Here is a 144,179-nt window from a genome sequence, read left to right on the forward strand (position 1 = left end):
TCTTGCGGTAGTTGAAGAGAGCAGCAAATCTACAAATCACCTAATTTGACTCAGATATACATTTCCTCCTCCATCAGTTGTACTGCAGGTGCAGTTCAACGGCATTTACATTAAAACCGTGAAACTCTTAAAACTACTCTGCGTTTTTATGGAAGTGCGCTGTGCTACTTTTGCCCATATTCAGCGGATGTACGTTGTTCAGAGCAAACGCCGGAATACTTTCAGGGAAAATTGAATTCGATATATGGTAATACGACCGATCATCATCAGCACTTCATCTCACTTTATGTCAAACACTTTCTTTCGAATTTCTATTTACAAACCAAAAGTCAAAACTTAATTTCGACCTCCGGTCCCCTTGCAAGAGCAGCCTGTGCTTCTACAAGTAATTCCACACTCATCGTGTCTTGTTCACTTAGGCCTGCACTCAGAAGTTCAAGAACCCATGGCGTGTGTTCACCAACCGACTTACATTGCAGGACATCCACAACGGGTACCACAACTCGAGAGACCTCGCTACTACAATTCTGCAAAGAACAGATAAACTACACCAACATTCCCTCTGAAATGTGGATGACGGAATACCACATTCTGTTAATTGGTAAGTAATTATATCTGATTAATTTTTTACAAATTAATTTCCGTCATCTCACTCACTCATTGCAGGTTCATATACGTCATGTAGTAATTCGCTTATTCTCCTGTTCTTCATCAGCAACATAATGAGTACCACCTGCATGCCACCATTAACTCTGCCGTCGACTGAATTTTATTTGCAAACAGATGACGTCCTACTCGAAAGCTGGCTTTCAATTGTAGGGAAACAAGCACTTCTTCCATTCGTTTGATAAGTAATTATATTTGATGAACGTTATTAATATTACATTCTGCTGCCTCACGTGCTATCTATAGATTCCTACGTAAAATGTAGTACATCTATATCTACATGTAGACAGCGAATCCACAAGCCACGGTTCGGTGCGTGGCCGAGGGTACTCTGTACCACTACTTGTTTCCCTTTCTGTTCCACTCGCAAACAGAGCGAGACAAAAACGACTCTCCATATGCCTCGGTATGAGCCCTAACTTCTCGTATCTTCTCTTGTTGGATCTTACACACAACGTATGTTGGTGGCAGTAGAATCGTTCGGCTGTCAGCATCAATTGCCTGTTTTCTAAATTTTCCCAATAGTGTTTCTCGAAAAGTACTATACCATCGAGTGCGTTTTATTTGGAAAGTGAACATGCCCTACTCAAAAGATAGCTTTGAGACGTAGGGAAATGAGTACTTCCCTGATTCGTTTGGTAAGTAATTACGTCTGGTTAACATTTACAAAATTGCATTAATGCAATCCATAGATTCCTATATGAAACGTAGTAATAGGGTTGTTCTCCTGTTCTTTATAAGGTTGATTGCCAATATTTACTTGCTATGCAATCGACAGCGTTTTTCTTATTATTTTATTTGTAAGATGCCCTACTTGATATCTGGCTTTCAAATGTAGAAATAGAGTACTTCCTTCATTCGCTCGTTAAGTAATTACATCCGGATAACATTTTTAACATTACATTGTGCTACGTCAAATACTATTTACAGATTACTATCTGAAATGTAGTATTAAAACGATTCCTTTCATTTGATTTGAGATTTGGTACTAGTTTGCTGTTGTTTAGCTTTGGGTGATCTGTTCTACTGCGAAAGAAACGTAATATAACTGTTTCCAGAACGCGACATGATTCTGGCCCTGTTGTATAAACGTTCTAAAAAAATGTGAACTTTATTATTAATCTCTTTTATGAAAGAAAGTGGTCCCCATGCGTTAATGGTCTGTAAATAATGTTGTTCGTGAAATGGTCAGTGTCCGTTGATAAATTTCATAGCGAACGGCTCCTGATATGAAAATACCTCACCTCGTAATGTAATTGCTTGGAAACGCGGTGCTTGCTGCCCTGTACTCGTCAGTTGCAAATTTCTGACTGCAGTCGCTGAGAGCCCAGTGCAATGCTCCAGACAGCAAGTAAACTATGTTATACACATCACTGAGTGAGGCACTTTTTAAATGAAAATCACTTGGATCGAGGTTGTGGACAATGCCCATTGGTGAAATATCCATTTAACCATCTTTTTCAAAATTATCTGATATATTATTACTTGTATGCACTTCATATTACAACATTTATTAACATTCACGAAGGACGACACCGGTACCAAACTCTTACTCTCACAAAGGTGAAACAAATAATTGATAAACATGAAAAACACCTCACAGAGAAAATTACACCATCTTTGATGAAAAATCTAAAGTTCTCTTATATGGGTGCCTCATTCGCTGCCAGCCAGCCACGGCAGGACAAACACATCTCCCAGCGACTCAGATGCTCTGACCACAGGCTGCGCGCCAATAGTAAGAGATCCAAGATTGTCGTTTAGCGTCTGAGACTTACGTAGCACATATAAATTCCTGAAATGCAAATAACAAACTCCCAGTAGATCTCTTTCACTATTCCACAGCCTCTCCGGCCAGAATTTTGCAGGAGGATTTTTACATATGGCAAAGATTGTACTGAAACATTCGCCTGTGTCATATTATACGAAAATAGTAGTAAGCCTCGAAGTAGTATTGTATTTTGTAAAGAAACATAAAAAAGATTATGGAATATACAAAATATAAATGTGAGGTGGACATATTCACTGTAAACAAGTGATATAAAGTAGTGGTGCTAAGTCGCTTATAAATTAATTTGCAAAAATCTTTGAACATTTCGTGCGCAGGTACACTCCAAACAAAGTTACAAATGTTGTTTATATTGGTGTTCAGGTTTACTTACAATACGTTACATTCCATTTGAAAGAAATGTGCACAAGGTAAAAAGATTGTCCACTACATTAGTGTGCAGTAGCAGCAAAGTCATTAATCGTGGAAAAAAAATGACATTCATAAAATTTTTTTTGTCGTTATTTTGCACAAAATCTCGTGTAACTGATTGTGATTACATTGTCTTTTAGCCGTAGCAAATATGTATCGAAGCAATAACTTTTCGTGGTTTTCATACTCTAAGCTGTTGACACGAGTGTGCACAGTAAACGAAGTGACACATGTTGAAGTGTCTTCCAGCACTTATGACGCTGTAATATCCTATCGTGTGAGAGCGTCGTATCGTGATTGTTTGGGAGGCGACTCAGAGCACACTTAGTGGGCGCAGCATGTGTCTATAATAAATCCAGTGACAACTCAGAGCCATACCGCTCACAAAAGGTATTTACATGTCATTTTAATAAAATGTCTGTGCAGTCATCTAAAATCACGATAATCGATTTGGCATGTCGTGGTAATGAAAAGATTTTTAATATTTCGAACCTTCATACAGTGCACAAAATAACTCTACTCAAGTCCATAAATGAGGTGTTTTCACAAAGTACTTATATTCTGTTACAATACAGTGAAAGAAAATTAAGCATATAGATTTATCTGAAACTACATATGGTGAATTCTCAGATTAAATGACAAAAAAATAACAAACATTTCTTACGAATATCGAAATTACAGATACGCCGGTAGTGACATCTCAAACAGAATCATCATAATCGAAATCTGTTTACACTGTGAGAGAAAATAAACATTAAAATATAGTAATCACCACATGTACAACTCGTTGTGACAATATCAACAGGCAAACACTGTTATCAGTCTTCTTACGTTTTACATGACCACGAGTCGACCACTGGTGTTGTTATGCAAGAGTACAATAGTGATTTCTGCAGAGTGTATGTTTTTATATACTCCAGTAAATGTGCATAAGAATACAGGCTAAAGGGAAGGACAGGGAGCGAGTGTGAACAACATTTTATTGCTGTAGAGAAAAATAGGAATTGTTACATTTATATGTTGTCTGTCAGTCACCAAAGAAAATAAAATAAAGATGTGTTCACAAAACTTTAACTTATGCACGTGCCAGTTACTTATAATTACCCCAAATGCAAAATTTAAATATTATCAAGATGAGTACTTAGTAACTATGAACAAGTAAAGTGAATGTACAGAATAAAAATAATTAAGAAATTTTGTCTTTCCGATGAAATCGGTTAACTACAGCCAAAAAGTTATGAGAAACGGTATTATCCTGTGAATGAGAAAAGACTCATTAGCATAAGCAAAGTGACAAATTCATCAAGCAAGTACATGGCAATAACAGTCTCCAATCCTTCACGTTGTTGTTCACAAACAAAAACATGCATATTTTTGAAAGTAAGTTTTATATTCCTGTAACTTCATAGCCTTGTGTTATCGTTTGGCAACACCTTATCAGAAGCCATTAGAAATAGTACTTATCAGAGATACAGACGAAAACACAATCAACAAAGCACGCACCAAGGGTAAAATCGTCACGTAACCCCTGACAATCCCTACGATCAGTATGCCACACTTCATATCATAAATCATAAGCGTCTGCATAATAATCATAAGTTTGCTATCCTCACTTCCTATTATCTCATCATATCCTCGGCGGTGCGGGTCTCCCGCATCGTTCCCCTACGCTCTGTAAAGAAGCATGGGACTTCATTTCCATTTTTCCATCCTCATTATAAAAATCCATAAATCATTGCTACACATACTTCACCTATAATTAATCCTGAAGTCTTCACATACGACACGTACAGCAAAATCCTTACAGTCAATGAAGAAACCCTGATTCTACCACGGTGTTACAGTATCTCAGTGCAAGATGATGACATTAAATATCTCCTCCGATTGTTGACAGTACGTGTTATACATGTGGAAATATATACTGTCCACCTATTTTATCAGTACTATCTGGAATCCGTTATTGCATACTTCTGTACGTTAGCTGTAAGAGAAAATACATTATGACGCGCAAAATTCGATGTTATTATTTCTCATGTTGCTTTTATCTTCTGTGTATTTGACGAAAAAATGATTGCTGTCTCCTTTCACGTAGCATTTGCTTGTAAAACAATGGACTGCATAGATCTGGCTTAATTATCTTTGAACATCATGTGGTATACGCTCTGTAACAATTCATATCTCTTTACATAAAAGCCATTCCACAGTGAAAATAAACATACGAAATGGCTTGTACTTACGGTACTGTATGAGGGAAAAAATGTTATTGTCATGTACACATATATGTCAATGAAGGAAAACCTGTAGAAAAAGTTTAACTACTGTGTACAAAGGGTTGATGTCATGAAAAAAATGAAATTCGTGTTGTCAGAACGTACCTGATATACTGTGTGATTATAATTAAAGTCTGCCTTACAGACAAGACCGAATGTTTACAGAGGCTTTCGTTACGTAGAGAGTAATGCAACATGTTACAGTTATGTTGCTCTTTCCGGAAACAACTGTTTCTTTGGCGTCATTTTTATCAATGAAATTCGGATCACGGAAATTCCTTTGTTATCTCGTGATCTGGCGTGCAAGACGCGCATTTACATGAAAACAAGTGCCATGAACTCGTCGCTGTGAAACCGGGCTTGAAACGCATTTGGTCGGTACACACCTGCCCGAAGCGTATTTCACAATGCTCTTCCACTGCTTCCACTGATACCCGCGCTGTTGGTGCTGCAGGGGAAAGGAAAGCTGAAGCCTGTTTCTGGTTGCTCTTGCTAAGCACAATAATATTCCCAACTTATTTTCTATTTATGGTTATGGCCGTATTCAGTGACACTGTAACGCTCTTGTCATAGCTGATTCCCCGTTCTACCCTAACAGATTCGAAAAGTTCGGGTCTATTTGTCACTTGCAAGTCTAAGGTGCTGTCTTCACGACTCGTTTCTCACATTAATGGCCCGAGGTGGTTTTTGAGTGAAGCACTTGGACCAGTTTCTCAGGATTCCCTGGCCCTGCCAACAGTCTCAGCCACCTATGTCGCCCACTGCAGAGGTGGCAGGTTAAAGGTTCCACCTAAAACTGTAACATGGCGAGGAAATGCACGCCAGATGTTCTCCGGGTTCCTTACTTTCTATTCAGAGCTCTTCATACACGATATTTCTCGCATCGTCAGTGAGGACTAACCTGAGACGGTCTTTTACTTAATATTCTACAATCCTCCATTCCGAAATCACTGATATCTGGGTAGCATGTCAATAGGAATGGCAAAATTTCAGCTTGGTTCTTGATTGGTGGCTGAGTTACAGTAAGCCTAGTGTGCGAAAGGACCCTGTGTGCCACTGTTCTGAGGCAGCTTTTAGGAAAAGCAGGACAATGCCATTTCACAGACAGTGTTTGAAAGACGTACTCGGCCCTTCTGCCAGTCTTAACGGAAACCGATATGTTGAGCAGACACATCAAAACTGTTTATTCTTCTCGACGTGAAAATTTTCAGTCGATTGCAAACATTTTTATGAGAGTACAACAGGGACATGAAGAAGACTTTTACTCTATTTCAGTTTCTCTACACCTGACTCAACCGATATATTTCTACCTGCTACGCACGTCTCGGAAGAAGGAGCGTGAAAATAAAAATTAAGGAGGGAATGTGAAAATAAAAATTAAGGAGAACGGAGGTCAGTTCTGCTATCACACCGCGACTGCAACAGGAAAAGGCCGAAACAGCTGTGGTACTCAAACTATCCTCCGCCACACACCAGAATGTATCTGAGAAATTATCATTTCAGACTTTCCAAATCGGTAAGTTATTTCAGAAAGGCGTTATCTTGCGAATTTTCAAGCAGTTTTGACACAATGCGGGATGCGTTACATTTTATCTTCATTTGCACAATAGACACGACAGCAGATCTGGTGCAGTTATTGTTTACAAGTTTGAACATAAGGATTTACAGTATTCATGACCAATATTTTGAATTGTGTTATCTGTTTTGCAGGCAAATGGTATGTATAAATTACATTGAAAACGGCCTGCTCTCTCGCAGGCGAATTGTTTGATGTACTGGCTAGCCTGGATTTCGCATCGTGTAGCGTGTACTTCGCATACTTCCGTTCAAAATTTAATTTTTACACAGTTCTGTCGCACTGGACTCAGATTTACGTATTTCGATATCAAAATAAATTTTATCAATTTCTCAGATACCAACCACACAGTTAAAACAACGAGTTTAAATAAATACGAACACGTTTCAAATATATGCCGCTGTGTTTGATAATGCGAAGAACGCAGATGGAGTTCTAGGCTGTTTTCCCTGTGCTGAAGACTGCATACCATTCCAAAGTGTCGTAATAGAGTGCAACTCGCCGTTTTTCAGCAGGATGTAGCGCCGTCACCGCTCGTCGTGAGAAAATCACGCCTGATTGCTGCATGTTGTAGAGGAGTTTGTCCACTTTAATTTTGTGTTGGGTTTTCATCTTTGACAAACACGTAGTCTTTGTCAAACAAAGGAAAATCTCAGAAAAGTCGGAAAATTTTGAGGCTTTCGTTGTGAAGCCGACATACTACAGGCAGGAAGCACGAAATTTGGATTTAGGAGCCCAAAACATGTGATTGTGGAATCGCTGAGAAAAGATCTACTGCAGTTTCTTACCAATTGGTATTTTTTGGTCATTGCACGCAGGGTGGCTCTGGATAGTTACTGCTAGATATTTTACGGTAGGTAACTTACTGTTTCCAGCAATTTGTGATCAGCAGTGTAATTGTACAGTAGTGGATTTCTTTTCCTGTGTATGCACAGTATATTACATGTATTTATGTTGAGGATCAACTGGCAGAGCCTGAAGTATTCATCAATGCCGTGGAGGTCACTCACCAAGTCAATACTGCCTTCTGGCGTCGCTGCTTCCTCATAGAGAATGTTAAGGAGCTTCCGTGTGTAACGCCGCCACATGAGGGCCACAGAAGCTCTTGTTCAGAATGCAGTCTGCCACTTTGGTCACACATGCACGCATGGGGACGCCAAGTCCAATTCTATCACAGCAGAGAGGGGAATGAATGTTCCAAATGTGGTCTGCTTTCAAAACGCCTACAGAGACGCAAAAGTGTAATTTGGGAAACTGCTGTATAATGCCAGTGATGGCTGCATGTCCCACGTGATTGAGTATAATTCCCTGAGAGATGGTAGTTTGTTCTGTAAGAGCAGCAAGGGAGGTGTGTGGGAGTCGAATGATTTTAGATGGTTCTTCAATTCTCTTTATTTGAAGGTGAGCTGGCAAGAAGGCTGCAGATGGTGTGAGCATGATGTGGTGTGAGCACTGCTACAAATGTGACATTACAGTTAAACACGAAAAGTACTTGTGCAGTGCACGCACCGAAGTGAATTCAGTGTGAAGTCGCAAGTGAAGATACATTCTAAGTGAACAACTTATATGGCAGCAATATGAGTATGGAGCAGTTTGCAGTGATGTAATGTAGCAGCATAGACACTGCCAGCAAATAGTTTGCAGTAATTAGGTAATGTAGTGGACTGGTGCAAAGAACTAACATTAACACACAACAAGCGGTATTCTCGCATTTGTCTCTCGGAAGAGATTGGGTGTTATGTTTCGAAACACAGGCGGTTGTGAGAGACGTCGGCTGTATTCTTGTAAGCTGTTTGAATATTGTATGTGGGACGAGAAACACAAGAGAGAGGGAGAGAGAAGTGGAGATTATTAATGATGGAGTATTTGTCAATTGTTGCTGAGCTTTTTCAGAAATTGCTTGCGAAATGTTTTACAGAGTGAATTCTCAAAAGGAAGGTTTGCCACGTTGGTTTACAGATATTTCCTGTTGTTGCAGTAGTTGTGGTGTTACTCGAGTAATTGTGGACTGCAAAAGGTAGAAATGGATACATAAAGCGTTCCTTTCTTTTTCAATTTTTTATTTGAATACGCTGTACAATGAAGTACATTATGACATTTCCTCCACTGGCAGCATCTCTATGAGCTTCTGATTGTTCTGCCGCGTGGCGATGTCCAGGGGGGTCCTCCCCCACTCATCCGTCGCCCCCCTGTCGGCTCCGGCCCGCACCAACGCAGCCGCCGCTTTTGCATGGCCACACGATGCCGCGAAGTGCAGCGGCGTCTGCCCCCACCGATCCCTGGCGTTGGGGTCGGATGCCGCAGAGAGCAGCAGCCGCACCACAGCCGCGCGGCCTCTCCGTGCAGCCCAGTGCAGGGCGGTCCACCGGCCCCAGCCCCTCGCCCCCACGTCCACCCCAGCCGCCAGCAACAGCCGCACCTCCTTCACCGCCCCTTTCTTAGCCGCCTTTATCAGCCTCCCGCCTCGCTTCTCCTCAGGAAGGCTCCTGCACAAAACATCAACACACTTACTCTCTACTATCGAGACACACACACCAAATGAAAGAAACTGTCACGGCCGCAAAACTGCCAACAATTCTGAATACAATTCTTCCGAGCGACAAGTCACAAATCTAGAAATCTCGCTTCTGCGATACGGGTTAACCAGCGTATTACAGACAGATCCACAGCACTAGCCCATAGTCAAAAACTTCAGCCATCTGCCATTAAAAATAGGTGCACTCCATCTCCTAACAAATTCATTTCGCACATTTCCTCAAAATTCACTCCACAGATCCGCCTCCTTTCACCTCGGCATGCAGTTGCTACCCAATCCTTCATCTACATTCAAACACACCCCTAAAACTACTTTCTCTGGGTACCAATTCCGTCTCTCACTTAGGAAGAAAACACTAGAAACTACACGCATCTGTAAGTACTGAAATACAATTTCCTCACCAGACAGCTAAGTGATTCAGACCAGTAACACGGACATTTTCTGACATATCGACATAAAATATAAAAGTCACTGCTTCGTACACAATAAGTTGGTCGACATATTTCAAATACAACAAGGGCACCAGGTCAACTCTTCCTGACACACGCACACACACACACACACACACACACACACACACACACACACACACACACACACACACTAACTACCCGCTGCGTAATAATCGTCACATGTGCTCATATAATCATGCATGCAACAAGAGATACATCCACTGGAACATTCATTTCCATCTACTTACACCCTTTGCAACCCACCATATGGTGTGTGGCAGAGGGTATGCTGTACCACTACTATACTCAGTCATGTTAACTTTGTGTAACTTTTTGCAATTTTTGAAAATTCTGGAGACAAACCAAGTTACACACCGCTACAGGCAGCGTAACACTTTACATTTATAGTTAAAAAGGTCTTCGGAACTGTAAACGTACACCAACTATGTTGCTCTCGAGTAAAATTTCTGTTTCAGTAGCAGTAGAAACACTTAAACCGTAACTTTAGACCAGTCTCAAAAAAGTACTGTATTTCCTGTATCTAATGCTGTGCATAAATTTAGATCATGCCACAAAGAAATCAGGTGTCTGTAAGAAATAGAAACAGACAGTGTTAATTGATTATTGCATGTTCACTTACAAAAATCAAAATACTTGTATAGATCTGGCATTGCTGAACTTTAACCAATGTCACGAGAACCTCTCCCCACAGTTAAAGGCTAATCCCAAGCGAGAGAGCCAATAAGAAGCTTCAAAGGCAAGTGAAATACTAACTAGAAGCTACAGAGGTAATAAAACTGCTGCATCCAATACAAAATAATCGATGAAGGTGGAGCAGCAACCATACGAAACAAAAGTAGTAACTGGTACACATAAAAAGTTATCCTAACTGGCTGCAGTCATTTCCTCTTTCCGTTCCGCTCGCAAATAGAGCGAGGAAAACGACTGCCTGTATGCCTCTGTACGAGCGACAATGCCTCTCGCCCTATCTTCACACGCCTTGTCTCAAGTGTACATTGCCACAACTAGAATTGTTCTGCAGTCAGCCTCGAAAGACGGTTCTCTAAATTTTCTCAACAGAGTTCCTCGAAAAGAACGTCGCTTCCCCTCCAGTGATTCCGATTCGAGTTCCTGAAGCTTCTGCTCTGCGTCACTCGAAACTGCCGGTAGCAAATCTAGCAGCTCAGCTCTCAGTCCTATAACTGTCGTCCTTTAATTCTACCTGTTGCCGATACCAAACACTCGAGCAGTACTCGAGAATAGGTCGCACCAGCGGCCTCCATGCAGCCTCATCTACAGGCCAACCACACTTTCCTAAAATTCTCCCAACAAACTAAAGTCGACCCCTCGCCTTCCCTACCACAGTCCTCTCACGCTAGTTCCATTTCGTATTGCTTTGCGAACTTTCGTTCAGACATTTAAGCGACGCCTCTGTGTCTAGCGGAACACCTCTACTGCTGTACCTCAACAGTACGTGTCTGTTTTTCCTACTCACCTGCATCAACTTACGATTCTCTACATTTACAGATGGCTGCCATTCGTCACACCAAATAGAAATTTTGTCCAACTCGCCTTGTGTCGTCCTACACTCACTCACGACGAGATCTTACTGTACACTAGGGGACAATCAGCAAACAGCTGGAGGTACGTGTCCACCAGATCATTTATGTATACAGACAGTAACAGCGGTCCCACCACCCTTTTCTGGAGCACTCCTGCCTCTGGCGAACACTCGCCACTGAGGACAACATACTGGGTTCTGTCACTTCAGAGCTGAGGTCCACTCACATACATGGGAACCTATTCCATACGTTTCTATCTCCTTCAACGTTCGACTGTAATCCACCGTGTGAAATGCTCTGCGGACATGTACGAATATGTTATTCAGAGATGATCGACAAGCGCACCACATCACAGGAAAATCTGAACAATGCAAATAATTGCGATCTTTGGGGTAAAAATGGCTCAGTCACCTCTATCGCAATCACGGACTGTATTAAAGAGTCGGCACAGAAAGAACTGGGGGCTAATGTTCCCCGTCTCAAAGAAAAGGCTTTTAGTTTACACAAAAGTCAGCCTTGCCGCTATTGGACGCATCAGAAAGGCACCCGAAAATAAACCACGCGGTTTGCCAGAACCGCCAAGAAACACCACTAAGAAATTTGGGGAATAAATCATCATTGCAGGCAGCTTCTCAAACTAGCTAATTTGATCAACCATAGTGACTTTTGTACGCTAAAAAGTAGTGCTGACATTACACAAATTAGTTGTTGCCGTAAAAAAAAAAAAAAAAAAAAAAAAAAAAAAAAAAAAAAAAATTCCTTGCAAGAAAGCTGTTTAGCGTAAGACACTGCATGAAATTCGGTTTACTTGCAACAGACCTCTAAGTAAAGGAAAGGTCTCTCTCGAGAGAAGTCATTACTGACTGGCGATGCAAATACTTGATACAAGTCAGGAAATTAACAGAACTCTTTTCTATCGACGAAACTTGGGTGGTGAAGCAACGACATTCCTCTTAGAAGACTATGACAGGGTCATGACGTTGGCACCAAAATGGACAATATGATAGTGCAAGCAACAGTGAAACCAATACTTGGTTTATTTATTAGTCTACACCAATATCGTCTTCACAAAAATATTTCCCATTACATATTATACATTTATTCCAGTGGTTCTTCCAATGCTTAAAACTGTTCTGGAACAATCCTTACGGTAGCGTTTAGTTCTCTCAGATGTGCAGTTTGAATCTCGTATCTTATGTAAAAGACAGCTCTTTAAGGTTTGTCGTTATTTTTGGGAACAAATGTCACACATGGAGCGAACGTGGGGCCAAGGACATCACTACAGTATTGTTTCTAGCCAAACATGCACAAGCACGCAACGAAGTGTGAGCAGGTGCGTTATCGCAGTGCAGAAACGGTGAACTGTTCCGCCACAAAGCCGGACTTCTTTCCGCGTTGCTTCAAGCCATCGGGGTTGAGCTCGTGAGAAGTTCTGCTTACTGGCCGTTTCATCTTGGGACATGGAGTCGTGGTGCACTGTACTGTTAAAACCGAAGATTACTGTCAGAAACGTAACATTCACATTTCAGTGGTCTTGGCCGTCTGTCACCGAGACGATTGACTGTTGGTTTACGCATCGTTTGGTTTGACTCTCAGTTCGTCTTCTATTATGACCTTCTCGTCATCCTCATCTTCTTCAAAGTGTTTATACCGGCCGTAAACACCTATTTCACTCGTAGTATACTCACCAAAAGCAGTATATAATATTTCTAAAACCGTGATGAATTTTAATCTGTTCTCATAGCGAAATTTAATACAAATGCGGTAATCTGTTTTTACAGTAAACAAATAATCACTGATACTTTTAAAATACCAGTAACCTTTCTAACACCTGACAACACACTAAATAATAGATACGCAGAACGTTGTACACACAATGACAAAAAGGAAGTATGAATCTGAGTAAAACGCGTGAAATGGCGAGTTTCCCGTTACTTCTGAGCACTACTCGTATCACAAGAATGATTACACTTCAATCCACCCAATCAAGGGGAACTTTTACCTCTTAGAGGAAACACAATAGAAGCAAGTCTTCAGTTGTCCGGTATAATTACACCCCATTTCGTTTATAATCGCTTCGGAATATATCCATCCATTTAGGAGGGAATTGTAGATGAAAATGCATTCAGATGAACAGGCATTCGGTTCTGACGTATATTTGTAATAGATGCAGCAACCCTGGCTTTTGATTTCTGTTCCTGTGTTTCGGGTGAGGTCTATCGTCTGCTGTCTCGCAGTGGTGCCAACTCTTTTACCTAAAAATGAACGCTGCCCGGATGGGTCTGCACAGTGCGTCGCCACCGATTTAAGGCGCGCGCCGCGGAATCGCCGGCACGGCATTTCGGAACCGAGGCATATAGGAAAAGCAGGCAGGCCATTCCGGCCCCAAGTGAGTAAAAAAACACTCAGACGCCCTCGCGCGCCTTGACGTCACGGAGAGGAGGCTGCAGCGCCGAGCATTCAGCTTTGAGACAGCCACGAGCAAGGCTCGGTGGAACTGTGCCGTGGCACATTGCATTAATATTGCTCGAACTACGACGGACGTTACGTATCACGCTTTTCCCAAGGATGAGCACTTGCGACATGAATGGATGGTTCGGTGCAAACGCAAGGACAAAGTGAATGTGGAAACTGCACGTGTGTGGTCAGGTCACTATCGGCAAGAAGATTTTGAATGGGATTTGAGAAATGAGTTTCTAGGGTTACCTTCAAGAAAGAAGTTATCACCAGCAGCAAACCCCTGCATAAACATTCCGAACTGGCGTGGACAAGAAATTGTGGAAAGCGGTGATGCAAACGAAAGATTAAGACGTCTGCACATACATAACACTTTCAATAACAAACTGAAAAATTACCGTAATACAAACGAATTCACATAAATGCAATGTTTCTTGACGCATTGCTATATTGCTTTACAGGAGTGAATGACTCGCTATATTGTACAGGCAATAAATAATGTTGCTCAAGTGTATTTGCTTTTCCTCCTGGATATAACAGCTACATTTGTCTTAGAAATAGCCGTTTTTTTAAGTATTCTCGGTATGTTGACTATTTTAAAGCTAGTATATAGTTCAAATGACAAAATCATCATATTTCCTGTAATCTGTTTACATTTACTTGTGTAACAATAGCTGATGCTGACCAGTTGACTTTGCAGCGTAGTGGTGTGGTTTCTGATTCCCATGTTGGAGGTTATGGGTTCGTATACCTGTATTTCCTCTTACATTGTATTTTTACATTTTATCAAACTAGGCTATTGTAGCCGCTTATGCCGGTGATATTTAATCGCTTTTGTCAATTGATCTTATTTTTAGTGAGAAATTAATGCAGTTGCATAGTACTTGGTCAAAAATTTTAGGAATAGTAGGCTTACTCTGTAAATAATTTGAAGAATAATAAAATTAAAATCGAATTCATTCCTTAGGGATCCGGAAGTCGTGCACAACGCTGTGGAGCAAGAAGTTTGCAAAAGCGAGCTTTGACGGCTTTAGAAATTGTGTCACCGGGGAAAAAAAAAAAAAAGTCGACCGAACCACACGTACAGATTGCGTTCATGCACCCACTCAAGTAGTGAATAAGAATTTTGAAATTAAGGAACTGAGGCCCGAGATTGAATGTACAGAAAGAAGCGGCACTAAAAAATGTGATGCAGCCTTACGAAGTAAAACGAAAGACCTCCGACGTGTTCTTTCGCTGAAGTGGGCAGAAAAGTCATCTGACGTGAGAGAAAAAAAGTAAATTTGCACAAAAGTGTAAATAGGGTATTGTCAAATTGTTTTACACTGGCGCCAATAAGATGCCTATTAAACGAAAATAAAAGGGTAAAGTGGAATTCAGAGGACACATCCCAGCATTAACTTTAAGAGCTCTGTCACCTAAAGCATACACTTATTTGCAAAAGCGAAAAATTCCTTTGCAGTGCAGGCCAACCCTTCAGAAACGGACAAAGGAATTTAAACACAGATATCCTGCATTTATTGAAAGCCAAGTCACACACTTTTACTACTCGAGAGAGAGAGAGAGAGAGAGAGAGAGAGACAAGCAGTTCTGACATTTGACGAAATCAATTTTGATGGCCGCACATGTTACGATTCGTCTGAAGACGTAGTAGTCGGACCACATTCCAATGTACAAGTTTGCACGATACGTGGCTTGTGTAAGCAGTGGAAACAACCAGTTTACTATGATTTCGACACTGTGATGACCAGTAATTTGCTTCAGAGCATCATTAAGGTAGTTGAGGAATCAGGAATCGGTGTTGTTGCTGTGACGTGTGATATGGGCGGAAAAAATATAAAGGTTTGGAAGGAACTGTCTGTCGATACAGAGAGAACTTATTTCATAAATCAAGCAGACGACACCACGAATGTATGGGTTTTCTTCGATGTACCACACGTGTTAAAGTTATTACGGAACCGTTTCTTGGATACAGGCATTACGCTACCTGATGGATCCAAAATATCAAAGGCAGCTCTACAGGAACTTTTAAAGCATCAAGAGAGTGACTTAACGATAACACACCACATTACTAAAGCGCACTTAAACATAACTCGACAAGCAAGGCAGAATGTACAGATGGCAGCGCGACTATTTTCACGACAAACAGCTCAGGCTTTGAAGTATGTTCTTCATGAAGACGTTGAAAGGAATTTTATTGAAATCGTTAACAACGTCTTTGATGTCTTGAACTCTAGAGTTCCAAAATATGAATGCTCCCCCTGCATAAAGGCTTTAGAATGAATCTCTGACTTCGAGAAAATGCTTAACAGATTCTTTGATATCTGTCCAGCAATGTGCGTTGGTGACAAAGAAAGAATGTTGCCTTTCCAAAAAGGTTTTATAGCTTCAATAAAATCTCCCTTTGGTCTTTTCGAAAGTCTGAAAAGTATGAAAGTTAGCTATATATTAACTTGTAGGCTGAATCAAGATTGCCTGGGAAGCTTTTTTCCTAGGGTACGAAGATTAGGTATATTTCATAACAATCCTACACCTTTTGAAGTAAGGAACAGGGTAAGTCTCCTTATACTGACAGGTAATGCAAGTGATATATCTCTCTCTGGGAACACGCCGGTTACTAAAGAATTAAACACGGAGTCTTCCCAGTGTGACGTCGACCCGGATCCTGCATCCCCAAGTTTCATTACCAGTGAGCTCTGTGTGTATGTTGCTGACTAAGCGCCACTATGAGAAATCCCAGAAACTGTGAATGTGGAAGAAAATTTAGTGACATTTAGTAACAATGGGGAATAACTCTGTAATCTCAGATGTTCTTCCAGATGCGGTAAAATACATTGAAGGCTATATTGCATTTAAGTGCCACAACATTGATAAATCACTAGGCTTTCCAGCAGCAAAAAGTGAAGGAGATCGTGCTGCAGACTGGATATCAATTACATCTCGTGGTGGTCTTTACACTCCAACGCCAGCATGGGAGAACAACAGTGTTGCTGTTTGAAGAAGAATTTGCTGCTTTTCATGGAAATGGAGTGTGTAAAAAAAAAATCGTAAAAGTCTCTGTGCTCTATTACAAAACAAAAGTTTCCTGAGGTTCATGAACCAGTTATTACTCTGTATGTAAAAACGAGAACATTTGTAAGGATTATGCATCTCAATCAAGAAGCAAAGTTGGAAGCAATGAAGAAATGTGCCGCAAAGAGGAAGCAGTTATGAATTGCATCGGCGTCTGGTAAACGGCAGTAGAAACAGAGTACATTCGTATTTGCTTCTTCATCAAACGAGCGAGTTATTTTTCAACTTATCATTTATTTACTGTTAATGTGTACAAAACCTGTCATGCCCCTTGTTTTGACTTGTACAGATGCGTATCGAACGAAAGCAAAAGTAAAGTGAACGAGTAACATGGCACCGAGTCTTTGGTGCGGCGCACTTGCCGTGTAAGCATACGGCTGTGCCGCGCCAGGGTCCTCGTCGTGACGTCATGGCGCTCCACCCAATAGCAAGCATTTTCGCCTGAGCACTGAAAGATAAGAGTGTCATGAACACCAAGTATGTCAGATTATACGCGCCAGATCACACGACGACGTATCATCCAATGTAGTTTGTCCAGTTCATCTCTCTCTCTCAAACAGCCATTCCAAATGTGCCTAGCAGTTGATGGTGTGCAATTTGACTATATTGTTAATTAAACTGTAAAAACACACTTCACTAAGGAATTTATTTAGTTTGTGGATGACAAGGCATCAGTTATTTTGAATAAATGTTTAGCTTATTTAAAATCTATTCCGTCTACGTACAATTTCGAGTAGTTTCTAATTTCTAACTGACAGCAAGTCTTTTGCGTTGCAGAACCGCCCGGGTGCTTCCAGGCAGAGACAGGCTGAGCTGACAGAAGGTCATGGGATAGCGATATCTACACATACAGATGGCAGCAGTGTCGCGTACGCAAGGTATAAAAGGGCAGTGCGTTGGCGGCGCTGTCACCTGTACTGAGGTGGCTCCTGGGAAAGGCTTTCCGACGTCTTGATGGCCGCACGACGGGTTTTAACAGACGTCGATTGTGGAATGATAGAGCTTGCCTATGACTTGATATTTTTAAAATGTACAGTATCCGATGTATCGACATAAAATAAAATACCGTTATCTGCTCCCCATGTATCGCGGAAAGTATGGATATATCAGCGCAAAATCATCAACGTGCCTGCCTATAAAAATATGGCCTGCACGTTGTAAGTACACTGCCGGTTTTAGAGCTGTACGTTGGAGTATTGATTTATTATTGGATACTCTGAACATCAACAAGCTATCCCCCTCAGACCAAGAACTGAAAGGATAACGACGGATGTTCACGCCTCCCGACAACCACGGTGCAAGCTGCGGTAACTGCATGTAAGTGGCACACTGAAAGGTGTCTCGTGGGTCCATCGTTCGGTATCGTCACGTATCCGATTTGTCCGCAACACTTCACGTCGACTTCCCTGCTTTTTCATTTCTGCAAACGCCATCAACCCTGCAGCTGCAGCGCCAGAACTGGGTCGTGAATCTAAACGTTTGCCGTTTCTGTTGGTAGCGCTGGGCGCCGATTATGCCAGCAGTTCCCTGAGTCCACTGCAGCGACCAGTTTTGTCGTTTAGATTTTTGTTCATTTTCAACGTCTGTTTTTGAAGAATGTCGATGTGAAGAAAGAGCACACTAGTTTCGATAAAAATTGTGTAATGCAACTCGTGTCCTGTTTCTTCGCATTTGAAATCGTCTTATTCCATTCAAACCCCCCCCCCCCCCCCCCGGGGCAATGGGTGTCACATATCCTTGCCTCACTTAGTCAAAATTAAACACTAGATCTGATGAAAGTTCAAAAAGCGACAACACTGCTTGACACAGCGAAACTAAAATTATGCCTCAGTACAAATTAATAAAAGCAACTTCAATATTTTCCGAAAACTATCACAAAATCTAAATTAGAGAGACTGTCTTTAGTTCGCGTGGCGAGAAGACGTATTTCTAGTGATGCAGTATGTTGTCTGAATAATACACTATTGGCCATTAAAATTGCTAAACCACGAAGATGAAGTGCTACAGACGCGAAATTTAACCGACAGGAAGAAGATGCTGTGACATGCAAATGATTAGCTTTTCAGAGCATTCACACAAGTTTGGCGCCGGTGGAGACACCTACAACGCGCTGACATGAGGAAAGTTTCCAACAGATTTCTCATACACAAACAGCAGTTGACTGGCGTTGCCTGGTGAAACGTTGTGATGACCCGTATAAGGAGGAGAAATGCGTACCATCACGTTTCCGACTTTGATAAAGGTCCGATTGCAGCCTATCGCGATTGCGGTTTATCGTATCGCAACATTGCTGCTCGCGTTGATCGAGATCCAATGACTGTTACCGGAATGTGGAATCGGTGGGTTCAGGAGGGTAATACGGAACGCTGTGCTGGATCCCAACAGCCTCGTATCACTAACAGTCGAGATCACAGGCATCTTATCCGCACGGCCGTAACGGATCGTGCAGCCACGTCTCGATCCCTGCGTCAACAGATGGGGACGTTTCCAAGACAACGACCATCTGCACGAACAGTTCGACGTCGTTACCAGCAGCACGGACTATCAGCTCGGAGACATGGCTGCTGTTACCCTTGACGCTTCATCACAAAATGGCTCTGAGCACTATGCGACTTAACTTCTGAGGTCATCAGTCGCCTAGAACTTACAACTAAGTATACCTAACTAACCTAAGGACATCGCACACATCCATGCCTAAGGCAGGATTCGAACCTGCGACCACAGCAGTCGCTCTGCTCCAGACTGTAGCGCCTAGAACCGCATGCCCACTCCGGCTGGCGCTGCATCACAGACAGGACCACCTGCGATGGTGTACTCAACGATGAACCTGGGTGCACGAATGGCAAAACATCATTTTTTCGGATGAATCCAGGTTCTGTTTACAGTATCATGATCGTCGCATCCGTGTTTTGCGACATCGCAGTGAACGCACATTGGAAGCGTGTATTCGTTACCGCCATACTGGCGTATCACCCGGCGTGATGGTACGGAATGCCACTGGTTACACGTCTGTCACCTCCAGTTCGCGTTGATGTCACTTTCAACAGTGGACGTTACATTTCAGACACGTGGATCTACCCTTCATTCAATCCACGCGAAACCGTACATTTCAGCAGGATAATGCATGACCGCATGTTTCAGGTCTTTTACGGGCCTTTCTGGATATAGAAAATGTTCGACTGCTGCCCTGGCCAGCACATTCTCCAGATCTCTCACCAATTGAAAACGTCTGGTCAATGGTGGCCGAGCAACTGGCTCTTCACAATACACCATTCACTACTCTTGATGAACTGTGGCATCGTGTTGAAGCTGCACGGGCAGCTGTACCTCTACACGCCATCCAAGCTCTGTCTGACTCAATGCCCAAGCGTATCAAGGCTGTTATTACGGCCAGAGGTGGTTGTTCTGGGTACTGATTTCTCAGGAACTATGCACCCAAATTGAGTGAAAATGTAATCACATGTCAGTTCTAGTATAATATATTTGTCCAATCAATACCCGTTTATTATCCGCATTTCTTCTTGGTGTAGCAATTTTAATAGTCAGTAGTGTATCTTCCAACAGAAATCATAGGGTCAGTATTGCCTCATATATTCCTAGACATCAACAAACTCCAAACTGATATTCCCCGACACCAGCTTCTACGAGTTTTTCCATTATTCTGCAAGGAGCTGATGCAACCCAATGACTTAACTGGTATCTCATTAGTGCTCACACCTGTCACCAACTGCTTTCTTTGGAACTGAAATCTCATATTAGTCTTGAAATGTGAGGGTATTTCGCCTCCCTCATACATCTTACACACTAGATGGGAAAGTTGTGTCATACCAGATGGGAGAGTTTTGCCATACCTTGCTCTCCCAAAACCGTCAGTAGCTCTGAGACCACCACCACCACACACACACACACACACACACACACACACACACACACACACACACACACACACACATTCTAGACAGTCCTCCTTAGCCATTTTGCACTTTGTCAGTAATTTTTTAAACATTCCTTTTGCCTGCTTTATTTGCTGAATTTTTATAGTTTCTTCTTTTAACAGTTGAACTCAGTAACTCCTGCATTAACCAAGGATTTCTATTTGGCCCTGTTATTTACCTATTTGATCATTTTCTACCTTCTATGAAAGCTACCGATTCATCCCCAAAAACATTATTCTTTGTTTTTCATTGTCCTAGTTTGTTATTGCGTGTGCTGTAAGTCCATTGCTTCCTTCTCTAACAGTAAGTTTCTCACTATTTTCGTTGTAACATAACCTGTTGTGTTTGCATCCTAAACATTTCCCCACTTCTTACCTTGCCAAGTCTTGCATCTCATCCTGACGTTCTATTTTTTTCTGCTTTGTTTCACATTCTCTACGGAGCATACTGATTTTGATATCAGCATGTGCTGCACAATTAATACTATTATCCTGGACACTAAGTATACAATTCGACACTGTCAATGATGTTTTCAGTGTGCATGTAGCACATGTAGGTGTGTGTCATCTTATATTGAGCGTTTTTAAAATTTTTTTACTTGTAGATATGTACTTCCTGTGCCAAATTACGCGTTATTACCCGCATGATTTGTATGCACGAAAATTGAAAAATTTCTGTTTGTTGCCTGCTCCTGATATAGTTTCAACACTAATTCTCTGTGTCTTCCATGACTGCCAGTCGAAATGGATGTGCTTCTGTTGCCTGCCTGAGTTGCAGGAGTGTTTTAAATGTTCAGTGGATTCCAAAGTCGATATCTGCAGCTGATTATCTTGGTCAATCAAAGCAGAAAGTACTTGAATCTCTATACAGGAGGGAATCAACATCTACATGGTTACTCTGCAATTCACACTGAAGTGCCTGGCAGAGGGTTCAATGAACCATTTTCATACTACTACTCTACCATTCCACTCTCAAATGGTGCGTAGGAAAAAGGAACACCTCAATCTTTCCATTGGAGCTCTGATTTCTCTTATTTTATTACGTTTATCATTTCGCCCTACATAGGTGGATGTCAACAAAATATATTTTATCGGAAGAGAAAGCTGGCAATTGAAATTTCGAAAACAGATCTCGTCGCAAAGAAAACCGCCTTTGTTTCAGTGACTGCCACACCAACTCGCGTATCGTATCAGAGACACTCTCATCCATATTGCGCGATAACACGAAACGAACTGCCCTTCTTTGCACTTTTTCGCTGTCCTCCGCCAATCGTACCTGGTAAGGATCCCACACCGCGCAGCAATATTCCAGCAGAGGACATACAAGTGTAATGTAGGCTCTCTTTGGTAGGTTTGTCGCATCTTCTAAGTTTCTGCCAACAAAGCGCAGTCTTTGTTTCGCCTTTCCCACAATATTATCTACGTGGTCATTCCAATTTAAGTTGCTCATAATTGTAATTCCTAGTTATTTAGTCGAATTGACAGCCCTTAGATTTGTGCGATTTATCTTATATCAAAAATTTAGCGGATTTCTCTTAGTACCCACGACGATGACCTCGCACTTTTCTTTGTTTGGTGCCAATTGCCACTTCTTGCATCATAAAGAAATTCTCTCTGGAACATTTTGTAATTGCAATTGATCGTCTGATGATTTTACTGGAAATTACAGCATCTTCTGCAAACAGTCTAAGGGGCAGCTCAGATTATCACCTAGACCCTTTATGTAAATCAGGAACAGCAGAGGGCCTATGACACTACCTTGCGGAACGCCGTATGTGACTTCTATTCTACTCTATGATTTGCTGTCTATCATTATGAACTGTGACATCTCTGCGAAGAAATCAAGAATCCAGTCACACAATAGAGACGATACTTCATACCTATCAAATCTGATTAATACTGGATGTATACGTGGACAAGGAAAAAATTCCCGGATTTTTCCTGGATTTCCTGCTTAAAAATACACTCTCCCACGTGAAAACACTTTTTCCGTCTTAAGTGACAGTATATTTTCCCTCGGAAGTGCAAAACTTATCAATCCTTTGAATGGTTATGGTTTTGGACATGGGCATAGAATTTCCTGGCACTTTAGAAAACGAAACTCAGGGAAAAAGACACGTTTTGGAAATATCTTTGACGTGCAGCAACATGTACGTTGCGTATTTTCGTATTACGACAGCACACATTGAAATTCCACCAAACACCGCATGTTACTTTCCGAATCACTGAAATCGAGATTGCGATGCGCTTTTGTAAGGCAGTCACAGCTCATGTCATGTGATCTCGCCAGCTCATGACAGCGAGTATTCAGGGCATAGGATGCGTGATGTAGTCAGCCAATAGCAACATCCCTGTTAAGCAGCGGTAACACACAAGTTAATGGCTTACATTAATATACATAGTGTTGCTACAAGAAAAGCACAGCTTCTACATATAATATTGGTCACTAAGGTTAATAAGCTGCAAGAGAAGCTAATCTTTCGATATGATGTTGATTTTTTGCGCGTGTTACACTTTAAGATACATCACACAAATGAGGCAGTAAAATTTTTAATAATGACATAAATGTCTGATCTCCAGGGTTCGAAATTCTTGTAAATGGCTTGTCATCAAAGACTTGATTTTTAAATGGAGTGAAACACACTGTGATTTAAGAATTTCATGGTACATCCTCGCGCATAGTCCAACTTACGTTAAAGGATATTTACTTTGAAAGTAACGCTTTTCAAACCAGCATTCGCAATATTTTTCCACGACCTGCTGGAAACAGGTTCGTTCCGGCAGCTGCCGGAGAGCGCCAGGTAAGAGGCGCCCCGCGCTTGCGCAGCTAACATGACGTAGGAAGCCCGTATGCACGTACGTGTAAAACATTAAAAGATCTTGCATTATGTTGTAAAAGCAGTAAGACGTCACAGGGTACTCCAAGAGATCAGAATTTCGTGAACCATACTAAAATGTGCACATTTAAACTGCAACTTAAAGCGCACATTCGTATGTCCAGATTCAGATGTAAATTTTCTTGGAGTACCAGTACTGCATTATCTCATGTTTGGTTCATTATTATGGCATAATGCCATATGTGCTAGGAGATGAAAACTTGCACTTGAAATGCAGCGACCAGTTGAAACTAGCCAATGTATTTCGTTTCAAATACATTGGATGCCTCTGCAGAAAAGGTTAATAAAAGCCAAATTTCTTTAGCAAACAGACAAAAATAACTTCATTGATCTGCAAGGCGATTTAGTGCTTGACTGTCAGAAACTTGGAAATAAAATAAAGTCTGAAACTAATTACGTATATCAGCCTTCAGTAATTATGTTAATTTATTTTAATTCACTTGATACCTCCCGGGCCGGCCGAAGTGGCCGTGCGGTTCTAGGCGCTGCAGTCTGGAACCGCGAGACCGCTACGGTCGCAGGTTCGAATCCTGCCTCGGGCATGGATATGTGTGATGTCCTTAGGTTAGTTAGATTTAACTAGTTCTAAGTTCTAGGGGACTAATGACCTTAGAAGTTGAGTCCCATAGTGCTCAGAGCCATTTTTGATACCTCCCGGCCAAAGATATCCGTTTTGCTTTCATTTGACGCGAGAGTAAACGAAGGAGAAACAGCAAAATCACTGTGACGCGAGAGTAAACGAAGGAGAAACAGCAAAATCACTGAACGTTAACACGGGTCACGTGGAGACTACCTACTATAATTCAGACCTCTCTGCGCGTCAGCCTCGGATCTACGATATTTGCGAACCGGGTCAATACTAAAAAAAATCGAATTTTCAAAAGTACCCTATGTGCATCTTGTAAAACACATCATTCTGAAAAATTTGAAACAAAAACATACGTGTTCGAGAAAATATAAGACATGTTAAGTGTGCCAAAGTGCAGTGCCACGCCTCTTCACACAGCGTTCTCTTACTGCACTGCACTGCACGTCACTGCACTTCGTACTGTGGAACTCAAGTGAGTATTTTGTAACGGATGCCATCGAACTACATTCAGGACAGCGAAAATTAAAATGTCCTTTGATTTTAAACAAAATAACCTTGCAATTAATACTGGATGGAATTATTTGTAACCGGAAGAAGAAGAACTCTTCAGAAAATTTGGATTCTTTATTGCCTAATAGCTAATAACTTTCTGTTCTGGGTGACAAAATGAAATATAGGATACACAAAACCAGATAAGACAAGAGACAAGCAAGACAGTACAGATTTCTTCAATCCTTGCATTCTTTTCTCACTAATCTTGCTCTAGCTTTACATGCCGTGCTTTCCTTTCTGCGAAAGAATCTGTTACCTCATCAAAATTCGTCAAATGTTTTGCTACATGGAAAATCGAAATGTCGTTGTCTAATACTCAAAAAGCTTTTAATACAAATAGTACCAAAGACTGGTGTGGTTTCTCGATCTCATTACGTCTATTGTCACTGTTTGCAGGACGAAAGAAAATAGGCCTTTCTAATATTGCAGCAACTGTAACACACACCAAACAAGTGAGATTGTTTTGGTAATAACGGTCATTTTTATAATACGGCAGAATATAACTCGCCAAGTACCAATATTAAATGCCTGTTTGGCCTACTACAAGCTAAAGGCTTTATGTTAGGAAAAAATTTCATCTTTCATTCATAAGCTCCAGTTTCTTAAGCATGTGCTCGAAAAGTAGAAAAGTAGTAGTACGAAATTTTTGTATAAATTTGGAACCGCCCCATTTCTTCTCCTTCCTCGTTCTAACAAAAACTTCTCATCCCTAATTCTGTAACTATTCCCATCATTGTCAAAGCTCATTCTCCAGTTAACTCTACTAACTCTGCCAGAATCACCGGTTTAGTAATTATCCAGCGATTATTCTCCGGTTAGGCGTTATTACGTGTTCGTACAACGCGTTTTCCGCGCTACTCCCAGAATGGAACTTAAGCGGCTGCTAACCAGGAAATGTACAACTTGCCCTCTAGTTTAGCGACCTGGTCAAAAACTTTCTGTCAAACTTCAATTTTCTTTGATACAGCGACAAGATAATACGTTAATATTTCTTATCTGTTATTCCTGTTAGTCATTCATTTCCACTCTGGTAGTCTGAATCTATGGACGTAGCTATTCGCTCATCATCTGCATACCAGTCAGTCACATACACATACTACATTCACCCGTGCAGCTTTATTCCACTCCGCTCGTGTAGCCCCGTCCCCTTTTGTCTGCAGGAAAGTTTATTTCCAGATGTGACTAGGATTCCACTGGCAGGTACATCACGTACACTATGCACGCATTCAAAAATCAACTTACAATTCATTCAGAAATCAACTTAGAATGTGATCCAAAATGTTCAAAAATCAACACCGATGAGCTTCAAACTCTTTTGAATAATCGATAGACCAATGTGCGCTAGATGCTTTGCGAAACAAGGTTATTTTTCCTCAACACTACGAATTTGCCCCCCCCCCCCCCTCAACACCGAAATTGGCGCCCGATTCAGATACTCTGGTTTGCTGCGTACAGAACCAACAGCGACATTTCTGTTTCCAGAAGCGGGAGAAGCTACTACTCAGAAGCGACTCAACTGCGCATGCGCGTGATTCCGCTCGTAACTGCTTAAATGAATCTAATGTAAACAGTTGTGACTTAACGCTCATCGGAGGTAATTTGTTGTTACGAAGCACTGCATTGTCTTCCTACAGCCTTTCACACATTTTGCTGTTGGCAGACGCTTGTATGAGCACTGTTTTGTTTATATATGAAGCATTTCCTTCGCAATTTAAATTTCATTCCCTCGTTCATATTTTGTTGCTGCAGTATTGTTCTGCAGTAGCGGGATACAGTAATGTCCTTTGTTAGAGTATCGGTTCTTACCAGTCAAAATGACAAAAAATTAACTGAAAACTACATCAATGAAAATCTCCCAGGATTCTAGAAAATTCCCGTTTTTCCCAGTTTTCTTGCGGATGAAAAAATTCCTGGGTCTTTCCGGGATCTTCCGGGCCGTATACTCCATGTAATAGTCTCTTGTTAGGAATGGTATCAAAACCCTTCTGGAAATCTAGGAATATGGAATCGATCTTAGATCCCTTGTCGACAGCACTCATTACTTCATGGGAATAAAGAGCTAGCTGTGTTTCACACGAACAATATTTTCTGAATCCGTGTTGGTTATCTATCAATAAGTCATTTTCTTCAAGGTGAGTCATAATGTTCGAGTACAGTATATTCTCCAAAATCCTACTGCAAATTTGAGGTCAGTAATGTGTGTCTGTAATTCAATAGGTTACTCCTATTTCCTTTCCTGAGTATTTGTGTAACCTGTGCTACTTTCCAGTCTTTAGGAACAGACCTTTCGTCAAGTGAACGGTTATATATGATTGCTAAGAAAGGCACTATTGTGTCTGCATACTCTGAAAGGAACCTGATTCGTATTCCATCTGGACAAGAAGACTTGCCTTTCTTAAGTGATTTGAGTTGTTTCACAACACCTAAAATATATAATTTTTCGTGAAGGAATTAAGGAAAACTGTATTTAGTAACTCCGGTTTAGTGACACCATCATCATTGAGGAAACTGCTGTTGGATATATATAAAACTGAAGTATAAAATGGTCCATACTTGATACTGAAATCCACAGGCTATGAAGTCATCTTGCAAATGTATCAGTTCACTGTGAGGTGTCAATATATTTTTCAGTAGGACCAACTATCTTTGCCCACGTCAGTTGCTCATTTCTGAAACTAGAAGTTAACTATGCCATGGAATTATGCAAAACTTCTCCTCGGTGAACCAAACCCACTACTCACGACACCTTGTGACCTCCATCATCCATCTGTTTTCTTACAAGTGACGATCCATACAGTGCTGTACGCATCTCCACTCAGCCACACCCACAGCATTTCTCACTTCTCGAGAGCAGATACCTCAACCATTAGACCAGCTGATGCGTTTGCTGGCATAGATGGAATTACCATTGTGGATGATGTTTTTTACCCATGGTTTGCAAACACTACCACCAGAGGTTCTCATGTACATCCTCTGCAGTAGGGATTCTATTTTCCTTTTGCTACTCTTCCCACAAGTCCCCCGGGATAAACTCTAGTGCATGTGTCGATGAGACACTGAGTCAGAAGTGGAGGTGTACTCAGGCAGCCTACTGGTCAAGGAGACTGCCTGCAATAAGCGGCAAATTTGGGATCCTGTTCCAGTGCGGCACAGATTTCCAATAGTCACTACAGATGTAACTCACTAGGGAACCATTTAAGGAATATTCGAATTACATTTTAAGACATACCCAAAACAAGCTGTATCCTCATACCGGTACTAAATATTAACTTTGTAATTATTACTTTTATTTCTGTTTACCTTTCTTTCGTCATTTCTTCCTGAGTGTCTTCAGTAACTTATATCTACAACCATTCACATAAGGTTTGTTGAGTGGAATTGTGTGAAACATCCCGTTTGCATACCCATTTAATTCAGAATCAATTTGTAAGACACACAATCATCACTAAAAACAAAATCTAGATTCAACACATCAATATATAAAGAATCTTTGGAAATGGGTATGATTCGTATGTGACACTTCCTACGTAACTAAAGTTGAGTGATTCTGAACTGAACTTAATTCTCACGGCAAATACAGAGAGCGAGAAATCTTCTGCACATGTGCTCAATCTTCAAAATATCATAGCCAAAAAAGTGAGAAATAAGTAATGTTTAATGGCAACTGTAACCTCTATCCAAAAACTGAAGGAATCTGTATTTTATTTTGTTTACTATATCGGCTGGTTACCGTATTTACTCGAATCTAAGCCGCACTTTTTTTCCGGTTTTTGTAATCCAAAAAACCGCCTGCGGCTTAGAATCGAGTGCAAAGTAAGCGGAAGTTCTGAAAAATGTTGGTAGGTGCCGCCACAACTAACTTATGCCGTCGAATACATGTAGCGATTCACATGCATGCTTTTCAGGCACAAAGATAAATACTGGCGCCAAAACCTCTGCGTCAGTAAATAAATAAAAAAAAAAACGATGGAAGACGAAATTTTTTCTCCGCCCCGAGTTTCGACCACTGCATTTTCATACATTATCCAACGAAGTAAATACAAATTCCGTATTGTTAGTCTTCGAATGTAGCAACATTTCAATGTACTGTACTACGAAAATCCGACTGGCAAGACTGTTTGGGATGTTTGTCAATATGGCCAACTCTACGTTCTGAATTTTTTCTACCTATGAGAAGAGATGGTTACTAATAGGAACTTTTATGAATTGTGAATCACATGCAGTATTCTTTTCACCATAAGAATAATATGTATATAAACATTTTGCCATGTATTCTTTCGTGTTTGCTGCTATCTCATTTAAATCCTGTCCGCTTAATAAACTACGAAACTAGAGTGAGACAACAGCAAACGCCGAAGAATATACATATCATTTCATGTTTATATTCGTATTATTCTTATGCCTAATAGTGATAGTCAGAAATGAAGCACGTCAATTGACTAGATTTTTAAATCTAAGATGAATAATTTCTGTGCAGAATGTTATGTACTAAAGAGACGTCTGCAAAGATTTTCAAACAGAAAAATTTTCGCTAAACTCTCGTTCAGAACATCTTCTATCATACGCAGTCTATTATTTGGTTCTTGTTGATCGTCAAAGAAAGCAGCAGTGTTAGTAACAACAAATAGCAGTCTCTTGCCATTGTTTCGCTAATGAGACGATTTCTCTCTTTTTCTTTTTTTTAATTGTAAGCGGCGGTAGTGCGCACAAAAGCAAGCCACGCCGCGAGCGGCGACAGGCCGTAAACACTGATTATCAGAATGCGACAAACAGTGCATGACACAGTACAGTAATGCATTTTCAGCTTAGAGTGACTGACGTAAACACCTATAACAAAGAGAACGGCACTTATAAGATCAAAGAAAAATAAGCAATCGATCCAAACCAGACGAAGCACGTGAAAAAGGAAGGGTACCCGTATAATTATGGACGGAGCGCCTGACGCATAGCTATGGCTACCTGGTAAAGCCTAACTGCTTAGCTTACTACGCGAACCAAACTACTGTAGCTGTATCGTCATTCATTCGACCTAAATTGTGTCTCATATTACAATGGACCAACTTTGTTTCGATTTGGAGGTGCGGCCTAAAACTTTACTCTCTCCTTGAATTTCGAGTCTCATATTTCAGGTGCGGCTTAGATTCGGGAAAATTTTTTTTCCTTGATTTCGAGTCTCATTTTTCAGGTGCGGCTTAGATTCGAGTGCGGCTTAGATTCGAGTAAATACGGTAATGCCAAAATAAGCAGTACTCTGAGGGTAAGACTTGGGCACGTGTGGCAACACAACTCACCGGAAGCGAGAGACGGCTGCGTCCTCAGGTGGAGGGGTGTGTCGGGCAGACGTGGGAGGCGCAGCTGCAGCAGGAGTCCGGCTGTGGCCGCTGTGGGGTTGACGGTCAGAGTTGGGGGTGGACCCGCCCCCTGTGGCGGTCGGCGAGCTGCACAGAGAAACACTGTGTGGGTGGGCGTGTTCACACAGGGGCTCACTGCAGGCGGTGCAGCTGAGGGACTGTCCACTGGGGCAACAGAACACACAGTGCCAACAACACCAGCCTGTCACTTAACGTGACTGTGCCACCAATTAACTGGTCTTTTTCTGCACTACTACTGCTATATGCCCCAATGGCATAGCTTAAGATGCAAAACAACAAATTGTTCACAATGAAGCACAAAGCAAATCCCAAACATAAGGGCCAACAATTTTGCTGCCCTGACAGAACAACTATCAGACACAATTTAGAAGCAGTTAAAGTCAACTGGCTGCTACTTTTGGTTGTGACGTGATCTGAAAACTGATATATGGATGCTGAATTATATCACTGGAGGGAGGGAGAGAGAGAGAGAGAGAGAGAGAGAGAGAGAGAGAGAGAGAGAGAGACAGACAGAGAGAGAGAAACTGATAAGTTGGGGTATCAACTTACTGTTGAAACTATATGGTCATGGATATGCAGGCGCTCTTATGTGAAGTCCGAGGGAATGAAGAAGATGGACAAGAATTACAAGAGCTATGCTATAAAAGTTATCGAGAGTATATTCAAAATTTGCATTTCAGCAAAGCAAATAGAACTGTATATATGCATGTAATGTCTCCACAATTCGATTAATTGAAAAGACAGCAGTGGTGATGTGTTTCATAAACAACAATTTTTGTGTTGAGCAGTTTGCAGTAGAGGCCACCATTAAAAGAAAAAACGGATTAGCAGTGTATGCAATTTTATCTGATGGACAACGTTTACAACTTGCGAAGTAACCTGTAGTCTATTGAATATGGATTTTTTTTAATTTAAAAAGAAACAAAATAGACTTGTATGGAGCATATGTATCCGAGAGACAGAGGCAACAAATGATAGCTGGATGAAAATGTCATATCAATACTGATGTTGCGGGAGATATGTCGTACACCTGTAGGTGGACTGCGAATATAATCTGCTGTATCCCCGTAGCAGGAAACCTGATAGGATTCCCTGGACGACCTCTGGTAACGCCACATGGAACTTCAAAAAAGACAGGGAGGGGGGCAGAGATTTCCTGTCTGCTTTGTAAAAGGGAATGCACGGAAAAAATTCGGGGTGATAGCTGAACAGAGACAAGAAGCAAATGTGATTGTAAGGCACAGCCTTGAGTGTGACAATGTTACTGTGCTGCCTGGAGCATTCTCTTCTTGTTTGCCCCCAGTGTGCATGACTAGCCCCAGCGCTCATAGCTCCTGCTTTACTCGATATCTCAGGGAGTCATACCCTGCTCTTTGGGGCCAGTCACCCAGGGGTAGTGTCTTTTTTAGTAATCAGGAAAATCATCAGTCCTAGGTTTGAACCTCACCATCACTTAAATTTTGAATAAGAATCATCAGCATCGGTGTCTGAAGACTTCCAGCATCAGGTGTCACCCTCTTTCAGCCAACAGCCATTCCAAAGAGGGCGGAGGGGCCGACAGAGGTTCAGGGCACTCTCTTTCCCTTGAGGATACAGAAGGCAATGTAAACCACTGCATAAAGATACATAACGTGCATCAACATGACATGTGGTATGTGATTCAATAAGAGCCATAACGGTCTCTCCATTGGCAAAAGACTAGTCCCCCATTCAAACTCCAGGCGAGGTGGCCCAAGAGGGAGGTGACCACGAGAAAAAGGTTAAGTAACCAACGAAAGGATAACATTCTATGATTCAGGAGCTGGAAAGTGAGGAGTTTTTGAATGTGGTTGGGAGCCAGAAAATAAGAAACGGATTTCTGGTCACATGAGAATAGGGTAGTAGCAACAGCAGTAGGATTCAGTATCAATAGAAAGGCAGGCAGAAAGTGAGTATAGATATGTTCTCGTGAGAATCAAAAGCAAACCAACAACATGCATAGTTCAGGTATACTGGATGACGTCGCAAGTTGAAGTCGCAAGTGAAGCACATGGTATCAGCATGTGGTGCACAATTAATACTATTATCCTGGACACTAAGTATACAATTCGACACTATCAGTGATGTTTTCAGTGTGCATGTAGCACATGTAGGTGTGTGTCATCTTATATTGAGCGTTTTTAAAATTTTTTTACTTGTAGCTATGTACTTCCTGTGCCAAATTATTCGTTATTACCCGCATGATTTGTATGCACGAAAATTGAAAAATTTCTGTTTGTTGCCTGCTCCTGATATAATTTCAACACTAATTCGCTGTGTCTTCCATGACTGCCAGTCGAAATGGGTGTGCTTCTGTTGCCTGCCTGAGTTGCAGGAGTGTTTTAAATGTTCAGTGGATTCCAAAGTCGATATCTGCAGCTGATTATCTTGGTCAATCAAAACAGGACGTACTTGAATCTCTATACAGGAGGGAATCAACATCTACATGGTTACTCTGCAATTCACACTGAAGTGCCTGGCAGAGGGTTCAATGAACCATTTTCATACTACTACTCTACCATTCCACTCTCAAATGGTGCGTAGGAAAAAGGAACACCTCAATCTTTCCATTGGAGCTCTGATTTCTCTTATTTTATTATGTTTATCATTTCGCCCTACATAGGTGGATGTCAACAAAATATTTTTTATCGGAAGAGAAAGCTGGCAATTGAAATTTCGTAAACAGATCTCGTCGCAAAGAAAACCGCCTTTGTTTCAGTGACTGCCACACCAACTCGCGTATCATATCAGTGACACTCTCATCCATATTGCGAGATAACACGAAACGAACTGCCCTTCTTTGCACTTTTTCGCTGTCCTCCGCCAATCGTACCTGGTAAGGATCCCACACCGCGCAGCAATATTCCAGCAGAGGACGTACAAGTGTAATGTAGGCTCTCTTTGGTAGGTTTGTCGCATCTTCTAAGTTTCTGCCAACAAAGCGCAGTCTTTGTTTCGCCTTTCCCAAAATATTATCTACGTGGTCATTCCAATTTAAGTTGCTCATAATTGTAATTCCTAGGTATTTAGTCGAATTGACAGCCCTTAGATTTGTGTGATTTATCGTATACCAAAAATTTAGCGGATTTCTCTTAGTACCCACGTCGATGACCTCGCACTTTTCTTTGTTTGGTGCCAATTGCCACTTCTCGCATCATAAAGAAATTCTCTCTAGAACATTTTGTAATTGCAATTGATCGTCTGATGATTTTACTGGAAATTACAGCATCTTCTGCAAACAGTCTAAGGGGCAGCTCAGATTATCACCTAGACCCTTTATGTAAATCAGGAACAGCAGAGGGCCTATGACACTACCTTGCGGAACACCGTATGTGACTTCTATTCTACTCTATGATTTGCTGTCTATCATTATGAACTGTGACATCTCTGCGAAGAAATCAAGAATCCAGTCACACAATAGAGACGATACTTCATACGTATCAAATCTGATTAATACTGGATGTATACGTGGACAAGGAAAAAATTCCCGGATTTTTCCTGGATTTCCCGCTTAAAAATACACTCTCCCACGTGAAAACACTTTTTCCGTCTTAAGTGACAGTATATTTTCCCTCGGAAGTGCAAAACTTATCAATCCTTTGAATGGTTATGGTTTTGGACATGGGCATAGAATTTCCTGGCGCTTTAGAAAACGAAACTCAGGGAAAAAGACACGTTTTGGAAATATCTTTGACGTGCAGCAACATGTACGTTGCGTATTTTCGTATTACGACAGCACACATTGAAATTCCACCAAACACCGCATGTTACTTTCCGAATCACTGAAATCGAGATTGCGATGCGCTTTTGTAAGGCAGTCACAGCTCATGTCACGTGATCTCGCCAGCTCATGACAGCGAGTATTCAGGGCATAGGATGCGTGATGTAGTCAGCCAATAGCAACATCCCTGTTAAGCAGCGGTAACACACAAGTTAATGGCTTACATTAATATACATAGTGTTGCTACAAGAAAAGCAAAGCTTCCACATATAATATTGGTCACTAAGGTTAATAAGCTGCAAGAGAAGCTAATCTATCGATATGATGTTGATTTTTTGCGCGTGTTACACTTTAAGATACATCACACAAATGAGACAGTAAAATTTTTAATAATGACATAAATGTCTGATCTCCAGGGTTCGAAATTCTTGTAAATGGCTTGTCATCAAAGACTTGATTTTTAAATGGAGTGAAACACACTGTGATTTAAGAATTTCATGGTACATCCTCGCGCATAGTCCAATTTACGTTAAAGGATATTTACTTTGAAAGTAACGCTTTTCAAACCAGCATTCGCAATATTTTTCCACGACCTGCTGGAAACAGGTTCGTTCCGGCAGCTGCCGGAGAGCGCCAGGTAAGAGGCGCCCCGAGCTTGCGCAGCTAACATGACGTAGGAAGCCCGTATGCACGTACGTGTAAAACATTAAAAGATCTTACATTACGTTGTAAAAGCAGTAAGACGTCACAGGGTACTCCAAGAGATCAGAATTTCGTGAACCATACTAAAATGTGCACATTTAAACTGCAACTTAAAGCGCACATTCGTATGTCCAGATTCAGATGTAAATTTTCTTGGAGTACCAGTACTGCATTATCTCATGTTTGGTTCATTATTATGGCATAATGCCATACGTGCTAGGAGATGAAAACTTGCACTTGAAATGCAGCGACCAGTTGAAACTAGCCAGTACTGTGGAATTAAAAATTTCGTTTCAAATACATTGGATGCCTCTGCAGAAAAGGTTAATAAAAGCCAAATTTCTTTAGCAAACAGACAAAAATAACTTCATTGATCTGCAAGGCGATTTAGTGCTCGACTGTCAGAGACGTGGAAATAAAATAAAGTCTGAAACTAATAACGTATATCAGCCTTCAGTAATTATGTTAATTTATTTTAATTCACTTGATACCTCCCGGGCCGGCCGAAGTGGCCGTGCGGTTCTAGGCGCTGCAGTCTGGAACCGCGAGACCGCTACGGTCGCAGGTTCGAATCCTGCCTCGGGCATGGATATGTGTGATGTCCTTAGGTTAGTTAGATTTAACTAGTTCTAAGTTCTAGTGGACTAATGACCTTAGAAGTTGAGTCCCATAGTGCTCAGAGCCATTTTTGATACCTCCCGGCCAAAGATACCCGTTTTGCTTTCATTTGACACGAGAGTAAACGAAGGAGAAACAGCAAAATCACTGTGACGCGAGAGTAAACGAAGGAGAAACAGCAAAATCACTGAACGTTAACACGGGTCACGTGGAGACTACCTACTATAATTCAGACCTCTCTGCGCGTCAGCCTCGGATCTACGATATTTGCGAACCGGGTCAATACTAAAAAAAATCGAATTTTCAAAAGTACCCTATGTGCATCTTGTAAAACACATCATTCTGAAAAATTTGAAACAAAAACACACGTGTTCGAGAAAATATAAGACATGTTAAGTGTGCCAAAGTGCAGTGCCACGCCTCTTCACACAGCGTTCTCTTACTGCACTGCACTGCACGTCACTGCACTTCGCACTGTGGAAATCAAGTGAGTATTTTGTAACGGATGCCATCGAACTACATTCAGGACAGCGAAAATTAAAATGTCCTTTGATTTTAAACAAAATAACCTTGCAATTAATACTGGATGGAATTATTTGTAACCGGAAGAAGAAGAACTCTTCAGAAAATTTGGATTCTTTATTGCCTAATAGCTAATAACTTTCTGTTCTGGGTGACAAAATGAAATATAGGATACACAAAACCAGATAAGACAGGAGACAAGCAAGGCAGTACAGATTTCTTCAATCCTTGCGTTCTTTTCTCACTAATCTTGCTCTAGCTTTACATGCCGTGCTTTCCTTTCTGCGAAAGAATCTGTTACCTCATCAAAATTCGTCACATGTTTTGCTACATGGAAAATCGAAATGTCGTTGTCTAATACTCAAAAAGCTTTTAATACAAATAGTACCAAAGACTGGTGTGGTTTCTCGATCTCATTACGTCTATTGTCACTGTTTGCAGGACGAAAGAAAATAGGCCTTTCTAATATTGCAGCAACTGTAACACACACCAAACAAGTGAGATTGTTTTGGTAATAACGGTCATTTTTATAATACGGCAGAATATATCTCGCCAAGTACCAATATTAAATGCCTGTTTGGCCTACTACAAGCAAAAGGCTTTATGTTAGGAAAAAGTTTCATCTTTCATTCATAAGCTCCAGTTTCTTAAGCATGTGCTCGAAAAGTAGAAAAGTAGTAGTACGAAATTTTTGTATAAATTTGGAACCGCCCCATTTCTTCTCCTTCCTCGTTCTAACAAAAACTTCTCATCCCTAATTCTGTAACTATTCCCATCATTGTCAAAGCTCATTCTCCAGTTAACTCTACTAACTCTGCCAGAATCACCGGTTTAGTAATTATCCAGCGATTATTCTCCGGTTAGGCGTTATTACGTGTTCGTACAACGCGTTTTCCGCGCTACTCCCAGAATGGAACTTAAGCGGCTGCTAACCAGGAAATGTACAACTTGCCCTCTCTAGTGTAGCGACCTGGTCAAAAACTTTCTGTCAAACTTTCATTTTCTTTGATACAGCGACAAGATAATACGTTAATATTTCTTATCTGTTATTCCTGTTAGTCATTCATTTCCACTCTGGTAGTCTGAATCTATGGACGTAGCTATTCGCTCATCATCTGCATACCAGTCAGTCACATACACATACTACATTCACCCGTGCAGCTTTATTCCACTCCGCTCGTGTAGCCCCGTCCCCTTTTGTCTGCAGGAAAGTTTATTTCCAGATGTGACTAGGATTCCACTGGCAGGTACATCACGTACACTATGCACGCATTCAAAAATCAACTTACAATTCATTCAGAAATCAACTTAGAATGTGATCCAAAATGTTCAAAAATCAACACCGATGAGCTTCAAACTCTTTTGAATAATCGATAGACCAATGTGCGCTAGATGCTTTGTGAAACAAGGTTATTTTTCCTCAACACTACGAATTTGCCCCCCCCCCCCCCCTCAACACCGAAATTGGCGCCCGATTCAGATACTCTGGTTTGCTGCGTACAGAACCAACAGCGACATTTCTGTTTCCAGAAGCGGGAGAAGCTACTACTCACAAGCGACTCAACTGCGCATGCGCGTGATTCCGCTCGTAACTGCTTAAATGAATCTAATGTAAACAGTTGTGACTTAACGCTCATCGGAGGTAATTTGTTGTTACGAAGCACTGCATTGTCTTCCTACAGCCTTTCACACATTTTGCTGTTGGCAGACGCTTGTATGAGCACTGTTTTGTTTATATATGAAGCATTTCCTTCGCAATTTAAATTTCATTCCCTCGTTCATATTTTGTTGCTGCAGTATTATTCTGCAGTAGCGGGATACAGTAATGTCCTTTGTTAGAGTATCGGTTATTACCAGTCAAAATGACAAAAAATTAACTGAAAACTACATCAATGAAAATCTCCCGGGATTCTAGAAAATTCCCGTTTTTCCCAGTTTTCTTGCGGATGAAAAAATTCCTGGGTCTTTCCGGGATCTTCCGGGCCGTATACACCATGTAATAGTCTCTTGTTAGGAATGGTATCAAAACCCTTCTGGAAATCTAGGAATATGGAATCGATGTTAGATCCCTTGTCGACAGCACTCATTACTTCATGGGAATAAAGAGCTAGCTGTGTTTCACACGAACAATATTTTCTGAATCCGTGTTGGTTATCTATCAATAAGTCATTTTCTTCAAGGTGAGTCATAATGTTCGAGTACAGTATATTCTCCAAAATCCTACTGCAAATTGAGGTCAGTAATGTGTGTCTGTAATTCAATAGGTTACTCCTATTTCTTTTCCTGAGTATTTGTGTAACCTGTGCTACTTTCCAGTCTTTAGGAACAGACCTTTCGTCGAACGGTTATATATGATTGCTAAGAAAGGCACTATTGTGTCTGCATACTCTGAAAGGAACCTGATTCGTATTCCATCTGGACGAGAAGACTTGCCTTTCTTAAGTGATTTGAGTTGTTTCACAACACCTAAAATATATAATTTTTCGTGAAGGAATTAAGGAAAACTGTATTTAGTAACTCCGGTTTAGTGACACCATCATCATTGAGGAAACTGCTGTTGGATATATATAAAACTGAAGTATAAAATGGTCCATACTTGATACTGAAATCCACAGGCTATGAAGTCATCTTGCAAATGTATCAGTTCACTGTGAGGTGTCAATATATTTTTCAGTAGGACCAACTATCTTTGCCCACGTCAGTTGCTCATTTCTGAAACTAGAAGTTAACTATGCCATGGAATTATGCAAAACTTCTCCTCGGTGAACCAAACCCACTACTCACGACACCTTGTGACCTCCATCATCCATCTGTTTTCTTACAAGTGACGATCCATACAGTGCTGTACGCATCTCCACTCAGCCACACCCACAGCATTTCTCACTTCTCGAGAGCAGATACCTCAACCATTAGACCAGCTGATGCGTTTGCTGGCATAGATGGAATTACCATTGTGGATTATGTTTTTTACCCATGGTTTGCAAACACTACCACCAGAGGTTCTCATGTACATCCTCTGCAGTAGGGATTCTATTTTCCTTTTGCTACTCTTCCCACAAGTCCCCCGGGATAAACTCTAGTGCATGTGTCGATGAGACACTGAGTCAGAAGTGGAGGTGTACTCAGGCAGCCTACTGGTCAAGGAGACTGCCTGCAATAAGCGGCAAATTTGGGATCCTGTTCCAGTGCGGCACAGATTTCCAATAGTCACTACAGATGTAACTCACTAGGGAACCATTTAAGGAATATTCGAATTACATTTTAAGACATACCCAAAACAAGCTGTATCCTCATACCGGTACTAAATATTAACTTTGTAATTATTACTTTTATTTCTGTTTACCTTTCTTTCGTCATTTCTTCCTGAGTGTCTTCAGTAACTTATATCTACAACCATTCACATAAGGTTTGTTGAGTGGAATTGTGTGAAACATCCCGTTTGCATACCCATTTAATTCAGAATCAATTTGTAAGACACACAATCATCACTAAAAACAAAATCTAGATTCAACACATCAATATATAAAGAATCTTTGGAAATGGGTATGATTCGTATGTGACACTTCCTACGTAACTAAAGTTGAGTGATTCTGAACTGAACTTAATTCTCACGGCAAATACAGAGAGCGAGAAATCTTCTGCACATGTGCTCAATCTTCAAAATATCATAGCCAAAAAAGTGAGAAATAAGTAATGTTTAATGGCAACTGTAACCTCTATCCAAAAACTGAAGGAATCTGTATTTTATTTTATTTACTATATCGGCTGGTTAATGCCAAAATAAGCAGTACTCTGAGGGTAAGACTTGGGCACGTGTGGCAACACAACTCACCGGAAGCGAGAGACGGCTGCGTCCTCAGGTGGAGGGGTGTGTCGGGCAGACGTGGGAGGCGCAGCTGCAGCAGGAGTCTGGCTGTGGCCGCTGTGGGGTTGACGGTCAGAGTTGGGGGTGGACCCGCCCCCTGTGGCGGTCGGCGAGCTGCACAGAGAAACACTGTGTGGGTGGGCGTGTTCACACAGGGGCTCACTGCAGGCGGTGCAGCTGAGGGACTGTCCACTGGGGCAACAGAACACACAGTGCCAACAACACCAGCCTGTCACTTAACGTGACTGTGCCACCAATTAACTGGTCTTTTTCTGCACTACTACTGCTATATGCCCCAATGGCATAGCTTAAGATGGAAAACAACAAATTGTTCACAATGAAGCACAAAGCAAATCCCAAACATAAGGGCCAACAATTTTGCTGCCCTGACAGAACAACTATCAGACACAATTTAGAAGCAGTTAAAGTCAACTGGCTGCTACTTTTGGTTGTGACGTGATCTGAAAACTGATATATGGATGCTGAATTATATCACTGGAGGGAGAGAGAGAGAGAGAGAGAGAGAGAGAGAGAGAGAGAGAGAGAGACAGACAGACAGAGAGAGAGAAACTGATAAGTTGGGGTATCAACTTACTGTTGAAACTATATGGTCATGGATATGCAGGCGCTCTTATGTGAAGTCCGAGGGAATGAAGAAGATGGACAAGAATTACAAGAGCTATGCTATAAAAGTTATCGAGAGTATATTCAAAATTTGCATTTCAGCAAAGCAAATAGAACTGTATATATGCATGTAATGTCTCCACAATTCGATTAATTGAAAAGACAGCAGTGGTGATGTGTTTCATAAACAACAATTTTTGTGTTGAGCAGTTTGCAGTAGAGGCCACCATTAAAAGAAAAAACGGATTAGCAGTGTATGCAATTTTATCTGATGGACAACGTTTACAACTTGCGAAGTAACCTGTAGTCTATTGAATATGGATTTTTTTTAATTTAAAAAGAAACAAAATAGACTTGTATGGAGCATATGTATCCGAGAGACAGAGGCAACAAATGATAGCTGGATGAAAATGTCATATCAATACTGATGTTGCGGGAGATATGTCGTACACCTGTAGGTGGACTGCGAATATAATCTGCTGTATCCCCGTAGCAGGAAACCTGATAGGATTCCCTGGACGACCTCTGGTAACGCCACATGGAACTTCAAAAAAGACAGGGAGGGGGGCAGAGATTTCCTGTCTGCTTTGTAAAAGGGAATGCACGGAAAAAATTCGGGGTGATAGCTGAACAGAGACAAGAAGCAAATGTGATTGTAAGGCACAGCCTTGAGTGTGACAATGTTACTGTGCTGCCTGGAGCATTCTCTTCTTGTTTGCCCCCAGTGTGCATGACTAGCCCCAGCGCTCATAGCTCCTGCTTTACTCGATATCTCAGGGAGTCATACCCTGCTCTTTGGGGCCAGTCACCCAGGGGTAGTGTCTTTTTTAGTAATCAGGAAAATCATCAGTCCTAGGTTTGAACCTCACCATCACTTAAATTTTGAATAAGAATCATCAGCATCGGTGTCTGAAGACTTCCAGCATCAGGTGTCACCCTCTTTCAGCCAACAGCCATTCCAAAGAGGGCGGAGGGGCCGACAGAGGTTCAGGGCACTCTCTTTCCCTTGAGGATACAGAAGGCAATGTAAACCACTGCATAAAGATACATAACGTGCATCAACATGACATGTGGTATGTGATTCAATAAGAGCCATAACGGTCTCTCCATTGGCAAAAGACTAGTCCCCCATTCAAACTCCAGGCGAGGTGGCCCAAGAGGGAGGTGACCACGAGAAAAAGGTTAAGTAACCAACGAAAGGATAACATTCTATGATTCAGGAGCTGGAAAGTGAGGAGTTCGAATGTGGTTGGGAGCCAGAAAATAAGAAACGGATTTCTGGTCACATGAGAATAGGGTAGTAGCAACAGCAGTAGGATTCAGTATCAATAGAAAGGCAGGGCAGAAAGTGAGTATAGATATGTTCTCGTGAGAATCAAAAGCGAACCAACAACATGCATAGTTCAGGTATACATGATGACGTCGCAAGTTGAATGTGGAGAGAGAGAAAAAGTGAGGATATTGAACAGGTAATTCAGTACTATGTAATAGTAATGGAGGGACTGAAACGCGATCGTAGGGGAAGGAGTGGAAGAAAGGGTTACACGAGAATATGTACTTGGTAATAGGAATAGGAGAGAAGAAAGGCTAGTTAAGTTCTACAGTAAATTTATCGTAGTAATAGCTGGTATAGTCTGTTCAAAAATCACTAGACGAGGAGGTATACTTGGAAAAGGACTGAAATATGGGAGGTTTAAAGTCACACCATATTATTGTCAGGCAAACATTTTGAAATCAGATACTGGGCTGTAAAGCATACCCAGGAGTAGATATAGAGTCATAACAATTTAGCACTGATTAAGAGTAGGCTCAATTTTACGAGACTCGTCAGTAGCAATCGATGTACAAAGAAGTGGAATACAATAGTACTAAGGAAAGAAGAGATGAGATTTATGTTCTCTGAGGCTACAGATACTGCAATAATAAGCAGCTCAATAGGTAGTTCAGTTGGAGAGGAATGGATATCTTTAAAAACGACAGTAAGAGAAGTTAGAAAGAAAAACGTAGGTACAAAGAAGCTAACTGCGAAGAAATCATGGAAAACATAAGAAATCCTTCAGTTGATCAATCAAAGAAAGAAGTTCAAAAATATTCAGGAAAATTCAGTAATAGAGAAATATGTCACTTAAGGATGAAATGAATAGGAAGTGCAGAGAAGCTAAGGTGAATTGGCTGAACGAAAAATGTGAAGAAATCAAAGAAGAAATGATTCTTGGGAGAACTGACGCAGCATACAGAAAAGTCAAAGCAATCTTCCATGGAATTAGAGGCAAGCGTGGTAACATTAAGAGCACAATGGGAATTCGAGAGTTAAATACAGAGGCGAGATCGGATAGTTGGAAAGAGTACACTGCAGGCCTCTCTGACTGGAACAACTTGTCTGATGGCGTGACAGAAGAACAAGCAGGAGTCGGTATGGAAAATATTGGTGATTAGAATCAGATTTTAAAAGTGCTTTGGAAAATTTAAGATCAAAGAAGGCATAAGGTATAGACAACATTCAATCAGAAGTTGTAAAATCATTGGAGGAGGTGGCAAAAGGTCTATTCTCACTGTTGTGTAGAATGTATGAGTCTGGCAATATACAATCTGACTTTGAGAGAAATATAATCATCACGATTTGGGAGACTGCAAGAACAGAGAAGCGTGAGAATTATCGCACAATCAGCTTAACAACTCAAGCGTCCCAGTTGCTAAGAAGGATAGTACACAGGAGAACGGAAAAGAAAACTGAAGTTGCGTAACGTTCATAAGATTTGTGGTCCTGGCGAAAGCGTTCGGCAATATCAAATGTTGCAAGATGTTTGAAATTCTGAGAAAAATACGGGTAAGCCATAGGAGAAGTCGAGTAATTTGCAATATGTACGAGACGCAAGAAGGTAAAATAACAGTGGAAGACCAAGAACGAAGTATTCGGGTTAAAAAGGGTGTCAGACAGATGTAATCTTTCACCTCTACTGCTCAATCTATATACCGAAGAAGCGATGACAGAAATAATGGAAAGATTGTAGAGTGGAATTAAAATTCAGGGTGAAATGATGTAAGATTTGCTGATGACTGATTCCCTGAGTGACAGTGAAGAAGAATTACAGGGTTTGCTGAATGGAATGAACAGTCTAATGAGTACAGAATATGGAATCAGAGCAAATCAGAGAAAGGCGAAATTGATAAGAAGCAGAAGAAGTGAAAACAGCGAGAGACTTAGCATCGTGACCGACGATCAGTAAGTAGATGACGTTAAAGTGTTATGCAACGTAGGCAGCTAAGAAACCCATGACGAACAAAGCAAGGGCGAACAAAGCAAGGGCGAACAAAGCAAGGGCGACATCAAATTCACACTAGCACTGCCAAAAAGGGAATCTCGCTTGCCTGGCTTCTGCTGGTGGCTCACGGAGTAGACGGATGACTTCGTTGACTTCTTGCGGATACTCGAGCACAGCGTCCGCCCAGCCCCGCGTGGCCATCACCTGCAGGTGGTCCTTTATGAAGGCGACGGCAGCCCTCGTGGCGTCCGGGCACGAGTGCCTCACTGCCCTGACGGCCGTCGCCACTGCGGTCTCCACGCCCAACTGCGATATCAGCTGCCGCTCGCAGGCAGCCTTCAGGGCCGACAAGCCGTATTTCTCGGCCGCCGCCAGCAGCTGGGGGGCCGTGTCTGGCAGCTGGGGGGCCTGCAGGGTATACGTGTAGGCCACCAGGAGCCTCAGGTCCGGGCCCTCCACGTCGTCGACCCTCACCTGGCCGCAGCTGGCCTCCGGCATGTCGTCCCGGAACATAGCTTTGAACACGGGGCTCGCGGCTGCCAACACGGCCCTGTGAGCCGCCACCCTCGTCTCGCCCGCCACCAGCGTCACCAGGGCGCCGTCACCCCCGTCTAGCAGGGCGGCCAGGGCCTCGGTTGTGGTGTTCTGAACCTCCGTAACTGCCGACATGGTGGGTGGTCCTGAAACACAGTACCACTGAGCAGCCCTCACACTGCACCCTCAACACTTGTACGAGGCGCACGCAGACCTGTATGAAATGAAACAACAGCTGTGAAAGTGTTGTCCACCCTACACCAATTGGAATGTCACCAGTTTCCTTAAAATGACAAGGGTCCGTACTGCTTCGTGATCACCTAACGTTTGTAACTACCAGCGCGGTGCTATGATAGACTGCTTTCACCTTCTAAAAATGTTATTGTTCTCAGTCAAAAGATGGTTTATTTATGTCATAGCAAAATAATGGGAAAGCAACAAACTTCTTTCAGCACTAAAGTTACAGGACTTATATTTAAATCCAAGCTCGTGGCACCTCTGAGAAATATTTTCTTCCTCCTCATCTCAGGTTCCTCAGATCCGTGACACCTGATCAGAAGCGGGGTACATGTAATGCAGAAATCAGCTTCGTCGGTGAATGTCTCAGGGTAGGCACGATTAAACTTGACCGGCCATCGTGGCCGAATGGTTCTAATAGTTTCAATCCGGAACCGCGCGCCTGCTACGGTCGCATGTTAGAATCCTGCCTCGGGCATCGATGTGTGTGATGTCCTTTGGTTAGTTAGGTGTAAGTAGTTCTACTGGACTGATGACCTCCGACGTTAAGTCCCATAGAGCTCAGAGCCATTTGAACTGTTTTGAACCACTGTAAGTCTAAATTCATTGGTATCTTTAACTCTCCTTTGAACAGATTGATATCTGTGTCTTCTTTCTTAAGAAAAAGATGCAGCGCCCACCTCCATGGTAAAGAATGCTGCATAATACAATCATAAATCATGTCGCCATTTTATCCGAATGTTGCGAGCTATGGTGTACCCAGGTATTTCCAGGTTGAGCAGTTTAGAAATGAAACTCGTTGCTCCATTTCCAGAACGTGCGTTGTGGAACTTTCACACAAATGGTTATTTGTATCTCCTTTTGGCGTGGACGTGTTTGTATAGCATCTTTGCCCCACAGAACGCTCTGATACTTATTAGATGACAGATACGTCATGGCTAAACCGAAGTAAGCTCTATCACAGCTCCGACATCACTCTTGACTCTCCTGGTCGTATGAGGGGCAAACGACGGAGTCAGTGAAATAGTTCCACACCCTACAGTGTAAACTGGTTTCCTAAATTCAGACAAGTGGGTTTCGCGAGAACGGCGTCCGCTTTTTTCGAATCGTGCTGAATCAGAATCTCCATTCCACCAGCGCAAGACGTCTGCCGGACCGTTACGCTGCTAGCTGAGCGCCTAAGAATTCGTCCCAAGGCTTCTGTCACGGCCGCTCGATGTGGATGGAGACGCCGAGGCAGTGCTGTACAGAGCGTAGCGCCGGAGGTCAGCGCAGGGTCGCAGGCCAACACGTACACTGCAGGCTTCTGGAAGCCACCCGACCAACCCAAGTCTTCCTTTCCCATCCCTCGTTAGTTAGTTGTACACTTGTTTCCGTTTTATGTCGCTTTGTGGTTTTTTCGCCTCCCCATACAAAGTATGCACTCAATGTTATAGGCTCAAAAAACTTTGTTTTTACTGTTGTTTAAAGGTGTTGTTACCGTATTTTCCTACACCCAAGTGGTGTTGCATGTCAATAAACTAAGTGGTAAAAGCTGTAAAGCCGTTCACATTTCCATACAGTCTTCGAGCATCGACATGTTCCTCGTCCAACAAACAGACATCATTGTCTTATAAATCTTTGATGTATCCTGAGATCAGTGGTGTAGTATTCTACTTTATTGTGACACTCTCAATGCGACTAGTTTACACTGAGCTTTCGCAGATTCTTTCACTAACGGTTTTCTAGGTAATCACAAACTTGCCAAGATACTGAGCGGGATCGTGTCTGAATTATTAGTAGACAGAGAGCCATGGTCCCGATCACCTTCAGCATATTTTGGAGACACAATCTCCGTGCGTGTCTGCGCCACGTAACCGACAGAGAAACGTGTGTGAAATGCAAGGAGTGGCCTGCAGGGGGAGCTGGCCATTGTTCGCGAACAGCTGAACGTGTTGATGGCCGTGGTCAGCCGTCTTCAGGCTGCTGCCTCTGAGTGTAGCGGCAGTGGGGAGTCTGGTGCGTCGCAAGGTACACCCCAGGTGTTACACGCTTCACCCACTGTCCCTGCTGTCGAGACATCTTCGCGGGTACCGGGCGCGGTTGGGCCACCCTCTCCCCAAGGGGTGGCGGGTTCAGCGGCGTTCGCGGCGCACGAGGCGGAGGGTAAATGTGGAGGCTGGTCGTGTGGCATCGCCCGCTCTGCCTGTGAGTGGACATATGGCTGCTCCTTCAGCAAGGTCCGAGCCGGCACACGGGGGGAGGGGTTTATTAGTTATTGGGAGCTCCAACGTTAGGCGGGTGATGGAGCCCCTTAGGATAGCAGAAAGGTCGGGGAAGAAGGCCAGTGTTCACTCTGTCTGCTTGCCGGGGGGTCTCATCCGAGATGTGGAGGAGGCCCTGCCTGCGGCGATAGAGAGCATTGGGTGCACCCGATTGCAAATTGTTGCTCGTGTCGGCACCAATGACTCCTGCCGTCTGGGTTCAGAGGTCATACTCAGTTCGTACAGGCGGTTGGCGGAATTGGTGAAGGCGGAAAGCCTCGCTCGCGGGGTGGAATCTGAGCTAACTATTTGTAGTATCGTTCCAAGAACCGATTGTGGTCCTCTGGTTTGGAGCCGAGTGGAAGGCTTAAACCAGAGGCTCAGACGATTCTGCGGAGATTTGGGGTGCAAATTTCTCGACCTCCGCTATCGGGTGGAGAAACGTAGGGTCCCCCTGAATAGGTCAGGCGTGCACTACACGTGAAGCGGCTACAAGGGTAGCGGAGTATGTGTGGAGTGCACATAGGGGTTTTTTTAGGTTAGAGAATTCCCTCCCTAGGCCTGACACGATGCCTCCTGAGACGTGGCAAGGTAGGAGTAGGCAAAATGCAACAGGGAATAACAATATTAATGTGCTAATAGTAAACTGCGAGAGCGTCTATAGAGAGGTCCCAGAACTGTTCTCATTAATAAACGGTCATAACGCCCATATAGTACTAGGGACAGAAAGTTGGCTGAAACCAGACGTAAACAGTAATTAAATCCTAAACTTTGATTGGAATGTATACCGCAGAGACAGGCTGGACAGTCAAGGGGGGAGGCGTGTTTATAGCGATAAGAAGTGCTATAGTATCGAAGGAAATTGACGGAGATCCGGAATGTGAAATGATTTGGGTGTAGGTCACGGTTAAAGCAGGCTCAGACATAGTAATTGGATGTCTCTATAGGCCCCCTGGCTCAGCAGCTGTTGTGGCTGAGCACCTGAAGGATAATTTGGAAAATATTTCGAGTAGATTTCCCCACAATGTTATAGTTCTGGGTGGAGATTTTAATTTGCCGGATATAGACTGGGAGACTGAAATGTTGATAACGGGTGGCAGGGACAAAGAATCCAGTGAAATTTTTTTAAGTGCTTTATCTGAAAACCACCTTGAGCAGTTAACAGAGAACTGACTCGTGCCGATAACATATTAGACCACCTGGTGACAAAGAGACCCGAATTATTTGAAACAGTTAACGCAGAACAGGGAATCGGCCATCATAAAGCGGTTACGGCATCGATGATTTCAGCCGTAAATAGAAATATTAAAAAAGGTAGGAAGATTTTTCTGTTTAGCAAAAGTGACAAAAAGCAGATTACAGAGTACCTGACGGCTCAACACAAAAGTTTTGTCTCACGTACAGATAGTGTTGAGGATCAGTGGACAAAGTTCAAAACCATCGTACAATATGCGTTAGATGAGTATGTGCAAAGCAAGATCGTAAGAGATGGGAAAGAGCCACCGTGGTACAACAACCGAGTTAGAAAACTGCGGAAGCAAAGGGAACTTCACAGCAAACAAACATAGCCAAAGCCTTGCAGACAAAAATTACGCGAAGCGAAATGTAATGTGAGGAGGGCTATGCGAGAGGCGTTCAATGAATTCCAAAGTAAAGTTCTATGTACTGGCTTGGCAGAAAATCCTAAGAAATTTTGGTCCTATGTTAAAGCGGTAGGCGGATCAAAACAAAATGTCCAGACACTCTGTGATCAAAATGGTACTGAAACAGGGGATGACAGACTAAAGGCCGAAATACTAAGTGACTTTTTCCAAAGCTGTTTCACAGAGGAAGACTGCACTGTAGTTCCTTCTCTAGATTGTCGTACAGATGACAAAATGGTAGATATTGAAATAGACAGAGGGATAGAGAAACAAAATCGCTCAAAAGAGGAAAGGCTGCTGGACATGATGGGATACCAGTTCGATTTTACACAGAGTACGCGAAGGAACTTGCCCCCCCTTCTTGCAGCTCTGTACCGTAGGTCTCTACAAGAGCGTAGCGTTCCAAAGGATTGGAAAAGGGCACAGGTCATCCCCGTTTTCCAAGAAGGGACGTCTAACAGATGTGCAGAACTATAGACCTGTATCTCTTAACGCCGATCAGTTGTAGAATTTTGAAACATGTATTCTGTTCGAGTATAATGACTTTTCTGGAAACTAGAAATCTACTCTGTAGGAATCGGCACGGGTTTCGAAAAAGACGGTCGTGTGAAACGCAGCTCGTGCTATTCGTCCACGAGACTCAGAGGGCCATAGACACGGGTTCACAGGTAGATGCCGTGTTTCTTGACTTCCGCAAGGCGTTCGATACAGTTCCCCACAGTCGTTTAATGAACAAAGTAAGAGCATATGGACTATCAGACCAATTGTGTGATTGGATTGAGGAGTTCCTAGATAACAGAATGCAGCATGTCATCCTCAATGGAGAGAAGCCTTCCGAAGTAAGAGTGTTTTCAGGTGTGCCACAAGGGAGTGTCGTAGGACCGTTGCTATTCACAATATACGTAAATGACCTGGTGGATGACATCGGAAGTTCACTGAGGCTTTTTGCAGATGATGCTGTGGTGTATCGAGAGGTTGTAACAATGGAAAATTGTACTGGAATGCAGGAGGATCTGCAGCGAATTGACGCATGGTGCAGGGAATGGCAATTGAATCTCAATGTAGACAAGTGTAATGTGCTGCGAATACATACAAAGATAGATCCCTTATCATTTAGCTACAAAATAGCAGGTCAGCAACTGGAAGCAGTTAATTCCATAAATTATCTGGGAGTACGCATTAGGAGTGATTTAAAATGGAATGATCATATAGTTGATCGTCGGTAAAGCAGATGCCATTCATTGGAAGAATCCTAAGGAAATGCAATCCGAAAACAAAGGTTACAGTACACTTGTCCGCCCACTGCTTGAATACTGCTCAGCAGTGTGGGATCTGTACCAGATAGGGTTGATAGAAGAGATAGAGAAGATCCAACAGAGCGGCGCGCTTCGTTACAGGATCATTTAGTAATCGCAAAAGCGTTACGGAGATGATAGATAAACTCCAGTGGAAGACTCTGCAGGAGAGACGCTCAGTAGCTCGGTACGGGCTTTTGTTAAAGTTTCGAGAACATACCTTCACCGAAGAGTCAAGCAGTATATTGCTCCCTCCTACGTATGTCTCACAAAGAGACCGTGAGGATAAAATCAGAGAGATTAGAGCCCACACAGAAGCATACCGACAATCCTTCTTTCCACGAACAATACGAGACTGGAATAGAAGGGAGAACCGATAGAGGTACTCAAGGTACCCTCCACCACACACCGTCAGGTGGCTTGCGGAGTATGGATGTAGATGTAGATATGCAGGGTGCGGCGGTGAGACACTCTGGACTCACATTCGGGAGGACAGTGGTTCGACCACACACCGTGCAGTGGTCTGCAGACTAAGGGTGAATGAGTGGACGTGGCTGCTTGTCATTTGTGTCTTCTGCATCGGTTTTCTGTTTGCTGTCCACCCACACAGGTTTTTCTTCATAGAGTCTCAATAGGAGTGCCGTGATGGTGCCCTAGAAGAGGCATGACCTTTAAGGTAGCCCTACCGGTCTTCATTACCGAATGTTCCACAAATTGCAACAGGTATTTACCTGCCGGTGTGTCGTTTCCCAGAAAAACCGTGAGGAAGTGGTCTCATTTCGTCCATCATTAAAGTTGTTTACAAGCTTTCCAATGAGTACGATGTGCATTAAACTACTTTTCAATATTTATATAATTTCCAATGGTGGTCATGTTTTCTTCTTCAGTGTAATTTCCGTGTGTGGGTCACACAAGTCAGAAACGATTTCACGGTGCCATCAATTTGGAATCTTTACAGTTGCCTCATCAGTATGAATTGCAGACCTGTTTATTCTTTTTCCATCCAAATTCGAAATTAGTCAGCGAAAGCACTACGCCCTCTTGGTTTATTAATGACTAAACATTTGGCTGAGCTTTTGATATATTATCAATTTCTTCCACCCCTGAGAGGCGTTTTTGATGTGATGGGGCCTTCCACTGTAATTCCACATGTCTGATGGCATCTGGTCTTTATCAACCAACTGGTCCAGAAATAGTCCAATAATCGACGAAACTAGTTTTTCAGACAGTATTTTCTGAATAGACAGCCAACCAAGGTCCAATATTTCTAAGACAATATATCGTACTCCGGATAGATTGTTAGGTAACAATGTCTTTCTTAGTTTTTCTTAAGAGGGGACTTCTTTCCACGTTGTTGATTAAAATGAAAATTGCAACTCGTAATCTCTGGTTCAGGAAATAATTTTCCAGCTGATGGGAATGGACATTAGCAACTTCCAGAGTCATTATGAGAGGAGAAGGTTCGATCCGAGCACATTATTTTCATTTGTTAAGTAATAGTAAATATTAGGACTATATAGTATGTCTCAAATAGTGAGGTGCATTCTGACTCTTGTCATGTACGCAATTGTCTTTCAGGATTCAAACGAACTGTTAGCAGTGGTTAAATTGTGCTCTGTGCAAAATTCTGCCAGGCAGCTTCCCCTTTCATTCCCTTACTTCAGTTCTTTTCTCCTCCACCTTTTCTTCCACTTCGTATTCCGACTATTTCGAGTGCCCCATCATAATCAAGTTTTGATCTCGCTTAACTATCTGACCAATTTCTTTTCTCTCAAAAAGCATTTTCTTAATCTCTTCGTCATTTTCGGTAGTTGACGTGCAAGCCAGTACTTCTCTAACTGGTTTGGCTGTGTGTCTGTCCTGGCTGTGGTAACGACTTCACTGTGCAATTGATAGCAGCTCAGATAGCAATAACATGTTAGAGTTTTCGGTCGAGAACGATATTAAACAAATTTCCAGTGAGCTCGGGGAGAAATCTAAGGAAGAGCTATTCTCAAACACACGCATTTCTTGCTACCAGATGCTGAGAAGAAGACAGGCATTGTGAAGAATCTAGCCACATCAAGATCAAGGACCCAGATTAAAATACGTAAGCACAATCATCGTCCAACTGAGCTACTTATAAAATTACAGGGGCGTTCGATCTGCAACGCTACACTTTTTTCTCGGCCAATTTCTGTTGGAAAAATGCGAAATTTGTGAGACATCGTGGAATATTCCCTATTCAGCCCCTACAGCTTCATGAAATTCCAACAGCTGACAGCACCATATGTAGCCTCCAAAATGGCGTCCGCAAAGCAGGTGCGACCCAAGCAGAGAGCTGTCACAGTTTCTTTCGGATGAGAACCAGAGCATCGGAGATCTTCATATCCGCTTGCAGAATGTCTGAGGAGATTTGGCAGTGAACAGAAGCACCGCGAGTCGTAGTGCGAGGTGTCTGTCAGCGTCAGAAGAGCTTACTGGTGATCAACGCCTGGCCTAGCAGCGTCATCGTCGCAGCAAGGTTGTGCGTATCTGGCCGACCCCCCACGTGTCGGTCAGCTGCAGACGGCTGTGACTCCTGCGATGTGGGAACGCGCTCTCATTCAAGGTGACCGGTGGATCACTCAAGAGCTGAACAACCCGCATCTCGCACCTTCCGACTTCCGTCTGTTTGGTCCAACGAAGGATTCACTCCACGGCAAGCAGTACAGGGATGACGGCCGGTCACTGATGCAGCAAGACGTGAGTGGCTGATCAACTGTTTACTCACTCTGTTAGTTTAATGGAACAACCAGATGAAACTGGCCATGTCAGCTATATGAACACTTTCTCAACCACTCTCTGGATTTGCAATGTAGCTAAGTATTACGAATTGTCATCTTACATCGAAAGCGTAGCTTACCACGGAGCTGGGAGGAGAGCAGAATTTTGGTTCTCACGCTGGCACAGTTGATTTCAAATGAATAACTTCAGTACTTTCGGAGATATAAATTTTTACCTAAGGGACGACTGTGATGGATTCATCTATAGCATCAATTGAAACTACAACCAGAAGTACAGGTCCATAAGATCTAATTGTCTGGAATTTTCTTTCGTTTCATTACCACATATTTCTGACTAAATAAAAACTACTTTGGAAAATAATTATTTCTTTGTGTTATGGTTATGTAAGCGTTTTGCAGGGTTTGAGGAGATACGTTGAAATTTTATGGAAATTAAGTAAATCTATGTGTGAACATTTCTTGTACAATAGTGGAATTCGTGACGTATGTCCGACTTTGTTTGGTTTTGTAAAAGGCAGCCAGAAGGGGCATTGAGTATTAAATTGGAAAGTAATTTATGTTGCGGAATGGAATCTAATTTTGTCTCCATTAAATTTTATTTAGTTTCGGAATTACGTGATTTCTCGTTAAATTACCTGCAGTAATCTGATTGGCTGACATTAAAAATACCTGAAGTGTACAAGTGCTCCAAATGATCTGATTGGCTGTTTAATTTATTAGCCAATAGGAGTTAAGCATATCCCGTGCGTATCAGTATGGCTTTGTGCCTCCGATCTAGGAGTCGATTAAGTCGTTCGGGAACCATCTTCTGGTAAACGCCTATGTTTATTCCAAAGTAAAGAAATTTGCGCGTTTTATTGCTTCTCTTGCCGTTGACAAAGAGCGACTACAGTACTGAATATTTTGTGAAAGCTTGAGATTTATGAGTGATTTATTTTAGGAGATATTCGCATGTGAACATTTTATTTCGTACACAAACACTGCGCGGCGTGTTTCGTGCTGATTACGAGACATTATATGCATTATAGGAATGTTTCTATACTGAGTCTGGGTGAGTGATTTCACTTACTTTTGTTTTCAAGGTTTATTGGAATGCCGCAATTGTTAAATCAGCCCAGAATTTTGCCATTCTGCATGCTTTTCGAGGAGCTAAGGACTGCAGTGAGTGCAGGTGATTTCTGGAGGAGACAACATTCCATAAAACCACATTTAGAAAGTCTGTAGAGCCAACGTCAAATCCTGACTCTGCGAATACATCACAACTCCATTCATATAGCTCTCGCACAGATCACGAAGACAAGTTTAGACTGATTACTGCACACACAGAGGCACTATAATGATTCTTCAAACACCCCTGGACATGAATGGACCATGAGAAACTCCTAGTAAGTGATACGATGGATGTACCCACTGCCATGCACTTCAGTCATTTCAAGGGTGTAGGTAAGTGAGACTCAGTTTGGGAGGAGGAAGAATCACACTACCTTTTAAAAGACTGTAACCGATTGGTTTATCCAGTAAATACAAGGGCCTTGCTGCTCTCACACGTAAACAACTCGGGTAATACATAACGAGTCCGTAATTATGAGCAATATATCATCCTTCTGTGGGAACTATAGACTTTGCATTACTGTACTGAAACTTCCTGCAGAGCTGAAAGGAACATTTAGAACTTAACGGTCGTTAAATACTGGAAGAAACCCATAGTGTGTGGCTTTTTCAGTCCTTATTACGACCATGTGCTCCCTCTGAACGTCATCACGTCACCAGCTCACAGAAATGCAACTGTGAGGCTACATACATGGACGACTGTGTGTCTATCAAACGTCAGTTTTCGTCATTTTTTTTTTTTTTCTTCCCTGTATGCAGACATCGGAAAGTGATCAATGGGCAGAATTACTCGCAACAGAGTCAGTGCCCATACTGACACATGCGATTGAGTTTCATTATGCACTTAGTCGGGGAACTGCGATTGTGCAACACTATTGCATTGTAGGTAACATGTGAGACACTTCGCCCGGCTCAAAACCAGGACGGCCTTCCTGCTGAAAAAGACACACGCGAGATTCTCCTGTCCTCCGGCAAAGTGGCTCTGCTTCCCCACTCTAACCACAAACCTCCGAAAACCATGCAGTCCTTAAAGGACTGCTTAAAACCTGTTCGTGTCTGAAAGTCAGATCCCTCATCAGTGAAGAGCCGTCGAATGACTAATCAGTTGAGTGGAAAAAGCTAGTGAAAAGTCGAGAGGTATAGATTACATTTACCAAATCACCCACCAAATGTCTGAACTATGGCAAGCTGCAATCATTCTGCAGTGTTATACATGTGAGAAACATTTGCTCTGGAAAAAATTAACAGCAGCTACTGCACCTTACAAACACATTTTCTTTTGCGAACTTGCAGCATGCTGCAGTACCTTAGGGCAAGAACTACTGTTCATCAGTAGCATAAAAAACAGCCCAAGTTGCAAATTTTTAGTTTTTATTCATTTGATGACCAGTTTCGAGCCGAGACCAATTTTGAAATCGTCCTAACATAATCGGAAATGGGATTTCCGAACGTTTCAAAAATGTACTACGAGCATTTTTGACATGTTCGTAAATGCTATGATTTGAAAATGGGTCTCGGTGCGTAATTGGTCATCTAGTAAATAAAATGTAAAAATTTGCTACTTGGACTGCTTTCCCATTCTACTGACCTTTTTTGCCACAGACTTTTTGTGTCGTAAGTTTCTCTGTATAATAAATGCCTCTGAAAAACCTACACGAGGCAAAATTCTAACTTCAATAAAAGTCAAAGGGAAGAATAGTTAATCTCACGAAATAATCTTTTTTCAACTGCCGATGTCAGTTAGTTATTTAAAGTGCAGACACACACACACACACACACACACACACACAGACAGACACACACACACACACACACACACACACACCAGAAGTAGTCTTGCCTCACCTGGGTTCCGCGAGTTCTGGAATCTGTACAGAAAAATGGAGTAGACAGCAACATGAACATCATGTCCGCCCTTTTTATTGCTCATGAAAGCCACACATTGCATGATGTACCACCACACAGCGAGACCTTCAGAGCTGGTGGTCCAGATTGTAATACCTCCAATACCCAGTAGCACGTCCTCTTGCATTGATGCATGCCTACATTCGTCGTGGCATACTATCCACAAGTTCATCAAGGCAGTGTTGGCCCAGATTGTCCCACTCCTCTGGCGATTCGGCGTAGATCCGTCAGAGTGGTTGGGGGGTCACGTCGTCCATAAACAGCCCTTTTCAATCTGTCCCAGGCATGTTTGGTAGGGTTCATGACTGGAGAACGTGCTCGACACTAGTCGAGCGATGTCGTTATCCTGATGGATGTCATTCACAATATCTGCACGATGGGGGCGCGAACTGTCGTCCATCAAGACGAATGCCTCGCCAATATGCTACCGATATGGTTGCACTATTGGTCGGAGGATGGCATTCACGTATGTTACAGCAGTTACGGAGCCTTGCGTGATCACCAGCGGCGTACGTCGTTCAGACTGACCGGTTTGCCTCCAAACACGTCTCAGGCGGCAGTCTGATTGAAGGCATATGCGACACTCATCGGTGAAGAGAACGTGATGCCAATGCTGAGTGGTCCATTCGGCATTTTGTCAGGCCCATATGTTCCACGCTGCACGGTCTCGTGGTTGCCAAGACGGACCTCGGCATGGACGTCGGGAGTGAAGTTGCGCATCATGCAGCCTATTGCGCACAGTTTGAGTCTTAACACGACGTCCTGTGGCTGCACGAAAAGCATTATTCAACATGGTGGCGTTGCTGTCAGAGTTATTCCGACGCATAATCCGTAGGCAGCGGTCATCCACTGCAGCCTGAGCAAGGCATGTCAGACAGTTCTTGTCTCTCTCTCTCTCTCTCTCTCTCTCCCCCTCCATGTCCGAACAACCTCACTTTGGTTCACTCCGAGACGCCTGGACACTTCCCTTGCTGAGAGCCCTTCCCAGCACAAAGGGAAACTACATAGAACACGGACCCGCTCCGTCTAATAGGCGCTGCCCATGCATCGTTGTTTACATTCCTGGATGGGTTCGGTGACGTCTCTGAACAGTCAAAGGGACTGTGTCTGTGATACGATATCGACAGTGAACTTCTATTTTCAGGAGTTGTGGGAACCGCTAAACTTTTGGGGTGTGTGTGTGTGTGTGTGTGTGTGTGTGAGTGTGAGTGTGAGTGTGTGTGAGTGTGAGTGTGAGTGTGTGTGAGTGTGAGTGTGAGTGTGAGTGTGTGTGAGTGAGTGAGTGTGTGTGTGTGTGAGTGTGTGTGTGTGTGTGTGTGAGTGTGTGTGTGTGTGAGTGTGTGTGAGTGTGTGTGTGTGTGAGTGTGTGTGTGTGAGTGTGTGTGTGTGTGAGTGTGTGTGTGTGTGTGAGTGTGTGTGTGTGTGTGTGTGAGTGTGTGTGTGTGTGAGTGTGTGTGTGTGAGTGTGTGTGTGTGAGTGTGTGTGTGTGTGAGTGTGTGTGTGTGTGAGTGTGTGTGTGTGTGTGTGTGTGAGTGTGTGTGTGTGTGTGAGTGTGTGTGTGTGTGAGTGTGTGTGTGTGAGTGTGTGTGTGTGTGAGTGTGTGTGTGTGTGAGTGTGTGTGTGTGTGAGTGTGTGTGTGTGTGTGAGTGTGTGTGTGTGAGTGTGTGTGTGTGTGTGTGAGTGTGTGTGTGAGTGTGTGTGTGTGTGAGTGTGAGTGTGTGTGTGAGTGAGTGTGTGTGTGTGTGAGTGTGTGTGTGTGTGAGTGTGTGTGTGTGTGTGTGTGAGTGTGTGTGTGTGAGTGTGTGTGTGTGAGTGTGTGTGCGCGCGCGCACGCGCGTGTGTGCGTGGGGGGGGGGGGGGGCTGGGTGTAGTTACACTCACCGCACGAGAGAGCTCCCATGAAAAGTGAGCCATGGTAGAGCAATGAAACATTTGTGAGGACATGGGGAAGAGTAACAGTGGACAAACCATTAAAAATCGCATTTTAATTTCCACATGAGAGGGTAAACGTCGTTAATTGCGTTCAGTGTTTGCATTCCACGTTACGAACTTCGGTCAGTGTGGAGACGGTGTGCATCGGCGGCAGCCCCGTCAGCTCGCCACGCCTCCCCTGGACACGCGCGGCCCCGCCTCTCCCCTGCCTGCGGCGCCACGGGCAGTGCTGACGCGGCCCGCGCCACCGGCGGAGGTGAGGCGCGCCGAGTCACAGCCTCCTGGGCGCTACGGACGTGCGTACACGCTCAGCTGTCTTTCCGCCCTGTTCTTCTCGTAGCTGTTCAGTGGTCTGGCTGTGTAGTTCCATAGTGCACGTTGCTGTGTTCGCTCTCTGCAGAATCCGACTTACATTCCTGTAATTTCGTCAGTTTTCTTGTTTTCCACGTGAGAAACGTCACGTCACCGTGGTTGCACAGAAAGAAATCCTGGATCTGCGCACTAAGAGCGACAGTGGGTGTGAATTATCTGACAATGCTAACAGTGATGGGTCTTCAACAGAATCTCGAAGCTGTGGTCCTCAGCCATTTACGTCAGAGGGGAGAGCGAGAATTAAAAGTCAGCAGTCCCTCTGAATCCGAGGAATCAGAAAAATGCGCACTTACGGGACACATTTGACTGGAAAGAAACCGATTTCCAGCCATTAAACCATTACTATGATGAGTTCAGGACACAAATACCAGATACTGACCCAAACATTCTTTCATTTTTTGTGATACTTATGTCTCAAGAACTTTCAATTTATTGCAGACGAAACAAATTCGGTTTTACGTTTACACCAGAGAAAATACTACAGAAGCTGAATTATCCTGGGTCGGCCGGTGTGGCCGTGCGGTTCTAGGCGCTTCAGTCCGGAACCGCGTGACCGCTACGGTCGCAGGTTCGAATTCTGCCTCGGGCACGGATGTGTGTGATGTCCTTAGGTTAGTTAGGTTCAAGTAGTTCTAAGTTCTAGGGGACTGATGACCTCAGCAGTTGAGTCCCATAGTGCCCAGAGCCATTTGAACCATTTTTTTGTGAATTCTTGACTGTCAAAATGGAAATGTATCGTTTTGTTGCTGTTTGTCTTCTGGTGGCGCAAGTTCAGAAGCTAAAATTAACTGCTTATTGGTCCAAAGACACTTTTGAACACACCAGTTTTCAGCGAAAATACGTCCCGAGACCGTTTTTGTCTACTTCTGAGAATCTTTCACTTCAGTGATAAAACTGTGCGAGTAATGGCAGCGACAGTCTATTTAAAATTGGGGCTAGTGTTGGCAAATTTCGTAACATTTCGCAATTCATGTCGCGCGCATCACAAGATTTGTATAGATGAAACACTCTTGCTGTTCGAAGGACGATTATCTTCTAAGCAAGTTATCTCAAGCAAGCGAAGTAGATTCGGAATAAAGACATTCGGACTGTGTAACTATCACAATGGGTATATTTTAAATTTTATTGTGTATACAGACGCACCAACAGAAATTGAGTTCTACAGTTTGCGACAAAGTGGCGACGAAGTGGCAACTCTTACGGGACCATATTTGGAACAGGGTCATATTCTGTATGTCAGTGACTGGCTGGTTCTGCAGCCGGGCCTGCTCCTCTGGCTTCACATCATGGTACAGCCGCGTGTCGCACTGTTCGTGAGAACAGGCCTAACGTGCCAAAACTGCAAACGAAATTAAAACGAGGAGAAACTGAGTTTAGGTCCACTGACAAGGTCCTTGCTATCAAGTGGTGCGATACGAGAGACGTGTACATGATGACCGCAAGTCACACAACACGAATGGTTGAAACAGAGAAGACTGACAAATACTGCCGAAAAAATAGAGAAACCGCAGTGTATTGTAGAGAACAATTCGAGTATGGGTGCAGCTGACCGCTGTCACATGTAACTGAGCTCAGTGGGGTCAGCGCGTAAGACTGTGAAACGGTACAAGAAGTATTTTTTTCACACTCTGGACTTGTGCATTCCAAATGTTCATGCTCTCCACCGGTGGTAACAGGGCGAAAACTGGCACCCGCAGAGTTTCACCTTTCTCTCGTAAGGGAGATTGTAGAAAAATATGCTACAGAACGGAGGAAAGCTGGTAGGGGAAGGTACTGCGATGACGAGAATCCTCTGCGATTCACACGGAGGCATTTCCCGGCTGTTGTGAGTGAACATTCGCAGGAAAGTACGCTAATGCGCAGATGCGTGGTTTGCACGAAACATGAAGTACGCCGGAAACTAGAGACCGATGCAAAACTTGCCACGTTCCATTACGTGTTGCACCCTGGTTTGAGACTAATCATACAAAGAAGCATTACTCATCATTGGGAACTAAATCCGAGAAAATTTATTCACACTTCTGGATGAATCACTAAAAAAAAGGCAAAAATGTAAAAAGTATAAACCGATTTTTATCTTCGCCAAAGCCCGGTAGATGCAACAGGTGTAAAACTATTTAAACGAAGCCTGACTTCTTCATATGTAGCAATTTACTGGCAAATGAACGGACTTGGTGATTGAGATGGCGCAATATCTGTACTGTGGGAAATGTAATTACGCCGAGTACATTGCGGCAGTATAACAAAACCCTTCATTAATCTGCATACGGTACATTTAAATTATTAACACGTAACATGGACACTTATATTCCTTCATACTTAACAGTACAAATATATGTCACACTCGGTCTACTTGTACAACAAAACATGTTTTCCATAACTGATTTAAACGGCTTCGATCAACGAGAAACAACACGCCAAAGTTAAAACTCTTTTCTCAGTGCGATTTCTCTTGCTACTTTGCCTCTGTTGTCGGTCAATACTGAAAATTAAACTCTTTGTTCTGGGGAGGGTGGGGGACTTAAAATTTGTTGTTCGAATGAGAATGGCTTTGAATCATTAATAGAAAACGGTATTTCAAAAAGGAGTGTAATACACCCTGCTTTCATCTTTTCATGAAAATCAACATATTTTCGACTAATTTGTGGATTATTGGAAAATAGTAGCGGAATCAAAATTTTTATTCCTTATCGTTGTGCCGTCAATCTATTGCACTCTAAATTTCATTTTCATCATGCGTTCACACTACTAGACATGCTAACCCGAAGTTTACATTGTTTTCGGGCCTGATTTTCGCGCCCAACTTTCATTCCAGTTGTACAGCTTTGTATGTTCTATGCAGCACAGTTTTTTTAGCAAAATCGGAATGAAAATGCCGCATTTTTGACGTTTTTACGAAATCTTCAATTCTGTGCTTAATTCATTCAGTACTGAAAAGTGCTTTGGAAATGTAACTTTGTATTTAAGAACCTTTTGTTGTTAGGTTACTACATGCCAAGTTTCACGTTCGTCATAGCATTAGTTCAGGAGATGCAAGAAGCCAAACTGAAATTTTTTCGGGTGCCTAATTGTTTGCCCGATTTACCTACAATTTTCTGGCTGAATATGGTTCTTAGGAGAACGCATAAAGTTGTACAAGATGGCCGGCCAAATTTTATTTCTTTACAAAAACGATTGCCCGAGATATTACAGCTCAAAGTCGGCACAATTTCACGCTGGCTCTGCGCGGGCCGATCCGGTGAAAGAGCTGCGTGCGTTAGTTCCAGTACGTCTGGGAGCTTAACAGTCTTTTCATTTCTGGGGCCAAATAACTTCACTCGGCTTCAGGTCAGTTCTGTTGGGTTCATACTGTAATGGTACAGTAGCAAATGCAGCATTTGTAGGCTGTGCGCGATGCTGTGAAAATGATTGTTATTCATGTTTCTACGACACACATCTGTGGCATGGAACGGACACCGTGCAAATAAGGAGTATTTAGCTTTTCATTTTTGCACAGAATAATTAAATTGTTATGTTTTCCTAATTTGTTAACTGTCTTTCATAAAATATCGATAGTTGAGAATTTATAATTGAAATGAAATTCCGCGTGCAATATGAAATTAAAAACAGGAAGTAGTGCATTGTTCATGAAAAATGATGAATTTTACAAATACGAGATGCAGGTAATTCAAATTGAACGAGACAAACCTGACCGAGGCAGTACTTGCACCAGTGAACCATGTATTGCAATAAATAACCAAGCCATTACGCTCCGCTGTACTTTCACTTTTAGTTACGTTGTAGCTATATGTGACAGTCCCTCGGAAAACTTCAAAGCCGATTATCTCTGTGAATTTATGACAGACAGCAAGAACAGCCAATTTATCGGCACTTCTTACCCGTGTTCCACGCACGCGCCTCACCACGCAACAGGAAGCGGCCTCGGCCATTTCCGTACAGCGCGAGAGTGGGAGCACAACGCTGCAGGGCCCGTGACTGCACACGATATCTCAAATAGAAACTACGTAGCTAAAGCGTGGTTAGGAGAAATGTTGGTGGCTGTTAATGCGTTTGCATATCTTCATGGGCGTTGCCGTTGGTGGGGAGGCTTGCGTGCCTCAGCGATACAGATGGCCGTACCGTAGGTACAACCACAACGGAGGGGTATCTGTTGAGAGGCCAGACAAACGTGTGGTTCCTGAAGAGGGGCAAGCAGCCTTTTCAGTAGTTGCAGGGGCAACCGTCTGGATGATTGACTGATCTGGCCTTGTAACAATAACCAAAACGGCCTTGCTGTGTTGGTACTGCGAACGGCTGAAAGCAAGGGGAAACTACGGCCGTAATTTTTCCCGGGGGCATCCAGCTTTACTGTATGATTAAACGATGCCGTCCTCTTGGGTAAAATATTCCGGAGGTAAAGTAGTCCCCCATTCGGATCTCCGGGCTGGGACTACTCAAGTGGACGTCATTATTAGGAGAAAAAAAACTGGCGTTCTACAGAACGGAGCATGGAATGTCAGATCCCTTAATCTGGCAGATAGGTCAGAAAATTTAAAAAGGGAAATGGATAGGTTAAAGTTAGATATAGTGGTAATTAGTGAAGTTCGGTGGCAGGAGCAACAAGACTTTCGGTCAGGTGAATACAGGGTTATAAATACAAAATCAAATAGGGGTAATGCAGGAATAGGTTTAATAATGAATAAAAAAAATAGGAGTTCGGGTAAGCTACTACAAACAGCATAGCGAACGCATTATTGTGGCCAAGATAAACACGAAGGCCACGCCTACTAAAGTAGTACAAGTTTATATGCCAACTAGCTCTGCAGATGAAGAAATTGATGAAATGTATGATGAGATAAAAAATTATTCAGGTAGGGAAGGGAGACGAAAATTTAGTAATCATGGGTGATCGGAATTCGAGAGTAGGAAAAGGGAGAGAAGGAAACATAGTAGGTCAATATGAATTGGGGCTAGGAAATGAAACAGGAAGCCGCCTGGTAGAGTTTTGCACAGAGCATATAGCTAACACTTGGTTCAAGAATCATGAAAGACGGTTGTATACATGGAAGAACCCTGGAGATACTGACAGATATTATATAATGGTAAGACAGATTTAGGAATCAGGTTTTACATTTTAAGACATTTCCAGGGGCAGATGTGGACTCTCACCACAATCTATTGGTTATGAACTGTAGATTAAAACTGAAGAAACTGCAAAAAGGTGGGAATTTGAGAGGAGATGGGACCTGGATAAACCGAAAGAACCAGAGGTTGTACAGAGTTTCAGGGAGAGCGTAGGGGAACAATTGACAGGAATGGGGGAAAGAAATACAGTAGAAGAAGAATGGGTAGCTCTGAGGGATGAAGTAGTGAAGGCAGCACAGGATCAACTAGGTAAAAAGACGAGGACTAGTAGAAATCCTTGGGTAACAGAAGAAATATTGAATTTAATTGATGAAAGGAGAAAATATAAAAATTCAGTAAATGAAGCAGGCAAAAAGGAATACAAACGTCTCAAAAATGAGATCGACACAAAGTGCAAAATGGCTAAGCAGGGGTGGCTAGAGGACAAATGTAGGGATGTAGAGGCTTATCTCACTAGGGGCAAGATAGATATTGCCTACAGGAAAATTAAAGAGACCTTTGGAGAAAAGAGAACCACTTGTATGAACATCAAGAGCTCTGATGGAAACCCAGTTCTAAGCAAAGAAGGGAAAGCAGAAAGGTGGAAGGAGTATATAGAGGGTCTATACAAGGGCGATGTATTTGAGGACAATATTATGGAAATGGAAGAGGATGTAGATGAAGATGAAATGGGAGATACGATACTGCGTGAAGAGTTTGACAGAGCACTGAAAGTGAAAGACCTGAGTCGAAACAAGGCCCCGGGAGTAGACAACATTCCATTCGAACTACTGACGGCCTTGGGAGAGCCAGTCCTGACAAAAGTCTACCATCTGGTGAGCAAGATGTATGAGACACTAGAACTTAGAACCACTTAAACCTAACTAACCTAAGGACATCACACACATCCATGCCCGAGGCAGGATTCGAACCTGCGACCGTAGCAGTCGCACGGTTCCGGACTGCGCGCCTAGAACCGCGAGACCACCGCGGCCGGCTGTCAGCCCTCACTGCAATGTTAGAGTATCTTCTCAGTTATTCCCGAATTCGACAACTGCAAGTAAAATCACGAGTGGGAAAACAAAATGTGAGGCATTATATGACGCTTTCAACAAAGGTAGCCTGATCAAAAAAGTTATCCAATTTATGTAAGCTGCTTCCATGCGCATGCACAGAATTCTCGATTTCTATGAGGACTCAGGTCGATCTGCAATGTCTGGGCAGCACTTGAAAAGGATTCCAAAACACAAGGTGAGTTTGTTCCATGTTTCAAGTTTTACTGTACACAATGCAAATGCAAACTGTGGGAAGAGGAACTCTGTTCACTTAAAAAAGGAAAATCGTGGGAGAGTGAAATCAAATTGCTGCACACACATATACTCCGTAATTGCTTTAAATGTGGTACGAACGCTATGTCAACAGATGCTATTTCTCAAATTCAACTAAAAGATTATCCAAGTTGAAAGAGTTCTTTCAGTTTGTTGATACAGAATACAATGCTTTGTCAAGATATGTACTTACAAGGTGGTTAAGGCTAAAGCCTGCCATAGAAAGTGTGTTGAAAAATCTTCCTGCAATTATGCCATACTTTCCTAGTGTAGATGATTGCCCCAGCTTTATCAAAAACAACTTGATGGGTGTGTGTTGTTCAGGAATACAATTTATTTTAGTGGAATTATATGTTCAATTTTCCTTGTACTTGTTGTAGTCTTCAGTCCTGAGACTGGTTTGATGCAGCTCTCCATGCTACTCTATCCTGTGCAAGCTTCTTCATCTCCCAGTACCTACTGCAGCCTACATCCTTTTGAATCTGCTTAGTGTATTCATCTCTTGGTCTCCCTCTACGATTTTTAACCTCCACGCTGCCCTTCAGTACTAAATTGGTGATCCCTTGATGCCTCAGAACATGTCCTACCAACCGATCTCCTGTTCTAGTCAAGTTGTGCCACAAACTCCTCCATAACTGTATTCAGTACCTCATTAATTATGTGATCCACCCATCTAATCTTCAGTATTCTTCTGTAGCACCACATTTCGAAAGCTTCTATTCTCTTCTTGTCCAAACTATTTACCGTCCATGTTTCACTTCCATACATGGCTACACTCCATACAAATACTTTCAGAAATGACTTCCTGACACTTAAATCTATACTCGATGTTAACAAATTTCTCTTCTTCAGAAATGCTTTCCTTGAAATTGCCAGTCTACATTTTATATCCCCTCTACTTCGACCATCATCAGTTATTCTGCTCCCCAAATACCAAAACTCCTTTACTACTTTTATTGTCTCATTTCCTAATCTAATTCCCTCAGCATCACCCGACTTAATTCGACTACATTCCATTATCCTAGTTTTGTTTTGTTGATTTTCATCTTGTACCCTCCTTTCAAGACACTGTCCATTCCGTTCAACTGCTATTCCAAGTCCTTTGCTGTCTGACATATTTACAAGGTTCGCCGTCTGACATATTTACAATGTATCGGCGAACCTCAAAGTTTTTATTTCTTCTCCATGGATTTTAATACCTACTCCGAATTTTTCTTTTGTTTCCTTTACTGCTTGCTCAATATACAGATTGAATAACATCGGGGAGAGGCTACAACCCTGTCTTACTCCCTTCCCAACCACTGCTTCCCGTTCATGTCCCTCGACTCTTATAACTGCCATCTGGTTTCTGTACAAATTGTAAATAGCCTTTCGCTCCCTGTGTTTTACCCCTGCCACCTTTAGAATTTGAAAGCGAGTATTCCAGTCAACATAGTCAAAAGCTTTCTCTAAGTCTACAAATGCTAGAAACGTAGGTTTGCCTTTCCTTAATCTTTCTTCTAAGATAAGTCGTAAGGTCAGTATTGCCTCACGTGTTCCAGTATTTCTACGGAATCCAAACTGATCTTCCCCGAGGTCGGCTTCTACCAGTTTTTCCATTCGTCTGTAAAGAATTCGCGTTAGTATTTTGCAGCTGTGACTTATTAAACTGAAATGACATTTTTTCGAAGGGTGTACTCAACTTTGAAGTAAAAAAAAAACTTAATTTTTGAAATATACCATGTGATGGAGAAAATAAAAATGGAGGTAGAATGTAGGATAAATGATCGTTTTTTGTTATAAGGTGCAACAGTTGCTAGACAAATTGGAGGACCAGATCCCAGATGAAAGACAAACGCGACTGGAAAAATGCAGACATATATATGAAGTCTGTGTGAAATATTGAAATAAATACACTCCTGGAAATGGAAAAAAGAACACATTGACACCGGTGTGTCAGACCCACCATACTTGCTCCGGACACTGCGAGAGGGCTGTACAAGCAATGATCACACGCACGGCACAGCGGACACACCAGGAACCGCGGTGTTGGCCGTCGAATGGCGCTAGCTGCGCAGCATTTGTGCACCGCCGCCGTCAGTGTCAGCCAGTTTGCCGTGGCATACGGAGCTCCATCGCAGTCTTTAACACTGGTAGCATGCCGCGACAGCGTGGACGTGAACCGTATGTGCAGTTGACGGACTTTGAGCGAGGGCGTATAGTGGGCATGCGGGAGGCCGGGTGGACGTACCGCCGAATTGCTCAACACGTGGGGCGTGAGGTCTCCACAGTACATCGATGTTGTCGCCAGTGGTCGGCGGAAGGTGCACGTGCCCGTCGACCAGCGACGCACGGATGCACGCCAAGACCGTAGGATCCTACGCAGTGCCGTAGGGGACCGCACCGCCACTTCCCAGCAAATTAGGGACACTGTTGCTCCTGGGGTATCGGCGAGGACCATTCGTAACCGTCTCCATGAAGCTGGGCTACGGTCCCGCACACCGTTAGGCCGTCATCCGCTCACGCCCCAACATCGTGCAGCCCGCCTCCAGTGGTGTCGCGACAGGTGTGAATGGAGGGACGAATGGAGACGTGTCGTCTTCAGCGATGAGAGTCGCTTCTGCCTTGGTGCCAATGATGGTCGTATGCGTGTTTGGCGCCGTGCAGGTGAGCGCCACAATCAGGACTGCATACGGCCGAGGCACACAGGGCCAACACCCGGCATCATGGTGTGGGGAGCGATCTCCTACACTGGCCGTACACCACTGGTGATCGTCGAGGAGACACTGAATAGTGCACGGTACATCCAAACCGTCATCGAACCCATCGTTCTACCATTCCTAGACTGGCAAGGGAACTTGCTGTTCCAACAGGACAATGCACGTCCGCATGTATCCCGTGCCACCCAACGTGCTCTAGAAGGTGTAAATCAACTACCCTGGCCAGCAAGATCTCCGGATCTGTCCCCCATTGAGCATGTTTGGGACTGGATGAAGCGTCGTCTCACGCGGTCTGCACGTCCAGCACGAACGCTGGTCCAACTGAGGCGCCAGATGGAAATGGCATGGCAATCCGTTCCACAGGACTACATCCAGCATCTCTACGATCGTCTCCATGGGAGAATAGCAGCCTGCATTGCTGCGAAAGGTGGATATACACTGTACTAGTGCCGACATTGTGCATGCTCTGTTGCCTGTGTCTATGTGCCTGTGGTTCTGTCAGTGTGATCATGTGATGTATCTGACCCCAGGAATGTGTCAAAGTTTCCCCTTCCTGGGACAATGAATTCACGGTGTTCTTATTTCAATTTCCAGGAGTGTAGTTACAATTTTTATGACTAACTTTCTGTCCTTAACGGATTGCATATCACTTGGAAAAATCCTGTGCTTCAAAATATTTTGAAATTAGACGAATCACTTGGCGTTGTTGATTTCCTTGGTGTAGATAATGCTATGGTTTCCCATTTCTTTTGGGGGAGGGAACGAGCACTTGAGGAGAGCAAAGTTGGCTGCTGTGACAACACTACTGAGGTGAGTCTGCATTATAGAAATGATTGGCGCATCAAAACTGTGCAGTGTTTTAAAGTACATTTTCTTCAAATGCATTCATGAAGAAAGTTTTCTCCATGGCGAACATTACACTGAGGGATGAGCGAAACAGAGCTTCATTTGATCTACTAACAACGGATTGTACACTTACTTCAATTACGATGAAAGCTGCCGTGATTTCAAGACAGCATTGTCTCATAAAAAGTGTTGAGATTTGCACGCTCAACTGAAAAGTACTCCTCTTCATTGTTTTGAGTGTGTTCTGAAGAAAATATGCAAAAAAACAATTATTTTAAAAAGTGTAGGTGTCGATACATCTATTCCCATTTTCCCTAACTGTAATCTGGGGGCAGGAAGGCCATTCTGCGCTCCGTCGTCGTGTCAGCCTCGCTGCCGCACACTCCTCTCCCCCACAGCAACAGGTACTTTTTGTCCGCGGGTGTGGCCGCACTGCGCCAGCTGCCCGGGGAAGTCCCGGCCTCTGTGGAGCCTGGGCTGGCCGCGGCGGGCGGCCGCTCCCCGGTGGCAGACCGCTCTCTCTCTCTCTCTCTCTCTCTCTCTCTCTCTCTCTCTCTCAGTGGATGTGTGTCTCCTCAGTGTTTCAGCCTCGCAGCCGGAGTATTTGCATCTGCGCCTCTCAGCAAAACGGCAACCACACCCGCGTACTCTGGCTTTTGAGTTTATATCCCGAAGGAGGATTCCGACGTGGAAGCCGGCTGAGCTACCCGCTCACGCCTTTTGACACAACCTTAAACGAATGTAGATATGCGAGTTTCATCTATAGTGCTTTGCGAAATTAAAATGTCGGCAGGGTTGCTTATACTGTTGTAAAACATAGCTGTGTTCACGATTCATTGTTGTTACCTCGTTTATACAGAAGATTAAAAGCATAATATGTGAGACATTAATGAAAAACTTCCGAAATCGTCATTTATTCTGATTTTTTCACGATACACAAGTTGGTAGGCGCTACAAAAGTATCTGTAGTAAAAACGTTCTTAAATTCATCTGGATGCGAAACAGTTTTACATTTATTTCGGAAAGTATTCGTATTTTCCGGATCTGGATTGACTGCCGCTGTCACGAAAATATATGCCGGTGCGGGACTAACCCGAATGCCGAACAAACTGTCGCAGCTCACGTCAATCCCGATTCGTAATATGCGAATCCATTTCGAAATGTTTATCACAGCTGTAATCGTGAGAGGAGAGTGCCTGCACCTCTGAAGGGCATTGCAGTGTGACCCGGAGGTGGTATTAACACGGACGTTGTCACCTAGAGGTGAACGTATTTCAGAATAACTACGTACCACTGTATTTCCATTAAGAATCTCGTTGAGTACACTGGAATATGCAATTGGAATTATCGTGCATTGACGGAGACTATACGGTTACGATTTCCCACAATACTGTTGTCACGGCGTGAACACGCGACTGGAGCTATGGATTGCCCACTTTGACAAAGGTTTTTCTCTACTCCAAATCACGCTGGGCAGCGGCAGTTTTAGCTCTGGTTTTGTTTCGCAAAGACGGAGTAACATTTCTTACGCAAGAGGACTTTTCTGAGAGAAGCTGCGATTTTCTTTCGTTTCTATTCTGAGTTCAGTAGCAAGCTGCTCTCGCAAATGGCGTTAGCAGTTGAGTTTCGTGTTCATTCCTGCCGCGTGGCACCACTTACACAATCTGAAAGCGACTTCTTCCTTAGAGATTAAACGCAGCAAATATAGTTCATTATGAAGTTCGTTTGTGCTTCTATCTCTTTAAACTGATGTCTGCATATCACTACCGAGAACAGGTATCACTTTTTTGGTGAACGAAGGTAACAGACTCCAGACAACAAGACGGACTGCATGTCGCACTGACAGATACGCCCTTCGATATTCTGCAGTCTGTGTCGGCAGCTTCGACTGCACTTAGTCTGGGCTGGGAATACGACATGACCCTGGTTTCAGCTGTAGAAACAATCTGTACCTGTCAGCGACAGTTTCCGTGCACCCCTGTCCGACCAGAGGTGTGCGGGGCTAAAGCGGCTGGTATGTTTCTTCATCCATCCTTAGATAGTCACTGAAATCGTCACTCTCAAGAACTGGTAGCAGCTTTAAGAGACAGAACTGGTCTCTTCTTTGCAGCCATTTCTTCACCCTAAACTCTGGTCTCTTCTCTTCCTCACACAGTTCCTGCACACAGCGGCAGCAAAGTAACGCCATCGTCCGCCCTGCCCCACTCCACACGGCAGACCGGCGGTCTGCGCGGCGATGGGGGAAACAGCCCAGCATGCCGCGCGCTGAAACCTGCTGTGGCAGGGAGGAGGGAGACCCGCTGCACGCCACTGCGGGGGCGGGTCACTCAGTGGGGTGGCGAGGTGGCGCCGCCGGAGGCGGGCGGGGCGGCACACGACATTCCCGCTTCAACAAGTGCCACATTCTTAGGCGAACGCAGCTCTTCTGTGCGAATTACACTGGTGAGCTCTATTCGGGAAACTGGCCCAACGTAGTATTTCCGTGTCACCAGGAGGCGGGACGCAAGAATATTGCCGCAACGTTGCTCCAAAACAAACGCATCACTCGGCACATTTCACGAGAATTCGCAATTTTCAGTTTCTTAGTCCCTGTGGTGCACTTTCTCCAGGCGACGTGTAAACCGCGCTTTCGAAACACGGAAGACGACCAGCAGTTAAACGTCTGGAGCAGTCGCGACCAACACCAACTCAGAGGAAGGCCTCGGCGCTTGTTGGTGACGTCACGTCGGCTAGGCACGGCGAACGCCAGGTCTGCTGCAGGCAGAAACGCCTGGGCGTGCTTATCACTATGAATCTCTTACTTTGGGACAAACTGTTTCGTATTGTTTTGGATTCTGCAGTTTTATTTAGATGAACGATTTTCTTACTATCGTACAGCTACAAATAAAGATCATACTTCTGAATTACTGAATCCTGTTGAAACAAACTTAGATCAATATGAGAAGGTGATTTGCCCCATTGCAAGCTTCGGAAATTTTACATTCAAGAAACTATATTTACTTGATCCATTTGTGATCGAAACTTATCCCAACCCCCTTACAATGAACTCTTTTCTTTTCTTTATTTTCGTTTGACATCCTCACTGAAAATGTGAACTAATTTACATGTGTCAATGTCCAACTGTTGCCAGTCATTAGATTACAGTCGTTTTCAACGAAACGAATTCTAAACAGGAAATAAAATAGCTTCATACATCGAAAATACTGCTGAGCTTAAACTTTTTTAAACATGCAGATTAGAAAAGATAAATATTTCCCTCTTGCAACTGAAAGAAGAAACTTTATAAGATAAAAAAAATTTATTTGATAAAACAAGCATCTCTCTTTTGCCTCTTCTTCTGTCCCCCACCCCCTCCTCCAGCGTGTACAATCGTAAGATATTTCATTAACATTCAGTGCTCCTCACCCCATAGTCAACCAAGATACCTAAAGAAGAGCACCAATATGTTCACAGTTTCTTGCAAAAGTAACACAGTACAAAAGTAACTTCCTCAGATTTGCAAATAAGATAGAGAAGCACGAATTCTGTTGCTTCTGGTCCATGAAGTTGTTTTTGTACGTCAACCCCTAAAACAGGTGGAAATTTAAGTTCAGGAGTACACTATTTGTTAAGAAGTGTAATGAACTGCACAATTAATTGATTGCAGAAATCTCTCAGAACAACGTCTGTTGGTCAACTACAGCCAATAGTTTCACATTTTCCTGTGTCAGGGAAGGAGACACCACCATTACGTTTCTGCCTGCGACAGACCTGGCGTTCGCCGTGGCCAGCTGACGTGACGTCACCAACAAGCGGCGAGGCCTTCCTTTGAGTCGGTGTTGCCGCGACCAGGCAAGTGGATGTTTCTCAGACACCCGCCACTCGCCCCGGCCGTCTTATGAATTTTTTTTTTTTTTTTTCAAAGTGCGCTTGTCCGTGACGTTCATAAAGGTACAAATATTTTGTTAATCTATTTTGATATTCTGTTGCAAAAACGTTCTCTCTCTTACATTCTCGCGTCACTTTCGGATGATGAACTAGTGATCGACTCCTTGGTGCCGAGTATAAGCAACTTTATTTCTCCATAATTTTTCAGAACCGGACAGCCGATAACTGAAAACTATCCTCTCACGATTTAGCACCTCCCGACTACAGGTGTTCATGAAATACGTCTTATGGCGAAGGCTTCATGTCCTACAAAACATACGGTAGTTCGTAATCCGTAACACAAGATTCACATGTCATTTTTAACTTATTTTTCTTCAGCCTTTTGTAAAATATTCTGTTTCCAATATCACTGTTACCGTGAATGACCGAAATTGGAGAATGTCGACTTTCTCTGGTGAATGCCAACAGATACCAAATACGTCGGTGAAAGATCGAATATTTCATTACACTGTTGCACATTCGGACCTTTCCAGTGTGTGTCGACAGTCACAGATATGTTCTGTTGGAGGTCCAAAACGGAAGAGTCAAAAAAAAAAACAAGCGACTGGCTCTCTCCCGCCAAATCCTTTGTTCTGCTCGGAGTCAATCAGCTTTGTCAGTCTTACGCAAGCTTTGATAACGCCAGCAACCCTAATTTATACTAAATGGATACTGCAGTAAATCGTGTTTTTCATGTGAAGTTAAATGCATTAATTGCGGGTAATGGAGAAGGCACTGTTTTTATTTTTCTCAAGATAATGTTCTACAACGCTTTCTGAAGTGGTTGCCGCTAAAATTAAATGCAACACACCTTTGGATCACTGACGATTACAACGTTTTGATGTTTTAAAAATTAATGATGAAGAGAAGTTAATTGTACCATTAAAACAAGGGGAAATGAACATACAGTATTCTCTTACCAATGAAGAATTGTACAGTATAGTCTAGTATATGAAACTCACATCAGAATAGGCCACCGAGGAAGAACACGCATGCTTAAAGAGTTGCAAGTTAAATACAAAAATATTACGTATGGACTTGTAATGAGGTATTTAAATTTATGCAAACAGGGTCAAATGGAACGCAGTGCACCTAAGAAAGGTATTGTTGTGAAGCCAATGGTTAGTTCTGAATTAAACTCAAGATGTCAAGTTGATCTGATAGATCTGCAGTCAAACAGAGATGGCGAATATATGTTGATAATGGGGTGTCAAGATCATTTAACTAAGTTTGTCCAGCTACGACCTTTGAAAACTAAAAGAGCTGAAGAAGTAGCGCATCACGTTCTTTGAATATTTTTAACATTTGGTGCACCAGCAATATTGCAGTCAGATAATGGTAGAGACTTTAGTAATCAAGTCATATCCGAAATATGCGCTATGTGGAAAGATGTTAAAATAGTTCATGGAAAGCCTCGTCACAGTCAAACAAGACTCAGTTGGAAGGGCCATTCAGGATATACAGAATACGCTAACTGCATAGATGAACGGTAACGACACAAATAAATGATCAGATGGTTTATCCTTTGTTCAATTTGCCAAGAACACTACATACCACGAAGGAATACGCCAAAGTCCTTATGAAGCCATGTATGGCGTTAAAACAAGAAGAGGCATAGCATCGTCTTTTTTGCCTGGCGAACACATCGCAAATATTGAAACTGAAGAACCCTAAGAAAGTGCCAATGCTTCTGAAACCGAAAGATAGCTTGAAGAAGCTGTTAATGCTTATATAAAAAAACTGGAGCTGTGGTCATACCGAAAATCACATTCCAAAGAAAAATATTGAAGAGGACCTACAACCTACAACGTCTTCACATCAAATTCTGTCTGAAAAAAACGAGTTGATTTCTAGAAAACGAGCGGCCGCGAAATAAAATCTTCTACTGCAAGCAACAAAGATTTACGAACCTCACAAAAACAGTTTCCTCCTGCTTAAATTGGTGATAACGTACGAATACGAGGCCCTGACGTCGACCCTGGACGTACAGATAGCCGAAATGTGTTAGCGGTTGTTGCGGGAATAGAAGACTCCCACTTCTATAAACTGGCAAATAAAAATGGTACCTTCATGCAGATTTACACACGTAATCAGTTCGTAATTTGTAGACAAAAGTTACTTTCCATAGATGAGATTTCTTTTCAAGAGATGTCGCTGGGAGATGCAGCTGCAGCTAATTCTAGAAGCGGGGGACAAGGCTATACAAGGCGTCGTTGCAAAAGGAAGAGTTCCACAAACAAATGCAGTTGTAAAAGCAAGGGACTCGTGCAATTCAAAGTGTCATAATAGTTCAAGTTGTTGCAATAAATAAGTTATAAAAAATTACTTAATTATATGATTCAAATCTTATTTTCTTTTCTCCTGTAGAATGCACTGTGTATTTTAAGTTCTTGGTCATTCCTTTCAGAAAGAGGCGAAAAAGTTGCGTCACACTTGTGACGTTTTATAGCGACTGAATTACGGAGAAGAAAATATAAATCTCCAACATGTTCACCTTTCACCATTAGTGCACGGTGAATGTCAACATTTACCGGTTTAAGTCAGAAATAAGGGTGTTTAGCAAATATTTCGGACATACACTAAGCGACTACGTGAATGTTGACATTCACCAGTGGAAAGTCGACATTCTCCAGATTTCAGTGTTTCACTGTAACAGCACCACCACCAGATTCCGGCAATTGCTTCCGAAGTCTAAAATGATACACTCGTAATGTGCGTTTACTATCGCAGTCGAAAGCATGCTACGATTGCCCTCACATTTACTATTTGACAGTAGCGTGAGTTGGCTGTTGCAACTACCAATGAAGAGAACCACAACATTCATTCTGCTCCGTCTCCAAATTGCCATTAACGCTGATATCATTACCAAGATGGACATAACGCTATCACTCACACCACAGGCAATGAACAGACTGAAACAATGTACGGTGAAAAATTACTCAGTTAAACGGGACAAAACTTTAAAATGTGGTGGGAGACTGGAATACGGTAGCAGGTATAAAAAGAGGAAATAGTAAGAAAATATAGACTTAGGGGGAAGGGATGAAAGGGGAATCCATCTGATAGAATTCTGCACGGACCATAATGTAATGACCGCAAACACTTTGCTCGATAACTATGAAAGAATAATACATACTTGGAACAGAAAAAAAATGGTTTAAATGGCTCTGAGCAATATGGGACTTAACATCTGAGGTCATCAGTCCCCTAGAACTTAGAACTACTTAAACCTAACCTAAGGACATCACACACAGCCATGCCCGAGGCAGGATTCGAACCTGCGACCGTAGCAGTCACGCGGTTCCGGAATGAAGTGCCTAGAACCGCTTGGCAACCGCGGCCGGCCTTGGAACAGAGTTTTCGAACCAGATTTTAAACTGTAAGCCATTTCCTGGTACAGACGCACGCAGACGATAATTTATTGGTTACAGACTGCAGTTTACAACTACGCAAAGTGACAGTAAACGGAAGCGATTAAGGACGTAGAGCCTGAATAAGTTAATGCGCAGAGTTTTTCGTTAATGTTACAGGCAACGGCTGATTGAAACTGAGGAAGGAATCGATTACAATACGAATAGATATCTTCATTGAGAGAAGAAGTGGTGAATGCAGCAGAGAATGTTAATCGTAAAAAAGGACAGTTCAAACTTTGGATGAAACACGAACGTTTAATTTAATAGACAAAATAATATAAAAACTTAGCAAATAAAGTAGACCATGGGGAACAGAGAGGTCTAAAAATACGCTGACAGAGTCGAAAATCGCGAAAGCGATTTTGCACTTGGAAAACTTGGGTGCCGACATTAAATAAGAAAGAAAACTTTGCCTAAAGGAGAAGCAACTGCCGAAAGCTCATTTGGGTACCCAGAACTAAGCAAATAAGAGAAGGATATATGGCGGAAGGAGTATGTAGAGAGGAGAGGGAGAGAGGCTATACGAACTGATATGAACGCAATGTTAGATTCCTGTAAAATGTCTGAACACGAGAGACAATACTGATCCTACCACTTAGCTAATTAGGCAGACTGAAGAAAGGCAAACCTATGTTTATAGCATTTGCATATTTAGAGACAGGTTTTGACAAAATAAACTGAAAGACACTCTTTGAAGCTCCGGAGGTATCAGTGGTAAAAAACAGGGACGCAAGATTATCTACAGCTTGTAAAGAAACCAAACTCCAATTACTTTGAAGTGAAGCAGTTATTGAGAAAGCAGGAGTAGAGAGGATACAAAATGCACACTGTCAGTAGCAAGAAAAGCGTTTCTGAAAAAGAACATTTGTCCACATCGAATAAATTTTAATGGTTGAGTGGTATTTCATAATGGTATTTGTGTGGAGCGTAGCCTCTTTCAGCTATGTAAGTGAAACATGGACGATGAACAGTTCTGTCAAGAAGACGATGGACGCTTTTTAACGTGATAATAAATAAGAATGCTGAAGATTAGATACGAAGATCGTATAACTAAAGAAGAGTTACTGAATTAGAGGAAGAGGAAATTATGGTAAAACTTGCCTACAAGAGGAGTTGGTTGACAGGGCATATTATGAAGCATCAAGGAATCGTCAGTTTGGTAATGGAGGCTTAATTGTAGGGAAAGACCGAGGCTTGCCAATGGTAAGCAGATTAGAATGGATGTAGGATGAAGTAATTACGTGGCGCTGAAGAGGCCTGCAGAGGATACACTACTGTGGAACACTGTCAACATACAGACGAATTATTTTTCTTATTAATGAAGCCCAACAGCAAATAACATCACTTTTCATTACGTCGGTCAGTTGCGTATTTATTGCCAGAATATTTGTTTAATGTAGCCTCCAGCACATATACTTGTGATGTATTTGTGTATATATCTCTGTTAGTTTCTGCAAACGGCCTTAGGTTACGAAAAAGTTATGACTAACGCAGTTTTCTTATGGCGACTGTTAGCAAATGATGAAGATTATTACAGGGTGTATACGTGCACAACGAAAAAGAATTCCCAGATTTTCCGGTAAAAAATAAACTTTCTCCCGGGTGAAAATACCCTTTTTTCCGTGTTAAGTGACATTATACTATTCCTCAAAACCGTAAAACTTATCAATCCTTTGAATGCTTGTGGTTTTATACACCAGCGTAGAACTTCCTGGCACTTCAGGAAACGAAATTTAGGGAAAAAAACACTTATCGGAAAGATGGCTGATGCGCCGCAACATGTACACTGTATATTTTCGTGTTACAAAAGTATCAATTCGAATGCCACCAAACACAGCATGTTACTTTCTGAAGCATTGAAATTGAGATTGCAATGCGCTTTTCAAAGTCTGTCATAGCTCATGTCACGTGATCTCGCCAGTCGATGTAGTGGATATTCAGAGCACAGGACACGTGATGTAGGCAGCTAACAGGAACATTACTGTTAAGTAGCGCGAACACACAAACAGGAAACGTTCATGGTTTAAATTAACATACATAGTGTTGCTACAAGAAAAGGAAAGCTTTCACCTATTAGTGTCTAAGATTAATTAACTGCAAGAGAAGTTAAACTTTTACATATAATGTTTATTTTCTTTTTTTTCTCTTTTTTTTTTTAGCGCGTATCACTTGTAAGATACACTACACAAACGGGCCAGTAAAATTTGTAACGACATAAATGTCTTATCCTCTGGGCTCGAAATTATTCTGAATGGTCGTCCTGAAAAGGTTGATTTTTAAATGAGATCAAATGCTCCGTGATTTAAGAAACCCATCGTACATTCTCGCACATACATCATCTTGCGTAAAAGGAAATTTACTGTGAAGTAACGCTCTTCAATCAATCATTCGCATTATTTTCCCGCGACCTGTTAGAAATAGGATCGTTTCAGCAGTTGCCAGAGAGCGACAGGTAAGAGGCGTCACCGCGCTTGCGCAGCTACGATGACGCAGGAAGCCCGAATGTTCGTATGTGTAAAACATTGAAAGATCTTACACTATGTCATAAAAGAAAAAACGGCATTAGAGAATACTACTGAAATGCATAATTCGGCTTGTAGTGCACATTTGCATGCCCTGATTCGGATCAAAATTTTTTTTGGAGTACCGGTACTGTATTATCTCATCTTTGGTTCTTTATTATGGCATAATGCCAAACGTGCTAGAAGATGAAAATGTGCACTTGAAATTCAGTGAACAGTTAAAACTAGCTAATAATGTGGAAATATACACTTCGTTTCAAATAAGGTAACTACCTCTGCCAAAAAGGTTAATAAAGCCAAATTTCTTTAGCAAACTGACAAGTCACTTCATTGTTCTGCAAGGCGATTAATGGTTGACTGTCAGAAAGGTGAAAACAAAATACACTCCTGGAAATTGAAATAAGAACACCGTGAATTCATTGTCCCAGGAAGGGGAAACTTTATTGACACATTCCTGGGGTCAGATACATCACATGATCACACTGACAGAACCACAGGCACATAGACACAGGCAACAGAGCATGCACAATGTCGGCACTAGTACAGTGTATATCCACCTTTCGCAGCAATGCAGGCTGCTATTCTCCCATGGAGACGATCGTAGAGATGCTGGATGTAGTCCTGTGGAACGGCTTGCCATGCCATTTCCACCTGGCGCCTCAGTTGGACCAGCGTTCGTGCTGGACGTGCAGACCGCGTGAGACGACGCTTCATCCAGTCCCAAACATGCTCAATGGGGGACAGATCCGGAGATCTTGCTGGCCAGGGTAGTTGACTTACACCTTCTAGAGCACGTTGGGTGGCACGGGATACATGCGGATGAACATTGTCCTGTTGGAACAGCAAGTTCCCTTGCCGGTCTAGGAATGGTAGAACGATGGGTTCGATGACGGTTTGGATGTACCGTGCACTATTCAGTGTCCCCTCGACGATCACCAGTGGTGTACGGCCAGTGTAGGAGATCGCTCCCCACACCATGATGCCGGGTGTTGGCCCTGTGTGCCTCGGTCGTATGCAGTCCTGATTGTGGCGCTCACCTGTACGGCGCCAAACACGCATACGACCATCATTGGCACCAAGGCAGAAGCGACTCTCATCGCTGAAGACGACACGTCTCCATTCGTCCCTCCATTCACGCCTGTCGCGACCCCACTGGAGGCGGGCTGCACGATGTTGGGGCGTGAGCGGAAGACGGCCTAACGGTGTGCGGGACCGTAGCCCAGCTTCATGGAGACGGTTGCGAATGGTCCTCGCCGATACCCCAGGAGCAACAGTGTCCCTAATTTGCTGGGAAGTGGCGGTGCGGTCCCCTACGGCACTGCGTAGGATCCTACGGTCTTGGCGTGCATCCGTGCGTCGCTGCGGTCCGGTCCCAGGTCGACGGGCACGTGCACCTTCCGCCGACCACTGGCGACAACATCGATGTACTGTGGAGACCTCACGCCCCACGTGTTGAGCAATTCGGCGGTACGTCCACCCGGCCTCCCGCATGCCCACTATACGCCCTCGCTCAAAGTCCGTCAACTGCACATACGGTTCACGTCCACGCTGTCGCGGCATGCTACCAGTGTTAAAGACTGCGATGGAGCTCCGTATGCCACGGCAAACTGGCTGACACTGACGGCGGCGGTGCACAAATGCTGCGCAGCTAGCGCCATTCGACGGCCAACACCGCGGTTCCTGGTGTGTCCGCTGTGCCGTGCGTGTGATCATTGCTTGTACAGCCCTCTCGCAGTGTCCGGAGCAAGTATGGTGGGTCTGACACACCGGTGTCAATGTGTTCTTTTTTCCATTTCCAGGAGTGTAGTATGAAAGTAATAACAAACTTTAGCCTTCCGTAATTATGTGAATATTTTATTTCACTTGATAGCTCCCGGGCACAGAAAAAATCCGTTTTGTTTTCATTTGACGCGAGAGGAATAGACGAAGAGGAACAGCAAAATCACTAAAACCAAACATGAGCCACGTGGAGACTACCCGCCTCTCCACCACAACTCAAGACTGCTCTGTGCATAGCCCCCGTATCTACGATATTTCCGAACTGGGGTAATACAAGAGTGTTTTTTTTTCATATTTTCAAAAAATATGTTCATTTTGTAGCGCACATCTTTCTGAAGGGTCTGATCCATAAAACACACGTGTTCGAGGAAATGTGAGACATGTTATTTGGTCAGCAGTGTGCCAAAGTGCAATGCCACGCCTCTTCACACAGCATTTTTCTGTCGCTCGTCACAGTATTTCGCTCTGTGAAATTCAAACGTGGAATATTGTGTAATGGAAGCCACCAAACTATATTCAAGACGGTGGAAATTAAAATGTCCTGCGCTGTCTCACCTGCCCCTCCTAAAAAAACTCTGAATTAATATTGGATGGGATTATTTGTAACCCGAAGAACAAAAACTCTTTACAAAATTTGCACTCTTTATTGCTTATTAGCCGACAACGTGCTGTTTTGTGACAAAATTATATATAGGATACATAAAACCAGTAAAGACAAGAGACAAGCAAGACAGTACATATTTCTTCAATCCGTAAGTCCTAGCATTTTTCTCCCTACACTTGCTACAGCTTTACATGGCGTGCTTTCTTTTCTGGGAAAGAATCTATTACCTCATCAAAGTTCGTCAAACGTTTTGCTACATGAGAAAACGACATGTCGGTGTCTAGTACTGAAAAAAGCTGTTAATACAAATAGTAACAGACTACTTTGGTTTCTCGATATGATTACGCGTATTTTGTCACTGACGGACGAAGTAGGCCTGCCTAATATTGCAGCAGTTTTTACACACACCAAATAAACAAGATGTTTTGCCATTTTTTTTATAACACCACATAATAATAATTCACAAAGTGCCAATATCAAATTCGTTATTAGGCCACCTACAAGCAAAACGTTTGTGTGTTAGGAAACAGTTACACATTTCAATCACACTCTCCAGCTGCTCAAGCATGAGATCGAAAAGTAGTAGTACGAAACTTGATATCAATTTGGAATCGTCATATTTTTCCGTAATATGTGTGATGTCCCCGTTTCTTCTCATTCCTCGTCCGAACAAACAACCTTGTTATAACTTATTTTGTAACTATTCCTGACAGTGTCAAAAATTATTCTCCGGTTAACTCCACTAACCCTACCGCAGTCACCGGTTTAGTTATCCCACGTTTATTCTCCGGTTAGACGTTATTATGTGTTCGTACAACGCGTTTTCCGCGCCACTACCAGAATACAGCTTTAGCGGCTGCTATCCGGGGACTGTACGACTGGCCCTTACTAGTGTAACGGTCTAGCCAAAACTGTCTTGTCAAAATTTCCTTTTCATGGATACACCGACAAGATAATAAGTAATCTTTCTTACCTCTTATTCCTGTTACTCGTTTATTTCCACTCTGGTAGTCTCAGCCTGTGGATTTCGCTAGTAATTATAACAACGCTGATCATTCGCAATCCTAGTCAACCATATAAACAGCGAAGGCATTCACCCGTTCGGCTTTGTTCCGCCCAGCTAGTGTAGCCCTGTCCCCTTTTGTCTGCAGGAAAGTTTATTTCTAGATGCGACGGGCATTCCCCTGGCATACACATCACGTACACTACGCACGCATACAAAAATTCAACTTATGATTAATTCAGAAATCGACTTACAATTTGTTCAAAATCCTACAGTGATGCGTTTCAAAATCATATGAAGACTCGATAGACCAACGTGCGCTGGATGCTAGGCGCTTTGAGAAACAATGTCGTTTTCGTCAAGAATATTAACTTTACCCCCCACCCCGAAATTGCTGCCCGGGACAGATACCGCGGTTTGCCACTCGTCCCCTAGACCCGGGCCTGTTACGCATGCGTGAATGTGCCAGCTTAGGCGCGCGTCAGTGAAATTTTTCCGGGTAGCATCTGGCTGCTGGCTGCTTGCTGCTATTGCTCATACAACTAACTGCCACACTTCTGTGACCACAAACGGGAGAAGGTACTGCTCATACGCGACTCAACTGCTCAAAAGAATCTAATGTAAGCAGTTGTGACGTCACGATCATCGGCGGTAATTTGTTGCCATGAGGTCTTTCTAAAGCCTTTCACACATTTTGCTATTGGCAGACGCTTCTATGAGCACTGTGTTTTTATGTTGTACATGGCGCATTTCCTTCGCAACTCAAGTGCTATTTTCGTTTTTTATTCTCTCGTTCAAGTTTTACTGCTGCAGTATTATTCTGCAGTAGCGAGATACAGCAATAGCCTTTGTTAGAGCGTTGGTTCTTACCAATCTAAGTTATAAAAATTTAACTGAAAACTGAAACAATGAAAAATTTCCGGAATTCTAAAATATTTCCGGGTTTTCCCCGGTTTTCTCCCGGATGAAAAAATTCCCGGATTTTTCCCTGATCTCCCAGGTCACACAAACACACACACACACACACACACACACAGGTTAATAACCATTTTGGCCACTGCCATTTGTATCATTTTCGATAAGACATGTATTCCTTCATGAGGCAACAAACAATGAATGGTTACGTATTATCCATGACTTTAGAATGCACTGGCAGTACAGACATTTTTTCTTGTTGTTTATTTTTTTGTTTACACGTCAAGCTCCGTAGGGCCAAACTGAGGGACAAATCTCCACGGTCATGGAGCCTGTCAGTACATGAAATTACAACATAAAAGTGATGACAAAAATAAAATGTTAACGAACGCGAAAAAGTCAGTCCATAAAGTCAATCAACAATCACCTTAATTTTTCAAGGAAATCTTCGACAGAATAGGACTGGACCCATGAGGAAACACTTCAATTTCGATTTGAAAGCGCGTGATGTACTACTAAGATTTTTGAATTCAAGCGGTAGCTTATTGAAAATGGATGCAGCAGTATACTGCACACCTTCCTCCACAAGGGTTAACTAAGTCCGATCCAAATGCAGGTTTGATTTCTACAGAGTATGAACTGAGTGAAAGCTGCGACATAAGCACATATTCATATTAATTTTTTTCTTTACAATTTTAATATTCTTTGCGCTATTTGGTGTGGACCACAATTAGACTTCTATGACTAGCGGTGGATATTTTGCCAAAAATTGATTCAGAGTCGTAACTACCGTGTGTTCAATTTATGTCTCTTATTTGATTTATCTACACGTTGCCAACCTAACGAAGTATATGCTGAAACTGAAGTCTGTTCCCTTTCAGTGTGTGTGTGTGTAGTTAGGGTGCGTTGTAGGACGTTGAATGTGAATGTAGTGGCTCTGAGCACTATGGGACTCAACTGCTGAGGTCATTAGTCCCCTAGAACTTAGAACTAGTTAAACCTAACTAACCTAAGGACATCACAAACATCCATGCCCGAGGCAGGATTCGAACCCGCGACCGCAGCGGTCTTGCGGTTCCAGACTGCAGCGCCTTTAACCGCACGGCCACTTCGGCCGGCTGTGAATGTAGTATTTGCCAGAGCGTAGTTAAAGAGTTTTCATGTTCAGCTGCTTTTCGATTTTTTTGTTTAAATGTTTTTGGAAGTGTTCATGTAAGAGTAGGGACAAAGGGGTTGGGTGTTTGTCTTCTGATAATAATCATCCTTTGAAATGTTATTCTACTATTGCAGGGCTTCACAACATACGTTCTCGCGGAGCAAGCTGTGAGCAGCAAGGCGCGAGCACGGAGCAGCGCGAGCACGCTACCCCCACTACCGGACCAGAGCGGAGAGTGGGGAGAGTCACGTGGGGTACACAACAGCTGCCGCCAGTCGATGTAAATCCGCGGCCACCTGCAGGGATATCACTCACGAATTATTACTGCCACAAATGAAACAAATAAAGGAGAATGTACACGTGCCACATAATTTTATTAGCTTAGTGTATGCCTCTACCATCTGTAGACACTGAAACTAAAGAATTCCACGACATCCTATATTTTCAACACTTTCTTCAACACTACTTAAAATATCACCTCCGGTTGTAGTGTTCTTCATGGCTACTACACCGAGGAGCTCCTCCCTCACCTGAAGATCTCTATTAACACCTCTAATAAATATGGCAAGCTGCGCTGTTCCAGTGATATCAACACTTTCGTCCAGAGCTAGAAAATACGCCATAAAATCTTTACAGATATTTACAAGCTGGCTCTGGACGTCGTCTGCCATCTCCTGTATGCGACGCATAATGGTCATGTTAGATAATGGCACAATCCGAAACTGTTCAACTTGAGATGGACACAATGTTCCGCTGCAACTACCAAACATTCTTTTATTAAATCGCCATCAGTTAAGGGGCGCAGGGATTTTGCTAAAAGCAAAGCAATTTTGTAACCCACTATGAGAGCTGCCTCAGTTGATTTTTCTTCATCGTCCACATCTTCGGATAGCTTCCTTTTGAGTTTAATAGCTTCCTGCGTACGATCTGGTCCATCACATTTTCCACGTCCGTAGCCTTTCGCGTGGTACGACATGTAATGTCGCTGCAAATTAAATTTCGTAAACGAATTCAGCGTTTTGTGACATACTAAACATTTTGCAACACCATCTTTTTCAGTAAACAGATAAAATTCCTCCCAATGGGGGTTGAACTGCGAAAGCATAGTTGGGGTTACACAACGGCGACTTGATATGAGTCTTAACTAGCGAAGTGACTGTTAAGAGCTGATCGTAGTATTTTAAACGTTACACAGTCAGCGCGAATTCAATAGGCACGCTGCGGCCCTATTCAAACGTGCGCGCGCATTTGCCCTCCCTCCCCTCCCTCCTACTCCGTGACCTTGCAGCTGCTCGCGAGCACGTGCCTGAGCAGACGCGAGTACTCGCGCTCAAAGCCGGCCAGTTGTTAAGCCCTGTACTATTGTGTCTAAACCAAAACTGAAATCAGCTGAACACCAAACTTTTCAACCACTCTGACAATTATTGCATTCACTTCCAACTTTCTATAACTCACTGAACAGAAGTAAACAAACAGTTTTCAGCATATAATTCGTTAGGTTGGCAGCATGTACATAAACGAAAGAAGAGGAGACATGAATTGAACACACTGTAGTTACGACCTTAAATTACAGCTTTTGGTAAAATGTCAACAGCTACTGACAGGAGAAAAAAAGAGTTAACACAAAAATGTGTTGACCAGGTGAGAAGAAACGCAGATTTCCGCCAAAAACTATTTCACTGTAAGTAATGACCTTTTCACACAAAAAAAACGGTTAACTTTTATAATCTACAAGGGTCACATATCAAAACAAAATCATTCAACATTCCACCAAAGATGCCTTAAAGCAAAGGGCAAAACGCGTCTTAACAAGTACAGTACACTGCAGCAAGAAAAAAGGATTCATTACTTACCAAAGGAAACGATCAACAGCTGTAGATACTTAGCAAATTACATCTTATGACATACCATTAAGTTAGTTTCTGTTTAACTTCTGTGCGTCAATTTAGAGTATTGTAAATATTAAAGTGTTCCATGTCACTGTAATTCTCATTTCACTTGTTATGAAATGCCGTTTAAAAAATTAAATCGATCCATGCTGAAGAACTGTATTTACCTTCACATCTCGGTAGGTAAATAAATTTTGGATATTTATCATGCAATGAAATATTGGACTCATTAGAAGTTACCATTCGCAAAAAAAGAAAGTTTCGATTTCTTGAACCGTTTAGGAAATCTGGGGCCGATAACAGCCACGTGGTTGACGAGGAGCAGGGCCAAGTGTGCGCCGCATGGCGGGCGACCCGCCGACGAACCACTGTGTATCTCGAGAACGCTGATAGCTACCGCTCTGCTCTCAACTTTAAAAACAATTTCGGTATGTTGACTGTATTTCATACGCAATAATGTATTACCTCAAATGAACTATAGGCAAAGCCCACGCAATGGATTTTGACCTCTGAAAGTTCATTGAAAATTCGTGTAATGGTTTACGTAAATACGATAGAGCACGCAACCACGACGAATAACGTAAAGAAATTCAGTCCTTTATCGACAAAAGGCATCAGGCCGTAAGACGCAGAAGAATAAAATTTTTTCACCGAACCGTTTCCTTTAAATCGGATGGTAAGTGTTTCGTACCTGCCGCCGCGTCTCCGCCAGAGCGCTTCGGCGAAAGTTCGTGTGGCCCGGAGTTGTGTGAGTGACGTCACGCTCAGCGCGTTCTGTGATTGGCGGCGCGGCAGCGGTTCGTGTGCAAACAGCGACGCACGTGGCAACCGAGGCCCAGCCCCGCGGTTTTTTTTGTGGGAACGGGCCTTAGGCATCAAAGATTTGATCAAAGATGTGATCCAATATTGCGTCCAATATATTTGACAAAGATCTTTGACGTAGCGCTAGAAGGGGTATTACACTGTCAAAGTTTTCGTCAAAGTTCAAGATGGCTGACAACAACTTGTTATTAACCGCAGCAGTTGTACGTACCCCAATTGCATTGTGTGCACATGCGGAAAAGAAGTGGGGGAAAAATGGAACCATACATACGAGGTTGACAGTCTTAAAGTCCTGGGATTACAACTTGATAATAAATTCAGTTGGGGGAAGCACACCACAGAACTGCAGAAACGCCTTAACAAATCTGTATTTGCAATTCGAGTGTTAGCAGACATAGGCGACATAAAAATTAAAAAGCTTGCATACTTTGCCAACTTTCATTCCATAATGTCATATGGGATATTATTTTGGGGTAAATCTTGAAGTCAAACAAAAGTTTTCAGAGTCCAAAAGCGTGTAATACGTATTATTTGTGGAGTAAATTCACGGACGTCCTACAGAAACCTCTTCAAAGAACTGGATATACTAACTACTGCCTCTCAGTATATTTACTTCTTAATGAAATTTGTCGAAAATAATATATCTCTTTTTCCAACAAACAACTCAGTTCAAACATGATCTGCACAAGGACTTGAAAGCACTTACTATAGTTCAAAAAGGGGTCCACTACTTAGGAACACTCATCTTCAATAATTTGCCAGAAACATAAAAAATTTAGTTAGAAATAAAGATCAGTTTAAAAGGAGCCTGAAAAACTTACTACTAGCCTACTCCATTGGCGAAATTTTTAATAGAAACAAATGGTGTATTGTATTTATTCATACTATTAGTATTGTTATTTCAGCTTAAAAAAATCGACATGTTCCACATCCACGAGGATCTCCTCAGCACGGATCTATGGAACGAAAAACTAATCTAATCTGGGTGAAGCCGTGGGTTTTACGACGACACGATAAAAGCATTCAACAAAACTTGTTACGTGAGCTTACAGTGGAAGACGTCAAGTCGTACATCAATTACTTAAGAATGGGTGAGCATACATTTCTGTATGTGCTCAATGAAGTGTATCCTCATATCACAAAGCACAATATTCACTTAAGAACTGCTACATCTTCAGAAGACAGGCTCGCTGTAACACTCCCATTCCTTGCTACAGGAGAGGGTTATGTTAGGCTAGGTCTCCAATCTTCTTAATCTACTTTTGTATTCAGGGTGCCTCACGTTGTAAAGCGCCTCATCAGCTTTAGACATCTTTATTAATTTTGTAGTTGTCGGCACACACCAATTGTATTTACCGGCAATGGTTGTAAAAACACTACAGACGACAGAACGCTGCAGCGATGCTAGCGCTCCATATGGCAACATGTCACATACAGTGAACAGAAGACAAGCGGTTTCTTCGATCAAATATACAGCGAGGCCCTAGATTTGATCAAATATTGGACGACATTTGACAAAGTCCCTATTACACTATCACATATCTTTGACAAAGATATTGGACAAAGAAATTTGATAGTGTAATACCGGCCTTACAAAAGTTTCTGCACATGCGCAACTGGCGTGGCGTGTAATTCCCTACCGGCCTAATACATAGGGTTTGATGAACAATTACTTGTTACGTCAATGCCACCACTTGGTAGCACCCGGCAGCAAATTTATCTACGTTCGCCATAAATCCCGCTAGCGGCAGCATACACCACAGATACACACTATACATAGTAAAATCAGATCGGACATCAGCGTATGTTATACTGAGGGGGAAAAAAAACTTATTTTCTGAAATTCTGAACGAGATGTTTTGGAATTTACCGTACAGTAATACATTTGTGGGGCTGAGAACCATGAAGCACCTAATCGTCGATTGTTAGACAGTAGCATTTACTCATGCTGCTGACATCTGTTGGGTCAGTTTATCTGTACTGTAGGGCCACATTGTACTTATATCTGAACACTGAGAGCTGTCACTGGTTTCTCTGATATTCACTTAAATATAGGGGGTCGAAGACTAAGTGCTCTTGGCCGTTACGGCTCTTCGCGCCTCACTTGTGTTCTAGTGAAGTCACCTTGTCGGCAAATGGTACCAACTGAATTTAAACATTTACGCAAACGGCTGTTTATGTCTGAATTGGCTGTCTACTGTGTAGAAATCGGATTTCCAGTGGAGTAGCTACATGAACTCTATTGAACGTGTATTAAGTGCTAACAGAAAAAATAATTACCTGGAAAAGTTGGCCGCAAAGAATTTACGGCATTCAAGACGACATCCGTTGTCACAGAAAATGACAAAATCAAGCGTGACTACAAGCCAACATTTAACAGGGAAGTGTATAATAACCATAAGTTTTTAAGTGGATGCAACGTAAGAATGCCCGATTTTCGGCCCAGTTGGTTAACTAACAACACATGAATTAGGAATCTTGCCGAAAAAACACAAAACCACGAAAACTCAAAGTTACACAAAAAACGCGAAACGGAGGGTAGTGGAAGCTCTAACATTATTCCGTTCTTACCATAAACTACTTAAATATGGACAAAACAACAAAATCAAGAAAACCATTCCTTCCTCTTTGCAGAGAAGTGACGCCTATTATTATTATTATTACTATTATTATTATTATGGACAGCTGCTGATGAATGTTGATGAGCATAGCTGTTAGATAGCTGATGTTATTAATTTCGAGCTATCACATTTATCTGAATTTAAAAATTTGTCAACACCCAGAACGTATACCTGCGAGGGACTACAGGCACATCGAAACAATGCCCGACGGAATGTGGCGCTATTTTCCGTTCGTTCCACATTATTCTATTGCAAGCTTTCAGCGATCATATGACTGTAGCATTACGACAACTAACAAGCAGCGAATTATTAAACACTCGACAGTTAAATTTAACACTATTCGCCATTCGTTTGTTGGCAACAATTGTATTTTGTAATTGAAGTACGGCAATGGATTAGGAGCAGGTCTGCCGTGAGTTAGGCGACAAACCAGACACAAGCGTGCAGAACAACACCCACAGTTCCCTGAAACTCCAGCGCAGGCCAGCTGCCCGCCTTACCTTCCCCTGGAACTCTCGCGGAGAAGAGATGCTCTGGCGGCGCACTGCTCTCCGTACGGCTGCTGCGTCACAACTGGGCCGCACCGACAGCCGGGGCGCGCGGCTGCCCCCACCCAGCTCTGACGTCACGGGGCGGCGTTGCCAGGCAGGCGAGGAACGGCTGCACCAGAGCGTCTACGTCGGTGTCGGCACTGCCGGGCCGCCTGCCTCCGAAACCCCCTTCGCATGGCGTTCCAAAAACCGGCTTCCTAATATCGACTTCCCGATACCGCTTCTGGGTGGTTATGTAAAGCCTTAAAAATCTATTTTTGAAAACCGCTTCTAGTTGCCTGTTTTCCAATTCCGCAATCGATTTTCGCTTCCATCTAAACGCATCCGGTTTTGAAACATGCTTGGGCTGAGAGGTTTCTTCTTATTTTTAAAAACTTTCAGGTAATATGGACGGAGTTGCTTTTTGTACAGTGAAGGACAAGTAGAAATATTAGACCAACTATTTACACCTCGTCTACGTGCATAGGAATAGCAGTTTCACAGACTAAATCAGATACCGTAACAGCTCTTATCCTGGTGCCATATTTAACTGGGCAGCAAATGCGTTTCAGCCCGTAACATGTAACCACGAGACCGAAAAGCAGTTTGCGAAATTCGGTTTTCGTCTTTCCGGTGAGGTGTCGCATGTAGAAGCCATTTTAAGGCATGTACACACTAGGACCTAGGCTAGCGTCACCAGAAGCCCTGTCTTTAATGGGAATGGCCATTTTTTCGTTCTGTCTCCCGTTGACTATCCAATGGGAGGCAAAATGCCCCGGCTTTTTCGTAATCAGAAGTGACATTTTGTTTCATTTTGTGTTTTTAATTATTTCTACGTCAATTTCGCATGACAGACATGTTTTAACATTTTCGTGAGTCTTGCTTTGTCTAGAATTCAAAGATGGAATACAGAAGCTGTATTTTGGTCACAGGATGAGGAGAGGTGTGAACAGAAGATTTCCCGTCATCACGCTCGGTGAAAGTGACTCAAGCTTGAGTTTCCCGACTCGTATCCATCACTTACTACTGCAGAAATAACGGACGGATGTAACAAGTTTTCGTTAAAGAACGTTACAGGGCTATCAACGTGCAATTGTACTTGCAGTTACGAACTAGCTATTCACTGGTAGATGACATACATTTGCAGTAGATGCGACCGACACGATGTCTTCGGACTGTTTGAGAGAACAATGAGAAGCAGGCGGCAGTTTCAACACTAGATTTGGCAAACTTGCTTCAGTGCGCTCCATTCTCTGTTGTCCGTTGTGTGAAACTAGCTTGAGCCCGTTAAAACGGGGAAACGAAACTCGTCTTGCTCTAAAACCATGGAAGACGAGTTCGCTTTTTTGAAGGAAACCACGACTATACGAAGGTAAAATGTGTGCTGCGACGTTCAGATTTTTCCAGTGAACAAACATGGAGGGCTTGCCGATATAACGCATCACACGAAGAAAAAGAAGTACCTGTGTGCAGTTTCTTCGGGAACTGACTTGCTTTGTTAGTACGAATGAACTACAAACAGGCGAAGATTAAAGCACCGTTACCGCAAAACATACACGTACTTACACATATTTTCCGTTAAAGGACTGCATGGTTCTTGTCATCCGAGACCTGTCTGAGAAGAAACGCATATGTTCTAGGACAAAATGCGAGTCGATCTTAGTGAACGTTTTATGGCCTTACGCAGTACGTTAAGTTCATTCCGGATTTGAAGATGCAATGTCCCTGTGATGGCTGATGATGCATCAAATGACAAAACCTGGAAGCTGATGCCGATTCTAGCTAGATAATTCATTCGTGCAGAAAGTTGGTCAGCGCAACGTAATCTCTCTTCAGAACAATGGCGGAGAAAAGGTAGCATTATTAGCTAACTGTAGTCTGGGTATTTTAAAAAAGAAAAATATAGTTTACGAGACTGTCACATTTCGTGCATATAATTGTAATTTCAACGTTGGTAGGCACAAGATGGCAGGAACAAACAATGTTTATTGAAAACTGAACAGCGTTTCTCGAGATGACCACCGAAGGCATGCATTGTGCTGTCCGCGTGGTACAGAGCGGAGGTCGAGTGCAGAAATTCTTCCCACCGACACAGAAACGACAGCGAATTAAATTTTTCCAGTATTTTCACATTTACACTCAGCGTGTGGAGAAACTGAAATCCTTCTGTGATTTCGTTGATACTGAATACAAACGAGTTCTAGGTAGTATTAGCACTAGATGGTTGTCATTGTTGCCCGGAGTTGCAAGAGTTATTGATCTGTATAAACCTCTGAAATCTTATTTTCTGTCTCAGGATAGGTGTCTTACATTGGGGCAAATTTTGTGAGAACCCACAGACACGTCTTTGGCTTCATTTCACACAAAGCTAATGAAAATCTTTTCAGATTCAATCCATAAGTTTGAAACAACCACGATTTCAGTTACACATTCAGCTAAAGAGGTAGAGCTGCTTAAAGGAAAAAAAAATCGGTGACAGGAAATTTGGTAAACTTCAGTTGGTTTTTCGATTTTAATTAACTTTGTAAAGGAAGGCATTTTCAGTCCGGTACGAGCCAGTTATCAATTTATTTTACGACACTTTTGTGACTTTTTTAGAGAAGGGAAGAGCTTGTGTTTCATCCTCTGAAATAGTTTCATTGGGTGACACTGAAAATTTCCGTTTCTTGGGCTTAACTTTTAAATTGTCTGAAATTCTTAAGACAGTAGACTGATGTGCAACATTTGAGTTGAGACAGGATGCCTGAACCAAATTGTATCCCAGAAACTTGAGGAATGGGAAAAAAGCTAATTTGAAAACTCTTGAGAGACGGTGTGATGTATTCCATACACTTTAAAGTACAGGTACTTCATGTAAAAATATAGAGACGCATGTGAGGTTTGCTCGTGCTTTACCAGGCACAAATGCTGTTGTGGAAAGCGTATTCTCAACTGTGAATTCCTTTTGGATTGTTAAGAAAAACCGTTTTACGACAAACTATTGAAGCAATTGTAATAGTTAAGACTCGTTATGAAGATCTCACCTGCAAAGATTTCTGCAATCTGCTACTAACCTAGTCAAAGCTTTCGAAAGCTGTTAGGTATTTTAAGGCTAGGCGCAAATTGAGAAGCGTACAGCACGTGTGACACGACAAGACACTACAGCGCGACACCCACGTGCCGCACGGGTCGCGCGGTTCCAGCGCATACTGCGACGCGTACACCACACTTCGCACGCGCCGACTGGCGACGCTCTGCGCTGACTGAACCGAAGCGCGCGCAACCTCTTATCTTTCTCAAACGATTTTACAGAAACTATTCTCTGAAAATTCATGATTTTTGCCTTATTTTTAGTGTTATATGTCAGCTTCGTGACGAAGTGCTGATCACCTCGCTAATGACCATTCTTATTGTGATGTACACATTTTAGTAAGACACTACGCAAAACTCAAAAAGTTTGTAACGAAAATTAGGGGTCGCTATGATTTTGCGTTTGGTGCGTATTACACCATATGTTGCTGCGTATGAAATTTAGCTAACATTCTGAATTTTTGTTTAGACTTGGGAGGAGGTCTCTATCTGCCTCCGATCTCGAGAAAATGGATCCCATGTAGCGCGCTCACTTCCGATCTCACGCCAGCGAGAATGAAATACTCGCAACATCTCTCGTATCTCCTAAACCGCTCGAGACATCGAAACGAAAGTTTGGCGAATGATAGCACACAAGGAGGAGAGTGTTTTGCCAATTATTAAACACACGGAACTTTCTTATCTATGGCGATATCACTACTTATACTTCTTTTTTTATTTATTTCACTCCAGTGACTAATTTTTTAAGAGTTATCGACAGCTAGCGAAACAAGAGCTTCCTAGTATGAAAATAAACATGAAATTTCTTCTTTTATGTTACTGCAGACCGATACTATGAGGTTTTTCGTAAGCTATTGAACTTTGTGAGCCGGCCGCGGTGGTCGAGCGGTTCTAGGCGCTCCAGTCCGGAGCCGCGCTGCTGCTACGGTCGCAGGTTCGAATCCTGCCTCGGGCATGGATGTGTGTGATGTCCTTAGGTTAGTTAGGTTTAATTAGTTCTAAGTTCTCGGGGGCTGATGACCACAGTAGTTGAGTCCCATAGTGCTCAGAGCCATTTGAACCATTTTTGATGCTTCTTCGAATGAGAAAAGGTTAACAACTCACACAAAAATAGATTGGCAATTCTGTTGGAATTTTGGTGGAATCCCCGTAACCCATCGTGTTTTTAACACTGAGCGACGGGAATGGAAATTTACGAAAGGATTTTATTCCTTCTCTTGATCTGAGCAGCATTAAAATAATGACGAGCGTTCCTTCAGGCGGAATGATAGGCACATGCCAGATACTGGTCACTCGCCTAGGGCTTACCAAACTGACAATGCGTGATCGCGAATAAAATAGTTGGTATTGAGAAAAATAAAGAATTGGTCTGTCGCACAACACAGTGGTCAGTGTATTGTCAGCAGCGAAGGATAATGCGCCCGACAGGAATGCACAAGCTAGCCATGTGTGCCTTGTGAGATGTAGTTCGAAAAACATTGCCATGAAAGCAGATCTGCCTTTGACAGCAGCACATTTCAACAAATTAAGTATATCTAATCGTAACACTCTTTTAGAATATTCTTACTTTCGTAATAATACCGACCATTTTCTTCATTTGTGTAGCCTGTTGTTGTATAGTTAGTTTATTAATGCTGATAACGTCCATGCAATAATTGAAATGCTTCTTCTCATCACGGCGAACCAATTAAAACATTGTTATTTGCGACTGCTTTTCGACTGTTTCTAGCTTGCAGTGGAAATGTGATGTTCACATGCACTTAGTACAGTGTGTGGTATTACATTATTACATCCATATCTAAGTAATCACAGAGAGACTTTTATGCTTCAGATCTTGGACGCTTCTTACCAGGAGCACAAACGGATCACACCTGTGGAGATTCTCTGTTTCTAAATTTTTGTAGCAGATCGTACAGATACACGAGCATACTAGGCAGCGAGAAGAGAACCTTCTTTTACTCTCCTGCCTTGCTTCTTAATCATATGATAATATTCCTTGCCTCCTTATTCACTATCCTCTGTCTCTTCTTGCGATCTGAAATCATCGCGGAGGCATATGATACAATTCCAGCGGCCAATGGCTCATTAGTTACTGAAGTATGCATTTTTCTTTACAGAAGAAAAACAAAACAACAAAACAAAACAGAACTATACAGATATAAATAACAGAAAAGTATAGTGTACTAACGAAGGAAGCTGGATCGTTTAAATGGCGAAAAACGAAAGACTACCCAACGGCAATAAAATTCAGTACACAGTAAGGCAAAATTTATCGTACGGGCAGTACTACCACTGCTGATATGCGCCGTTCCGATGTGGGCACACGGCCGGGCTACTTCTCCGCTCCCCGCCACAGATTTCCCACGCTGCTAGCGAGGCAAGCGCGACGCGCTGCGCCAGAAACTGTGCCGCAGCCACAACGCCGCGCGACCTGGCAGTTTGCACGGTGGTCCCATTTGAACCTGTGGAGCTACAAAAACACGCGCTGCGCTGCTCCGCGCCACACGCGCTATACGCGTCTCAATTTGCGCCTAGCCTAATAAGTACCAAGTTACTAGCAGTGCACGCCGTACAGTAGCTGAACTGTTTGCTTATTTTTTATGTCTGCATTATCGTTCATTTGTCAGAAATCGTTCTATCATCTTCTCAGTATTTTCAATTGTAATCATTTTCTGGAAAAACAATGAATTATGAAATGAAGCAGTGGCGTTACAATCATGTTTTGAAGTGCATTGTTAGAATGTGTCTTTATGAGTATGAAGTTTAGTTTTTATGTATGTTAGTGAAGCAATGCAGTCATATATGCAGAATAGTTTCTTTTTGTCCAGTGTCCTGTTTATCCCAATTTCCGCAAATACCCCGTTTCCTCGTGTGTGAAATGAGTCCGAGAACTGTTCAGTGCGTGCAGACGGCAACTCCGGCCGGCCTCGCTTGCAGCTGGGTCTGCTGGCGGGAACAGCAGAGCGCCGCCGCCTGGCTGCCGCCGGGTCCCCACTGCCGGTGCTCCCGTGTCCGTCGGCTCAGCAGCGACCAGCCGTGTGTCTGGGACGGCTGTGCGAGTTTTGGACGATAGCCACCGGTCGCACTGAGTGTGTTTTGTTGCCCGGTTTCGCTCTTTAACTGAACCAGACTGCCATGAGAAGCTCTGGAATTTACAGTATCAAATACATTAGCTGGCCGTTATTCTACGACCAGCATGAGAGTAAACCGGATGTAAACATTACACTGTGTGTTATTCCGCTTTTGCTGGAATCTCATCCAGTCGCGTTTCACGAGGAGCGGCAGCCGAGCTGACTGCAGTGCAGTAAGGATACGTTCTGCGCTGTGCGTTACCCGTACGTCGGCTGAGCGACAATAAGGGACCACAGCTTTAGCTGCGGATCTAACTTGTACAGCACTGTCCAGCGAGCTGGTCCAACTAGCCTGCCGTGATCTGAACCCTGCAGTTAAATCGTAAGAAGGGACGAGCAGACAATATACGTAGCTTAGAATGTCCTTTAGTCTTTGAAGAGAATGAAGTAATGTTCGGCACTATTCCAGCAATACTGCACGCTTCTTGGCGGACCGAACAGAATGCGTAGGATTCTCTCGTTCTTGGCTAACATAGTGTTGTAATTAAAAATAAGAGTGATGGAAATTCTAACTCAAACACCGGAAAATAGATCTGCGTCAGACACGTGTAATGCAAAAGCGTATTGCAAGGATCCAGTACGGGAAGGTCAAGTGTTGTTCGGGAAACGCCACTACGTGCCGGTAACGTTGGAAGCGAAGATAAGAGCGTAGGCAGTCACAAGGCTGGAACACCCTCGCCTGGCATAAAATATTCTGTATACCCGTATATCGGTGGTAAGATTGTCGTCAACCGTATGTTTTGATATCTATGTAAAGGTTCCAAAAGGCCATTAAGTCATTTGACGAAAAATCTTTGTAAGAGGAGAAACGGCGAGATCGGAATGTTACTATGACGGCCTGGACGGAATACAACTAAATAAAAAAGTATGAGAAGAAATTATCCTGGTATGGCACCTAGCCAAGAATCGCTCTGAAAGATGCGATGAATGGTGAAGTATGGCTTCTGGGTGAAAGTGGCCGTCGTGAGTACTCGTGACAGGTTTATTGTAAATTGTTGTATTTACATTCGTTATGCCGAGGTAATTGTTTTCATTTAAATATTATGTACCTCGTAATGGAATGTTTTCGTGTGTTTCAGGAATGCGTCCACCGGAACCACGTGCTGGGTACGGAGCGCCTGCTCCCCCTCAGCCCGTGCCGCTGGCTCTGCTGCCGCTCTCTCGTGGCGACACATCTGCCGCGCAGAAAATTTAGTCAGTCGTCTTTCTTGCTACAAGAAGACGACAGCCACATGTTGCGTCTGTCCGACGAGGCGTCGTCGCCCAGAGCCTGGATTCGAACTGCACCCTCGCCTTCTGCGTCACATCTACTTCCAGGCTGGGCTGTCCGGCCGCGCTTCGCGACACACACGGCGTCCCTCCAGGCGACCTGACCAGCCGCTCTGCTCTGCCCCCTCTGACTCTCCACACACTTACAGGGCTTCAGAATCAGTCTTCGGAAATCAGCTTCCTGATGAAGTACGACTCAGTTCCAAACAACACTGCAAAAAATAGAATTTGAAGATTCCCGAGCGCCATTAAGCAATACTGGTTTTTTATTTACTAATAGCGCCAAAATAAGGTACTTCGTAATTAATTAAAATTTTGTAGTAAACTGAAAAATTACTTATTTTCAAATGAAGTAACTATAAATTCTTCATTTGTGTGGCTATAGTGTCTGTAGTTGCTTCATAATTCTCGAGTGTATTTTTGTTCTGTCGTTCCAACTACAAAAATGCGTGATTTTTTCACCGGACACGTTTCGCTTTACTAAGGTACAGCTGATAATGTTTTTCGTCAACAAAGCGAAACGCGTCTGGTGGAAAAAGTCACGCATTTTTGTAGTTGCAACGACAGAACAAAAATACCCTCAAGAAGAAACTATAGTGTACACCAACAGTACTAGTCAATGTCGAGCAATCACGTTGTATTTCATTTAAAATTTGGAAACTCGCACTTTTTTGTACCGGATTTTAACTTCTTGTGATTACGCGTGTTTTCATCCGATTAGAAATCACAAATAAAAATTTTCTATTTTCGTTAATTAAAACGCCAAACTGATTATAAAATTATAAGTTACGTAATACAGAATGTTACTAGCGAGAACTGCATTAGAGTTTACACTAGTTTAAGATTACAGCGGTACGTTCTCACATCCAGACATTTTGATTTGAAATGCTCACAATGTTTTGTACTTAAAAGCCGTGCGAACCCTTGAACGCCGGTATTTTCGGGTGTAATTCGAAGTGTGCCGTACTACTGTAGTAAACAGAGGTCTGAACGCTGCACTTGGATTTTTGTTTTTCTTTATTTTTGAAGGAAGTTAGCCACACGATTACCCTCACAGCGTGTCCCACTATTTCGCGTGAATCGGTGCGAGGTTCACCTTTCAGCTAGCGCACTTCATCACGAAGTATAATTTAACGTCTTCTTCAACCCGAAGGGAGTTTCAGAAGAAAAATAGTCTCTGTGAGCTACGTGGCAGCTGCCAGATGCAACGCTATCGAAATTTCAGCAGACCTGTTCTGTTACCAGTGGACGTGGAAAATATAGTTACGAAACTTTATTCGGACTTCACCCTTCTTTTCCTGATGATGCTTTGTATAAAAACGGCAATTCAGAAAAAGTTTATCAAGTCTAGAAGGATCATCGCCGGTAAAACGAACCCATTTGCTTCTGAAAGAACTACCAGTAACTATTCAAACTACTTTAAGAATGTCCTAATACTTGTGACCCGACGCCAAACTTCAATGTCTCGGCTTCAAAGAATGTCATTTCACTATCGTCAGATGTCTGAGTTCCACTCATCTACCACAAACAGACTGCCTCAGCTTGCACGTGTAGCTGCAAATACGCCATTACCTTCCGGTGGACGCAATGAATAGAAATGTCAAGGTTGATTGACAACATAGGAAATACAAGTACGGGCATTACAGAGACACTTCGGTGAGAAAAAAATGGTAGGAGTTTTGTAAGTGGAAAGTACAGTTACGGAAACGCTCGATGTTCCAGATACAGAACCTGCACAGAAGCCTTAAGCGAATGATAAATACATACAGGCAGACCACTTACACTGGAATCATTAAAAATTGTAGGAATTCAAAGTACTTGCGAGTTGAAACGAGGAACGAAATTAGATAATTCTGACAGAGAAAATGGGAGCTCAGCTTGGAATCGACTAAAGTACAGGTACGAACAACTGTGGATGAATAGCCGGCTCAAGAAAGTGCAGAAGAAACCTACAGCAGAATTCCTGCGTCTGTGGTGAAACGAAGATTAAGATGCACTGCGATTTAAAAACAGAAGAAAATGAGAACGAGAAGGGACCGAAACGACGAAAGACGCTATGATAATAGGATGCTAAACTGCATCTTCTACATCCGCTTCTGCATCTATATGCTCTGCAAACGACCGTGGCAGAGAGTACGTCCCACTGCACCAGTTATTAATGTTTCTTCCTGTTCCATTCACGAATGGAGAGAATGACTGAATGCGTTTGTACGTGTAGTAATTATTCTAATCTTATCTTCACGATTTCTATGTGAGCGATACGTAGGGGGTTGTAGTATATTCCTAACATCACCATCTAAAGCAGCTTCTTGAAACTTTAACAGACTTTCCGGGATAGTTTGGGTCTGTCTTTACAAGTCTGGAAGTTCAGTTCATTGCGTAACTCTGTTACACTCCCACGGGTGAGAGAAACCTGTGACTATTCCTGCTGCCCTTCTCCGTATACGTTCAGTATCCCTTGTTAGTGCTACTTGGTGCGGGTCCCACACACTTGAGCAAAATCTGGAACCGGTGGTACGAGTGGTTTGTAAGCAAAGTCCACCGTATGCTGACTGCTCTTCCCCAGTATTCTACCAGTAAACGGAAGTCTGTCACCTGCTTTACCTACAACTAAGCGTATGTCGTCATTCCATCTCATACCAGGTACTTTATGTGTGTCGACCGATTCCAACATTGACTCGATGATATTGTAGTCACAGAATAATACTTTTTTCGTTTTCTGGAGGCACAGTTTTACATTTATGAACATTTAAATCAAGTTGCCGTCTTTCCACCGCTACGAAATCTTATCAAGATCTGACTGAATATTTATGCAGCTTCTTTCAGACAATACATCATAGATAACTGGATCATCTGAAAAAAGTCTGAGGTTACTATTAATATTTCGTATTCCGCAGAGATAGCGATGTGGTCTGACCTTGCAGCTGTGTAAAGGGCAACCTACAGTTCACAGGAATTTCTGCAAACGTGACGTCATTTTGACGACAGAAGTTCTGCATTCGTGTGGATCGGGCTGTGGATAAGGGAGAGATTAAAGTGTTGGCCACAATTAGCTCCGACACATATCGAAAAAGTTGTCGCAACTGCTTTTGCTAATACGCCTTCATCAACACCAAAAGTGAGACCACTTACTGATTCACAAGCGAAAAGAATCTGCAGCTAAGTCAGCAGAGACTCCAGTAACGTGCTCATTAAAGCGTCTCAAGAAAATATATTGACTTCAGGGAAGTATTTGACTCCGTCCAACTCTGCCGTTTGGTGGAAAAAATACCAGCTTACTCAATATCGGACCAGATGCGACTCGATCACGAACGAAGTGGCTTACAAGGCGCTTGTTCAACCGATTCTTGGTGGTGTTCAGCAACCTGGGATCCTTAACAGATACTACTGATAAGAGAGACAGATGACCCGAGAAAGAGCTTCACGTTTCGTCATAGGATCGTTTAGTCGGCGCGAGAGCGTTACAGAGGTGCTCAACCAATCCAACAGTAGGTATTTTACAAGAGAGCCGTTATGCTTCGTTGAATGATTTAATATTTAAATTGAGATAGAGCTCTTTCCGGGAAGAGTCGATCAAGATATTACTTCCTCCTACGTACAGCCACATCTCGTGAAATGACGGCGAGAAAATACGAGACATCAGAGCTGATACACACACATACCGACAGTCAATCTTCCCACGCGCCATTCGTGAGTGGAACAAGGAATGGGGGAGCGGGTGAATTAGTGGTATCAGAAGTACCCTCGGCCACACACCGTTAGGTGGCTTGTTGGATATTTCTGTAGGTGTGTGTAGGAACCCGCCTCCTTGGACAACTTTCCACGATGCTTAGTCAGGAGATTTGAGTAGACTGCTCCTGTGACGGTGTTCCCTTTTACAAGCATAATCTGTTAACACACCGCCTTGGCAGACCCTCCCTCAATTCTCCCAACCATAAAAAAAAACCACCAGCACCTTGCCCAATGCTGGCTCTTCACCTTTTTCGGCGGTAATGAAGTCACTTTTCCACTGCTTACTCGCTGTTCTCCTTTGTCTTGGGATGTTTAGGTGGCTAAAGAAGTTGTTACGACCAGAAGAAACTACAGTCGTTCAGTCACAGCTGTAGGCTCTTTGATTGCCCTGGGAGAGGTATGCTTGAAACTACAACATATGAAACATTAGTTCACTTTATTACAAGAATGATAAAAAGATTTACTTAACTTTATAAAGTCCTTTGCCACACGGATGATCCGAATATTTATGACTGTCTTCGAACAATAAAGCATCACTTGATGCACACAATTAGGAACTGATCCCTTAGAGTATAAGCACAACATTTACAAAACAGTTCCATCTGAGACTTTAATAGCACTCGTGTCGTAACTAGATGAGGACTGCTTCATCGCAGGTCACTAACTGAGCAGAGCGAGTCCTTGTTTGGCTCAATACCGACCTCTGTGTGGTGGCGCTGCAGTGCTTAGAGGCAGGGCGTGTTCTCAGGAGCCTTTCTCATTTTTCATTGCGGATTGCAGCAAGACATCGCTCACGTCTGTGGTATCAACACGCTTTGCCGATTTTGGTGTGGTTCGCGATCTTCGGACGATAAAGAAGAAGTCACCTGTATTGGCCTGACATAGCCACAATATTTCCACCGATGGCTCTCAAAGCTGATGTGTGGAGTTAGTCCGTTGTCAGAAAAGGCGGGCAGCCATTCCAACAGGCGGAGTAAACCATCAGCTCGTTTACATTGTGTCCAGTGAGTAATGCCGTTTCGAAACACTAACACCAGCTAGCACATCTCGAAAACACGTCACTATCGGTAACATTAGTTGTAGTAAAATGAAGAAAAGCGTAATTTTAGTGGTTGAAGATGTACTTTAATCTGGGACGTTTATGTGGGAAAGCCGGCCGCGGTGGCCATGCGGTTCTGGCGCTGCAGTCCGGAACCGCGAGGCTGCTACGGTCGCAGGTTCGAATCCTGCCTCGGGCATGGGTGTGTGTGATGTCTTTAGGTTAGCTAGGTTTAAGTAGTTCTAAGTTCTAGGGGACTGATGACCACAGATGTTGAGTCCCATAGGGCTCAGAGCCATTTGAACCATTTTTTTTTATCTGGGAAAGACGTGGCCTAGAAAAACTAGCCCGTAAATTGTCTTTTTTACACTTTACATATGGCTACATTTTATGTATAGCTGAGACTACGCCACCTTTTTATTCCGTTGCAAATGTGTCGTTCAGTTCTATGCTTTTTATTTTGAATGGCAATTTGCTTTTCCAGATGATCAACGTGTGAATATTCACATTTGCAAGCTTCACACGTCATATGTAGATTTGTAAATTATTGACAATGACAACCCAGACCTGATACGCACACCTTCAGAGAGAGGGAACTAGTGTATGTACAAAATATCTAATATTTAAGAACTAACTGCAATTAACTTAATAAAGAAGTCCCAGAACCTCTGCAAACGTGAAGGTGAGATGGTAGGACGCGAGTCACCTCCGCACCTACCCTCTGCTCTGTGACTCAACGCTTACAGCCGCTGCCTCACAATCAACCGCTGGAAGATCAGCCCCCGCACCGTAAACTGAATGTAATGAAGGCTTTAGCAGCCGATACGTCCTTACATGACGTCTGATTATAAAACATCCGAAAGAAAGTGACGTGTTTTAAAAAATCTTCCATGTACAGTTGCCTTGAAACGGTGCTGTTTCATAATACGGAATTTAGGACCTCCTATCCAGTAGCAGCCATGACAAATGACAACTTTTTTCATGCATAAATAATTATAACAGTCACGTGCAAATGTCGTTAACTCACGGAGTAACAGTGTGATAAGTTTCTTTTTTTAACCATTCTTCACGGCCCACATCAAGTCTGGTCTTCCGCCATTTACTTTGTTTGTTTTCACAGGAACACAGCCGACCAAGCGAGCAGAACCGTTGTTCCAGCTCCAAGTACTGGAAACGCTGTCCAATGCTCCGTACTGCATGCCTGGACTGCACACTTGCGAAGGGCGTTTCAGTTTTCCAATACCTATCTACCCTAAAATGTATCACTAAGAGTTTCGTGGCGTGCAATTTAGTAAGTAAAGACTACGAAATGCACCAGTTAAGCTTCGCGGAAACTGAATGTAACCTGGCGTCTACTGCGACTGCTGTTTCCAACCAACCACAACACGACACAACTGAAGTCATGGGAGAATTCACTGACTTCCCGCTAATTGTAAATGACGGGAAAATTCTCCGTACCACTTCGTATGCATTACGTAGCTAAAAATGAAATTTCCATCCAGATGACAAATTTATTACTGTCTGTTCATTTGCATACTGATGAGTGAACCATCATTTGAATTCTGGGTTCCATATAACACTTTACAGCTTTGCATCACATCACATGATCAGAGACACCTAAAGAGTGAATAGTAAAGATATTGTTTTCCGACGCAGACTGAATGCACATTTAACAGCACATGACGATTCTTGCTGCACGAATTTGCCGGCCGGAGTGGCCGTGCGGTTCTAGGCGCTACAGTCTGGAACCGAGCGACCGCTACGGTCGCAGGTTCGAATCCTGCCTCGGGCATGGATGTGTGTGATGTCCTTAGGTTAGTTAGGTTTAATTAGTTCTAAGTTCTAGGCGACTGATGACCTCACTAGTTGAGTCGCATAGTGCACAGAGCCATTTGAACCATTTTGCACGAATTTCGTGAAAGGAAATACGGACCAGTACTCTACGAGATGTGTCCACACTAGGAATAAGAAAATACCGCACCTGTTGCTACCGCTGCCGATCTTCTTTGACCGACGACGAAATGCCGGATAAACCACTAACCAAAACGCAGTATGCGTAAAATACATCTAGTAACAAGGACTATTTAGTTTGTTCCCATCACAGCACATTCACACACTTCACCAAATCACAAACTGCCCTTTCAGTCTCAGCTGCAGAAAGGTGTCATCACACCCTACCATCCAAGCAACAATGTGGGAGGGAAACAAACGTCAGTGCTGTGTTCTGCCTCTGCACTGGGAGTAGAGAGAGAGACCCGTGAAATCACGACACAGGTCAAAGCCAGTGTGTGGCATCGGCAGGACACTCGGTGGGGAGTCTTGTTTTACGGTACGTGGTTGTGCCCTAGCAGTTTAAGATTTTAATTTGGAAGGCATGATATATACGGCAAAGTGCGTTGAATATATTGCAAATCTGGACATCGGAATATACTCCGTTCATCACATTAAACTTCATGTAAACATTACACTATGTACTCTTCCGCGCTTGCTGGGACTTCTTTGGATTTAGTTTCAGGAGGAGCGGAAACCAAGCGGTCACAAGTGCAATCAAGTACGATGATGAGGTTTCGTTTTATGCTCTGCGTATCGACTTGTGCTGTAATACGGGGCAACAGCTTTACCGGCGCGTTTAGCTCTGACAGCGCTGGCCGGGCAAGTGGTCCAGCTAACGTGCACTGGTGTGAGCAGTGGCGGTTCAGGCGTAAACAGAGACGAGCAGAGGACTACACAGCTTTCAATGTGAATTTTTAAACAGAAGGAAATAATATATGGTAAAACTCGGGTGACTTTATCCTCAGGTGACCGGACGGAAAATATAACATGCCATCGATATTAGCGAACATAGTATTTTAATTAAAAGCAGGAGTGATGAAAATTCGTGACTAACGAGGGTAATTTTTCTACATGAGCTGTGTGTGGCGTAAAAGCGCAATGTAGTAAAATACTAAGCCACTGAAGGTATCGGAGTCAGTTGTCTGGTAATCTCTGAACTCCTTCCACATCGGACACCGCTGAACACACTTCAGTACAGCTAGGTTCACACAAAATCGTTAACTCACTGAAACGAATTCCACTACAAACACAGCTGACACACTAACAATTCTGGATAATGAGCAAAAGCAAACTGAGCCCATTACACCACACAAACGAAAACCCTGAACATACCACCAGGGAGCACAACAAACCACAACACGACATCTACAAACACGCCACACTCAAACCAAACTCCGCGCCGTCATGACGTCACACACAACACCCTAACGTCACGAGTCAAAGCTGACCCGTGGGATCGGACGCTTCTGTCGACCCTCCTGAATGACAGCTCCTACTGAACAGATGAATCTTTGGACGTGAAGTATTAACTATAAAAATATTTACTATTTTGTGTAAGGGAAACTTATGTTCAAGTGACACACCCCACATCATTACGAAATGTATTAATGCTCTATGCAACAAGGATTAATGTAGGCCTATATATGTATCTATGGATGCAGACCAATTTGTCAACACAACCCATATTTCAGGGAGGTGGCTATCGCATCAGCCCTTCTTTGTGGAAGTTTGTCTACAACCACCTGCATTGCTATTTTTCCATTTACTTACACAAAAGACGATGAAATTACTCCCAACGTATTAATGACAAGAGATCCGCTTGCTGTGATATAAAATGGGTATTCCTTCCTCTACGCAACAACACACTTTATACTGTAGACAACTACAGATGTAACAATGCGTTCTTCTTAAAGCCGCAACAGTTGAATAATTCTTTATTTGTCCTAATAAAGTATTACTCAGCCTATCAACAAATACCACACAGCTCTTACTGCATATTTCTAGTTCGACAAGCACAACGATGAGAAGGAGCACCCGTTTGGTTTGACAAGAACATGTATGTGAATCTTCAGTTTCTCCCAACTCGTTTTTTGATGGAACAGTCCACAGGTGAACTGCCTGTTCGTAGTGTCCAACGTGCACGCTATGAACCGAAAGTACAGCTATGGACTGTTCCATCAAGAATATGTACAATGGCTGAGTTCTGCAGTGAGATTTGTAACTGATACTCTGTATTTTGATATCGTTCTGAGCACTGGCAAACACTTATCAGGTAAGATTCTGAGGATGGCTGGTTTTACTGCCAAAGTGTTTCAGTGCTGGTCCTTTACGTGGGATACTGCTTCACGCATCCAGATACCCCCTTAGCAGAAAACCGACTACTTTTTTGGTAAGTGTACGGCACAGTCATTGCCTGGAGATGCAGGATTATTAACAGAAGTGAAGACTAAGCCCGTAACGCCGGGAATTTTGACAACATTTCTAGCAAGAGGATCAATTTTAGGTCAACGTAATAATTCATTCATTTCTGCACTTACACATATAGAACAAAGACGAAATGGACGATAACATTATCTGTCTTACTGACTACCTAGCAGATTATCTTGTCACCAAAAACATTACTCTAGAAAAGTGAAAATATCGAAATTCAATGGAACAGCGTTCTGTATTAAAACACATTTGCGTGACTTAACGTGCTGACGATTGCTAATGCAGGACTGGGGGAAAGACGCGAACAGATTAGTTGTACTAAATTCGGCAGTTTTCGTGGAGCTGACTGCTTCGGGAAATACCGGATTCAATGCTCCACTATGGAACTGTCAAAATGCGTCTACCTTGGTTTGATTTCTAGCCATTAGGAATAGGATCAGACTGTCCCAAGGTCTACGCAGTATCCTGACGAAAAGGAATTGTTTAATTCCTCTATAGTCGAAGTTGCCATAGCATCTTATCTACTTGCAGAAGCAGTGTTCCGTCATTCTGTTCTGTTATTCCTAGCACGCAGAATAATCCTTTTATGGATCACTTGTGTACAAATACGAACCTATATTTCGGGAAAAAAAATTCAACAAAATGGCGCGAATACGAGTAGAAATCTCGTCCGAGCCTATGCTTTTCTCTCATGCCTAAAGTCTGTAGAACAGCAGAATTAACAGGAATGTCGGTAGGACTTTAAAATAACAAGATTTGTTATAAAAAATTAGTTAGTATTTTGAGAGCGTAATAAACGAACGCGGTTTGTTTTATACGCGATAGTCTCCATAGTGAACCTAAATGAAACCTTACAGCTACCGTGACTTTGCAAAAACAAACCAAAAGAAAACAAAGAAAATAATTCAACACTACAGGAACGAATGAAAACAGTCGTCCTTACCTTATTAAGGGTGTGGGTGTAGCACAAGAAATTCTCGGCGCAGAAACAGCAGCACGAAATCCCAACGCAGAACGTCACACTGGACACGACTCGCTACTACACTTGGCCACTGTTTCTTTGTTTCGAAACAGTGTATCGATACGTGGAACTGTTTCAGTGTTTCGGAACGGCTACGGTTCACTGTTTCGAAACAGTGGTGTTTCATTCCACCCCTGTCTCGGATAACTGGGCCACATTCGGTCTCGAGCCGGACACAGAAACTGTATCGTTGTTTCAAAATAAGGCTGTTTCAATCCACCAGTGCTTGGAACGGACTAATTGTATCGAAACAGTGGTGTTTCATTCCCCTCTGTGTCGGACGAGATTCGGGCTCGGCACAGGTACTGAAACACAGTTAACATACCACTTCATGAAACACTTTCAAGAGTGTCAAAATCTTTGTGACAAGCAATAGCATGAAGCTTAAGATATCCGAAAATAAAGCTTCGTTTCTAGCTGACTGTCATATTCCGAAATGGCGTAACATCTGCTTTATAAACACTAACCAAGCAATAAAACAACGCTTACTATTCACATTCAAAATAATAAATATGTGAAAATCATTCAGATAAATTACACTTTTTGATAACATACGCTTCTCTGTTCATGTACAGTAAACATATTAAGAAACGTAAGTAAGCCTACAACATTTTGAATTAAAAAAAAGGCGTAGAGTGACAGTTATTAGACATATACATAAATCTGATGTAGGTATAACTGCAAGCAATCTGTTTGACATATCACTGATAGTGTAATGGTGAACGGGAAGGACTAGGAAGCATGGTGAATTTATAGTAACGGTTCGAAACACCTTGAAAGACAAAATTTTTTTCTGTTATATTTTGTTATTTATTCGAATTATTTGGCGTTATTTGTGAGTCTATAGTCACTGCGCCTATTATCCTCAATGATTCCCTTTGTGTGCATGGAAATTAGCAGGATGGGTATATTACCCATACTAACGGAATGTGGGAATTCCAGTAGCATATCCGTTGTTTCTGCAGTTTGCTCCCACCTCCAGTTCCGTTCGTGGTGGCCTTTCTGTCTTCAGCTATGGCTGTCCTCAGCCAATTGAAAAGTACGAAAGCCACACGACATGAAAGCAGCGCATTTTCTGCAGAAATACGAAACTGCCAAGACGCCTAAGTGATAATTTCATACTTTCTGGGATATGATTAGCGCTCTCGCAACTCATTTGTGTTTATGTGGACATACTTATACAGTAAACATTCAGGATGATAAAATGTGTAGGTTTATTAGATTACAAAACACAAACTGTTTCACTGTTTCGAAACAGCGTATCGAAACATTACATTGTACTGTTTCATTTGTTTCGAAACAGTTACGTGTTTCAGTTTGCCCATCTCTACTCGCTACAAATGCGACAGACGCCTGATGCGGCAGGGCTGTGGCACGCAGTCAGTGCTGCCAACGGCTGCGAGGCCGGCAGGTACCAACTGCAGTCTGCTACGGGGGCCTCGGACAGGGGGCAGCGCTTCCAGGGGCCACGCGCAGAACATGCGAATGTAATACGAAGACTGTCGCCCTAATTTTGTTATTGCGGACAAGCTGAAAAAAATAAAGTAACACGTTTGTGAAACTAATTATAAGGTAATTTAATTCAATTCTACGCTCACTGTGACACTGCTGTGGCCACTGGAGTACCTCTCAGAAAATTATGTCCGCACCGGAGTCGAGGGAACCAGGGTTTTTGTGATACCGACGCACTACAGTACTGTTTATTGTCAACACACGGCTGTTACCCATGCATATATTTGGTTCATTGCTTCTCAGCCCCTGTCCGCGCCATTTCTACTCATTGCTGTGGATAACAATGAAGCATTACATCCCACTCGTCAGCAGGTTGTTTCCGACAGAATGATTGTTTTATTGTCGTCAGTTGAAACATATGCCTGCCGTACTTTCCCACTTCACGTGTTGTGGGTGCACTGTGTGTGAAGATACAGTGTTTTTCCCTGTCCTGTGCAGTTCAAAGTGCCAGATTTAAAAAATACGATTCATGTATTCAAAAGATCAAGAAAAAGCTACAACTGAACAGCTTTCGAACTCACAAAAAGGCGCTCGAAAAATTTCTCCGACCAACAACGTCAGACAGTGAGACTTAAGCGTGCTTGAAAGGCCATGTCGTTAACAGCAGCCTCTCATCGTGTGGTGCTTCAGATGCAAGTGAACACAAGCACTGGAATACGGACCTCCCGCTGTCCCACATTCGGGTAGGCCTACTGCTAGCAGTTGTGAAGCAATCACGAGTTTGGACCCCGGCACTTGGCCTAATAGCTTAACATCCACAATGATAAGTGAAATTTTACATAAAGGCCGTACTAAAATTGTAAGTTTTGAGTATCCTTTAAACGAGAATGGAAGAAAATTTTCAACTCATTTTTAACATAAGAAGTTTACCAAATTGAGAAAAACAATGATCGTAAATGGCTTAAGTATTCGAAACCTACCGACAAAGTTCTTTGTTTTTATTGTAAACATATTCGATCTCCTTCAAACAAGCTATCAGATGATGGACTCTGTCGCTGGGTTCATTTAGGAAATCGGCTTCAAGAGCATGAACAATAATTTAACAACATAAACAGTACAAGAAAGTGGATAGAATGCGAGGTAATTTGAAACAACAAAGTGGTGTTGATCATACTGACATTGAACTACTGGAAAAAGAGAAAGAACATTAGCGTCAGGCTCTAATATGAATTATACTCACGATTAGGTACCTAGTTCAAAGTAATATTGCCTTCAAGGGAAGCAGCGACAAGCTCTATCAAGGAAATAATGGTAGTTTTCTTGGTTTGATCGAAAGACAGCAGAATTTGATCCCGCTTTGCAGCAACATTAGAGGTGGGTAAAGGCTCAAGTAAGTCATGACCATTTTCTTGGAAAAAACATTCATAATGAACTCATAAATTTGCTTGCCGATAAAGTAAAAAACAGCATTGTTAATTCTGTAAACGACAGTAAATATTTTTCTGACATGCTTGATTGTACTCCTGACACATGCCACAAGGAACAAATGACACTGATTGTTAGGTCTGTAAGTTTATCAGAAAACGCAGCGACTGTAGAAGAACACTTCCTCGACTTCCTGAACGTCACTTCAACAACAGGAGAAAGTTTGACTGAAACCGTTTTGTCGAAATTAGATGAACTAGGGCTCGATATTCATGATTGCAGAAGCCAAAGTTATCGATTATAAAAGGTTATCGAAGTGGTGTTCAAGCCAGAATATTAAGGTGCAAACCAAGAGCATCTTATACGCCATGTGACAGCCGCAGTCTTGTGTTATCAGATGCGGCGAAATCTACTGCAAAAGCAGTCACATTTTCTGGTGTAATTTAAAGAATATACGTTATTTTCAGTGCATCCACTCAGAAATGGGAAATCGTATTGCGCAGGGCGCCAACTTGAACAGCGATGAATCTTTCAGATTCAAAGTATGGTGTAGAGTGTCAAAGCTGTTAAAGTGCCAGACGAGAGAAGTCAGAGGCGCCCTTCCTGAGGTGAGCGACAGCGCTGTTGAATCGAAAACAAAGAGCGGAGCTCACTCGCTTGCTGTGAACGATCTGAAAAGCTTCGAGTTTATTGTAGGCGTTGTCGTATAGTACGGTCTTCTCTTTGCCATTAGCGCAACAATTAAGGCAGTTCAAGCAGCAAACGTTGACGTGAAAGTAGCAACTAAATCTCTCGAAAATCTAATTACGTTTATTGGGAATTTCCGCGAAGGAGTTTTCGTTAATGTGCAGTTAACAGCGAAAGAGATAACTGAAACTTCGCAGACTTGACCAAAATTTGGAGATAGGAGAACTGGCAAGAAGGCGAAGCAATTTGATTATGAAGGTGACGACATGGTTTGCAGAGCTCAAACGTCAGAGGAGACGTATAGGATCGATTTTTTCTACCCGGTCGTTGAGACAGTGTTAAAAAGTTTGAAAGAGAGGTTTCGCCAAATGGCTAAGTATTCCGGAGTACTCGACTTTTTGTTTTCTCTAGACAGTTTAAAATATATACAGGACGAAGAATTGAAAATGCTGTCTACAAACCTTGAGGAAGAGCTAAGTGTGAACATAAACTGTGAATGTTCGAAAGACATTGTTGCTTCAGCTCTTTTGACAGAAATTAATGTGCTCAGAAAAATGGTCCCCGATGACGTGAAAACTCCTACATTAATACTGAAATACTCGAATGACGCTGCAAACCTGATTCACGGGATTTACATCGCCCACAGTATTTTGCCAGCCGTGCCAGGAACTGTCACCTCCGCTGAAACAAGCTTTCCACGTTCAGAGCTCGTCAAGAATTATTTCCGAAGCGGCATGTCGGCCATGTTGTCAATAGAACACGGCGTGGTTCCAAAATTGAGTTCTGAAGATACTATTCATGAATTTGCTCTTCAAATAGCGAGGAAAAGATGTTTTGTGTATACCCTTTGTGTTTATAACCTACAACTCAGTTAATTTCTTGTGAACACAGAGCACAGTCGAGTGATGAAAACATTGAAGCGTACATCCTGAACAAAATTTGTGAACCTTACCTGGTTTTGAATTTCATTGAATTGGAAGCATTCCCGTAGCAGTCTTATTATTAACATTTTAGTAATAACCATAACTATTAAGATTTCTTCTCCAATTAACTATTTTCCTGCAACAACGGTAGGTCCCCTGCGGTAACAGTCTGCTGATGCACTGGTACTGCGTTAATGACGGAAGTTAGAATTCTTTTGAACGTCACGGAGATGTGTGAGCTGTGTTGGAGGAGTGGCTGAGAGGTTCGGGGGGGGGGGGGGGGAGGGTGTGGGAGAGCCCCTCGCAGAACTTGGGCACACGCCCCCACGCCGGCTGAGCCCTGCTCACCCATTGCTGCCTCTGGAATTTCCTGTAAGCAGGCTTTCACGCCAACACTACTTTGTCTATTCGCACTACCCTTCTCTGTACGTGTTCAATATTCCCTGTTAGTTCTGTTTGTAATGGGTCCCACACACCCGAGCGATAGTCTAGGAAGGACCACACGAGTGTTCCGTAAGCTGTCTCCCTTGTAGACTCACCGCATTCATCCAGTGTCTCGCCCACTCTGCCATCTACTTCACCTACAACTGAGACTATGTGATACTTCCATTTTATATCACCTCAGTGTGCCACACCCATGTCTTTGTATGAGTTGACTGATTCCAAAAGTGACTCATTAATATTACAACATCCTTAGAATACGACGTTTTTGCGTGTTTTTAAAAGCACGATTTCGTACGTACCTTCTCTGCAAAACAGACTGAAGTGGATGGCAGAGTGTTCGTCGAACCACTTTCACACGATTATACATTTCTGCCCATTTAAAGCAATATGTCAGATCCTGCTTTACTTTGAAATCATGTGAAGATATGAATAAAAAAATTGGACAGCTCCTTTCAGACACTCCTTCATTATAGAGAATGTATCATCTGCACGAACTGTGGCCTGACTCTTAACATTGCCTCCAAGGTCAGTAGCATACGACGTGGACAGCAGTGCATGCAACACACATCCCTGAGGCGTGTCTCAAGCTACTCCCACACCTGTTGGTAAGTCTCCTTCCGAGATACCATGCTGCGTCCTCCAGATACGTAGACAGATGGACAGGCAGATGGACAGAGACGGGGAAAGTGGGGGGGGGGGAGGGAGGGAGGGAGGCAGAGCTGGAGACAGAAGCGCCTCCTTCGCGTGCAGGGGGCGGCCCCCGCCTCTCCCTCCACCCTCCCCACGTGGTGAATGTCGCCGCAGTCCGACACACACACTGCCGACACTCCTTCCCGCTCTCTATACACCCCTGACAGCAGCGCTCCAAGCGGACACTAAGCTATAGTTCTGAATGCGATATACGAGGAATGCGAATAGCATCATTTATATTCATTTGTAACACAGAGTTTTTCAACAGGGAACGTCTGTAATGCTGAAAAAATCTGCAGTAACTAAAACATTACACCTCATTTTTTTTTTAATTTCCTAAGGACCGTGGGAGGTATGAAGTGGTACATTCCGGGACGTTTTACTTACGATTCTCTTGTAAGTAACATATATTTAATGAAGGATGTCGTTTTCTTACAAGGGAATCAAAAAGGCTAGTAAACAGCGGAAGACTTGACCTTCAGCAGACAGACGTCGTATATTTATTCGACGACGTGAAGTTTTGTTCACAACACCTCCAGTCGGATCAATGAACGCGAGACATGGGAAACTTCTATGGAATGCAGTATCTGCGTTACGTAAGGTACCAAATAAGCCAACACAACTGTTGAAGAAATGAAAAACACACAAATGTGGTAATAAGACATCAAAAACAATGAAACTTTTTCCAACACGGATCACATCAATTCCACAATTGTTGCTACATCTCTGCCAAAAATGGCAAGAATCTTACTACAGATTCGCTCTTGAAGCAAAAACAATTACATTGAAAGAAATATTCGTCTATTACAACATCGATAGAAGTGTAAGAATCTGTGAATCATTACGCTGCATATAAAATTGTTACGTGTCAAAGAGAGTGTCCATCATGACAGGAACAGAGAGCAAACGAGATATATTTTCTCATGCTTCAAATATGTGTTTACGTTCTCTTCCTTTAAGAGGAGCAAGCTGCAGTTATATAGATTATTGCTTCACGAGTAAATCGTAGGTTACGTCACAGAATCACCTCGGTCGGCGCTTTGGCGCGAGTTTTTCAAACTAGGCGACTGTTATTAGAAAATAGTTTCCAGCTCTCCACAATAACGATCTTTTTATAAAAATAAATATAATTCGTATTTCTTTATGTTCACAGATATCAATAAGTCTATTACCATTATCATTTATAACATTTTCTCCAAATGGTCCTATAATTTTATTTCCAATTTTACTTCCAGTTCTACTGTTAAAATCCCCTGCAATAATAAACTCCCTGGTTTTCCCGATATCCTCTATGATTCCATTTAAGAGTGGAGAACAATAATTAGTGACTTACTGTAATCTAGAATAGGTGCTGGAAAAATGTACTCACATTGTAAATCCAGAATAATAAAAAAATAAATATAATTCGTATTTGTTTCGATATTCTGGAGTATAATATTGGTGGAATCAATGTATGTGCAGCTTTGTCGAACAAATTTATTACAAATTAGATTTTGTATGACACTGTTCAAAGCATCGTGTTCCACAAACCCCAACTTCGCACTCTACACAAAACACACGTGCTTTTCTTCTCGCTTATTCCCGACTGGCAACACACACGGCATTTTCGCGTCGGCGCCTGCTTTTACGCGAAAGACTGTGTGTGTTATTCTGGAAGAAGTCGGTACTGACACCTGTCAAGGTTCCGTGCTGAGAGCATCAACTGACGTCGATACTGCCTCTTTCTGTGAGGTTCATTTGAAACTCAAGTCTTCGGAGTGTTACCACCAAGTTGGTTGTACAACAGGTACGGATTCAGACCTGCTACGTCCATGAAATGGCCAAATCGCTGCATATATATTTTCTAAGACGTTTCCTCGTGGCCGAATAAATGGTCCTGTATTGGTCAGCTGAATCAACGCCAGCCGTTCTGTTCGTGCAATCCAGGATCACTCCAGGTTTCCACTGTACTTTTATCTCCTCAGTCTGCCGCACCTCGCCGCTGTAAACACAGGGAAGCATGTACACGTCTCTGCTGTCTCGCCACCGCACTGCCATCAGCTTCCCTCTTTAAGAGGTCTTACATTTACCTCTCTCGAGTTTTGCCTCCTTCGAAGCCGTTGCCATTTCTTTCCCATTAATACTAACAGTTCCAATGCAGCCACTGCTTTTAGAAACGACAACATCGAACCGCTCATTAATAATATAGACAAAGTATATCCATTGTTAAAACATCGGTGAAACAAAGACTTTAGACAGTACAGGATATTCACTATATTGTGGCTTAAGCACAATGTCTTTTCCACTGCAAGTTACAAAGTGTCACAAAGAATCGCTACCTGCTTTACACAAGCGAAACTATTTAATATCAAAGCGAGATTGATAGACGTCCCGCCCTTTCCACAATTAACAGCGACTCATGATGGCATAACTCATGTCCGGCAGTAAAAAGCCTCCTCAAATGTTTTCTATAGATTATCGATGACACATCTGTATCCACACAATTCAGTGGGAATACCAGAGTCATTTTGAATAAACACTCTTGTCAGTAAAATGAAGGAACCTCAAATAGTACATTTCAAAATTCACTCTGTAAATAAACCATGAGAGGAATAAGATAGCGAATAAAGATTAAAATTCCCCAATACTTTTTTCTACCCATTTGCGAACAAACGATCGCTGTTTTAATGTGTCCAGCGTGTGCGTTTATGAACTATTCAGCACATTTGTTCGTCTCGCACGCCATCTTTGTAGCAAGCTGTCATAAAAAAGTGATGCTATTAAATGATTGCGGAGAATCTCCAAAGAAATTTTTACATCTAGATTTCGTGTCGAACGGAATTTACTTCTACCTACACTGCAATTAGCGGACCACGAAATTACCGAACCGAAACGATTGTAATCAGTTATCACTTCTTGTCTGACGTCCCCTTCACATCTTGACGTTTCTGAGTCATTGTCATTGAGTCACTATCATCGCCGTCTTCACCACTACTCCACACTCCGTAGCTTTTATTTATTTATTTTTTCACTCGTCACTCTTCTGACGGGTTTGATGCGGTCCGCCAACCTCTCCACCTCAGAGTAGCGCAGGCAGCCCAGGTCCTCAACTGTTTGCTGGCTGTACTCCAGTCTCTGTTTTCCTCTACAGTTCTTGCCCTCTACAGCTCCCTCTAGTACTGTGCGAGTTATTCCGTCATGTCTTTACAGCTGTCCTACCACCCTGTCCCTTCTTGTTGTCATTGTTTTCTCCATATATTCCTTTCCTCGCCGACTCTGCTGAGAACCTCCTCATTCCTTACCTTATCAGTCCACTTAATTATCAATATTCTTCTGTAGCACCACGTTTCATATGCTTCAATTCTCTTCTGTTCAGGGTTTCAGACAGTCCATGCCTCACGGTCATATAAAGCTGTGCTCCAAACGTACACCCTGAGAGATTTCTTCCTCATAATTAAGGCCTATTTTTAAAACTAGACAATATCTCTTTTTCTCAGCACATACTAATTGTACGGGGGTAAATGAGGTATCGTTAGAAAGTTTTTTAACCGTCTTCCGTCATTCCATATTAGTATTGCACTAAAATTTGCTACTTGCGGAAAATTTAGCATAAAGGAGACTTTCAACTGTCACACGCAAAAGGGTATGGCGGATGCCGAGCTTCACACATATAGTCTACGAAGCTAAGTTATTAAACAGGAATAACAGTCTCCCTCTTCATACCACCTTGCTACAAAAATAATTTTATTTGTTGTAAAGCACTTATTAACTGGACAGTTTGTATACAGCACAGTAACAGATAATGTCTGTGGCCACTGCAGTTATCCGCTATATCTGCCATTGTACAAGTTGACTTTCCTAACCGAGTATACCTTCTGAAACGACAGACATATCTGCCATTGCCACCTTCAATTCTGATTTACCTAGCCACCATGATCTAACGTGCTCACTGTAACTGAAAATGCCTCTCGAGTGGAAGTTACGGGTTACGTGGATGCACTGACGGTCCCTGACCTCTGCCACTCGTACAAACCGGGACAAACAGTCCGAATGCAAAACACATTTCTGGAAACATGAACGTATCATGCATAATCCACGGTTATTATTTCACGTCGTTCGGTTAGTTTTTAAAAATGTTTCCTCTTGTTCCCACAACTACCCTTACACCAATGACTAAACTTATTCGAAATTCTGACATTATTTAAAACTGTACCATCGAGCGTGTTTCGCACAGGTCCCGTGGTTATGTTGTGTATTCCATCGTCTTTGACATGGATAAGTAGGGGATTTTCCAGTCGATTCTGGATAAGTTTCCCAAGCTTTAGGGGACCTTTATAGTAATTCCAAAGTGCTTGAGATTTTAACATGGCTGCATCATATAGTTTTTGTACGAGTTACTTTCAGGTATCGTCTTAGTCACAACCCTTTTAGCTATTCGGTGTAATGTGTCTGACCTCTCTCCCGCCTTTCTTCACATCCTTTTGATGGAACTATTCTTTATCAGACGATTCAGATACGGTTTGCATTGATCAAACAGAAACGGTAAAAATGTAATGTGTACTCAGGACTAACTGCCTTTTCTAATAATTAGGGTCATGGACATCTTCACTTGACAGGTACTCTGTTGGTGCATGAGAACTACCAAGTGTGGTACGGACGTCGCAACACAGAAAAAACGCAAAATCGTGACTGGCGATGTCCTTACTGGAGCTGGAAATTTAGTGTGAAATACTACGCGAGATGAGTTTAATAGTTCCCACAACGAAAGTGTGTCTCGAAAACTGGCACAAAATCAGAGAGGTTCAGGTCGTAGTAACATTACACCAGCCCAAAGACACAGCCACCACCTGCACTCTGCGATAGGAACTGATGTTTCCTATGACAGTCACTAAAAGCGTTTTCCCAAATTCAGCGAAGATGATGAAGTAATGTGAGACCTGAGTTTCTCCTGGCGTATACAACTTTCAAATAACTTCCGGGAATTCAGCCAGGTAACACTTTCAGCGACCGCCGATATTTCGGCGGGAGAACACCCCGCCATTTTCAAGGCAAACTGCAACGGACAGGCGGCGTACATGCAAATTTAATACCTCGGTTCTCGGACCGAAGCAGGAAAGATAACACACACACACACACACACACACACACACACACACACACTGAACACTAGTGCCATCAAAGATGACCAAAGTCAGAGCTATCGATAGTGAGACTATGAATTCGCAGGTGAGGCAGCATTGACTCTGTTCCTCTGTTTTTTGACAAGGGAGAGAGCCGGATTCCAAACAGAGTTTAAACAGAAACCTCCATCCCTGTTAACGAGGTTGCTCGCTAATTTACTCTCAACTGCCTCCCTAATGACACTGTCCCAATAGCTGGACGTGCATGCCAATATCTCGGTGTTATTATATAACATGGGGTGACCAGTATCCAAGCAATGTTCGGCAATAGCAGATCTATTTGGCTGCTGTAATCGTGTGTGCCGTTTATGCTCAGTACATCTGTCCTCCACGGTCCTGATAGTTTGACCAACATATGCCATGCCGCAGCTACAAGGGATACGATATACACCCGCCTTACGCAGTCCAAGATCATCCTTAACGGAACTCAAAAGTGCTCTAATTTTAGATGGAGGTCGGAAAACACATTTCACATCGTATTTCCGTAAAATACGACCGATCTTATTGGACGTGTTTCCTACGTAAGGCAAGAAGGCAGTAGACTTGGGTGTTGACTCAGAATTATCATCAATCACCTGATGTACAGTTGGTCGACAGCGCAACGCACGTTCAATCTGTCTATCACTGTAACCATTTTGACGAAATGTAACTTCAAGATGGGACAGCTCAGCTGGCAAAGTCTCAGCGTCAGAAACGACATGTGCCCTGTGTACCAAGGTACGAAGTACCCCTTCACGCTGAGCCGAATGGTGACAACTATTAGCTTGTAAGTACAAGTCGGTGTGAGTACGTTTCCTGTAGACTGCATGTCCCAATGATCCATCATCCTTCCTCCTAACCAGCACGTCGAGAAAGGGAAGGCAACCATCCTCTTCCACCTCCATCGTAAAACGAATGTTCGGGTGGATCGAGTTCAGATGTTCTATGAAGACATTCAAATTCTCCCTACCGTGAGGCCAAACAACGAAGGTATCGTCAACGTATCTAAAGAAACAGGCGGGTTTTAAAGGCGCCGACTCCAATGCACGTTCCTCGAAGTCTTGCATAAACAAATTTGCGATCACAGGAGACAACGGACTACCCATCGCAACTCCATCTGTCTGCTCGTAATACTGGTCATTAAATAAAAAGTAAGTGGATGTCAACACATGCCTAAAGAGATTAGTTAAATCAGCACCAAACCTGGCTTCAATTAACCGCAACGAATCAGACAGAGGAACACGAGTGAAGAGAGAGACCACATCGAAACTCACTAAAATATCAGAGTCATTCAGCCCCAGTCCCTCCAAACGACGTAAAAAATCAGCTGAGTTCCTGATATGATGTTCACACCGTCCTACTTGTGGACTCAACAGAGAAGCAAGATGCTTGGATACACGATTTGTCGGGGCGCCGATGTTACTGACTATAGGACGGAAAGGAACCCCTTCCTTATGAACCTTTGGAAGGCCATATAACGAAGGGGGAACCGCACTATAGGTGTTAAGCCTCTTGATTGTGTCCTGCGACAAACCACTTTTCTTCAGGAGGCTGTTGGTCTTTCTCTAAACACTTTTCGTGGGGTCAGCATCGATTCTGCGATACGTTGAATCAGATAGTAAACGTTGCATCTTTTGTACATAATCATGTTTATTTAAAACAACGGTGGCATTGCCCTTGTCAGCAGGTAAAATAACAATTACCTGCTGACAAGGGCAATGCCACCGTTGTTTTAAATAAACATGATTATGTACAAAAGATGCAACGTTTACTATCTGGTTCATAAGGAAGGGGTTCCTTTCCGTCCTATAGTCAGTAACATCGGCGCCCCGACAAATCGTGTATCCAAGCATCTTGCTTCTCTGTTGAGTCCACAAGTAGGACGGTGTGAACATCATATCAGGAACTCAGCTGATTTTTTACGTCGTTTGGAGGGACTGAGGCTGAATGACTCTGATATTTTAATGAGTTTCGATGTGGTCTCTCTCTTCACTCGTGTTCCTCTGTCTGATTCGTTGCGGTTAATTGAAGCCAGGTTTAGTGCTGATTTAACTAATCTCTTTAGGCATGTGTTGACATCCACTTACTTTTTATTTAATGACCAGTATTACGAGCAGACAGATGGAGTTGCGATGGGTAGTCCGTTGTCTCCTGTGATCGCAAATTTGTTTATGGAACACTTCGAGGAACGTGCATTGGAGTCGGCGCCTTTAAAACCCGCCTGTTCCTTTAGATGCGTTGACGATACCTTCGTTATTTGGCCCCACGGTAGGGAGAATTTGAATGTCTTCCTAGAACATCTGAACTCGATCCACCCGAACATTCGTTTTACGATGGAGGTGGAAGAGGATGGTTGCCTTCCCTTTCTCGACGTGTTGGTTAGGAGGAAGGATGATGGATCATTGGGACATGCAGTCTACAGGAAACGTACTCACACCGACTTGTACTTACAAGCTAATAGTTGTCACCATTCGGCTCAGCGTGAAGGGGTACTTCGTACCTTGGTACACAGGGCACATGTCGTTTCTGACGCTGAGACTTTGCCAGCTGAGCTGTCCCATCTTGAAGTTACATTTCGTCAAAATGGTTACAGTGATAGACAGATTGAACGTGCGTTGCGCTGTCGACCAACTGTACATCAGGTGATTGATGATAATTCTGAGTCAACACCCAAGTCTACTGTCTTCTTGCCTTACGTAGGAAACACGTCCAATAAGATCGGTCGTATTTTACGGAAATACGATGTGAAATGTGTTTTCCGACCTCCATCTAAAATTAGAGCACTTTTGAGTTCCGTTAAGGATGATCTTGGACTGCGTAAGGCGGGTGTATATCGTATCCCTTGTAGCTGCGGCATGGCATATATTGGTCAAACTATCAGGACCGTGGAAGACAGAGGTATTGAGCATAAACGGCACACACGATTACAGCAGCCAAATAGATCTGCTATTGCCGAACATTGCTTGGATACTGGTCACCCCATGTTATATAATAACACCGAGATATTGGCATGCACGTCCAGCTGTTCGGACAGTGTCATTAGGGACGCAGTTGAGAGTAAATTAGCGAGCAACCTCGTTAACAGGGATGGAGGTTTCTGTTTAAACTCTGTTTGGAATCCGGCTCTCTCCCTTGTCAAAAAACAGAGGAACAGAGTCAATGCTGCCTCACTTGCGAATTCATAGTCTCACTGTCGATAGCTCTGACTTTGGTCATCTTTGATGGCACTAGTGTTCAGTGTGTGTGTGTCTGTGTGTGTGTTATCTTTCCTGCTTCGGTCCGAGAACCGAGGTATTAAATTTGCATGTACGCCGCCTGTCCGTTGCAGTTTGCCTTGAAAATGGCGGGGTGTTCTCCCGCCGAAATATCGGCGGTCGCTGAAAGTGTTACTTGGCTGAATTCCCGGAAGTTATTTGAATGATGAAGTAAGTATTCCAGAATTAGAGTCAATGACAGCTGCAGACATGAGAAACTTTGAGGTCCAGATCCTCAGAGTAGTTAAGCCGTTTCAATCACTTAATGAGGGCAGGTCTTCAGGTCCAGATTGTACACCAATTGGTTTCGAGACGTAACAGCCCCGTACTTAGCAATCGTATACAACCGCTTGCTCGACGAGAGACCCTTACCTAAAGGCCGAAAAGTGGCACACGTCACACCGGTACACAAGAAGGGGAACAGCAATAATCCGCTGAATTACGGACCCACATCAGTGACGTCGATTTGCTATAGGATTCTGGAACACACACTATGTTTGTAATCAAACTGCACGCCTACGGAGTACCGTCCAAGTTGAGCGACTGTATTCGTGATTTCCTGTCAGAAAGGTCACAGTTCGCAGTGAATGACGAGACGTCATCGACTAAAACAGGTGTCCTACCTGGCGTTACCCAAGAATGTGTTACAGCGCCCACTGTTGTCGTTAATCTACATCAGGGGTGTCCAACGTACAGAGCACGAGCCACGTGCAGCACCAAAGCAAGTGTATAAATGCTGCCCAAGAATTCAACACCTCTCACGCTATCGGAAAAAATGCGTTTGTGTGAAGTTAAGATAAACAAAAGGTTTCAATTTGAAACTCTCGCCACACGAAGCTGCAAAGTACAAAATATCTGTCTGATGCGAGAAGCGGCAGTTGACACGATCCACACGAGTACTGTAAGACGATAACTCACACAAATCTGGAGGACGTCAATTCTGCTAAATTCCTAGAGATTACAATTACGAACAACTTAAACTAGAACCATCACATAGATAATGTTGCGGGGAAGGCTAACTAAAGTCGGCGTTTATTGGCAGAACACTTACAAGACGCAGCAGGTCTTGTGAAGAGAATGCCTACACGAAACTCGTCCGTTCTCTCCTGGAGTGTTGCTGTGCAGTGTAGGACCCTTACCAGATAGGACTGACGGAAGACACAGAAAAGTTTGAGAGAGGGGCAGCTCATTTCGTGTTATCGCGATATAGGGCCAGAGTGACACGGATATGATAGGCGAAAATATTTTGTTGACGCCCACCTACACAGGGAGAAACGATCGCCGTGGTGAACTAAGAGACAACACACCACATTTAAGTGGTCGTTTCATCCACGTGGTGTTCGAGAAGGGCTCGGTGCAGACAGAGTGCAGACAGGCGGTCCGGCGAGTCCTCTGCCAGGCACTTAAGTGTGAATTGCACAGCAGTGGTGTGGATGCAGGAGTGTATGTAGGTGGGACAGGGGTAACCAGGAAATGAAAGAAACAGTTAGAAGACACTGGTTAAATGCCATTAAAACACGTTAAATTTATTTTCATGGCAACACACAAATTGTAAGTCATTTTCACTTAAATTTTGCCAAGATACGGAAGAAGTACAATGGCTTTTATACAGTGAAATAACCGGTGCATTTAATTTTAGACGTATTCGTACTTTGTTTGTGCTCATCAGGACCACACAGGTGTCCCTGCTGAATTGTTTACATTGGCCGAAGACGAACAAAAGGAAGTAATATCACCATAAGGACTTACCATTTCGAAACAAAGGTGTTCAATTTCTTTTCCGTTTCCTCTTCCTATCTGACATCGTTGAAGCTCCAACAACAAATTAAACAACAATTTTGTTCAACAGTTCTACTTTATCCATCCTCTGCAAGACAACTATCTTGCTGACCGTGGACATAAGCACGTCCCTTCTCTTTGATGTCCCTCTATACTCGCAACAGATGCGCCAATAGAGGAAACTACACAACTCGATGTTGACTTGTTAACTGCCACTGCGCTTGGATCTCTGTATGCCAGTGGCTGTATTTAAATTTAATGTTTGTCACCATCGATTGTTCCCTCTGCAGTATCCAATGACACACTCCTGGGAATGGAAAAAAGAACACATTGACACCGGTGTGTCAGACCCACCATACTTGCTCCGGACACTGCGAGAGGGCTGTACAAGCAATGATCACACGCACGGCACAGCGGACACACCAGGAACCGCGGTGTTGGCCGTCGAATGGCGCTAGCTGCGCAGCATTTGTGAACCACCGCCGTCAGTGTCAGCCAGTTTGCCGTGGCATACGGAGCTCCATCGCAGTCTTTAACACTGGTAGCATGCCGCGACAGCGTGGACGTGAACCGTATGTGCAGTTGACGGACTTTGAGCGAGGGCGTATAGTGGGCATGCGGGAGGCCGGGTGGACGTACCGCCGAATTGCTCAACACGTGGGGCGTGAGGTCTCCACAGTACATCGATGTTGTCACCAGTGGTCGGCGGAAGGTGCACGTGCCCGTCGACCTGGGACCGGACCGCAGCGACGAACGGATGCACGCCAAGACCGTAGGATCCTACGCAGTGCCGTAGGGGACCGCACCGCCACTTCCCAGCAAATTAGGGACACTGTTGCTCCTGGGGTATCGGCGAGGACCATTCGCAACCGTCTCCATGAAGCTGGGCTACGGTCCCGCACACCGTTAGGCCGTCTTCCGCTCACGCCCCAACATCGTGCAGCCCGCCTCCAGTGGTGTCGCGACAGGCGTGAATGGAGGGACGAATGGAGACGTGTCGTCTTCAGCGATGAGAGTCGCTTCTGCCTTGGTGCCAATGATGGTCGTATGCGTGTTTGGCGTCGTGCAGGTGAGCGCCACAATCAGGACTGCATACGACCGAGGCACACAGGGCCAACACCCGGCATCATGGTGTGGGGAGCGATCTCCTACACTGGCCGTACACCACTGGTGATCGTCGAGGGGACACTGAATAGTGCACGGTACATCCAAATCGTCATCGAACCCATCGTTCTACCATTCCTAGACCGGCAAGGGAACTTGCTGTTCCAACAGGACAATGCACGTCCGCATGTATCCCGTGCCACCCAACGTGCTCTAGAAGGTGTAAGTCAACTACCCTGGCCAGCAAGATGTCCGGATCTGTCCCCCATTGAGCGTGTTTGGGACTGGATGAAGCGTCGTCTCACGCGGTCTGCACGTCCAGCACGAACGCTGGTCCAACTGAGGCGCCAGGTGGAAATGGCATGGCAAGCCGTTCCACAGGACTACATCCAGCATCTCTACGATCGTCTCCATGGGAGAATAGCAGTCTGCATTGCTGCGAAAGGTGGATGTACACTGTACTAGTGCCGACATTGTGCATGCTCTGTTGCCTGTGTCTACGTGCCTGTGGTTCTGTCAGTGTGATCATGTGATGTATCTGACCCCAGGAATGTGTCAATAAAGTTTCCCCTTCCTGGGACAATGAATTCATGGTGTTCTTATTTCAATTTCCAGGAGTGTATATAGTTATTCAGATGAGCGACATATCTGAATTAAGGAGGGACGGGTAACTGAAGTTCCGCTATCTCCGCACCTGTAACCACCTGCCTCTCTTGGGACAGGAATCGTTACATTCTTCTTGAAATCTGAAGATACGTTGCTTGCCTCATATGTTTTGCACACCGGGGGGGGGGGGGGGGAGGGGGAATGTTTTATCCTAGCTGGCGTAGCCAAGCATCTTAGTGACTCTGTCATGTACTCCGCAGACCTTGGATCTTTTAGTTGTCTTTTGTATCGTGAGGATTTGAAAGCAAAGTGCATAATACGTGTTAGTGATTAAATGACAGAGGAGGTAGCCTTCCGGCGCCAGAGTCACTTTGCCTTCAATCACCGAAGGATCGCTCACATGTGGAGCTGTAGACAGACGGCCATAAAGCGAGTGGAGCCACCTGTATAGTCTGTCGGTAAACTGAAGAGCGAGCGAGCGAGTCCCCACTCTGCCTACCCAGCTACGTCACGAGGCGCTTCTACAGGCTGTTTCACAACTTAGTACCGGTCCTGCCGCGGCGCGCGTTTTAAATCTTTGTCGACGTCGTGTACAGATACGTCCTGGCAGCGTTTATTTTTAGACAAATCCGTTAAGACCATAATGGATCCAAAAGACGATAGCTTCTTCCGAAACACAACATTATAGAGTAAGTCATATTAACGTAGGAAGAGAAGTCAGGATTCTGCTACAAATACAGAACCGAATGCCTGTTCATGTGAATGTATGTACCCTCTACTGCTATTCGCAAAACGAACCCCGTATGGGGGTAGAATTTAAGCCTTGTTCTTACTTTATGCTTCTATTAAAAGCTAGAAATTTCCAGGTAAATCCCATTTTACGCTGTGTCTTACGTAAAACATCTTTCTGCCAAAGAAAACAGATTTTTTTTTTTTTTTTTTTTTGACGGCAGTAAGCAATGTCCATAATGTCGCCATTATTTTTTGGTTTATGTGAAAGTCCTCCATCGTTTGTCGAATGACCGATTTTGTGAAACTGCCTATAACGAAGAGTTTCCTCCCAAAATCATCAGTTTTCCTTCGTGGCGGTTCCAGTAAACCACGCGGTTTATTTTCGCGTTTCTTCCTTATGCGTCCTATTGTGGCGAGGCTGACGTTTGCATAAATTGCAGCCCTCTGATTAGGACTGGTAATATTAGCCCACAGTTCTTTTGTGCCGCCTCTTTAACACATGATGTTGTAACATTACAGACAATCGAACGCTCATTACTCCATAAATACCTCCTCTTCTCGATATTCTGCACATTTTCTTGCAATGCAGGGCGGTTATCCATCACTTCCGGATACCGAAGTATATCAGTAAGCACACAAAATTAACTTTCTGACACTGGCAATTAAGATCCCACGAACAGAACGACGTGTTTCACTGCTCGCTGATCTACACCGCTAGTCAGGTAACGGGCAACTGATTTTGGGTGCCCCTGTAGGACAGTGGCAGGGTTCTTCTGGGAAAGGCCGCTTCCCCCACCAAAAGCACTGCTCGCTCTTGAGTTTACAGACAGACTATAGCACACTGGTCATTCATCCCAAGACACACAGTGGTACAGCTGAGCACCACAAGTAGCATTTCTGGACTCGTTTAAGATACTGTAATACGATTTGCCCCCATATTAAACTCTGTGAGAAAGGCTTCAGTGAACGACGTATAGTCTCTTTTCATAGTTATATTAATCGCAGGGATATCAGTATCAATTTCGCTTTTTGCAATAGGACTGTTGTAGTTTCTGCTGTTAGTATCGTAGTTCTGAAAGAGACCGAGTCTACAGCATTTCGCTTTTCAAAATCTAGTTAGTACTTTCGGAGTAATTACAGTATTTGTAATTTAGGATTAACCAAAGGCGTTAAGTAAGCAATGCAGCACATTTGTTTTTGTCCGCCAGTTTCGCTTGAAAAAAATGCAGAATATGTTGTACGGAATCGTGGAATACTCCCGCTTCAGCCGTCACAGTTTCATGGAGTTGCGACAGGTGGTGGTACGATACGCAGACTTCAAAATGGCGTCTGTAACGGAGGCGCGTTCCCAGCCCATAGCCGCCACTGACGGAGACCTGGCAGTGAACAAAAGCACGGCGAGTCGGCGCGCGAGGCGTTCGTCGTCTTCACAACGAAGTTGCGCAAACCCGTCGGATGTCCCGTGTGGCGGCCGGGCGGCCACGCGCAGCTGTGGTTCCTGCAACATTCGAACGTGCGGACTCTCATTCGAGGTAAACGAAAGGTCAGCGTCAAGCACGTCGCCGCTCAGCTGAACGTCTGTGTTGGCAGCGCTGCCACACTCGTCCACACTCATACAGGGTGAGTCACCTAAAATTACCGCTGGATATATTTCGTAAACCACATCAAATACTGACGAATCGATTCCACAGACCGAACGTGAGGAGAGGGGCTAGTATAATTGGTTAATACAAACCATAAAAAAATGCACGGAAGTATGTTTTTTAACACAAACCTACGTTTTTTTAAATGGAACCCCGTTAGTTTTGTTAGCACATCTGAACATATAAACAAATACGTAATCAGTGCCGTTTGCTGCATTGCAAAACGTTAATTACATCCGGATATATTGTAACCTAAAGTTGACGCTTGAGTACCACTCCTCCGCTGTTCAATCGTGTGTATCGCAGAGCACCGAATTACGTAGGTATCCAAAGGGAACGGTGATGGACCTTAGGTACAGAAGAGACTGGAACAGCACATTACGTCCACGTGCTAACTAACACCTTTTTCTTGGTCTTTTTCACTGACGCACATGTACATTACCATGAGGGGTGAGGTACACGTATACACGTGGTTTCCGTTTTCAATTACGGAGTGGAATAGAGTGTGTCTCGAGATGTCAGGCCAATAGATGTTCATTGTGGTGGCCATCATTTGCTGCACGCAATTGCAATCTCTGGCGGAATAAATGTCGTACACGCCGCAGTACATCTGGTGTAATGTCGCCGCAGGCTGCCACAATACGTTGTTTCATATCCTCTGGGGTTGTAGGCACATTACGGTACACATTATCCTTTAACGTACCCCACAGAAAGAAGTCCACAGGTGTAAGATCAGGAGAACGGGCTGGCCAATTTATGCGTCCTCCACGTCCTATGATACGCCTGTCCAACATCCTGTCAAGGGTCAGCCTAGTGTTAATTGCGGAATGTGCAGGTGCACCATCATGCTGATACCACATACGTCGACGCGTTTCCAGTGGGACATTTTCGAGCAACGTTGGCAGATCATTTTGTAGAAACGCGATGTATGTTGCAGCTGTTTGGGCCCCTGTAGTGAGGTGAGGACCAATGAGGTGGTCGCCAATGATTCCGCACCATACATTTACAGTCCACGGTCGTTGTCGCTCTACCTGTATGAGCCAGCGAGGATTGTCCACGGACCAGTAATGCATGTTCCGTAGATTCACTGCCCCGTGGTTTGTGAAACCCGCTTCATCGGTAAACAGGTAGAACTGCAACGCATTCTCTGTTAATGCCCATTGACAGAATTGCACTCGATGAGTAAAGTCATCACTATGTAATTGCTGATGTAGCGACACATGAAACGGGTGAAAGCGGTGACGATGCAGTATGCGCATTACACTACTTTTACTCAGTCCACCGGCTCTCGCAATGTCCCGTGTACTCATGTGTGGGTTCATGGCAACAGCAGCTAACACACCAACTGCACCCGCTTCTCCTGTGACGGGCCTGTTACGGACCCGTTTGCGTGCTACGACCATACCTGTTGCATACAGTTGGCGGTAGATGTTTTGCAATGTGCGGCACGTTGGATGCTCTCTGTCCGGGTACCGTTCTGCATACACCCTGCAGGCTTCAGCTGCATTTCGTCGACACTCGCCATAGATGAGTATCATCTCCGCCTTTTCAGAGTTCGTATACACCATGGTCACAGTTCCTACAACACTACACTATCACAGACGTCTGCTAACACGGTGTACTACAGTTGGTCTGCTTGCGGAGACGAATGCAGAATAACAATAGCAGCAAGCGCTACATGCGGACACTGCGACAGCTAGACCAAACCACAACAGTGCACTACAGCCACACTCGTAAACACGGTCGTCATCGCAAACATGTCCCTGCAGATGCTGCTCGCCGACCGTGGCCCGTGTTTGTTACAACGCGCAACTGAACGTCGGAGGTTTCAAGCGTCAACTTCAGGTTACAATATCTCCGGATGTAATTAACATTTTACAATGCAAGAAACGGCAATGATTACGTATTTGTTTATATATTCAGATGTGCTAACAAAACGACCGTGGTTCCATTTAAAAAAAACGTAGGTTTGTGTTAAAAAACATACTTCCGTGCATTTTTTTATGGTTTGTATTAAACAATTACACTAGCTCCTCTCCTCACGTTCGGTCTGTGGAATCGGTTCGTCAGTATTTGATGTGGTTTACGAAATATATCCAGCGGTAACGTTAGGTGACTCACCCTGTATACAGTGCCGACCAGGCTTCGCCAAGCCAGCCCTGGTGACGCACGATATGCAGGTGTAGACACCTGCTTGAGAAAATTTACGTACATTCCGTACACACCGCGGCAGCCCTCGTTTCATGGTACACACCCGTGGCGCCATGACACCGACACAGGCGTCGTGTTCAATACGACCTACTTTGCAACGCCACACGTACGAAGCCCTTACAATCGACAGAACTTGTCCTTAAACTCTTATCACTACAACAATTCGCAACGTTTATCAAGTTTAAGCATTTTAAGGTCGTACTTTTTATTTTGCTACAGCTTTAACACATTTTTAAAACGTGTAAATGATGTTCATGTAATCCATCGTTTGGAATACGTCGGGTGACAAGCCTCGACAATCGACTCGCGCAATCTCTGTTGCCAAACTGTTTTCGGTCCAGTCACGTTTTCCTGCTGCGACATCTTACACATTCCGGCCACGTACTTAAACAGTACCGTAGTAGCCTTGATGAGGGCAGAGGAGAAATGTATAATTAGTAGCCGCTCGTATGAAATGCGGTGACCGCACTCACAAGTGCTTGACTGGTCCACAGCAGAAAACTACTAGGAACTGGCGCGATTAGTGCGAACAGAATTGCTATGCTAGAACTACTGTGTACTACTGAAATCTTTAATTTCTGTTTAGTATACTGACTTTATGTACCAAAGCGTCTCTGGTATTCACAGCAGTTCTGTGAATGACGCATACTACGACTTTCTTGTTTCGTTCGGACCGGTGCTTCGATGTAAGTATCGAAACTTCCAGCTGCTAGTAAAGTTTTGTCGAGCTTATCCACATATGCGTCTTGAGGCAATATTTAGCACGTTTTAGTTTAGTTAAGACTGGTGACATATGAAGCTACGTTGTCTTCTGGTCATAAGAAACTGGTAGCACCTGCTTGTTCCGACAGATTATGCGTAACCGCTCGCGCACGTACACCACGACGCCACACAGATTACGTTACTCTTGTAACTACATATTGAGACGAGAAAGAAAAAGAACCGCCTGGTATCACCATATTTAACGACGTCTCATTAATTTTCGTGCTTGTCATTCAGCTCTCGCTGTGTGTACTGCTTCATTTGGGACGCTATCAAGCCACGTCGCCCTTACAAACAAAGCGATGAAGCAATTTGACAAACTCGTTTAAATATTCTGTTTCTATGTCCCAGTGCTTCGGGAATAGACTGAAATGGCGTTGTCTTCTCTCCCTTTATCCAGAGAGAACAGTCTTGCGATTTGACAATAGAAAGGAAAAAATCTTTCACTGGTCTGTAATTCGTCGATACCAGACGAACGAACGAACAATTAAAATGACGCGGAGTTTGTAAGCTGCCGCCAAAACAGCTGTGGGCCGAGAATTCCGTTACAGCTGGGAACGGAGCTGCTGGCGGCGACATTGTTGCGTCAGACGCAGTGCTTGTCGTTGCCGAGTTGAGCTCGAGTAACAAATCGATATCACGGCGAAAAACTGCACCGCCTTTTTCTCCGTGACCGCATTACTGCCAGGGAAGGTGTCGATGTCTGCGACGCTTCTCCCACACACGGAGACGTAATACATTCCCGCGAATTTCTATATTCAGTCGGCGCTAAGACAATAGCCGCAGCCAGGCTGGAACTATATTGTTGCGAAATCTGTTTTGTGCAGCGTCTCTGGTCACAGAAAACGTAATTCCGTTTTATTACGTATGCCTCGGTACTCCGTTGATAACAGTACTGCAAATGATTTTGCCTAAGACAGTAGTGTGAATTTTTGTAATTAGTTTAGTCACGTAGAAAATTACTGAACATGTTAGAAATATGTGACGATTGCGAGATTTTACTGTTCCCTATGCTTTAGTTGCGTTACACGTATTCGAGTCTCGTAGTATTACTTCGTATTTTCAAATGAGTTTACGTGGGTCGTCGTCCAGCAGTGACAACGTACGTGGCGCCGACAACTCCTGCCCGTCTAACCAGCATCTGGAACGATACGCAGACGGAAGACGTGTACTCCACAGAAGCCCTGTGTAGGCTGTTCTGCCGATCGCTGAACGCCTCACACCACTATAGACAACTGTGGCGTTACAACGTAGACATACTTGAGATATTGATTAACAGCGAGTCTTGGCCGTCATATCTACATCTGAATCGACGTACAAACCACCGCGACGAGCATGGCAGAGAGTGCTTGGCGCCGTAACACTTGTCACAAGTTTTCCCCTTTCCAGCCGCACATGATGGAGAGCGGGCAGAGTGTTCGCCGAGGCGCCCCCGTGCTGCAGTGCTGTGCTCAGCCCGACTCTGTACCGACGGCCCTCACCACGTGTTTCCTCTGGTATGCGTATAATCATCCCTTCCCAGTCTTAATGAAGCGTAGTTGTACTTGGAGCCTTTGTCCTCATTTATCTATCAGTCGTTAACTTCAGTTCCTCATTTTTCGTTCTTGACTTTTATGGATACGCTTGCATACTCGCTGCAGAAACATTTTTATGAAAACTGATAAGATAGCCTCTTGTACTGCACATCGCTCGCAAGCACGGTAAACGAAATTTCGTTTTTGGCAGTTTCATCCTTACCTTAATAGTAATATGTTGCAGAGCAGCCGAACGTTCCATTCGCACAGGTAGGCCAACAAATGTAATTACCATGAGAGTTCATGTCCACTGTAATGCACAGTGACTGTCGCAATGTATCTGTGAAAATATCATGTAATTTCAGAGGTTTCTAATCAGCAAATGATTTCATACAGCTGTTATCTTGTGAGTTTTCAAACTGTTGTAACACAAAGTCAGATGTCTTAAGTTTTATGTTCCTTTGCTCCATAACTACAATAACAGTTCTGGTAAAGTGATCGTTTGTAAGTCTAAAGATAAAGATTAACAAGATTCAGGGCGAACATTTTAATCTGATTGTAAAATGTAAACTTCCACGCCCGTAATTTTCACAATTAATGATATATTCCGGGCTATTATGCCGTGGTCGAAGGGATTTCACTTTATAGCACGACGTTTCGTCCCCATGTGGGGAGGACATTTTCAAGAATGATCGTAGCTTTGTTGCTGGTCTGCTGTTGCTCTGCGACAGACGACGGCATGTCTAGGGACCGACTGTTTCGTCCGGGCCAGTGCTTCGATATAAACATCGATAGTTGTAGTTGAGATCTAACTCCTGAAGCTTATGAACGATCTGTTCTCGAGACAATAAGTCAAAGCGAATACTGGATAAGTCGCAGGCTTATGAACACGTTTAGAGTTAGACTTGAGAGCTGTTCCCGACGGAGTAGCTTTGCGGCCAGGCCTGGATTCCCTCTGGCAGGGCTGAGCGCTCAGCGGCAAAGGGGGTACCGCGGCAGGCGGCAGCGGGTGTCGCCCCAGTGGCCACGGAGCTCTGCTGGAGGCTCGCCTGCTCTGGAGAGGGCGACTCTGGACACTGGAGAGAATTCAAGCCATGTAATTATTCCAGAAACGATGTGTCCAATAAAATGTCAATCACAATTGTGTGAATAAAAACGTAGAAGTTAAAAACTATAGCAAAACTAATGAAATTCCAACTATTTATTTAGTCAGGCACCATCAATCTGGTGGTGGATAGCAGCATGGGGCCAAAGCTATCTAAGCAACAAACAAAATGACCGTTTTATTATGTAAATGTGTCGAGCCATTAGAGTCCTCAACATTCACACAGCAAAATGAAGCAGTACAGCATCGTTTTCTGTGTTGATTATTTCACTTTTTTCTAACGCAGTCTGAGGGAATTTCGCCTGTCTCATACATCTTGCTCACCAGATGGTAGAGTTTTGTCAGGACTGGCTCTCCCAAGGCTGTCAGTAGTTCTAATGGAATGTTGTCTACTCCTGGGGCCTTGTTTCGTCTTAGGTCTTTCAGTGCTCTGTCGAACTCTTCACGCCGTATCCTATCTCCCATTTCATCTTCATCTACATCCTCTTCCATTTCCATAATACTGTCCTCAAGAACATCGCCCCTGTATAGACCCTCTATATACTCCTTCCACCTTTCTGCTTTCTCTTCTTTGCTTAGAACTGGGTTTCCATCTGAGCTCTTGATATTCATGCAAGTGGTTCTCTTTTCTCCAGAGGTCTCTTTAATTTTCCTGTAGGCAGTATCTATCTTACCCCTAGTGAGCTAAGCCTCTACATCCTTACATTTGTCCTCTAGCCATCCCTGCTTAGCCATTTTGCAGTTCCTGTCGATCTCATTTTTGAGACGTTTGTATTCCTTTTCGCCTGCTTCACTCACTACATTTATATATTTTCTCCTTTCATCAATTAAATTCGATATTTCTTCTGTCACCCAAGGATTTCTACTAGCCCTCGTCTTTTTACCTACTTGATCCTCTGCAGTCCGTCCCTGGTAGCTGAGTGGTCAGCGCGACAGACTGTCAATCCAAAGGGCCCGGGTGCGATTCCCGGCTGGGTCGGAGATTTTCTCCGCTCAGGGACTGGGTGTTGTGTTGTCCTACTCATCATCATTTCATCCCCATCGACGCGCAAGTCGCCGAAGTGGCGTCAGATCGAAAGACTTGCACCAGGCGAACGGTCTACCCGACGGGAGGCCCTCGTCACACGACATTTCATTTCATTTATCCTCTGCTGCCTTCACTATTTCATTCCCCAAAGCTACCCATTCTTCTTGTACTGTATTTCTCTCCCCCATTACTGTCAATTGTTCTCTCCCTGAAACTCTGTAGCCGGCCGAAGTGGCCGTGCGGTTAAAGGCGCTGCAGTCTGGAACCGCAAGACCGCTACGGTCGCAGGTTCGAATCCTGCCTCGGGCATGGATGTTTGTGATGTCCTTAGGTTAGTTAGGTTTAACTAGTTCTAAGTTCTAGGGGACTAATGACCTCAGCAGTTGAGTCCCATAGTGCTCAGAGCCATAGCCATTTGAAACTCTGTACAACCTCTGGTTTTTTCAGTTTATCCAGGTCCCATCTCCTTAAATTCCCACCTTTTTGCAGTTTCTTCGGTTTTAATCTACAGTTCATAACCGATAGATTGTGGTCAGAGTCCACATCTGGGTATATCTCGCGAAAAGTCCACGGGGATAAGATTGTAGAGGCCTACCGGTAATCTCTCTTCTCGCGAACCATACATGACTGGAACAGAAAAAGGGGGAAGCGAGACCGGTTCACAAACTACCCTCCGCCACACACCGTCAGGTGCCTTGCCGTAAACACTTTAAATGCGGACGTAGAGCCGCAGACCTGCGGTTTTCCTCAGAGAACAACTCTCCTCACTTGTTTTTAGCAGTTTTCTTTAACAAACCGAATCAAAATTAGATGAATATGATGCAGTTTTAATTTCAAACGAGTACGGTGTGCAGTTCTCATTAGCAACTGCTGTGGAAAATGAAAGCGTCTCAGCAGCTAGTATTCTCTCTATCCTAGGTCATCAGTCAGAAATATTCTCTCGTTTCCAATTCCCGAGAGGTTGGCTTGGCTATTATTTTTTACAAAGCCATGTGATGTAAGAATAACATTGAGAACGTTTTAGATGGCGAGTCGCCATGCGAACGTTTCACGGCGAGGTGTCAGACATGCTGGGGCGGGTATGCACAGCTGAACACAGCTAATGTGTTCCATTAGGGGGAAGCAGCCTGGGCTATTCTGTCATCAGCAGTAAAGACAAGTGCTGTCCACAGATGTCTCGCATATGGGGGCTGCACCTTGGAGTTCTGTTAGGTCGGTATAACAGTGACTGCATACTCGGAAACAGAGGCGGCTTTCACCTGTGTCCGGCACCGGATTGCGGCTGCGCTCTCACCCAGTCGTGTCAGCCCCTGTGTCTGGCTGAACACGTACTTGGATAGGAATTTCTCTGGTGTCAAGTATGAAAGGGATGTCGCCACCTCTTGCCTGAGGGCACCTGTGTGCAGTTTGACAGCTGACGGCCGCATCACCGGTGGTGGTAGTGTGTACTAGGTCAGCTGGAGTGCAGACCTCCTGGCGAACACACTGGATGTGACTTGACGATTAGCAAGCATGTATGCAGAGTATTTTAGATGGATTACTATTTTGACAATTTACGAGTTGTTTGGCTCTCAGGACGTAAATGTACTGCATTATTTACGAGTGGTTTGCATGTCTGTGGGCTGTGCAATGCGTTATTTTGACAGTTTGCAATCAGCAAGTGCAAGTGTAGATCATTATACTTGAGTTATTTAGGAGTAGTTTGCAAGTATGTATGCTGTGTGGCATGTCAGAGCATGTGTTCTGTATAGCTTTGACAAATATACTCCATCCCTAAATAAATTGTTCGAAAATAAATAAAGTGCACTCCTTCATCTCTCCAGCATCCCAGTGCAGGCTTAGTCCATTTCCCACCAATCCCTAGGAAGAGGTGGCGGTCAGGTGACTTAGGTTAGTGGAGGTGAGCTTTGTTTCCTGCAGTTTTGTTAGGTTGGTAGAGAAACCCCAAGTGACCTTTCTTTACGGCCAAAATTCAAACTTGGCGCCAGTTCATAGGAAGAAGTGGCGGTCGGTGATTTTGGTTAGTGGAGGTAGCACAAGTTAGCTGTCTTCCCGCGATTTTCTTAGCTTAGTGGAGATAACAGCCGTGTGATGCATTATCCTGTTGGAATTTGAACTTCCCGACATTTTTCTCGGGGAGGGGGGCGTTTCACTTTCCCGCCAAAATTCCAACTTCCCACCAAAATCCGTCATTTTGGATAACGTCATTGCCGACATCTTGGATGACTTGATGCGCTGTTGCCAAGTCTATACGCTGCTATCTTGGATGACGTCATCGCCGCCATCTTGCATATATATGGTAACAATGCAGAGTGGCGCTGTATTCCCTTTGTCCCAATACTGCTCTTCTTTGGTGCAAATAGAAAGGGAGCAGCCATGCTTAACAGCGCAGCAGCATCAACGAAACTAACCTAGCAGGTTGATAATTGCAAAGATATAACAATAAATAAACAACTCATGCTTCATCAATGTAAAACGACAGTAGTACCAAAATAAACAAAACTATGACTAAATTGTGGATAATAATTGACTTACCCTTGTGCACAGTTGTGTATAATCCTCTGAGAGATCGTAGTCGCCAGCCGTAGTGGCCGAGCGGATCTAGGCGCTTAGTCCAGATTGGCGCGACTGCTATGGTCGTAGGTTCGAATCCTGCCTCAGCCATGGATGTGTGTGATGTCCTTAGGTTAATTAGGTTTAAGTAGGTCTAAGTTCTAGGGGACTGATGACCACAGATGTTAAGTCCCATAGTGCTCAGCGCCATTTGAAAAATTTTGATGGTAGCTTGTTTTGTACGACTAGCATGGCAGGTTTGCAGGAAATGAAGCGTATTAGGTTTTTCTTCAATTCCCTTTATTTAAACAAACTAGTAAGATGACTGCAGATGATGTGAGCATGATGTGATGTAAGTACTGCTACCAATGTGACGTTGTAATTGAACACAAAAAGTGTATGTGTGCTAGAGTCACAGAAGTAAATTCAGTCTGAGGTCGCAACTGAAAATACATTCTAGCTGCACAGCTTATATGTCAGTAAACTGAGTATGGTGCAGTTTACACCAATCTAAGATAGGACCATACATGCTGCCAGCAAATAGTTTCCAGTAAGCTGATAATGTAGGGGACTGGTTCAAACAACAAACGGTAATAGAGTTGGATGATGTACTAGACAGCCACCAATATTCCGGCATTTGTACCTTCAAAGAGATTGGGAGTTTACGTTTGGAAATAGACGAGACTGTGAAAGATGTCGGCTGCATTCTTGTAAGTTGTATGGATACATTATATTCCACGAGAAACACAAGGTCGAGAGAGAGACGTTGTGTTTCTTAGCAGTAGACTATTTCTCAATAGTTGCGGTGCTATTGCAAAGATTTCTGTCACAGTGTTCATAGTTCATACTAATTAATGGAAAGTTATCGAGTGAAACAGCAGTCATTTACAGTGTTTCCCACAGTTATGCTGTTCCTTATCTACACTCCTGGAAATGGAAAAAAGAACACATTGACACCGGTGTGTCAGACCCACCATACTTGCTCCGGACACTGCGAGAGGGCTGTACAAGCAATGATCACACGCACGGCACAGCGGACACACCAGGAACCGCGGTGTTGGCCGTCGAATGGCGCTAGCTGCGCAGCATTTGTGCACCGCCGCCGTCAGTGTCAGCCAGTTTGCCGTGGCATACGGAGCTCCATCGCAGTCTTTAACACTGGTAGCATGCCGCGACAGCGTGGACGTGAACCGTATGTGCAGTTGACGGACTTTGAGCGAGGGCGTATAGTGGGCATGCGGGAGGCCGGGTGGACGTACCGCCGAATTGCTCAACACGTGGGGCGTGAGGTATCCACAGTACATCGATGTTGTCGCCAGTGGTCGGCGAAAGGTGCACGTGCCCGTCGACCTGGGACCGGACCGCAGCGGCGCACGGATGCGCGCCAAGACCGTAGGATCCTACGCAGTGCCGTAGGGGACCGCACCGCCACTTCCCACCAAATTAGGGACACTGTTGCTCCTGGGGTATCGGCGAGGACCATTCGCAACCGTCTCCATGAAGCTGGGCTACGGTCCCGCACACCGTTAGGCCGTCTTCCGCTCACGCCCCAACATCGTGCAGCCCGCCTCCAGTGGTGTCGCGACAGGCGTGAATGGAGGGACGAATGGAGACGCGTCGTCTTCAGCGATGAGAGTCGCTTCTGCCTTGGTGCCAATGATGGTCGTATGCGTGTTTGGCGCCGTGCAGGTGAGCGCCACAATCAGGACTGCATACGACCGAAGCACACAGGGCCAACACCCGGCATCATGGTGTGGGGAGCGATCTCCTACACTGGCCGTACACCACTGGTGATCGTCGAGGGGACACTGAATAGTGCACGGTACATCCAAACCGTCATCGAACCCATCGTTCTACCATTCCTAGACCGGCAAGGGAACTTGCTGTTCCAACAGGACAATGCACGTCCGCACGTATCCCGTGCCACCCAACGTGCTCTAGAAGGTGTAAGTCAACTACCCTGGCCAGCAAGATCTCCGGATCTGTCCCCCATTGAGCATGTTTGGGACTGGATGAAGCGTCGTCTCACGCGGTCTGCACGTCCAGCACGAACGCTGGTCCAACTGAGGCGCCAGGTGGAAATGGCATGGCAAGCCGTTTCACAGGACTACATCCAGCATCTCTACGATCGTCTCCATGGGAGAATAGCAGCCTGCATTGCTGCGAAAGGTGGATATACACTGTACTAGTGCCGACATTGTGCATGCTCTGTTGCCTGTGTCTATGTGCCTGTGGTTCTGTCAGTGTGATCATGTGATGTATCTGACCCCAGGAATGTGTCAATAAAGTTTCCCCTTCCTGGGACAATGAATTCACGGTGTTCTTATTTCAATTTCCAGGAGCGTATATAAACGAGTTGGTAGACAATCTGAGCAACCCTCTTAGGTTGGTTGCAGATGATGCTGTCATTTACCATCTAGTAAAGTCATCAGAAGATCAAAAAAATTGCAGAACGATTTAGAAAAGATATCTATATGGTGCGAAAGTTGGCAGTTGATCTATATGGTGCAAAAGTTGGTAGTTGACCCTAAATGATGAAAAATGTGAGTTCATCCACATGAGTGCGAAAAGGACTCTGTCAAACGTTATTTAGACGATAAATCATTCAAATCTAAAGTTCGTAAATTGAACTAAATACCTAGGTATTTGAAAATGAGTTAGAGAACCATATAGACAGTGTGAATATAGTGATGGGAGATTTTAATGCACAGGTAGGCAAAGACAGAAAGAGATTTGAGCAAGTGTTGGGACGTTTTGGATATGGGGGCAGAAATGAAGAAGGGGAAAGACTCCTGGATTTGTGCCACAGGAATGGAATGAAACTAGCAAACAGCTGGTTTATGAAGAGTGAAAGTCATGTTATCACCAGATATAGTTCGGATAGAAGAACCAAGAGCGTAATTTATTATATCCTAGCAGACAGGGAATGGGGAGAGAGAGTAACAAATGTGAAGATAATTTCTAGTGTGAGTGCAGATGGAGACCATAGATTACTGGTGCGACAATGGAAAACGGATCAACGTGTGAAAAATAGAAAACATTAGAAAGTGATGAGGATATGGAATTAGAAACTGAAGGAGAGTAAACGAGCTGACAATTATAGAGAATTAATCACACAAAAATTACCAAAAGAAGTTTTCTGCGATGTAGAAAAAGAATGGAGTTTATTCAAAGACACTTTAGTCGAAGCAGCACAAAAAGTATGTGGTAGAACATTTGGAAAAGAAAAAGCAGGACAGACAAGTTGGTGGGATGATACCACAATCCAAGCAGTTAGAAGAAAAAATGGAGCATGGAGAAAGTGGTGGAAAATTAAAAATGACGAGGGCCATATAAGATATGAAGAGGAAAAGAAGAAGTGCAAAGAAATAGTGGAAACAGCAAAGAAAAAGGCATGGGAAGAGTTTACAATATCTCCGGATGTAATTAACATTTTACAGTGCAACAAACGGCACTGATTACGTATTTGTTTATATGTTCAGATGTGCTAACAAAACTAACGGGGTTCCATTTAAAAAAACGTAGGTTTGTGTTAAAAAACATACTTGCGTGCATTTTTTTATGGTTTGTATTAACCAATTACACTATCCCCTCTCCTCACGTTCGGTCTGTGGAATCGATACGTCAGTATTTGATGTGGTTTACGAAATATATCCAGCGGTAATGATAGGTGACTCACCCTGTATAACGGACTATAAGATGTACCTTGATTTTTAATCAATTTCTTAAATGAATAATTTTTTACCATTTTTATTATTGTATTGCAAAGCAGTGCTGAGAAAGATTCTTAGTGTATAAAACCGAACCGACTTTTAAAATACCGGAAAATCGTCATCTGATCTTTATTCTTCTTCTTCTTCTTCTTCTTCTTCTTCTTCTTCTTCTTCCTCTTCATCGTCATCGTTCTCCTCTTCATATATAAGACGGTCTTCAATGCCAGAGACTGTCTCTTATGTCGCACTTCCTGGAAGATTTAACAATAATGTCTTCTCTCCCTCTAGACCATGCCTGTTTTATCCACTGGCACACTTGTTTGATTGTAGGTCGCTTTAAACCTCCCTTGGGCGGGAATTCATGTTGGATTTCATCCAATATCCATTTGTTCCACTCCTCTCTCATATACAGTTTAAATGAATTTGTCATTCTAGAGGACTGATGAGCTCAGATGTTAAGTCCCATAGTGCTAAGAGCCATTTGAACCATCTGAACCTTGCCACAGAATCTTTCAAATGACTAGTAACCTAACCTAGCACAAAAAAAGAACACTTCTTCAAAAAAGCATTTTTCCTTGTCTCCCACACTCTGTTAATCCATAACTTCATACCACTCTCGCCCATCCAACCCTTGTCATGTACTTGAACAACAACACCTGGCTCTATTTAACAACAGTTTGGCATTGTTTTGCGGTCGAAAATGATCATGGGATTAAGGTTAGTACTGTCAGCTCAACATGAAAGGACACCAGTGTAGCACATTTTTTTTGTCCACTTGTTTTTGTAGTCACGATGTTAGCACCTTTCATGGTTCAAATGGTTCAAATGGCTCTGAGCACTGTGGGACTTAACATCTGAGGTCATCAGTCCCCCAGAACTTAGAACTACTTAAACCTAACTAACCTAAGGACATCACATACATCCATGCCCATACCATTTTGACTGTGTTCTTGAATCCATTTCAATACGTCATTTTCTAGTTTTGGCAATTTGCACTCAGTCCTCCTTTGCACATTTAGTCTTCTTCATTTATTTCAACTCTTTTTTACTAGCCCGCCCATCGCGAATGGCTTTTTCTGTTGCTGGACGGCCCAAGTGCCGCTCAGCTTTTCTGTTTCCATGTTCTTCTCCATATGCTATTGATAGCTCTCACCATATGAATACCTTTTATTTTTTCCGTTACGAAACTAGTTATTACCAAGAACATTGTACTTTTACCGATAGCACAAATCACTTTCAATTCAAGTTCATTGGCACCGTAGACTGCATTGACACATCACAGGCCAGACAGTGTGTTCTGGGTTTGTGTTAGCGGGCTTGTGAATCCCCGCAACTCGCGTCCGTCGCATCGGTGCACTGTTGCTGCCAGCTGAATCGAAGGTTGCCAGGTATAGATAGTTTTGTACGGCCATTTTTAAGACGCGGGAATTTTACATGAAACACTGGACATTTTTATTTTTATTTCCAGTATAAGACACATCCGAATTTTGAAAGCAGCTTTTCGAAGAAAAAAGTGCGTCTTGTAGTCCGTAAAGTACGGTACTCAGCAATCCACCTTACGGCGCGTGGCGGAGGGTGCCCTGTACCACTAATAGCCATTCCTTTCCCAAACAGGGCGTGGGAAATTGACTGTCTGTACCCCTCCGTATGAGCCGTAATTTCTCGTATCTTCGTCGTACTTGAATGCAATGTATGTTGGATCGTTCTGCAGTCAGCTGCAAATGCCGAATTTGTAAGATTTCTTAATAGTGTTTCTCGAAAATAAAATTGACTTACCTCCAGTGATTCCCATATTGGTTCCCGAAGCATGTCCGCAACACTTGCGTGTTGTGCGAACCTAGCAGTAACAAATATAGCAGCCCACCTCTGAAGTGCTTCGATGTCTTCCTTCAGTCCGACCTGGTATCGATCCCAAACACTCGAGCAGTACTCGAGAATAGGTCATACCAGTGTTCTACAAGCGGTCTCCTTCACAGGTGAGCCACTCTTTCCTAAAATTCCGCCAGTAAACCGAAGCCGACCATTCGCCTTCCCTACCACAGTTCTGACATGCTCGTTCTACCTCACACGGCTTTGCAACACTACGCCCAGATATTTAAACGACTTGACTGTGCCAAGCAGGACACTAGTAATGCTGTATCCGAACATTACGGGTTTTCTTCTTCCTACTCATCCGCATTAACTCACATTTAGGGCTAGCTGCCACTGATCACACCAACTGGAAATTTTGTCCAAGTCGTCTTCTACCTTCCTACAGTAACTCAACTTCGACACCTCACCGTACACCACAGCATCATCACTAAACGACCGAGGACTGCTGCCCACCCCGTCCGCCAAGTCATTTACGTATCCAGGGAACGACAGCGGTCCCCTCACACTCCCCTGGGGCACTCCTGACGACAGCCTCGTCTCTGACAAACACTCGCCGACGAGGACGACGCAGTGGACTGTGTTACTTGAGAAGCGCTCAAGCCCCTCACATATCTGTGAACCTATTCTGTGTGTCTATACCTTCCTTAACCGTGCAATAGGCCACCGTGCCAAACGCATTCCGGAAATCTAGAAACATTGAATCTGCCCAGTGCAGGTCATCCGCAGTTCGCAGCATATCGTGTGAGAAAAGGACAAGCTGAGTTTCACACGAGCGATGCTACCCAAAACTGTGCTGATTCGTGAACATAAGCTTCTCAGTCGCAAGAAAATTTGTTATATTCGAACTGACAATATGTTCAAGGATTCATTATGTAGCAAACCGATGTTAGGGATATAGGTCTGTAATTTTGCGGATCCGTTCTTTTACCCTTCTTACATACAGCAGTCACCTTGTGACACCATAACTCTACTGCTCTACTGATTTATTTTGCTTTTGTTTCATTTAATGTTACATCATTGAGTATCTGTAAATGTGTTTCAATCGATAACATAAAACAGTATACTCCTTTCTTTGTTAAAACTTTGATGTCATGATTTGATTCTACGTAATGTAGTATACTGTCATTTAAATTCTTTGTCCCATTTGGAGGGAATAAAATTTACTGTATATAATTGTAATTTTTGTGTGAATAATTTTTTGTAGAAATGTCAATATGTGCAAATGTTTTGTTTTATTTAATGCGTTTGGTTGCTGTTATGTAAACTGCTGACCTTCACTTAGGGTTCTTAGTTAGTTTGTATGTTAATGGTATAGTGGTTCCCCTCGGGAACGGAACTGTGAAGCGCGCGCAAATTGTGGTTGGCCTAGATAGAAAACGTGGAACCAAGAGTCAGTCGGGGACGAGCTACCAAACTGTGCACTGCCATGTAAAAGTTGTATATTGTGCTGGGTCCGAGAGAGGTTTTTTCTGCCGCTTTCCAATGCCTCGGATGGATGGATAAATAGCTGGAACGATTCTGGAATTGGTATTCATCATCGCCACCAAGAAGGGACAGAGTCCAGCAATTCTGCCTGCAAATCCACCTACCAAAATGCAGTTCCCACCACATTGCGCAATCACTGTAATGGAATACTATAATGACGTACAGTGAAGCATCAGCTTATTTGGTGTTTTAGTGTGCACAAATATAAGGTAACTTTTAGCTGAATTTATGTACCTACCTTGAAGTTTTCCTTATCACAGCACCTCTCAGATTTCTGTCCATTTGAACTATGATTACCGAGTGTCCTAGTTGGTGGAAAAAATGAAAGCCTCGAAGCCAAATAATTTGTTGTTTGATCTTTGGTAAGAAGGGAATATTCAGATTTACTGTGGATTCAGTGAAATTGGCGGAGGTAGTAAATGTAGTTCTGTGAAGTTTCAGAGACACCTATTTAATCATTTACTTGAAAATAATAAAGACAGTGAAGTACATTTATAATTTTATGTCAAGTAGGAAAGTGTTTGAAAAATAATACTTAACCTGTATCCAATTTATGATTCTCCAGTGAATATTAATAGTAATGTTATAAAACTTATTCGGTTTGAATAAGTCCTGAAGGTAACATTGTGTTCCGTTATCTGTTAATTTATGCAAATAGTCTGTCCTGCTCTGTCAGCTTCCAGTCTTAACCGTGAACATATGCAGGTGTCAGAGTTCATGCACTCGCGTGTGGTAAAGTATACGTTGTGTTTATCTGTTAAAGTTACTCATACCTACTTTCTTAAACAAGAACGACAGTCTTTCTCTTGCCTAATGAGGCTGGCGACCGTTTTCTTTATTCGTTAAACAGAGTAGATAGTCAAAAATATTGTTTGTTACTGTTCGAATATTTACGTAATTCTGACTTTCATTTTCCGTTAGGTACAACACGGTCAACATAACAAAATTCCCCTCAGAGGGTAACACTGCTCTGTTTCTTCATACTATAATTACTAGAATAAGAATAATTTATTTATACGAACTGCCTTAGGCTTTGAGGTTATGGTATAGTAGTAGCAGACAGGTCGTGTTACACGTGGCTTTCCCGTGGCAGGACTATTTGTTCTGTTGGGTCATAGTACGTAATAAGCCAAACTTGGTATTCGATTGTACAAGCTACGTAAATACTGTTGCAGTGTTATAACCTGAGCTTTTTCCCAGTCGCTTAGGGCTTCGCGCTGGACGAGAGATTCGCGATAACTGCAAGCGAGGCAAGGATCCAATGCTGTAGAGTGCTCTTTGTGAAACCGAATTGGGATTCCATTCGCACCTTTTAACTCTTTCAGTTCTTTCTCTACGCCAGGGATGTTTACTACTATGTCGTCCAAATTGGAGTATGTTGGATGATCAAAAGACGGTATGTTTGTACGATTCTCCTGCTTGAACGATTTCTTGAACGTGATATTTACAACTTTGGCTCTCCTTTTGTTATCAACAGCCGTACCAGACCGCTCAACAAGTGACTACATAGAAGCCCTAGATCTTTCGTTGACATAGTCATATTGTGTTTCTACACTGTATCTCGACCTTAAAGTATTCGCAGTGGTGGTTTTTCAACTGAGATACAAGCAAGAGCTGATAAGCGATACTAGACCATACTGTTTCTCAAATACTTTTTTATGCGTGTAAGAGAAGAAAAAAAAACTCCTTTGAACTGAAACATGTGTAGCAGGAATGGTGGCATTTAGACAGTTTGAAAGCTTCTGAATGAATTTGGTCCGTTTCATTCTGAGTCATTCTTTTGATAACGTCTCGCCACGTTTCTTTATGCTGGGAAGAAAATACAGTCTCCAGTTGTACACACAAGACCGAGTGATTGAAGGACTCACTATAATGAATCCACACCATCTACACGGA

The 144,179-nt window shown here is 43.2% G+C and overlaps 1 protein-coding gene across 1 annotated transcript; it reads right to left on the reverse strand.

Moving 5' to 3' along the window:
* Positions 1–8,801: 8,801 nt before the first annotated feature.
* Positions 8,802–88,670, reverse strand: LOC124719753 (ankyrin repeat domain-containing protein 54-like). The gene is made up of 5 exons (XM_047244953.1): positions 88,611–88,670; positions 43,575–44,148; positions 39,549–39,695; positions 30,055–30,201; positions 8,802–9,198 (listed from the first exon to the last, which is right to left on the reverse strand). Exons 2-5 carry the CDS (start codon positions 44,135–44,137, stop codon positions 8,802–8,804), a joined length of 1,254 nt encoding a protein of 417 aa, XP_047100909.1. The 5' UTR covers positions 44,138–44,148; positions 88,611–88,670.
* Positions 88,671–144,179: the final 55,509 nt, after the last annotated feature.

The sequence above is a fragment of the Schistocerca piceifrons genome, chromosome 11, assembly GCF_021461385.2.
Source record: "Schistocerca piceifrons isolate TAMUIC-IGC-003096 chromosome 11, iqSchPice1.1, whole genome shotgun sequence".
Taxonomy (NCBI): Eukaryota; Metazoa; Arthropoda; class Insecta; order Orthoptera; family Acrididae; genus Schistocerca; species Schistocerca piceifrons.

What these genes read in the sequence shown, in the direction of transcription:
- LOC124719753 (XM_047244953.1), bottom strand. Translation starts at nt 44,137, where the DNA reads ATGTCGGCAGTTACGGAGGTTCAGAACACCACAACCGAGGCCCTGGCC. An exon ending in GAGCCACCAGCAGAAGCCAG is followed by an intron (nt 39,696 to 43,574) that starts GCAAGCGAGATT and finishes TTCTCTGTGCAG; the next exon opens with CTCGCCGACCGCCACAGGGG. An exon ending in GCAGCCGTCTCTCGCTTCCG is followed by an intron (nt 30,202 to 39,548) that starts GTGAGTTGTGTT and finishes TTCTCTGTGCAG; the next exon opens with CTCGCCGACCGCCACAGGGG.